This window comes from Antechinus flavipes, chromosome 3 (genome assembly GCF_016432865.1).
Source record: "Antechinus flavipes isolate AdamAnt ecotype Samford, QLD, Australia chromosome 3, AdamAnt_v2, whole genome shotgun sequence".
Classification (NCBI taxonomy): Eukaryota; Metazoa; Chordata; class Mammalia; order Dasyuromorphia; family Dasyuridae; genus Antechinus; species Antechinus flavipes.
In genome coordinates this window covers 400,344,884-400,488,003 of record NC_067400.1, presented here as the reverse complement: position 1 = coordinate 400,488,003, position 143,120 = coordinate 400,344,884, and the positions used below count along the sequence as shown (strand labels likewise).

The 143,120-nt window shown below is 33.8% G+C and overlaps 1 protein-coding gene and 1 long non-coding RNA gene across 2 annotated transcripts; both read right to left on the bottom strand.

Annotated features, from left to right (window-relative positions):
- Positions 1-21,923: 21,923 nt before the first annotated feature.
- ZSWIM2 (zinc finger SWIM-type containing 2) lies at positions 21,924-72,452 on the bottom strand. The gene is made up of 9 exons (XM_051986057.1): positions 72,034-72,452; positions 58,868-58,944; positions 56,049-56,089; positions 46,970-47,171; positions 43,681-43,932; positions 27,887-27,971; positions 25,034-25,158; positions 24,025-24,178; positions 21,924-22,807 (listed from the first exon to the last, which is right to left on the bottom strand). The coding sequence occupies exons 1-9, from the start codon at positions 72,217-72,219 to the stop codon at positions 22,001-22,003; spliced, it is 1,929 nt and encodes a 642-aa protein (XP_051842017.1). The 5' UTR covers positions 72,220-72,452; the 3' UTR covers positions 21,924-22,000.
- On the bottom strand, positions 62,638-70,236 carry LOC127554488 (uncharacterized). The gene is made up of 2 exons (XR_007951996.1): positions 70,054-70,236; positions 62,638-62,795 (listed from the first exon to the last, which is right to left on the bottom strand). It is a non-coding gene; the product is annotated as an uncharacterized LOC127554488 (long non-coding RNA).
- Positions 72,453-143,120: the final 70,668 nt, after the last annotated feature.

The following is a 143,120-nucleotide window of genomic DNA, read 5'->3' as shown; positions in this document are numbered from 1 at the left end:
TTGTTTTGATATGTGCTTTCCCTTGTAATCCTATGTATTTTAATTTATTAATTTAAAAATACAATTTTGAGAAGACATCCATAGGTGTCATCTACCCCTTTTCTTTAAGCTGTCTTCCCCAATGGACAGTATATTAATCAGGTACCATGTACACAAAAAAACTCTCCAGAGACCCAAAGCTAACAGTCATTATTGTTATATTGTGTGCGTAATCCTGTTTGCATCTTCTCATTTTTCATTGATTATTATGTTTGCACAATGTTGGGAACAGTTTTATAGTACAAAACTAATAATTACTTCTCAACATTGTGCAAGCTACTAAAACTAAATGTTTGCATTACCTTTTTTCTTTTTAAATCACATCTGTAACTTTTTATTTATCAAGAAATGCCTGATAAGGAAAATCTGTCAACAAAAATTTCTACTTGTTTTCCAACTTAAAGTCATAGAGGGTTTTCTGGGCATTAATGATTTTCCCAAGGTAATTTAGCTAGTATATATGTTAGACCATATGTTTGAACTCAATCTTTATTGACTCACAGAACAACTCTATCCACTATACTACACTACTTAAGCATCTTGGCTAACAGGTAGCTCTTATGTGTACAGTAACATTTTTGTACTCTTCTGGTAAAGGAGAGCCAATGATATTTATCTTGTACCTTCCTCTTTGTCAGTCCCCTCCATTTTTCCAAGAGTGTGACACTGACAAGAAAAAGGGAGGCCTGCTGAAAAGCTTATGTGCTTTCAGAGTAAAGTCTAAGGCAGGCTATTTTTTGCATCTCTGCTCTTGTGCTTAGGCATCTGCTTTGTAGCCCTAATAATCTTAATAAGGTCATCCAGCCCTGTATAGATACTTTATCCTGCCTAGATTTTTTTAGTGATAAAAAATTTGTGTCCAAATCCTAATTTAATAATTTACAATGGAAAAAGATAACTAAATATAAAGACATAGCAACATGGAATATATAATATAGAAACATAAGTAAATCACTATGCCAATAAATCACTAGTTTTCCCCAGGCAGGAACTAAGATGAAAAGATTGCTTAGTACATATGGGGTTATAGTAAAGGATATGATCTTCAACAATCTTTTCATCCAGCCTGGGGAATCCTTCACTAAAAGGGAAGCATTTGCAAATGGATTAGATATTTACATTGTAAGCAGGCATCTACTCCCTGGATATTGCAGCAAATACACTAACCAATTTTCATTCTAACCATCTTTTTTAGACTATTACCACCACTGTCTGTTTGTACCTATTACATCACCTTTTATCATTTCAGCAAATTCTCATTACATATTTCATAATATATTATGATTTCTAAGATTTGGAGTTATTTTACATTAGTTTCATTTTAGGATAATTCTTTCATGATAAGGCAATTTAATTTTATATTTTTATTAAGTGTAAATTTATATGTATATCTTTTTTAGCATTTAACACAGAGCTATTTACACAAAAGGTGCTTATTGAATTAAATCAATAAAGTCTTCAAATTTCATTGTGGGAATTTGTCCTGTGGACAGTTAATTCATATATAGATTCTTATTAATCTCTTTCTAGAAGACTGATTGATACATTTGTGTGTGTATTTTATATTTTGTAAACCTCAAGTTCTATATACACACTAACTTTTAATTCAAGTTATTATTACCATGCTTTGATGTGTTTATTATCTTGTTCCTTGATTTAGGGGTTTATCTTTCATACTTATAGACCCTTCTTCTAGTGTCTACAATTTTTCTTTAACATCCTTATAGAGGTTATATGTAATAGGCTACATCCATGTTTATTAATCCAAATTACACTGATAAAATATTCCAAATTCTTTACTGTGGACCACTAAGTCTTTTGCTGTCAGAATCACATTGCTCAGTGGGCTTATGCAGGGGGTGAAGAGACAAGAAGCTAGGGATAAAGAGCCATGAATGGAGGAAGTTTGTCCATATTCATAAGATTCAAGAAGTAAGGAACTTTGGAAATCAGGCATAAAATTCTCAATCTTCTCTCAACTATGAGCTATTAATACAAAAATATTTTTCTTCATGTGTTCCCCAAAGTATTTGAAAATATCTTTATAGTTTCACTAAAATAAGGAAGTTATGGTATCATGTCATATCTATCTATCTATCTAAATCAGAGATACTAAGTTAGAAGAACTTGGAAATGATCTAATCCAGTTAATTCATGTATAGATGAGAAAACAGACCCAGAAAGATTAAGTGCCTCTGCTTTCAAAGCTGAGTTTCTATTATGGAAAAATGTTTGCAATTAATTTTCTCTTTTATGATTATACTTTTTTTTTTAGATTTTAGTATAGTGTAATGAACATCTAGTCATCTAATTTCATCTAGTTTCTAGATGTCCCAGAAAATGGGACATTGTAAAGGGTCACAGATAGTGGGGGAACTCTGGATAAGGTATAAGACCCTTCAGCCCAAAGGGAAACTGTTAACAATGTCTGGTTCAGCTCCCCATCTCCCCTAAGGGCTCTCGGCTTTCCTGAGAAGTCAGGAGGTGGTGATAACCTGTGTTGTGATTGAAGCAGAGTAATACCAGGTGGCAATCTACATACAATAGCAAGTTATTCATGTGGTCCAAGGTGAGCAGTATATACTTAGCACAAGCTATTAGGGTATATAAAGGGGGAAGACCTTGGAATAAACAGACTCCACATTCTAACCAGCCTCGGGAGTCTCACCTCATCACTCCTCCACTAAGTTGGTATTTTTTTCACCCCAGTATGGGGGATCTAGAAAGCACAGTACATTTTGTCACCCCAAGTTGGGGCTTCTAGAAAGCAGGACACAACAGGACATGGTGAACATTGCATCATGGCTCCCATTTATGAATTTTTTATTTTTGTTTTAATTTGTGGTAATCTTTCTTTGAGGGACTAACAACTTCATCAGATTGAATATGTTGAAGTCACAGACTAGTTGAAATCCCTGTAGTCTCTATTACAACCTTGTGACAAATACTCTTTCAAAACAGAAGTAATCCCATCCCTAAGAGATTCCAGACTACTCAAAATTGAACAGCTTCATCACAGGCTGTATTAATTATCATAATTATCACTTTTAGAGTAAGCTCATGAAAACAAGTCTGTTCTCATGTGCCACCTTTTCATTCCACAAAGAACAATAATTTTTATATTTAAAATATAAAAATGAAGGTAGAGACTGGACCTGTGATTTCATTGGTACAGGGAATTTCCAAATGAGGAAACCTCCTCATTTACAGGTTAAAATTGCCCTAGTCATATATTTCAAATATATAGTTCTGTGTGATATGTTTTAGAAAATGTTAAGTTGGAGAGTAAAAAATTCTTAGTGGAATAATGAAGAATTTGAAGTTTATTTGACATGGTGTTTGATTGAAGGAATTGGGAGTTTGTAGCTTGTAGAAAAGAAAACTTATGGGTACATGATACTTGACAATAAGTATTCAGAGAAGGAATAGATATATTCCCCCCATACAAAGTAGTATCTGGAAGCTGAAACGAAGAAAATTTGAACTTGAGGTAAGAAAAAAATTCCTAATGGCAAAAGCTTTCTAAAAGTTAAATCTGAAAATGTAATGCACTAACCAGAAAATAGGAGATTCTAGTCACTGGACACCTTAAAACAAAAACTGGATGACCACTTAGGTATATATACTCTTTGAATATGAGCTGAAGTAGATGATGTATAAAATCTTTTCTAATTCTCTGACTTTAGTACTATTTAGGTGAATTTAGTGCCATAAAGGAATGATGGCTAGAACTGAAGATACTGAAAATGACAGGTCTTATTTTGGTGTTTGCCAGAAAGTAGTCAGATCAAAGTCTGGGGAAAAGGGAAAATTTTTTTCTAGTCAGGAATTATTTTTGCATTAGGTGAATATTATAAGAGAGAACAATAATAATCAAGTGCTTATTTCTTAATTAAAAATATGATTTTTTTCTAAAGGTTGATTGACTTTAAATTTGCAGCCAAGAAATGAGACTACAAAACCTAATTATTAATAAGAATATTACAAAAATGAAAAAGAATGTTTTTGGATTTTTTCATTCAAATTTTTTAGAGCTATTACTTGGAAAAAATTCCCGTTTAATTTCTGTGTGTGTGTGTGTGTGTGTGTGTGTGTGTGTGTGTGTTGTATGTGCAAGAGGGTGTATCAAAGAATCTAGAACTAAAAGGGATCTGAAAAAATATAACTTTTAATTGTCATTTACAAATGAGGAAACTATGTAGATAGCACAATTCAGTTTTAAGCTTATATACCCTGATTAGAAAACCAGTGCTATTTCCCCTCTATCATGTTTTTTTTTTTTTTCATCAGATGTTGAATCAAAGAGAAATATCAAGGAGCAAGGTATCATTGCTGGGATTTATTAGTAAATTTAGTTTTCATTGTTATCAGGAGTTGAAGCTGTGCTACCACTCAATACCACCACTACCACAATAACAATCAAAAATCCTGAGACTTTAGCACCTTGATCAGCAATTGGGTTAATCATTGAGAATTAATAATTTAGAGGTACTATTGGTTTTCAGTTTAATACTGTTCAAAGGCTTATGAGACTTCAAGTACTTCAAAGATTTTTAAAGAAATTATCTTAATCTTTTCCCAGCAAGATAAAATGGAATGGAATAGTGATTAAGTGAAACAATTGTTCTTGCTTTCTCCCTGTAAAACATGCTAACTTCAGAGATCCAGTACTATATTTTTTTGAGATTAAAGTTGGAGTAAGATTTTTCAATAATATCCAACAAATTTATATGTATGGAACTTGAAGAGATTAAAGGGTTCTCTTTTTGAAAATGGCACAGACTAAATTTTGACTGTACTCTCTAAGAAATTTATTTAGAATGTTTGCTTTTGACAAGGCCTGGAACAACTCTGCCAGTTAGATTTTGATGGACTTTTTAAAGCTTTAGATGATTAATTAGTTATTTAGAGTAAACGAAACAACTGAATTCTAACTAAGAAGTCTGTAACATACATGATTTCAAAAGATCAAACTATAAATTTTATTATAATAATTTGCTTAGTCATCAGTAGAAATTTTTGCTCCTATAGTTTTTACAATATCCTAGGAATTAGAGTTGGAAGTGAATTCAACGACTTTTTTTCTCCAAAGCCTTAATTTTACAGATGAGGAAACTGATACCCAGAAAAGTGAAGTGATTTTCCTAAGGTCACAAAGAATAGTGTATGTAGGTCCTCTGAATCCAAATATGGCATTCTTTCCAGAACAGCACACTCATTCTTACCTTAACTTGAGGTGACTCTCCCTGACAGTCAAGATTAACTAGAACTAAGTAGAAGATATCAATTAAATTTCATTGCTGTGAATAGAAATTAGAAGAGGTCTTAGGGCCTAGGATATAGCGGGTGTACTAGGTTATTACAACTGAATTAAAGGTAGGATAGTGAGTTCACAAAACAAAGAATAAGCAGATTGAGAAAGCACAGGATTGAAGAAGCTCAAAACAGATAATCTAAACAAGAGCAGCCACATAGCAAATAAAACACAATTCACAGACTGATGGTGATCTGTAAGAGTGACAGTTGGCATGAGTCTTGTGGCCTTCTCTCCTTTGGTTTTTAAATGGTTATCTTTTTAGCATTAAGACATAATTTCTCTCAGAGCAATAGTACTATGGATGACAATGTTCCAAAAGTTATATTTGCTATTATCCTTGACAGCTGAGCCCGAAATATCCCATTGGGATCTATTATGATTTTTAAAGGATAATTTGTTTATAAGAATATTGAATTTAATGAGTCGCTGGGTAACTTCATCTGAGTTTTATTTGCTTCAATAACTTTGATAGTGTGTGTGTTTGTGTGTATATGTGTGTCCATGGCCTCCAGGTAATTTTCATTTAAAAAAAAAAAGATAGTCTTCTATTCTATATAAGTACCAGACATTTAAAATTTTGCCTTGTCTATATGCATATATACACACACACAACACACACACATGTATGTATAAACATACATATGTATAATACATGAATTTGCACATGCATACATATATGTGTATGTATATATGTATATTATGAAAAACCTATTCCAGAAACATAGGTATATGTAGATGGAAGACAAAAGCTTCCCCAAATGTGTATCAACACATCCAGTCCATGCTTTATGCATATCAAAGTCTAAGAGACAGGAGACAGTATTAAAAAAGGCTGTATTTTTTTGGATACTGAAAGTTTATTAATATGATTAGGAATAGCCATATTCCACTTTAACCTTCTCATCCTTTTATTTTACTGTTCCAATTTTGTGTAAAACCAGACTTAAAGAAAATGAACAATAATTTGTTCAGAATAGGTTTAAGTAAATTGATGATCATTCTCAACCTGGCTGATTATCAGGTTGAATATCAAAAGTATCCATCTTAATGATATATGTCATATAAAAACACTGACTTTAATAAATAATAACCTTGGCACTTTGGCTAGGTATGTGAATTCATATCTCCCTTTGATTTATACCAACATTATTTCTCTGATTCAGACAATACTCCCTAGAGGAATGTCTAATAAATGAGAATCAATCTTTGCATTTCAGATTTTCTGTAGATGAAACTTTGGCATTATTAAACATGGCATCTCACATTTATTTTATGAGATTCTTCTTATTTTTGATGGGGTGAAATGGGTTACATTGACACTGAAAATGGTTTTTACAGTTTAGGCACCTCCATTCCTTTCATTGTATAACCAGCAATTAGAACACTGCCTAGAATTTATATCTTAGTTGACTGACTTACTCATTACTTGCTTAATATGTGCATGACACTGCTTGGGATGGAAATGATTCCTGTTTTCAATGAGTTTGCCATTCTTGGGGCTGGGTTAATTGCTCTTATTGCTTATATAAGTAGGGAAAACAAGAAAGAGGAGAAGAATTTTAGCCAATAATTCAGTCAACTTTTTATGAAGATACATCTTTTTAGAGCATTTAATAAATATAGTGGAGCTTCTTTGTAGAGCCACAGATAGTGGGGGAACTCTGGCTAAGGTATAAGACCCTTCAGCCCAGAGGGAACCTGCTGACAAAGTCTGGTCTGGCTCCCTACCTCCCTTTGGTGTTCTCATTTTTCTTGAGAAGTCAGGGAGGGTATGTGTTGGAATCCTTACTAACTGCTAACTAATTAGAGTTGATCTAATCTTACAAGAAGATGTTTTGGGCAGAACCTGAAACAAGGTACTAAGTAGAACTAATTAATACAAGGCTTGTGTTCACACCTTTACTCATTGGAGTTCAATGAGTTCACACCTCCCTTGAAGCTCTTTGGGCCAGAGAGCACTATGGGAGAAAACCCACAATCCCTCTCTTGAAGGAGCATAAATAGAGCTTCAATGGGCCAGTCGAAGAAGTTCTTCAGAGTGAAGAAGCTACAAGTCGAGATTTCACTGGAATGACATGAAGAGTGGAGCTGGCTGGAGGCTGAAGAAAGCAGAGGCAGAGGCTGAAGGACCAGACCTTTGGATTTGGCGACATTCGGAGAGAGCTCTTGGAACCAAGCAGAGAGATAGGCCTCTAAGCTAACCGGGCTATACTGGAGATAATAAAAGATCTGAACTTTTATCACCTGGCTGCGTTTTGAGAAGAAAAAGCTCACCACATTTTGGCACCCGGGATCCTCAGATCCTTGAACTAGATCACAACAGGTATGAACACCTCCCTTTGGTGGTCTCACCTTCCAATAGTCAAGGATGGCATGACCATCTATGTTCTACTTGAAGTAAGGGATACTTATAGTAAAGAGAGGCATTTACATATCAATAGCAGGGTGCTTATAGTTAGCACTTCCTCATTGTGATGTGATGATGTAATGCTACTATAGTTAGCACTTGTTCATTTTGATGTGATGATATAATGGTTTTCTTTTTTTTTTTTTAATATTTTATTTTATTTTATTTTATTTTATAACTTTATATTGACAGAATCCATGCCAGGGTAATTGATATAATGGTTTTCTAGATGGCACATACTTAAGTGTGCTTTAATGATGTAATCATACCAAGGTATTTAAAGGCTAAGAGGACTTGAAATAAGGACTGTTAGAATCCTTACAAGCTGTTAAGTTATTAGAATTGATAGAGACAATAAATATCCAATTTAGCCTGGTTCAGTATGATTGATCTGATCTTACAAGGAGATGTTATGGATCAGAACTTGAAACAAGGTACTAAGTAAAACTCATAGAAACAATACGTGTGTTCACACCTTTAGAGAGCTCATATAAGCAAGAAGCTCTTAGGGCCAAAGAGCACTCTGGGAGGAAACCCACAATCCTACTCTCTCAGAGGAGGAGTCAACCTTTGGGAGATCATATATAAAGAAGCTCTTAGAGCTTCAGGTTAGGAGTTCAATTGAAAAGATTGAGAGGGGAGGACTCTGGGAGGAAGCCCATAAGCCCACTCTCAGAGGTAGAGTCAGATTCATTCCAACTTTCACCTTGGTGCTGGCTGGAGATATTTGGAAGAAGAGAAGCCGAAGCTGGCAGAAGCAAAAGATTAGTGGCAAGAGCTGTTGGAACCAAGCAGAGAGATAGGCCTCTAAGAAAGCTAACTGGCCCAAGGAAAAAGATAAGAAAATAAACGTTTGAACTTTTATCACCTAGCTGCGTTTGTGGTGATTATTACTTTCAACTGAAACTAAGGCTGCCTCCAGAAAATCTCCCCAAGAAACCTGCTCTCACAGAAGAACCATCACATATTATATAAAAGAAGAGAACACCACAAAGGACTCCATCTTAGATCATCCCACGAATCCTTCACTCCTCCACTAAGATCAAGGCTGGTCTCGAGATCCTCCAAAGAGGATTTTTTGGCACCCCAATTTGGGGGAAGAGGGGTCTAGAAAGCACACTACATCTTGGCACCCAAACAGGGACATTCAGAAGGACTCTACATTTTGGCACCCAATGTGGGGCCTCCAGAAGGACATTATACTTCTTAATCCCATTCAAAAGATTAAAAAAAAAACATAAATGGAAAATAAATAGGATAAAATACAGCAGGAGGTAAAAAGGTGTAAAATAATATTACTGAAGGGATGAAGAGATACCTAAAAGCTAAAAAGGCCATTTATTTGTCCTGAAAGGACTCAAAGTTGATAGGAGATGCCCCAGGGTGTCAGCTGAAGCTGAATCTTCCATGAAGAGAAACTTTTTTAAAAGCGTTAAGTTGAAGATTGACATAAGCAGGGATCATTTAGGCTATTCTCCAGCTCAGAACTTGAACATAATTTACCTAAAAAGAGAAACAATTCAAGCAGTACAAGTTTCATTGGTTTTGTGTCAAGGCAGAGTAGAGAAGAAATACAAGAGAAATAATTTCCTTATTCTGGGATTATATTACACTTGAGCTTTATTTACACTAGAGAACATTACCTTATTTTTACTTTTTTTAGAATTTGGGGTAGAATGTGAAATCATGGAAATTTATTTTCATAATAGAACTTGGATTCATCCAGTGACCTTCTAGAAATCCACTCTTTTTCTCATTCATTTCCCTTTTAATTGTTAACCTGAGAGAAAGATAGATGAAAAGGGAGAAAAGAGGGCCATTAGCCTGCATCTCAGGGGAAAAGAGATGGAACACTTTAGATAACACACTAAAGGCAGTGATATATATTGTTAACTTTATGGAATCCTAGAATTTGAGAACTGGAAGACAATGAGAGTTCATTTAGTATAATCAAGTCATTTTACATGTCTGTTTAGTCACCAAGCATTTATTCTATATCTACTATGTGTCTGGCACTGGGGATATTAAGCAAAGCAGAAACACAGTCCAATAAGGGAAATAATATATAAACAGCTAAGTACAAGCAAGATAAAGAAAACATTTGAGATAATTAAAGGGGGAAGGCACTATTATTAAGGGGGATTGGGAAAGGCTTCTTGCAGAAGGTTGGAAAAAGCTTAGGAGAGCAGGAGACAGAAATGAGGTAAGGGGAGAATCTCAGGGATGTGAGAGTGTGTTAGTGAATTTCTAGAATTGAGAAATGGTGTATCTTATTAAAGGAACAAAAAGAAGAAGGTCATTATTACAGAGAATATGGTGGCGAGGGGAGAGGAAAGGTATAAAGGTTTAACAAGACTTGGAAATTTAGAAAGGAGACAATTTATTGACTCTTCCAAAGGAGGATTCAACTTTTTGTAATTTTTTTTTAAGGATGAAGAATATCTAGGTATGTTTAAAGATATCACACAAGTAATCATTTGATAAATAGGGCTATAAATGGCTCTAACTTTGTCATATTCCTTAAGGACTTCCCCAAATAGAGGAATTATATTTGGAGAGCTACTAAAATTTGTTGAATGGAGTGGAGTGTGTGAGATGGTTAAACCTTCACTTTAGAAAAAGAAATTTGACAGCTAACTGCAATAGAGAGAAAACTGAGGAAGGTAGACCAATAAGAAGGATATTGCAATATTTCATTTGAGGGGTGATGAGGGCCTGCATCAAGGTATTGATGGGACAAGGTATTGAAGGAGAGAAAGGGACATATTCAAGGATTATTAAGAAGGTCAAATCAAACAGAATTTGGCCACAGATAGACCGTAGGGAGGAGGATGAGAGAATGAGTAAATATTGATGGTGAGTTGGGTGATTGGGAAATAATGTTGTTTGCAATAGTAATTGGAAAATTTGTAAAAATCAACTCAATTTAGGACATGTTGATCTTAACATGTATAAATATGTACTTTTAGTTTGAGATGTCTAATAGGAAGTTGTGGATATGAGATTTCTGAGAGAAGTTATAGTTTAATTAGTAGAGAAAAAACTTAATTGGCATAAAATGATAATTGAAACTATGAGAATGGATGATTTCTTCAAGTGAAATAGTTGGAGTAGAGAAGGCTCAAGAAAAAAGTTTAGAGGACATCCACAGTTACTGCAAATCACTTGTATGAAATCCAGCAAAGCCTAATAAGGTATGGCCTGCCGGGTAGGAGGAAAACCAGGATAGATTAATATCACAAAAACTTAAAGAGTATATAATGGAAATGAATAAAAAAGAGTATAAAGGTGATCAAAAGTTTATAAAATTTCAGGGAGGTCACAAAGGATGAGAATTTAGAAAGGCCATTTGATTTGGCAATAAAAAAAAATCACTGGTGAGAGAAACAATGATCAAAGGGGCAATCTACTGGAAATGGAATGAGATAGGGTTAGTGACACAAGTAAAGAAGTTGGTCTTGATAAGAGGGCTATCTCTTCTTTTGAGACAGGAGCAAAGAGAAGAGGCTGAGAACATTTTCTGAATTGTGGAATTGGAAGAGAGATGGATGATCTCATTTTTTCAGTAAAAGTTGAGGTGAATTCCTCCTAAGAGGAAGAAGGAAGGAAAAAGAGTGTTTATTAAACATCTATCATTTGCCAGTTGTTATATTAAATGTTTTTACAAACATCTCTTTTCATTATCACAATAATCCTAGGAAGTAGGTGCTATCATTATTTTCATTTTACAATTAAAGGAAAATGGAAGTGGTTGGAGAAAAGAACGTTTGGAATAACTGATCCAGAGAATACACTGAGAACTAATGAGAGAAACAATAAAAGGATTGTCATATTGCATTGAATCTGATTTTCAACCTCTCTTTATCAATTGATTACTTCTCTGATATTTTAAAACATGCCTAGTTATTTTTCATCCTCAAAAAAAAAAAAAAAAAAAAACAAAAAAACTTCACTGCTGCATGGATCACATGGTGATCAATGTGCTATTAAACTTAACTACCTTATTTCTGAGATCAGAAGCTCTTCTTGTGGCTTGCACTAGGCTCAATTTTTTGCTTGCCCATTTTCTAAATAACACCCTTAGCAAGGTCTCTTAGTCTTCTTATGTTATCATAATATAGAAATTTTTCATCTCTCATGTTTCTTGGGAAACATTCTGAGAATGTTTGAGGCATTCTGGGAAATATCCCACTAATTGAAATTATATATTTTAATCTTTCTGTTAATTACTATCCTGGATGACAGAAACTGCATTCTGGCGTTTTTTTTCCCTTTTTTTTTTTGGTTGTTTGCAACATTATCTTTTTAGGACTATGATTCTGTGAGATTAATGGCAACACATCTAAAATTAGTCTCTCTTGGGATCTTGTGGATTCTTTTGTCCCTTAATTTTAAGAATTAAGGGATACTTTCATGATTTCCTGAAATTAATCAGATAGACTTTTATCTCTCCTGCCATTTTGGGGAAATACAAGTAGTTTTCAGACTCTTTGCCCAAGATTTATCTTTTGGGTCTGATGATTTTGCTAGTAGAGTTTTTTAGTATTCTCATGATTTTAGGCAATAATATATTGGGATCCATAAGCTTTACCTGTTTGCCACAATGGTAAATGATAAAAAAAAAATAGGAAGTCCTCACCCTGGGGATTGTTTTAGATATACCCCAAAAGTTTTGTTACATTGTCTCATTTTTACAATTTTCTTTGATGATTTTTAATTGTTTGTATGATTTATATTTTTGACCAAGGAATTTCTTGAGAATAAATTATGTAGTCTCTAATTAAATTTTAATCCTTTTTCAAAAATTCTTTATGGAATTTAATGTATTACATTTTAATCAGTAAAAATGTGTTTAATATTTCTGGTACTTTTATGTTTGTAAGATTTTTAATGCTTTAACATTTGATTAGTTTTAAAATTTTTGAAAAATGTTTAGTTTATTGTTGTCATTTAGTAATCATTAGAGATCTTTCATATTTAAATTCCTAATAGTTCTTCTTCACTATCTTTTCATTAAATTTGACTAAATTTGAAAGATGTATATATCTATATCTTTATCTACATCTATATCTATACATAGATTCCTTATTATGGTTTTATTTATTTATCCTCTCTGCAATTCAATTATATTTGCCTTTAAGAATTTAGTTGCTATTTTAAAGACATATGCAGTATTGATATCAGTTCATTATCTATATTGACTTTAAGCATATCTTTCCCAGCTTTGTCACTTTTTGTCATGTCCATTTTTACTGCTCCCTTGTGTGAATTCATGAATTCTATTTGTGTTTTTGAATTCACCTGGAGCTAGTTTGCTCTAATTTCTAATTTTAGCTGTGTATATATGTATGTTTCAAATATTTCTTGTATATATTGTTGGATTCTATTTTCTAATCCATTCTACTAAATATCATGAGTTCATCTGATTCACATTCAAAACTATGATTATCTACTTCCCTCTAGCCTATTTTGTAATTTTTCTTCTTTTTGAGAAAGGCATGAAAGGCTATGCTTAATAGTGGTGCTCTATAATTGAACAATCTGATTTGCCATCTTGATTACATTTAAACTATTTTTAAAAATCTTTTCATGTTCTACCCTCCAATCTTGGAGTTTTTGTTCTATTACTTATGACCAAACCATCACTAATCCCACTCTAAATTATTCTCTCCCCTGTCTTTAATTTCCTCTTTACCAAACTCCGATCTACATATAAGTGTATTGAAACCTTTTTTCAGTTTGAATGAAAAGGAAATTACCCTTTCCCTTTCTTATTCTATGTTCACATTTTTTTTATCTTCTGTAATTTTATTAAGTTACTAAGTGTTCTTCCCACTATTCCTATTTTCTAGCATATTCCCTTTTCTGTCCCCTTTATTTTTTTCCCTTAAGATCAGTACAACAAAATAAAACTATCTTTAGGCCTTTTGCCTTTTGTATCTTTTATGATTCTTTAAGACAGTAGGATTCTGGACATTTATTCTATTTATATTAAAATGTAAACACTTCATAATTAGAGTCACTTTCAAATACACATATACTGTGTATGCTTTTCTAATTTTTTTCACAGGTCCAATTTTTATATTTCTGAGATTATTTTAAGTCAAATCTTTTTATCAGGAGTCCTCAAAAATTATTTTATTATATTTCTTATTTTAGTAGTCCCTCGTACCCAATCATTCCCTTACTCCCTGCCAGCCAGAATTATATTGTTTTGCAGGATATAAGCCTTTATCTTCTGCCTTTGGTAATATCCAAATCTTTTGTGATCTTAACTGTGGTTCCTTTGTGCTTGAACTCTTTCTGGCTGCTTATAGTTTTCTTTGATCTAGAAGCTCTGGATTTGGGCTCAAACACACTTGGGAATTTAAATTTTGGGTTTTTTTTTCAAGATGTGATTGGTATATGTGTTCTATTTTAATTTTGTTTTCTGATTCTAGTAGAAGTGGGTAGTTTTTCTCTTATAATTTTTTGGGAAAAGGTATAATTTTTTTTCATTTGTTTACAATTTTCAGGTAGTCTGATAATTAGATTATGCTCTCAGCCTATTTTTCAGGTGAGTTTATATATATATATATATATGTTACATTTTCTTCTATTGTTTTTTTTTTAAAAAATCTTATAGTCATTGCTTTTTATTTGTATCATTCTAAATTTGAGGGAGACCACTTCTTTGAAAATGCTTGCCACTTTCTTTTAAAAGCAATAAATTTTATTTCCCATTTATTTCCTCCATAATTCTCATTTGATATCTTATATATCATTATTCTCTCATCCTTGTGACAAGAAAATTCTTTGAGGTTTTATTTGGACTTGTTAGTCGTCTGGATTTACACATCAGCATCCCTCAATTCTTGGTGTATTTTCATTCTGTTCTGTGTTTTCTTCTGTCTACTCACACTTCCAGCTGCAGGAGAAGATAACTTTGCAACTTAGCTTGACTGTGATCCTCCCCATACTTTTGCATGGTCTGGGTCAACCCTATTTCTTCTTTGATGTGTTAGCTACTATGAAGTTCTGGTTTCTGCAAGAATTTAGAAGTTCTAGATCAGTCTCTTGGTGGCTTAGTTAAGGTTTTGGCCTTGGCTATTCTGTTTCCTTTCCCTTATACAAGGAAAATCAAAGTTGAATCTATCCCTTGGTCTGAGCCTACCAGACCATAACCAAGTATCAATTGTGTTGGTAGCAGAGGTTTTGCAAATCCATAGATACATTTCTTCCCAGATGCTTCCCTGGCTCTTTCTCCTACTGTGGTTCCTACTGTGTCTTGGACATAGGTTGTCCTGGAAATAGACTAGACTTATCTCCTGCTGTGCTTCAGTCTTATCTTCACTCTGTTCTACTCCTGTCATCAATGACTATCATATCTTTATGTTTATAGATTTTACTCTTGCTTTTCCTCTTACATGAGAAAGTCATGTTCTACAAGCCACTGGAACCAAAAAATAAAATGAACAGAATAACCCAACCACCATATTATCCAAATATACCAACTTTTATAATATTTTTCACCTGTGGTTTTTCCTACATTCAACCCATGCATTATAATTCCTAGAGTTGATGAATACCACGGAGAGGTCACACAAGATGACTTGCAGCATTTTCTAGAAGGAGTTAAATTGGCACACAAAGAAGAGAATGATTTTTATTATAGCATCCTTAGGAATCTGTGAACAAGGAAAACAAGATTTGGCTATTTTCTCACAATTTCCTCATGCAATCAACACATCTTTAAAATTGATGGAAATGGTGGATTCTTTCCTTATCAGTTAATCCAGTGACCTATTTTACTGAGACTACCCTCACTTTATACTGAACTCTTATGCAAATAATCTTTGCTATAACAAAATTACATTGACAACAAATGTCACCAGTATCACCAGTGTGACCAGTGGTCACATTATTTAGAATGTCAACTGGTTGGAATGGGGATCTAATCTATGAGTAGTCAGAACTGAACACAGCAAGCTAGAGACAGGAGAGTCAGGAATCAAAGGAAGTTTAATTTCAAAAATTGCTTGCAAGCAAGGACACCAGTGCCATGGGTCTGCCCTAATTGGGACAATGCAATGCAATTGCCATGCAGTGAGTTGTAGTCCTGACAATGAGTAACAGCAACAATGAGACGTTTTATTCTTAGTACAGCTTTATGACCAGAGCAAAGAATACCTGGTTCTAATTAAAGCAATGCAATAATTATATGAAATAATTCTGGAATTTTGCTATGGCTGAGATAATTTAGAGGTGAACACAAAGGATTGTTGTTATGGCAACCTCGGGGCACAGATTGCTTGCTAGGTCTTAGCTCTGGAAAACAGAATGTCTCCTAATATCTTGACAAGAAAAATCTTAAAAGATGGCATTACCTCTAATGTCTTAGAATTTATAGACTTGTGGTTTGGAAGAGAAGACACTAGAATCAGTATCTAGTGTATTATCCTTGGGTTGTTACATGTTTTCCACCAATGCCACCCCAACAAGTCATAATCTCAAGGTCCAGTGAGACATTCATAGGATAGGGATAGTATACAGGCCTGAAGCTTGGTGGATTCTCCTGAATCAGATGGAGCCTGAATATTACATGTTGATATCTCAGTGATACTTTGTGGTAGATACACAAACCTTTGCAATGAAAAGATATAATCTTCAGAGATTCAGATTAAATAAGACAAGGTATCCCCTGCTTTGTTGTTCTACCACAAACTTTGCTTTGGGTTTTTTTTTTTGGAATTTATGTTAAACATGACAGAAATATATGTTAAATCCAATATATTCATACATATTTATACAATTATCTTGTTGCACAAGAAAAATAAAATCAAACAGGAAAAAATGAGAAAGAAAATAAAATGCAAGCAAACAACAAAAAGAGTGAAAATGCCATGTTGTGAACCACATTCAATTCCCACAGTCCTGGGTGTAGATGGCTCTCTTCATAACAAGATCATTGGGACACTCAGTTTGTTTTAATGAAGAAGTTTATATTATCTGGAAAGTTAGCAATTAGATTCAGTCAGTTCTCTACTATTCCCCTATTCCAATGTTTCTATAATCTCATTTGAGTAATACCCAATATACAGGAAGAGGTGTGGGCCTGATAATTTGTTTGATTCTTGTCCATTATATATTTATTTGATAAATTACAAAAGAAAGCATAGGATTATTAGTAGCAAAAACATTCATGAAAGATTATAGAAAATTAAATACCAGTGTAGAATTTTGAAGATTCCTTGAAAGACATCCTTTTAGAAAAAGAAAGCTGACTTTAATTGTGATTTAAGTACAACTACTTAAGTGATTCCCATCAGGCTTAATGGAATTTTATAGTAAAATTCGCATACAGTTCATTAAAAATTTATTCCTACAAAGAAACTTGGTCATTATGTTCTCTCCTCATACAACTCTCTATGTTCTTAAATTGTGTAATACTTTATTGATAACTGAGGCTTTCTAGCTCCTGCTGTATAAAGAATAATCACTTTTTATAACATTCTGCATTTGTTTAGGGAAAAAATGACATTTAAAATGTCAAATGAAGTGCTAATTATCAAGCAAATTTTTTGTGAGAATATGACAATTAGCAACTGAATTATTCATTCATCTACCTTGCTGACTCAAAAGTATGTGAAATAAAATTTTGTGAAGTTAATTTTAAACTATTTCATGCAACTTCAATAGCATTTTGAAGTTAATTACAACAGAATTCTTCATTTCTTCTAGCAATTATACACATTATATAAAATTATTATTGACATGAAGTTGTTGGTATTACATTTTGATGATATTATCATTGGACAATACTTAGACCACTATGGCCATTTATGAAAGAAATAAAATTATTTTTGGCATCTTTTTATTTTTAAATTATCATTAAAGGTTTTTATCTTCAAAACATATGCATAGATAATTTTCAACACTTACCCTTACAAAATCTTGTGTTTCAAATTTTTCCCTCCCTCCCTTAACTTGCTCCCCTACATGGCAAGCAATCCAATATAAGTTAAACATGTGCAATTCTTCTATATATCAGGAATAAAATTCTCAAGAAATACCATCTTGGTTTTTCTTCACTGTCTTGTTTAAACTCTAAAAATAATATAGTATAATATGTGTGTTGTTAGAGATGCATATCTGAGGCACAGATTTTTAAATAGGAGGTTTTCCAATTCTTTCTTATAGTATGAGCATTTCCAATGGTTCACAAATCTTGGAAAACAGATGAATACAATATCAGACCAAATCATTAAAAACTCTAAAATTAAATCTTTGAAAAAAAATAAGATGCCAAATGATCACTTATGAATCACTTTTCTCATTCTTTGTCAGGAAAAATACATGTTAGAAAAAATATGAAAAATTAGTGTGTAGTCACCCATTCACTAGTAATTTCATTTTAACTTGAAATATTTCATGACTTTTATAACATTAAAAAGGGCAGTGTTTGTTTCCCTGTAGACCTTACTTGGAAGAAAAATTATATCATCAGAAAATTTTAAACCTCTAATTGTTATTGGAAAATTTCTTCTTAACATGCCTCTAAATATTTCATTACAATGGCTTCTTTCAATAAAATATTTATGCCTAACATTCACATTCAAAAACACTGAAAAATTTGTGTGATATAACATACTACTAACATTTGATAGTGATTTTGTGGATTTACATTAGCAGGTCTCTTAATTTTTATAATAGTTCACATTTACAAAGTGTTTTAAGGCTTGCCAAGCTCTTTAGGCTTCCCTGATTATCCCAATTATTAATACTTTTCCCTTCTTCAGTTACTAAGTATTTGTGTAAGTATAGTAGTTTCTTCTTCTAGTCTCACAAGAAGAAGGCAAACCCTTAGAAAGAAGTGTCTATTTATCTTTTCATATTTGTGTACCCTGCACCCAAAAAGGTTACAAAATTTAAAATTTATATTGGTTTGAATGATAATGAAAGGAAGACTGAAGAACTTTGATGATTATTTTATTGAGGCCTTCTGTTTTTGCATCACATTCATTTTGAAATAAATCCCTCTCTCCATTCCTTACTCAGCAAGCCTTTCTTTGTAACAAAAATTAAATGGGAGATAGAGGGAAGAAGAGAGAAAAAGTGAGTCTAAACTAATTAGCATATTGATTCTGATGGCATATGCCATAATCCTCATACCCATAGATACTTCTGCAATGAAAAGGGAAGAATACTTTTCTTCTTTTAAAAAAAATGGAAGTGAGCAGAACCAGGCAAACACTGAAAAGAATAATAGCAATGCTGTGCAATTATCAACTATGAATAACTTAGCTCTTCTCAGCAATACAATGATTCAAAACAACCCAAAGTATTCATAAAGGAAAATGCTATCCATGTCCAGAAAAAGAATCAATGAAATCTGAAAGTTGGTTGAAGCATATTATCATTTTATCTTTTTTCATGATTTTTCCTTCTTTTCAAATGTTTCTTCTATCACAATTTAGTTAATAGGGAAATATACTTTCCATGTTTGCATATATTTAAAATAAAAAATATATTAAAAACCTATTTAAATTTTTTGTTTTGTGGGTGGAGAAGAGTTGGAGGGAGAAAAGTTAGAACTCATTATTTTTCAAAAATGAATGTTAAAAATTGCCTTTACATATAATTTGAAATGATAAAATACTATTAAAAATGATCCTAACATAAAAAATAATCTTAAATAATTGACTGGACAGCAAAAATAAAAAACAGTGGGGGTGGGAGGGACATTTCCACTAAGAGAGCAGAATATAAAAAGAGGATTTTATAAGAAACCATGAATTTGCATTTTGTACTATTTTTTTCTCCAGAGCATAGAATAATTTTAACATATTATTTGCAACCTTGTCTTTCTTGATTCTGATTTCTTTTGAAATTCTGTTCTCTTCTGTGCATTTTCCAACTACCATTGACTCTCTTTTATCAAAAAAAAAAATTCTATTGCTAACTTGTTTTTCTTGACATTTCCCCCACCCTATCACAAACATTAAAAACTGAGAGGAGAAAAAAAATCTTGAAACAAATTACAGATAATCAAGCAAAACAAATCTATACATTGATCATGTCCAAATATGTGCATGTCCCTTACCTCTCTGGCAGGAAAAGGGTAATTTGCTTCATTATAGTACTCTGGTGATATGCTTAATTATTGCATTGATCAAAGTTCTTAAGCTTTACAAAGTTTTTCTGTGCAATGTTTCCCTCATTGTATAAGATATTCTTGTGGTTCTGCTTGCTTCATTCTGCTTCAGTTCCTACCACTCAGGATTCTATGAGATCATCTCATTATCTTGTGAAGCAATAATATTCCAATATATTCATATACCACAGTTTATACAACCATTCCCAATCTATGCCAGCAATCTATGATACTCACTTAGATTTCAGTTGCTTTCTTTTTTCCCTATGATTTTTTTTGTTTTAAGTTTATGTATTTTTTACATCAACATAATTTTCCCCAGCATACTTCCCCTTCTTTATGCCACCCAAGAGACCATCTCCTATAGCAATTATTTTTTTAAAGGAGGAAAGGAGCATAACTGATCAATACATTTTAAAAATCTGAAAATATATGTAGGGTACATTTGTGGACCTACAACCTCTGTAAAGGGCTGAAATACTCCTTTGAAGATATGTGAATTACTAAGTTTTATGGAATTATTAAATGGAGCAGGCATGCCTGGTTCTTTGGGTATTCATTGGGAAAGACCATGATGACAATAGGGAATAATGTTTCAATCACACTTTAACAAGGCATAGAGGATATAAGGAAAATGGCAAAGAAAGTATAGAAAAAAATGATGTAAAAGGAGAAATTTCTATCATGCATTATGCTGGGCAATAAGAAAACAAAGAAAAAAAATTAAAGTAGCTTACATTTTATAAGGCTACATATATGTGTGTATATGTATATATGTTTGTGTATATGTTTATATACATATACAATAAACAAGAAGTAACTGGGAACTCCTATGAGTTGTAACAGCTAGTATGATCAGGAAAGATGTTATGTGAGAAGTGGCACTTAAACTAAGTTTTGAAGAAAACTAGGGATTTTAAGAGGCAGATGTGAGGAACAAGTACAATCCAAACATGGAGGATATATCGTCCATGTAAAGGCACAAAGATAAGACTGTTATATTTGAGGTATAATGGCTACATTGTGAATGTGTGAGGGGGGAGTAATATGTAATAAATCTGGAAAGGCCGTTAGAATCAGATTACTTAGAATTTTAAATGACATTTGGAGAAGTCTTTGATCATGTATCTATTCTAATAATACCTTTAATAACTAAACTAACTTTCTGAATCTTAAAAGTTGGAAGAGATATCACAGTCCAACTAGTTCAAACTATACCTAAAGAATGAGAGTTTTCAAATATTTTCCTTTTCCCTACAATAGAAAAAAAATTGATATCTTAGAAAATGAAAAGATGTGAAAATCTGACTAATTATAGAAAAATGAGAAACTAAAGCAGAATCTGAAGTAGTATCCCATAAACAAAATATCTTAACCCTTAATTTCTGAGACATAAAACATAATATTTGATATATTAGCTTAATGAATTCCATAATGCAAATCTGTCAAGTTGATTCAGAAATAAAATAATGCAACCACTTAGAGATGTTAAAATGACTGTGAAAATACAAAAAGGCATGACTAAATTTTATTCCTATTTAGTTTATGAACATGGTACTTCATGGAAAAAAAATTCATAATAAAACCCCACATCCAAATTCCCCTACAGACTGTATGCTACTATAAATATATATAATATTCTGTACTCATTATTATTAACGATTCAAGAAACAAATCACATTTTTAGGAAAAATAACTTGCATATCACAACAATTTGAGATATCTGAAATAAGTAATTCTAAGAAATCTTATTTCTTTTATTTAAGTAAAATCAAACCATGTAATTATTGAAATGATCGTAAAGTCTTGTATTATTCATGCTTTATTATGATCTAAAATCATTTTTCTTAAATTTTTCTCATCAGAATATCTAAATCTTCATTCTTATTAGGGACTAAGTTGTTTATATTATAAAATAAACAGTGCAATATGCTATTCACAGATAACTACATATGTGTATTATATAAAGGAATCACAAATATATATATATATATATATATATATATGTATATAAATCTCAAGACCAAGAATACTACTTATAATTTGTCAGTATAAACGTGTTATCTTTTGCAAATATATTTTTAATCCTAGAAAATATTCGATATTAATTTTTGTAAAAAGGAACTCCTTCCATTATTAAAGACAACTCTTGAGTTTTAGAATTTAAAGCAGTTGATATAGGTCTTCTTGACAAGAGGCCATGGTTTCGTCTGATTTTCCCCATATTATTCTCCCTTTTGGATGAGCTCGGATTAATTGTATTCCAGTTTGCCATATGATGAAAAACCTCTGGAAATGTACCATTTGAACTTTCATTGTCAATTCTTATTTTAGTGGCAAGTATCTTCTTCAGTGTAAGATCATCCATGCACTCTTTATTCCTCTTTGGCTTTTGTTCAGAGTGATATAACTTTCCATTGACAAGTGGACCTCCAGATTTAACATAAATTCCAGTATTGGTAATGGAAGGAAGAAAAATTTGGGATATCTTCTCTGAAGAATTAAGGGATGAATCCTGAAGATAGGTAGGGAAATGATGATTTATTTTACAATCAAAGATTAATTTACTTGAATTTGGATCACTTGATTGCAAAGAGTGTAGACTATCTCCTGTTAAATTCTCATTCAAACCTGAATCTTGATGATTATTGAGTTTTTCTAAATTAGCCTTAGATCTTTCAGGTAAGTTGTCAAGTCTGCTTTCTTTAAAGAGTAATCCAGTGCCAGGTATAAAAAGTTCCGGATATACCTGCTTTGACAGATGAGTGGCAGTTTTATGTGGTAATGGCTTTTGTATATGTCCATTAATCAGTGGATTTTTCCAGATTAAAGGGTTATAGACAGTTTGGCCATCAATAGGGCATGAATTACTTATGTTTAGTAACCAATCGTCAATGCATTTCCTATGAAACTTTTAAAAAAAAGTATAAATTAGAGTTGTAATCATAGTGATTATAATCATTAGTAATATAGTTTATAAAGTCTCATCAAAACACAAATAATATTATAACTATTAAGCAAAGACCAAATATATTGTTCATTTCGCAAAAGTAATGTTTCAAATTTTTGATAAGCCAGACTCCTTTAAATACAATTTAAGTTAATCTATGTACTCAGTATATTTTGAGTTATCTGATAAACATTGTTTTTACAAGTCATACTAAAGACTCAACATTAAATTTTCTTGAATGAATAATTCCATTTAAATCTATCCATGTATTTTCTAATGCAGAAATTAATAAAAGTTTAAAAATTAATTATTGTTAAAAAGTTTCAGACTCTGGGTTTACATGAAACAATAATTATACATTTATATAAAATATACTATGAACCTATGTTTATATAGCTCTATATGTACATGTACAAATATATACAAATATGTATACACATATACTCATGTATTTTTTGGGAGGAGGGAGATTAAGCCTTCCTGTCTTACTCAGATTGGAAGTACAATGGCCACTCATAGACCTGATCCCAACTGCTGATAGTCATAGAAGCTTTGCTGGCTTCATTTCCAACGTGGGCCTAACTAGTCCTCTTCAGAAAGCCCAGTGACCCTCCGCTTCTGTGGGCCTGCCACATTGGTGCTTGACTTGTACATTAATTTTAATGCAGCTTAGAATTCCCAAACTCATTACCCAGTACCCTCAGCCTCCCCAGAAGCAATGTTTGTACATATGTGCTATCACCCCAGGATAGAGAATATTTTTCTATAAAAATTTTAAGGCACTTAAGATTTAAAAAAAATAAAAAGATTAATATTAAAGGAGTGCAGTATGGCAATAAGGAAGGACCAAAACCTTAAACTCTCATTTTACTGGAAAAAATGATTAATCATCATTAGTAATTTTTCCTTATGGGGTGGCACATTCTCCTAAGTTCTATAGTCCTCTCACTTCTAAGATTTTGTGATATTACAATGCTATGCTTTATCTCAGCACCAAATTTCTTCAAAGTTTAATAAAAGGATTGAATTTCCCATCCCTATTCTACTCATTCACTCTGTGTGTAGCATCAATAAATGATATAATAAATTACTAAATCACTACTATATTTACCTATGTGTAAAGCCATGAAGTATAAATGTTGAAATGAACATGCATTACTATTAAGTTTTGTTTTTACCTTGTGATTACATGACAATAGTCTTGTATGCTGACCAAGACAAAATGGCTTCAAACAAAGTCGACACTGGTTACCTGGAGCAAGCAGCTTACTATATTTTGTAATTAATATGAGAGGAAGTGATGTTACTATATGCTTTGGTGTGCAACTGTTACTGCAATAAGAAGAAACATGGAAGTATAAATATTGATTTATGACTATATATCATAAAATAATTATACAACAGCTATAATGCTAATTGTCATATCAAAACCAATGCTAATTATTACCCTTAAGGTTTTTCTTCGATTGAAGACGATAAGGTTTTATGAACTACAAAATTTAATAAATCTACTCTATTTCTTACTCTGAACAATACAGTTCTAACACCATTTGGGAAAATAGAAAAATATTTAAAAGTTTGATTCAGAGAATAATTCCATTATACCTCAATTAAACAAACATCTATTAAACACTAAGGATGGAGGCTAGTTACCTTTTTCAGAATTGTGTTTAGGTTTGTATTAGTCCCCCCTTCCAATTTTGGGAGGTTCTTATTATTTTATTAATTATAAATCCTGATTTATCACTCATAGGGTGATTAATTTTTCAGCCACAGTCATGATCAAAGATAGCACATTAAATCACAGAAAAGATACAATCTACATCAATGGAAGAACAGCAACACTAATAAAATTATAGTATAAGTATAAAGGAGAATAAAAAATAAAGGGGAAATATGGTAAGCACTAGAACTCACAGAAAAAATAGTTAGTAGGATAAAATTTCTCTTCTCAACAAGAGAAGAAATTTAACAGAACATTTCATTATTTTTAAAACATCTTTAAACATTAGCTATGCAGGGAAATAAAAAAATTAGGAATCTTCAAATGAAAGCACTGTTCTTGCCTTCTGGAAATGTCAATCTTGAAAACCTTATTGAAACAATTCAAACTGATAAACATTATTTGAGGAAATTTAAATTTCAGAGAACTTTCTGGATTAAATTTACCTAGAATGTCATTCTTACCTTTTTTCAACGTGTGTCATCTCTTCTTCAGTCTGATTTGTAAATTCTGTATTTTTTATGATTTTCTCTGCAGGACATAATTCTGGATTTTTATTTTCTAGTGATTTCCACCTTTGATTTCTCTTCTGTGTTGGTTAAAAAGAGGTGATCACTTTTTAATTCAGAGGACATTTTCTATATAATTTTATGGTTAAAAATTAATAACAAAAAATTATAAAACATTTAGATGCTTAAGTTTTCTTTCCTAACCTACATATTAGTTTACAATTACAATTTACAGTATTTGACACTGAACATAAAGTTGTAGCACCACAATGTATATTAAGGTGAAGTATTAAAAACAATAAAGTAATTTTCATAAAAACTGTTTTGCTTCTATTCATGTTTTGTTTTCTTTTAACTAAAAGTAGAAGGCAGATATTGTTGCTCATGAATTTGATATTTAATAATATTTTCTAAAATCAGGAAAGCACAATTTCTAAATTTCTAATTAAATAGAATTCTTTTCTTAATCAGGCATGGGAGCATGATACAATTGAGATGGAGGACATCAACTATGTAGTAACTGTTACCTGGAATGTTCTCTCTGTCTGAAGCAGAGGAGCTAATTGGTTTGCTTTAATGATAACTTCATCTTTGAAGAGTGGCAGAAGGAATGTGAGGAACAATTAATATGTGTCTGATTCTCACCAACAATGAGAAACTGGTTGCTGAGATAAAAATAGTAGGAAACTTAAGTGGAAATAACCATTCTATTTGGGAAGTTGTAATAGAGATGGAAAGAAAAGGTAAAGTAGTTAGACATACATCTTGGGTTTCAGAAAAAAAAATATTTTATTATTCAAAGAAAGAATAAATAGGTTCCTGTATCCCTAAAATTCTAGATTCTTAAAAAAAATCTTAAGACTATGAAAAAATGAGTTTAATGAGAAAATGGGGGCATTATTTAGAAATACTGCTGTGGATACAAATGGAATCCATCAACTAGTTTAATTTTTAAATTTCCTTTAGTAGAGGATCAAATTAAAGGTAGATAACCTAGGATGAATGCGAAGGCATAAGGATGAATGCAAATTAAGGTCCTGAGTGGTAAAGTTTGAATAAACTAACACTGTTGAGGGATATTAAAGATACCAAGAAATGTTATTTGATTCTGTGCTGGAGAGAAGAGAAAGATCAAAGAAGGAATGATTACAGCTTAGAATTATTATTATGATAATGGATGACAGGAGAAAAGGCAGAATTATTTCCCTTTTCTTTTGCTTCTGTTTTCTCTGACAAATGGAGTTTTCAGATCACAAAGAACAGATCAAAAATAATTAAGTGGGAAGTGAAATGAAAAGTAAGAGAGCATTTACCTGTCCCTGGAGAGTTGAGATGAAAAGACTTAGATGAACTTTTTCTTACTTAAAGAACTGATATATGTGATTGCTAAGACACTGTCAATAATCTTTGTGAAATCTTGAAGAGTAGAATATTGGAAAAGAAGAAATACTTTAATTTAAAAATAAAAAGTAGAGGCTACCAGTGAGCTTGATTTTCATAGGCCAGTAAGCCTGGTTTTGATTTCTACCAAAATTCTAAGAAAATCTGTAACATTTTAACAATTTAGAATGGTGTCTAGAATCAGTCTAGTAAGATGACATAAAATATGGGCAAATATATAGGAATCATTTAGATTTTAAAAATATCAACTTTATAAAATGATATTGCACATAGTAAACAGTTAATAAATGACTATTATCTTGAAAAGATAAGAGATGCACGATTAGAAAACAATTTATATGGAAAAATATCTGGAAGGTATTAGTGAATCTAAAACTCATTATCAGTAATTAGTACGATAGGATAGCCAGAAAAATTAATGCATGCCTATGTTGTATCAAGAAATATGTATTGTCTAGATTTACAACCTGCTGTCCTTTGTCCTCAGTGGGCCTCATTTGAAATACAGTGTTCTATTTTGGGGACATTTTAAATGATATTGATAAACTGGAGAATATCCAGACATAATATTATAAAGATTGTGAAAAATTATGCCATAAAAGGATTAATAGAAATGGCTATATGAAAAAGAGAAGAATTTTAAAAGGGACATAACATTTAAGGGGTATTGTGTGAAAGGTCCAATAGACTTGTTCTGTTTGGACCCAGAAGGCAAAATGAAGTGCAATGATTTAAAGTTGCAGAGACAGCTTTATGAAAGGGAATACTAGCTATACAAAAGTGATTCTATAATTAAGGTTCAACTTGATTATTAATCATAAGAATTTCTTCATCATAATGTTTGTTGGCTGAAAGTGTTAGGATAAATTAGGTATTATTATCAGAAATTATGTGTGATGTTAATTATTTCCGAATTTAGGCTGAAAAAACCCCACAAAACATTTACCTGTTCTTATCCTTCTTTTTAAAGGTGACTTATACACTAGCAAATGACTATCTGGTAGATGTCAATAAGATGATGACAATACTCAAAATAAAAGGTATTGAGTCTCAATGACTTGTTCACATTATCATCAAGTCAATTTTTCTCATTATAATTTTTTACCACGTCTCTGCATCACTCATGCTTGACTATTATTACTTATTCTATACTGATCTACAATCACATTTCTATTCTGCCTTTTCTACATTTGTTAACTTTTATACCTTACACCAAACCTCCTTTTTCCTTTTTTTTTTACTTCCCTGCCTTTTCTATAGTTCTTTTGATTGGCCTTTAATAAAGGCTATTTTTTTAAAAAATAAAAATACAGGGCAATTTGTTATCACAATTCAAAGATATTTTTGAATTGCTACTATAGACCCCATAATGGAGAACATAATAAATGTTTGAGATGTATACTATACCTGCCGAAAGGTAAAAATATGTGGAGGATGGAAACAACTAACAAAACATTCATGGCATAGATGATATTCAGTACATTCAGTGCACCTAAAATATCAAAAAAAGAAATTGCTAGATTCAGATATTTTGGAAAATTATGATTGTCAGATAACTTTCCTAGCATGTTCTTCCTTCACTTTCGCAAATCCTAGTCATTCTTCAAGGGTTGGTTCAAGCCATAAACTCTTCCATGAAGTCTTCTATAATTATTTTTGCCTATATCTCCATTATTGTAGTATTGAATTAACATTTTGGCATATACCAAAAAATTTTAGCTTTCCTTTTCATTTAACTTATTCAGTAATTGTTTCATCCATGTTATTAATGTCCTGGAACAGCTAGATTATATGGCATGGGTTTTTTTTTTTGTCCAAGAATAATAAAGTGAGATATTGTAGGAGAACTGAATCATATCCATGTTCACATTCTTAGCCATAGGAAGAACTAGATTTGTGATTTCATTGATATTCGGACTCCTAAGTGAGGAAATATCTACTAATTCAGGCTAGCATTTTTTTTTTTTTTTTTTTTTGCAGCTTAGAATCCTTGAGAGTTGCTTAGAATACTGAAATATTAACATGATGAGTAAGTGGTTAGTACTCAATAAAAACTGTTGATTAAATAAGAGAACATAGTTTAGCATGTAATTATACTATAATTACTCTGAAATGCTGAAATTCAAATTTACTATATTTGGGTAAATTTTACTGAATATTTTTTTAAAATCTCAATTGACTTCTTATTTTATTCATAACTGTTTAAAAATCACTCAAAATAGTAAAAAAAAAATTCCTTTATTCGTATGAAAAGTGCAGATGAGAATTTGCCTTTTTTGGTGGGAATATAATTTTCAAGTGCCATGAAAGTTCTGTTACAGTACCTCATCATGGCACAAAGGTGATCTTTGTTCATAACAGAAGGGTACAAGCTATAGCATGTTCTACTCAACTGAAATGGTTCCCCAAATAGACTGTTTCTGCTGCTGTGCAAGAACCAGCCTAACTAAATATTTAGAAGAGTAATCAGTAAGAGACTGGCCTACTCAATTTCAATAGTCTTGTAAAGGAAAGTGCCATCCACATTCAGAGAGAGAACTATGAAGAGTGAATGTGGATCAAAGCAATGTTTTCATCTTGTTGTTATTATTATTAGCTTGTTTTTTCCCTTTATGATTTTCCCCTTTGATTGAATTTTTTTGGGGGGGTGCAGCATCACAAATATGGAAATATGTTTAAAAGAATTGCATATGTTTAACCTATATCAGATTGTTGTCTTGGGGACAGGGAGAAGAGAAGAAGAGAGAAGAAAAAAAAACTGGGAACACAAGGTTTTGCAGAGGTGAATACTGAAAATTATCTTTGCATGTATTTGGAAAAATAAAATACCATTTTAAAAAAAGATTGGCTTAGAGGTGATGAAATTCTTGACTATGGTGTTTCAGGAAACATCTAAAATATAAGAGAACTGAATCATATCCATGTTCATATTCTTAGCCAGAGGAAGAATTAAATCTGTGATTTCACTTAGGAATGAGGAAACTTTTACCAATGTTGGCAGCATTTTGTTTGCATATTAGCGTCTTAGTTGCCTAGAATATTGAAATATTAAATGATATCTTTCAGGTCACAGACCTAATATATCTCAGAAGGGAAATTGGACCAGAAATTTTCCTTGTTTTGAGGGCAGCTCTTTACAGCCACACATTTTTGGCTGTATTTTTGTATACATTTTTGTATATTGAAATCGAAATGCACAATATAACTCAACTGATGGATGACTCAAAAGTCTTCTAAGAAAGGGAAATAAGGAATTGGCAGAGTTCGTTTCATAATGTGTCCTAAGACTACAAATAACAGCATTTTCTGGGGAAATTTGTTAATTCAACTTAATACTTCTAATGATAAATAAAGGCAGACCAATATAATGACAATTATAATCCATGCTCCAGTACTAATTGAGGATAAAAAAATAGAGAAAATATGAAGAGCTGAATAAACTTCAGATTAAATCAAAATATATCTTAATAGTTAAAATTTTCAATGCAAAGATAGCAACAAGTGAGTATAGTGAAGACTATGTTAGAAAATAGGTGGAAAGTACAATGAATAGAAGCAGACCTGAAATCAGGAAGGCCCAAGTTTAAATCTTTCTTGATTCTTAGTACTTATGTGGGTGAGTCACTTAACTACTGTGTGCTTCAGTTTCCTCATCTGTAAATTGGAGATAAATAACAGAATCTACCTCCAACAGTTGTGTGGATAAAATAATATGTGCAAAGTGCTTTGCAAATCTGAAAATGTTATATGAACATTAATTTATTTTTATTATTAAAAATTCTGGGCTCAGAATCAAGAGGTCAAAGGCTTTTGGATTATTACCTAGAATTCACCTATCTATAATACTTTATCATTAAGTATTTTTCTATAAAAGTGATTTGGAAGGCATCTGAAATTGTAAGCACTGAGCAAATCATATACCAAAAAAATAAAGATCAAGTTGCCACAGATAAAGAAATAGGTCCAGGCTAAAAGAGTAGGTCATGATGGATGACATTTAAGAAACTAAATAGGTATTTAAAAGAATTCAAGCTGCCTACAGCATACTTAAAAGAATCTTTTAAAAACTACTATTTTTTTGTTTGATAGTATATGGCTCTGACTCATGGAACACCATGATCCCTAAAAAAATCAAAATTAGAGGTGTCACAAAGAGAAATGGTAAGATATACGATGGGTGAGGTTAGGCCATAGCATATTGCCCATGGTGATTATGTGAAAGAAGAGATCATCAGTGCTGTATATGACCAGAAGAGAAGCTTGGTCAGTCTTGTAATAAAGTATAACAGATACATAGCATGAGTCTTGCTCTAGTACTTACTAAATAGTAAAAAAAAAAAAAAAGTCTCCATTATTTTTTGGTGAATCTTCTATGGAAGACTTAAAAAATAGACAAAATGGAAATGATTATGATATATACTGGTGGAGGGATAAGTTCATGAATTCATCTAAATAGATTTCCCTTAAATAAATAATATTGGATAGGGCTATGACCTGTGTTTCACTGATATATGGAACTCCTGGAGTTTATAGAAACTCCATGAATATCAACATCCTTTCTGTAGCTTGAAGTCTTGCAGAATTTTCTAAAACTCTGAAAGACTAAGTGACTTCTAGGATAACAAGCCAATTTGTGTTAGCAATGGAATTTGAATTCAGGTTTTTCTATCTCTTCAACCAGCTCTTTCTTTATGAAATACACACTATCTCAAAAAGGCATTAATTCTTATTGAATCATCAATAAATAGATAAATGCTATTGCTATTACTGATTTTACTTTTTCTTGCTTATCCTTTACATTGTCTCTTATTATTGACATTAAAAGGGGGTATCAGTGGAGAAATGCAATCTTTTATCTAAAATTTATGTATATTTGGCTTTGAAAAAATCCAAAGTAATGCCTACTTAAGGCATTATATATAAATATATATTCTAATATTTTCAAAATTCACTTCATACAGATAATAATGTCCATCTTTGACAAGGAGCTCTAAAACAATCTTACTGATAGATTTCATATTGCAAAGTATTGCAAATGAATAGTTTATATTTCAGACAAATGTAAAGCACCAACAAACCAAAGAAAGCCCTTGTACCTTTAACCTTCTTGGAGCATATTTCAATGAGTGTTCAACAAAGCTAATAATTAAAGGCTCCTCACTAATTGATGATCAAGAGGCTTAAGATGGAAGAGTTCCTGTAATTCAGATAATCTAAAATAATAAAACAGTAAAATTGTTGATATTTTTAAAGCACTTTAATATCTGCAAAGCCTATACAGAACTTTTATCTCACCTCAAAACAACTCTTTGAGGTAAGAGTTACAGGGATTTTAAATCCTCTTTTTACCACTAATATGTGTTGGAGCCAGGATACAAACCTTGGTCTCCTGATTCCAAATCTAGCTGTCTCTTTTTACTATACCAGGCTTCCTCTCATGAACATTATTATTGTCCTCTATCATTATACTATAATATGTTGTATAATTAATCATTGTTTTATCTTCTAATCAGTTATAATTCTAATAATAATTATATAAGTGGTACTTTAAGATTCACATAATTCTTTTTATACAACAATGTGAAATCACTACTATGAGACCTACTATTCATGTTTTATATGTGAAAATGTGAGGGTCAAGCTAATTGAATGACTAACTACATTTATGGAACAGTAAGTGTTGGATTTGTCACAGCTGGATTTTCTAATTTTAACTTTCTTTCTCACCCATATACTTCTCTATCATGGCTCTTTGATAATTGGTATGAATTCTAGCAACAAGATAGACATCTTACATATATATATATATATATATATATATGTATAGACTATATACATATGTATATATAAACATGTATATATAATATGTAAATAAAATCTATTCATCTGTCTATCCTTAAAGAGAGGTAACCATGATCACATAAATTTTGGGTCTTCTTCCACCAATATAGGTCAAAGCCCCTATGCTCCCTTCTTAATCTTTGTAATTCTCTTTTAATTGTTTTTATAAATCCTCCAACAAGGGATCCATTCAATATACTTTCCTGATTCTATATCTTGAAAGTTTATTGTAGTATTTATTTATAGCAGGAATGTCCATATGGATCTAGTCCTTTTGTAACTTGTTGGCAACTGGATAAATACATAATGAGAATACTAACAATTAAATTATGTAATTTTTAGTACGCTTTGCCCCCATTTCCAATGTTATATGATTGTCACTGCAGGATTGATGGTTGTTTTTTATTTCTACTTTGTAGGAAAACATGGTAAAATAATCACTTCCGTATATATTATGTTAAATTTTGTTTGCATCATCTTTGATGTATGCCTCCTCCACTCCACAGCAATGGTTTACATATCTTTATTATATCCTGCTTCCTTTCACACACTTCTCTGGTTTGCATAGACTTAATTAAGTTTATTTGAACCCTTTTAATGCTTCTCAACTAATCAATCAACAAGTATTTATTAAATATCTATCATATGATAGAAACTATATTAGGTACATATGAAAATAAAAATGTAACAGTCCCTCAAAGAGATTATCAAGGGGAAAAATGTATATATTTAAGATGCAAAATATGCACCAAGTAAATGTGAAGCCTTTTTAAAAAAATTTTTCAAGTTGATGAAACCATATTCATTTTTATTTTTAATTTTATTAAAGCTTATTTTTACCAAGAATATGCATGGATAATTTTTCCAATATTGACACTTGCATAACCTTTTGTTCCATATTTTCCCCTTCTTTCCCCCACCCCCAATCCTAGCTGTCAGGTAGTCCAATACATATTAAATATGTTGAAATACACATTAGATCCAATATATGTATACATATTTATACAGTTTTCTTGCTGCACAAGAAAAATCAGATCAAGAAGAAAGAAAAAAAATGAGAAAGAAAACAAAATGTAAGCAAATAACAGAGAGAGTAAGAATGCTAGGTTGTGTTTCACACTCTATTCCCATGGTTCTCTCTCTGGATGTAGATAGCTCTCTTCATCACTGCACAAATGGAACTGGTTTGAATCATCTCATTGTTTAAGAGAGCCACATTCATCAGAATTGATTGTCATATAGTGTTGTTGTTGCCGTGTATAATGATCTCCTGATTCTGCTCATTTCACTTAGCATCAGTTTATGTAGGTCTCTCCAAGCCTCTCTGAAATCATCCTGCTGATTGTTTCTCACAGAACAATAGTATTCCATAACATTCAGTTAACAATTTATTCAGCCATTCTCCAACTGACGGGCATCCATTTAGTTTCCAGTTTCTTGCCACTAAAATGTCACAAACATTTTTTTTTGCACATGTGGATCCCTTTCCCTCCTTTGGGATCTCTTTGGGATATAATCCCAGTAGAAACACTGCTGGAACAAAGAGTGTGCACAGTTTGATAACTTTTTGAGCATAGTTCCAAATTGCTGTCCTGAATGTTTGAATCCATTCACAGTTCCACCAAAAATGTATCAGTGTCCCAATTTTCCCACATTCCCTCCAATATTTATCATTATCTTTTTCTGTAGTCTTAATCAATCTGAGAGGTGTCTAGTGGTATCTCAGAGTTGTCTTAATTTGCATTTCTCTGATCAATAATGACTTGGAGCATCTTTTCATATGGCTAGAAATAGTTTCAATTTCTTCATCTGAAAATTGTCTGTTCATATCCTTTGACCATTTACCAATTGGAGAATGGCTTGAACTATTATAAATTTGAGTCAATTCTCTATATATTTTAAAAATGAGTTTGACAAAGAGACCTAATTCAGTTTCAATTGATAAATGATGGACAGAAGCAGCTACATCCAAAGAAAGAACACTGGGAAATGAATGTGAACTATTTGCATTTTTGTTTTTCTTGAATGTTGCATTGGTTATTTTTACCTTCTGAATCCAATTCTCCTTGTGCAACAAGAGAACTGTTTAGTTCTGCAAACATAGATTGTATCTAGGATATACTGCAACATATCTAACATATATAGGACTGCTTGCCATCTAGGGGAGGGGGTGGAGGAAGGAAGGGGAAAAATCGTAACAGAAGCGAGTGCAAGGGATAATGTTGTAAAAAAATTACCCTGGCATGGATTCTGTCAATATAAAGTTATTATAAAATAAAATGAAATAGATATTTAAAAAATGAGGCCTTTATCAGATCCTTTGGATGTAAAAATATTTTTTCCCAGTTTATTGCTTGCCTTCTAATCTTGTCTGTGTTAGTTTTGTTTGTACAAAGACTTCTTAATATAATCAAAATTATATATTTGTGATCAATAATGATCTCTAGTTATTCTTTGGACACAAATTCCTTCTTCCTCCACAAATCTGAGAGGTAAACTATCCCATGTTCTTTTAGTTTGTTTATAGTATTGTTCTTTATGTCTAGATCCTGAACCCATTTCGACCTTTATCTTGGTATATAGTGTTAAGTGTAGGTCTATGCCTACTTTCTACCATACTAGTTTCCAATTTTCCCAGCAGTTTTTGTCAAATAGTGAATTATTATCCCAAAAGATGGGGCCTTTGGGTTTGTCAAATACTAGATTGTTATAGTCATTGGCTATTTTGTTCTGCGAATCTAATCTATTCCACTAATCAATTTCTCTATTTCTTAGACAATACCAAATGGTTTTGATGACTGATGCTTTATGATATAGTTTTAGATCTGGTACAGCTAGACCACCTTTATTTACTTTTCTCTTTATTAATTCCTTTGAAATTCTTCACCTTTTGTTCTTTCAGATGAATTTTGTTGTTATTTTTTCTAGGTCAGTAAAACAGTTTCTTGGTAGTTTGATTGGTATAGCACTAAATAAGTAGATTAGTATAGGGAGTATTGTCATCTTTATTATATTCACTTGACCTATCCATGAGCATTTGATATTTTTCCAATTGCTTAGATCTGACTTTATGTGGAAGGTGTTTTATAGTTTTGCTTATATATTTCCTGACTTTCCTTGGCAGATAAATTCCCAAATATTTTATATTATCAACAGTTAAAATGGAATTTCTCTTTGTATCTCTTGCTGTTGGATTTTTTTGTTAGTGATATATAAGAATGCTGATGATTTATATGGATTTATTTTGTATCCTGAAACTTTGCTAAAGTTGTGGATTATTTCTAATAGCTTTTTAGTTGATTCTCTGGGGTTCTAAGTATACCATCATATCATCTGCGAAGAGTGAAATTTACCTACTCTAATTCCTTTAATCTCTTTTTTTCTCTTATTGCCATAGCTAGCATTTCTAATACAATATTGAATAGCAACGGTGATAGTGGGTAACCTTTTTTCACCCCTGATCTTATTGGGAATGGTTCTAGTTTATCCTCATTACATATAATGCTTGCTGACAGTTTTAAATAGATGCTACTATTTTAAGGAAAAATCCACTTATTCCTATGCTCTCTGGTGTTATTAAAAACACCAGGAATTGGTGTTGGATTTTATCAAATGCTTTTTCTGCATCTATTGAGATAATCATATGGTTTTTGTTAATTTGGTTATTGATATAGTTGATTTTGCTAATTTTTTTTTCCTAATATTGAACCAGCCCTGCATTCCTGGTATAAATCCTACTTGGTCATGGTTTATTATTCTAGGAATGATTATCTGTAATTTTTTGCTAATATTTTATTTAAGATTTTTGCCTCAATATTCATTAGGGAGATTGGTTTATATTTTTTTTTTCTGTTTTCATCCTACCTGGTTTAAGTATCAGTATCATGTCTGTGTCATAAAAGGAATTTGTTAGGAGTCCTTCATTCCCTATTTTTCAATAGTTTATATACTTTTGGAGTTAATTGTTCTTTAAATGTTTGCTAGAATTCACATGTAAATCTATCTGGTGCTGGGGATTTTTTCTTAGGGAGTTGATTAATAGCTTGTTCTATTTCTTTTTCTAAAATGGGACTATTTAAGTAATTTATTTCCTCTTCTATTAATTTGGGCAATCTGTATTTTTGTAGGTATTCCTCCATTTCACTTAGGTTGTCAAATTTATTGTTATAACATTGGGTAAAGTAACTTCTGATAATTGCTCTAGTTTCCTTTTCATTGGTGGATAATTCTTCTTTTTTATTTTTGAGATTAACAATTTGATTTTCCTCTTTCCTTTTTCTAATGAAATTAACTAAAGGTTTATCTATTTTGTTGGTTTTTACATAAAACCAAATCTTAAGTTTTATTAATTCAATAGTCTTTTTAGTTTCAATTTTATTGATCTCTTTTTTTTTTATTTTTAGAATTTCAAGTTTGGTATTTCATCGTTTTGTTTTTTTTTTAATTTGTTCTTTTTCTAGCTTTTTTAGTTGCAAGCTCATTTCATTGATCTTCTCTTTCTCTATTTTATTCAAGTAAGCCTCTAGAGATATAAAATTTTCTCTTATTACCACTTTGGATGCATTCCATAAATTTTGTTATGTTGTCTCATTATTGTCAACTCTTGGATGAAATTATTGTGTCTGTGATTTGCTCTTTCACCCATTTGTTCTTCAGGATGAGATTATTTAGTTTCTAATTTCTTTTTGGTCTATTTTCTCCTAGTCTTTTATTGAATGTAGTTTTTATTGCATCATGATCTGAAAAAAAATGCATTTACTATTTCTGTGTTTCTGCATTTGATTCTGAGGTCTTTATATCTTAATATAAGGTCAATGTTTGTATAGGTTCCATGAACTGCTGAAAAGAAAATGTATTCCTTTCTATCTCCATTCAATTGTCTCCAAAGATCTATCATATCTAGTTTTTCTAGTATTCTATTTATCTTTTTAACTTTTTTTATTTATTTTGTGGTTTGATTTATCGAGTTTTGAGAATGCAAGCTTGAGATATCCCAATATTATAGTTTTGCTGTCTATTTCTTTTTGCAACTCTCTTTAACTTCTCCTTTAGGAAGTTAGATGCTATACCACTTGTTGAATATGTGTTGAATATTGATATTGCTTTATTGTATATAGTATCCTTTAGCAAGATATAGTTTCCTTATCTTTTTTAGTTAGACCAATTTTTGCTTTTGCTTGATCTGAGATCAGGATGGCTATTCCTACTTTTTTTAATTTCACCTGATGCATAGTAAATTCTGCTCCAGTCTTTTACCTTTACTCTCTATGTATTGCTGTGCTTTAAATGTGTTTCTTGTAAACAATATATTGTAGGATTCTGGCTTTTAATCCAGTCTGCTATCTGCTTACATTTTATGGGAGAGTTCACTCCATTCACATTTACAGTTAAAACTACTAATTTTGTATTTCCTGACATCTTATTAACTACAAATTCTTTTCCTCTTTCCCTTCTCCCCAGTATTTTACTTATGAGCACCACTTGCCTCAAGCAGTCCTCCAACCCCTTTAGAGACTTTCCCCTTTTCTTATACATTTCCCCTACTATTTCTCTTTTTCTTTCTATTTAGTCTACCCCCTCCCTTTTCCCCTTTCCCCTCCCACTTTTCTATAGGATGAGAGATGTTTCTTGGTGAAATCAAATACATCTAATATTCTTTCTTTGGGCCAAATCTGATGAATTAAGATTCATACAATATTTGTCATCCTCCTTTCTTTCCCTCAATTATGCTTTCTTTGCCTCTTCCTGAGATGTAATTTCTCTCATTTTACCTCCAGTTTCCCCCTTTTTTCTGTTACAATCCTCTTTCCATCTCTAGTTGCTTTTTTTTAATATTACAACAGTAAAATCAGATTATACATGTACTCTCGGTGTATACCAATAACAGAAATAGTTTTCAAGAGTTTTTTCTTTTTACCATTTTATGCTTCTCTTGAGTTCTATATTTGGAGGTCAATTTTTTTGTTTAGCTCTGGTCTTTTCATCAAAAATAAATGGAATTCACCAGTTTCATTGAATGGCCATCTTCTTCCCTGAAAGAAAATGCTCAGTTTAGCAGGGTAATTTATTCTTGGCTGCATTCCAAGTTCCTTTGCCTTTTGGAATATCATATAGGCCCTTCAGTCCTTTAAAGTGGAAGCTGCTAGGTTCTGAGTAATCCTTATTGTGGCTCCTCAGTATTTGAATTGTTTTTTTCCCGTTGTTTATAAATTTTTTTCCTTGATCCAATAGTTCTCAAATTTAGCCATGATATTCCTTGGGGTTTTAATTTTGGGGTCTTTTTCAGGAGGCATTTGGTGATTTCTTTCAATGATCATTTTACCTTCTGGTTCTATGAGGTCCAGGCAGTTCTCTTTGATAATTTCCTGAAAGATAGTGCCTGGCCTCTTTTTTTCATCATGTATTTCAGGGAGTCCAATAATCCTTAGATTGTTTCTCCTAGATCTATTTTTCATGTCGGTTATTTTCCCAATTAGGTATTTTACATTTTTTCTATTTTTTTTCATTTTTTTTTTGCTTTTGCTTGACTGATTTTTATTGTCTCATTGAGTCATTCATTTGCATTTGTTCAATTCTGAATTTTAGTGAATTATTTTCTTCATTTACTTTTTTTTACTTCTTTTTGTATTTGTCCAATTGAATTTTTAATGAGTTGTTTTGTTCTATGGAATTTTCGTCCATTTCATATTTTTTTTTTTTTGTTTTTTAAGGAGTTATTTTCTTTTTCCATTCCACAGATTCTGTTTTTCTGGGAGTTGCTTTCTTTTTCCATTTTATCAAATCTATCTTTTAATGAGTTATATGCTATTTCCATTTCACTAGGTCTTTTTTGTAGTGAATTTTCTTCAGATAGTTTTTGTTGCTTTTTCCAAACCCTCTTGCAAATTTTTCATTTACTTTCCCCATTTTTCTTCTAGCTCTCTTTTAAGATTCTTTTTAATTTCTTCTAGGAGAGTCTTGTGTGATGGGGATCAGGTTATTTTGCCTTTTGGGGCTTCATCTGTAAACAATCTGCCTTTAGATGCTTCAGGGTTTGAAATCTGTTCTTCACTTTTGCCATAAAAGCTATCTATCATTAAGAGTCCTCTTTACTTTTTTATTCATTTTTTTTAATGTTAAGGTCTGCCATTAGGCCAGTGGAGGTTTTCCAAGCAGCTGCATCTGTGCTGGGTCAGTGCTGATTCATTGCTGGTGCTGGGTGGGCATGGCCAGATCCTGTGAGATTCTGAAGTTTTGGGGGTTCACTACTGATCTTTTATGTTTGTGTTGGATGTCTTATAACTTCTCTGCTAATCTATTGGCTTGCTACCAGGGCAGAATGGTCAACACTGCTGTAGATTCCTCCCCATAGATTCTCTGCCACACGGAGTCTGTACTGCCCCAGAGTCAGCAACACTAGCAGAGTCAGCAACGCCTGGGACTCTGTGGTGTCTGCAAAGGTGTTTGTACTCAGTTGGTTGCACTGGGTGCCTCCCTCTGGTTTCCAATTGAAATAGACCTTTTCTGGTGATCCTAGAAATTATCTTGTGCTGATAATTTGTTGCACTCCCAATCTTTGTGGGTTCTGCCAGTCCAGAGCTAATTCAGAGGCTGGATTTCATAATTAGTGTGAAAGTTGTAGAGAAGGCCAGAGGGAAACATGTGTCATCTCTCCCATCTTGGCTCTGCCCCTGAAGCCTTTTTTTTTTTTTTTTTGAGAGGAAAAGAGACAGTCACACAAAGGGGGAAATTATGAAAGGCCACATAAAGGAGATAGTATTGATCAGACATTCTCAGAGTGTAAAAACGAAGAGTTAACAAATGCATTTCAGACACAGAGATAGTCCATGCCATGCGAAGACTGGGAGATAGTGTGATTCAGTTACATATCTGAGAGCTTTCCTACAAAGCCCTTTCCTAATTCTTTCACTTTTCCCAATCCTACCTTTAAAGACCTTTTACTAACTTTACTAACTAAAATAATATTCTTCCATTATTTTCACCCTAGTAATCTCTCTTCCTATAGAATTAGATTATATAATGTGTGAAGAATAAAGTGGTCAGTTTATGTGGAAAGTCTATAGTCAGATTGTGAAGGGTTTTAAATACAAAAAAGAAATAAAGGCAAAAGGGAGCTACTGAGCTTTTTGAGCAGAGAAATGAAATGATCAGATGTATTCTAGGATTATCAACTTGGAATCTATAAGTAGTATGACATGAAAGAGAAGAAGAGATGGAAATTAATTAGGGGGCTATTGCAATAGACCCAATGAGAAGTAACAAAAGCCTGAATTAAGAGTGAGATCTTTTTGGTGGAGAAGAGGGGAGATACTTGAGAGATGCTGTGGGAAAAATATTAGTGATTGAAAATAGAGTGGGGTCTGGGGACATGAATAAATAATCTAGGATGATTCTGACATTGATGGTGGTAACCTCAAGAGAATTTGGAAGTCAGGAAGGAGGACAGATTTAGGGGAAAGAATGAGTTCTATTTTAGACAAGGTGAGTTTGAGGAACCTATGGGACATCTAGTTGGAAATGTCTCTAATAGACTTTTAATAGCTTCAAGAATTAATTCTGAAGGGACAGCTAGGTGGTGCAGTGGATAGAGCACCAGCCCTGAAGTCAGGAGGACCTCAGTTCAAATCTGGCCTCAGGTACTTAACACTTCCTAGTTGTGTGACCCTGGGCAAGACATTTAACCCCCAATTGCCTCTGCAAAAAAAAAAAAAGAAATTAAATTTTGACTAATTTGGAAAAGGTTATAGCATATTTAAGAATCACTAGATTATGAAAATTCAAAATAGTATAGATTTGGTTGCTCCAATTACCAAAATTACTAAAATTTGTCATACTATTCTATCATTAAAAACATCAAATGTTAGGATAAATGCAATATATCTTTTACAATTCTTATGTTTATATTTTAATGAATAAAATAAGCATTATGATTACCTTAGCTATTTTTTCTTCCAATTTGAATATTAATGACTAAATAACAATAAAACATTGATACATTATGATATGAAATATTCTAGTAAACTAAAATTTCTAGTTAACTGAGAATTACCAGAATACTTATGATTCAAACTGAATGAAAATCTTTATTGGTTCATTTTTCTAATAAGCATAAGTGAAGTGTATTGATGGATTTTATAGGATTGTTCAGTCCATTAATTTAAGTATCAATTAGAACTGTAGTAACAATTAAATAATTAATTACTATGTTCTAGATATTGTCCTACACATGGAAGGTACAACGATGAAAATTATAGCCCCTACTCTCCAGTAGCTCACAGTCTAGTGAAAAATTATTTTATGTGAATAATAATAGATGTATTATATTGTGCCTAAAGATATTCAAAGTACTTTATAAATATTATCTCATTTTATTTTCTCAAATTAGAGAGGTAAGTACTATATTATTAGCTAGTAAGTATCTGAAGCTGAATTTTAACTCACATTTTCCTGATTCCAGGTCCAGAACTCTATCTCCTGCATTGTTTGGCTATCTCATGTACTGTATTATCACAAATAAATATGATACAAAGCAGAATATGACAAGGGAAAGGGAAAGTTCTAAACAAAGTGAAGAGGCCTAAATAAAAACAAACAAAAAATTGAACTAGAGATCACTTTTACCTATGAAGAAATAAAGGACAATATCATGGAAAAGGTGATGCATAAAGTAGTTATTGGAAAAAGAGAAAATATAAACAGGTGAAAATGTGGCTGATTAGTAGCTTGGACAAATGCATGGAATTAGAAAGATAACAGATTAGCTTAGTTTGGTTGGTACACAGAGGAATCATCCATCCCATGTGAAGAATAGCAAGATAAAATGAGGCTGGAAATTTCTTTTTAAAAATGATTAGGACAAAAAACAAATTTTCAAATTTGTTTATTCAAAATACATGCAAAAAATAATTCAGAAGCCAATACTTCATTAAAATAGACAAGATAATAATTCCTTCTTAAAAATATATAGGGAAATTGATTACAAAGGAAATGCCAATAGGTTTTAATACTTCATTTAAAAAGGACTATATTACAAGGAAACTTGATTTGTTACATCTTTGTCTCAGATTGCTTTCACTGGCTTGTTCCCCATGTCTTAAATTTTCTCTTTCCTTGTTACCAGTTGGCTTCCTTAAGTAACAATTAAAGTCTTCCCTTATACAAAAAGTCTTTCTCTCACTTCAATGCTAATGCTTCCCTTTAAGATAATTTACAATTTATCTTTAATGTATCTTGTTTGTATATACTTGTTTGCATGTTGTTTTCCCTATTAGACAATAAGTTCTTTGTGAACAGGGACTGTTTTTGCTTTTCTTTATATCCCTGACGCTTAGCATAAAGTATTTAATAAATGTCTGTTGATTGACTAATATCAAATTTAGGGTATTGGGCTTTGGGAAAGCATAGGTTCTCTTCAGTATGGTCATGCCCTTCTACTCCAGTTTTTTTTTTTTAACTGTTCTATGTGTGGACCCTTTTGGTGGTCTGGTGAAGCTGATGGACTTTTTGAGAGAATAATAGTTTAAGTGTATAATATAAAATTAAGTAAGATTATAAAGGTAATTAAGTATAATACAGTTGTCAAAAAATATTTTTTATAAATTCATAGGCCTTAGATTGAGAAACTCTTGGACACAAAATCTCAAAATCTCTATAAACTTCCAACAAAGGGAAGAATACAAAAAGACCAGAAGGGTTAAGTTTGAGGCACTCTTTAGTCAACTTCATAATATGAGAAGTATGAAATACCAGAGAAAGATGCTATGCTTAAATCTCTCCTCTGGAGAGCAATTTTAAAGCCCCAGGGTCATGTTGGAGCAAAACTAGGAACCAGAAACTATGAGAATAGAATGTTGAAAGCCCTTAAAATGACTGAGTATAGCAGATGCTCCTGTGATGATTAACTGTGAATGTATAGTTTTCACTTAGGTGAAATGACAGTAGCAAATATTAAGGGGGGAAATACTTAGGAGTAGAACATGCAATGCTGCTAAGAAATTAGTATTCACTTTGAAAAACTTGTAATTTAAAATTTTAAACCAATGTAGCTTTTAGCCCCTCAACGTTTCTTTAATTTCTGTGTCAAAAAAATTCATTACCCTAGTGGTCAGCATTTGGCAATGATCCTTTCTATATGTTAACAAACTGATCCTCAGACCACAAATACATAATCTGTTTCAGGGTTGATACTTGCATACACCTATCAGAGTTTGGGCTTATCTTGAAATGGTTTGCAGAGTCATTCTCTGCAAATTTTCAACTTGAGTAATTAAAATAGAACTCAATAGATTAGCAACTTTTAATACTATGAAGAATAAAGGCTAATTTTTTCATTTAAAAAATTAATTTTAATTATTACTTACTTATAACAAGTTCCCTCAATTGGAAATTGTCTGCAGTTGTTACATGGAATTCCAAGGTGTTTGTCAAGCTTTTCTTTCTCTGCAGCTGTCACAAGTCTGTTGGAGTTTTTGAATTCATCTAAAATAAGTTTTAAAGGTGCAAACTCTTCTCTGCACAGAGGGCACTTGACAACAGAGTTTTTTGATGACTTATCTTGATGATCAGCCCATATTTTCATACATTTTATGTGCACACTATTACCGCAACCATACCTAGAAACATAATAAAGAATTTGCATAAGTTTTTTTTTTTTTGCCTAAAACAATGCAACTATTTAACTTTCCATCTACTTTGTTTCTCTGTTAACCATGGATCATCAAGAATTGTTATATCAAGTTAACTGTTAGTATAAGAAAAAAAAATTACAATTTCCCCCCTTCATAAGACAGTTCTGAATTGATTTCTAGGTATAACTTCTCTGCTTCTACTAAATTATACATTTCTAGAAGTATTAAGTAAAAGAGATCAGAAAAATCTCAATGTAAGATTTTATTTTATTAATGCTTCTTTATTTGTAATTTTAAAAAAATTACCAATCAATAAATAAATCAGTAAACATTTATTAAGCACTTTTGTGCCAGGAACTTTTAAGTTTGGGGGATTCAAGAAGAGATCAAGAGAATCTTTGCCCTCAAGAAACTCACAATCTAATGCAAACAAATATATACAAAAAACTGTATAAAAGATAAAAATTAAGAGGAAAGGCACTAGAATTAAGAGGGCGTGGGAAAGGCTTTCCAGAGAAGTTGAGATTGTGGTTGGGAAAGGAAGTCAGGGAAACCAGTAGGTGAAGTTGAAAATTGAGAGCATTTCAGTCAATAGAGGAATAGCCAGTGTCCCTGAATGGAAGAGTGTGTGGTTGAGAGTAAGGTGTAAACAGATTGGAAATATGGGAGAGGGCTATATTTTGAAGGACTTTAAATACCAAAGGGAAGGTTTTTAAATCCTGGAGGCTATAGGAAACCACTGGAGTCTATTCAGTAGAAGAGTGACATGGTCAGATCTTCTCTCTAGGAAAATCACTTTTGTGACTGAATGGAGTATAGAATGAGATCTGAGGCAGATAGACCCATAAGTAGAATATTGTAATAATCCAGGCATGAAGTGACAAGAGCATGCATTAGAGTAGTGGCAAACGTCAAAGAAGTTATGTTTGAGAGATGTGGCAAAGGTGAAATCAATAGGTTTTGCAAAAGACTGAATATGGTGAGTTAGACATAGTGAAGAATTAAGGATAACTATTAGGTTTCTATTAATTAGCATGACTATTAGCACCTGAGGGACTGGGGAATGATATAGTTTCCTTATAATAATAAGGGAATAATAATTGGAATAGGGTTTAGGAGGAAAAGACAAAGAGCTCTGTTTTAAATAAATTTAATTAAAAATGTCTAGTAGATAAAGATGTCTAAAAGTTAGTCATATAAAACTGGATGTCAGCAAAGTGGGATAGGATTGGTAGAATATTGTGAGAATTACTTATTACAATTTAAAATTTTACCCCACTTACCATAATGTTACATATTGTATTTTTAAAGACTCAAGTTTTAAAATTATATTATATCTTCAAGGATTTGTAATGAGTAGGAGAGATATTGTAGGACTTGAGGCATACAAACAATAGGTTAAAAAAGATAGCAACTTTAATTGTTGACTGTTGACTGTTACCTAGTGAGTTTTCATTGTTTACTGAAAAAATTCTAGAATGGATTTTTAAAGGGCCAGTCTATAATCACTTATGAAAAAAATGGTAACATAAGCCTATAAGAATGGATTAAAAAAAAAAACTGTATGGTAGATACACATACTTCACTTTTTAAAAAAAATGGTTACTTAATAAGATAATGGGGAAAATCTATGGACATAATATAAGTGAATCTCATACAGACATCACTTGGTCAGTCTCTCATAATATCCTTACAGAGAAATCTGTCTAGTATTGTTTGATTGATTAAACCTAGAATGTTGATTAACAGATCAACATAAAGAATTCTCTAGAGGATTGCTAACTTAAGGTTTTGCCTTTAACTGTATTGTCTTCAACATTTTATTAGTGCTTTTAGCCAGACATAGATAATGTGTTTCTCAAGTGACATAAAGTGGAGAAGGGACAACACAATGTATAACTAAATAAGGATCCACAAATATCTCTATTTCATCCATAAACACGATGAAAATTAATTGGAACGAGTTCAAAATTCTGTTCCTGGGATTCAGAAACAACTCTAAATAAATACAGTTTGGGAGAAGGGAGGACCATTTCAACATACTGATTGTATCCAGTTTTAGTAGTCACATTTTAGAAAGGCTAAAGTAAAGACAAGCTAAAATACACTGGCAGTGGTTAGAATGAGACTCAAAATAAGGAGACTCAAAAGCAAGTCATACAAGAATTGAATGAAGTAACTATGAATATTTAGAAATTTAATATTTAAGAATATTTAAAAATTTAAGGGATGTAGCTTTCAACTAGCTAATATATCATCATGTAGCTAATTATTAAATTGTTTCTGTTTGGCTTTAGAAGGCAAATGCCAGACCAACTGATGGAAATTAAGGCAGTAAAAATTGGCTCAATACAAAATAAGAAATATTTTAAAATAATTATGTCCATTCTAAAATAGAATAGGTTGGGTTTTTTTTATATTTTAAGTAATACCATAAACACAATTACTGCATTTCTTCACTTTCAAAGAATATACGCATGTGTGTATATATGTATACACACACATATGTAAAATACTAAAATTATACTGAAATTTTAATAAAGGTTAGGATTGATTTCATAAATCTAATTTTTGATACATAGTACCATAGAAGAGAGTATGAAAATAATTCTTACAAGAAATTATTTTTTATAGAAAAATTTTATTTATTTTTTTAATTTTGGAAAACTTTTAATTAATAGGTTCATAGATTAAGAGAGCTGAAAGAAATTCAAGAAGTCTTTTAGTCCCATTCCCTCATTTTGCAAGAAGGAAACTGAGGCAGACAGTTTTATCCAAGGTTTTACAGATTGTAAGTACCAGAACTGGGATTTGAACCCAAGTCCTCTGATTCTTAAGCCAGCCTTTCCATTGAATCACCATAAATAATTCTAAATCAACTTAATTGGTATTGACATCACATTCAAAGTTTTCTATTGTTCTTGTATTATTGAATCACAATATCTCATCTCTCTGAAAGAGCAAGACAAGTTAAATTAGAAAGATTTTCTCCTTAACTTTCTAATTTCAAGAGAAAAATAACCTGCAATAGGTAACTGGCAGCTTTTTTTCTAGGAGCTCTTCTTGACATATGGAACAGATATCTTCTGAACAAATTTCTTTCTGTTTGAGGTGTCCATCTTTTTCAACATGTGGTTCCTTAGCTGGCCTTGGATCCTGAACTCGATGTAATCCATCTAGTAATTCATTGATTTCTCGTTCCACAAGACCCAACTGAAAAGCATCTGAGAAAAATTGAATCAAAATTAGGATTCATTGATAACCACTTTAAATTGCAGAATTACTAAAATATTTTATGTAAAATTGAAATTTTCCTTGAAACATTAGAAAAATTATATTGCAAAATGATACACAGCTAATTCTGGTTGATTTTTGGAATGTATTTTCTACAAAAACAGAAAGAGAAAATCAGGTTATTTATAGATAGAAAGGAGGTTAACTCTTCATTATCACCGCGAAGAAAAGAGTATGAGGAAAGAAACCAGTATTTGTTATTAGTTATAAAATAGTTTATAAAAAATAAAATAAAAATTAAACTTTGGAGGCTTGTATTTGTCATCTGCTGCCAGCTCTCTCATTGAATTTTACCCTAGTAATGGCAAAAAAGAAAATATATAAGAAATGCAAATAGTTGGCTATGAGAGAGGAACTGGAGCAAGAATTGATAGAAGAGTATAAGGTCATAAGAATAGAAAGAAAACAAATAAAAGAAGTAACAGCAGAACATTGCTAGCAATTTTGTGGGGCATATATTTGGAAAGGGAAATAAATGTTAAAAAAAATTGTAAAATGAAGTTAAATAAAATAAACTCAAATAAAAACATGTTTAGAGTGAATCATTAGAAACTTGCATACAACTGTTAATACAGTTTCTGTTACTCATCTTTCTGAGTGTCAGTTATATATGATTCTTCAAAGGGCAGATGGTCTTACTAATATAGATCTTTTTTAAAAAGCACTATGGAATAAGTCAGATGAAATTTAAAAACAACAGACAACTTAAGAAAGATATATTTAGGTATGTCAAATGTAGATCTGTTATTACCTTCAAAGAAGATAAAAATAAAGGACAAGAATTGGGGAGAAGGAAGATGCTTCAAATCCCATTTACCAATGAAGAAAAACTGGTAAAGAAAAAAAAGGGAGTGTTTTAAATGGAAAAATTTCAAATGTTCTTGAATAGGCTGAGCGAATATAATAAAGATGATAATACTATCTAAGCTAATCTATTTATTTAGTGCTATATCAATCAGACTCCCAAAAAACTGTCCTAGAAAAAATAACAACACAAGTCATCTGAAAGAAAAAAAAGGAGACTTTCAAGGGAACTAATGAAAAAAAAAAATCAAACCAAGGTGGCCTAACTGTACCAGATCTAAAGCTATATATAAAGCAGAGGTCATCAAAATCATTTGGTACTAGCTAAGAAATAGACAAGTTAATCAATGGAATAGGTTAGGTTCACAGGACAAAAGTCAATAACTATAGCAATCTAATGTTTGATAAACCCAAAGACCCCATCTTTTGGAATAAGAATTCACTATTTGACAAAAACTGCTGGGAAAATTGGAAACTAATATGACAGAAACTAGGCATTGACCCACACTTAATACCGTATACCAAGATAAGGTCAAAATGGGTTCATGATCTAGGCATAAAGAATGATATTATAAATAAATTAGAAGAACATAGGATAGTTTCTCTCTCAGACCTGTGGAGGAGGAAGGAATTTGTGACCAAAGAACAACTAGAGATCATTATTGATCACAAAATAGATAATTTTGATTATATTAAGTTTTTATACAAATAAAACTAATGCAGACAAGATTAGAAGGAAAGCAATAAACTGGGAAAACATTTTTACATTCAAAGGTTCTGATAAAGGCCTCATTTCTAAAATATATAGAGAATTGACTCAAATTTATAAGAAATCAAGCCATTCTCCAATTGATAAATGGTCAAAGGACAATTTTCTGATGAAGAAATTGAAACTATTTCTAATCATATGAAAAGGTGCTCCAAATCACTACGATCAGAGAAATGCAAATTAAGACGACTCAGATACCACTACACACCTCTCAGATTGACGAAGATGACAGGAAAAGATAATGACAAATATTGAAGGGGGTATAGGAAAACTAGGACACTGATCACATTGTTGGTGGAACTGTGAACGGATTCAACCATTCTGGAGAGCAATTTGGAACTATGCTCAAAAAGTTATCAACATAGTGTTACTACTGGGCTTATATCCCAAAGAGATCTTAAAGGAGGGAAAGGGACCCATATGTGCAAAAATGTTTGTGGCAACTTTTTTCATAGTGGCTAGAAACTGGAAACTAAATGGATGCCCATCAATTGGAGAATGTTTGAATAAATTATGGCATCTGAATGTTATTGTTCTGTAAGAAATGACCGACAGGATGATTTCAGAGAGACCTGGAGAGACTTACATGAACTGATGCTAAGTGAAAGGAGCAGAATCAGGATATCATTGTACATGGCAACAACAAGACTATATGATGATCAATTCTGATGGATATGTCTTTCTTCAACAATGAACTGATTCAAACCAGTTTCAATTGTTCAGTAATGAAGAGAGCCATCTACACCCAGGGAGAGGGCTATGGGAACTGAGTGTGTACCACAACATAGCATACCATTTTCACTCTTTCTGATATTGTTTGCTTGCATTTTTGCTTTCCTTTTCAGGTTTTTTTCTTTTTATACAGCAAGATAACTCTGTGTGTGTGTGTGTGTGTGTGTGTGTATGTGTGTGTGTGTGTGTGTGTGTGTGTGTGTGTGTGTAGGATTTAACATATATTTTAACATGTATTAGAATATCTGCCATCTAAAAGAGGGGGTGGGGGGAAAGAGGAAAATTTTTGGAACAGAAGGTTTTACAAGAGTCAATGTTGAAAAATTACCTATGCATATGTTTTGTAAATAAAAAGCTATAATTTTAAAAAAGGAGTGCTTTCAGGGAAAGTATATTAGAAAATGGAAAAGGAGTTATCTATGTAAAAAATGTGATGAAGAAATTACAAAATGGAAGCTATTATATATGATACAGTAGAAAAAGTACTGGCCTAGGAGATAGAAGACCTAAATTTTGATATGGTCTGGCCAACATTAATTAGTTGTTATATTAAGCAAGTAACTCAAGCAAGCAATCAATAAGCATTTGTTAGATGTTTCCTATGTGCTCAAATAGATATGTTCATATTATGGACTAAAAATAGCCCTCAAGTACCCTACATTTTAGTCAGGGAGATGGGTAGATAAATAGGTATATATAAGATAATGCAGCATATATAGGTAACCTTAGAAATGCTTTGAATGTTATGGGGCATGGGGATGGGGAATGCCAGGGAAAGATAACAAAAGTTTTTAACTAAAAGGGTGACACAGTTACTATGCTTTTTAGGAAAATCACTTTAGAATCTGTGGAAACAACTCAGGAAGTACAATTAAAACTATTAAAAAAATTCTAGGCAAGTAGTGATGACTGTGACATGGGCAAAGATTCAAAAAAGGAAACTGACAAAGAGCTGCCAGATAAACACTAAAAGAGAATAAAATCATGAAAAATCCAGAGAAAAGAGAGTATCCGGAGAAAAGAGAGTATCCTGAAAAAGATGATTAATAGTGTTAAATGCTAGAGAAAGGTCAAGATAGGTTTGAGAAGAGACCATTTGGCAATTAAGAGATCACTAGTAATTAGAGAGATAAGAATGATGAGATTGGAATTCAGGTTATAAAGAATATGAAAATAAGAAAAGAATGTATTATAAGCAGAATTATAAAATGAAAACAAATTACTAAATTCCCCCCCCCAAAAAAAAAAAAACAGAGTGAAAATGGAAGAAAAGGCATTGAATATATTTTCCCCTCTGAATTTAGCTGAAAAGGAAAACATAAAGTATAACAGCTAGTAGGAATGGAATAAGTAGGATTTTTTAAGGATGGAGGAGAAAAGCAAATTTTTAGGCAGTGGGAAAGGAATTTTAAATAGAAAATAGAAAAGTTTGAGCTTTATATATTGGATGTGACAATGGGGACAACAAACTAGAGACAAGAAAGTATCTAGGGTATATACATACATCTGTGTGTGTGTGTGTGTGTGTGTGTGTGTGTGTGTGTGTGTGTAGTTTTCTAGTCTAGAAGGATATGTTCCCAGTATTTACACTTTTGATCAGTTCAACTTAAAATCTTCTCTGTTTTTATTCTTCTCCTTTTTCCTGAATGCCTTATTTTTTTAAAACCACTTTGGCTGAGTGTGGAATTTTATTCATTGTATATTATTTCCAAACCTACTAAAATGTAAGCTTCTTAACAGTTGAGACACTGTTTTTGTCCTTGCAATCATGGTTCATAGAAGAGTGACTGGCACACAGTAGATATTTAATAAATGCTTGTTTGTTGAGTGACTAAGAGGGATTTGTAATACACGTTATCAAAGAACAATCTTTGTCTTTCTGGGAGACATCTCAGTTATCTTCCCTTAAATGTTTAAAATTCTTAGACCTTACATTTCCTTTTTTTTTAAATTTTTATTTAATAATTACTTTATATTGATAGAATCCATGCCAGGGTAATGTTTTTACAACATTATCCCATGCACTCGTTTCTGTTCCGAATTTTCCCCTCCCTCCCTTCACCCCCTCCCCTAGATGGCAAGCAGTTTTATATATGTTAGATATGTTGCAGTATATCCTAGATACAATATATGTTTGCAGAACTGAACAGTTCTCTTGTTGCACAGGGAGAATTGGATTCAGAAGGTATAAATAACCTGGGAAGAAAAATAAAAATGCAGATAGTTCACATTCGTTTCCCAGTGTTCTTTCTTTGGGTGTAGCTGCTTTTGTCCATCATTTATCAATTGAAACTCAGTTAGATCTCTTTGTCAAAGAAATCCACTTCCATCAAAATATGTCCTCATACAATATCGTTGTCGAAGTGTATAATGATCTCCTGGTTCTGCTCATTTCACTTAGCATCAGTTCATGTAAGTCTCCCCAGTCCTCTCTGTATTCATCCTGCTGGTCATTTCTTACAGAACAATAATATTCCATAACATTCATATACCACAATTTACCCAGCCATTCTCCAATTGATGGGCATCCATTCATTTTCCAGTTTCTAGCCACTACAAATAGGGCTGCTACAAACATTTTGGCACATACAGGTCCCTTTCCCTTCTTTAGTATTTCTTTGGGATATAAGCCCAATAGAAACACTGCTGGATCAAAGGGTATGCACAATTTGATAACTTTTTGGGCATAATTCCAGATTGATCTCCAGAATGGTTGGATTCGTTCACAACTCCACCAACAATGCATTAATGTCCCAGTTTTCCTGCATTCCCTCCAACATTCATCATTATTTTTTCCTGTCATCTTAGCCAATCTGACAGGTGTGTAGTGGTATCTCAGAGTTGTCTTAATTTGCATTTCTCTGATCAATAATGATTTGGAACACTCTTTCATGTGAGTGGTAATAGTTTCAATTTCATCCTCTGAAAATTGTCTGTTCATATCCTTTGACCATTTATCAATTGGAGAATGGCTTGATTTCTTATAAATTTGGGTCAGTTCTCTATATATTTTAGAAATGAGGCCTTTATCAGAACCTTTAACTGTGAAGATGTTTTCCCAGTTTGTTGCTTCCCTTCTAATCTTGTTTGCATTAGTTTTATTTGTACAAAGGCTTTTTAATTTGATGTAATCAAAATTTTCTATTTTGTGATCAGTAATGGTCTCTAGTTCATCTTTGGTCACAAATTTCTTTCTCCTCCACAAGTCTGAGAGATAAACTATCCTATGTTCCTCTAATTTATTTATAATCTCGTTCTTTATGCCTAGGTCATGGACCCATTTTGATCTTATCTTGGTATATGGTGTTAAGTGTGGGTCCATGCCTAATTTCTGCCATACTAATTTCCAATTATCCCAGCAGTTTTTTTTATCAAATAATGAATTCTTATCCCAGAAGTTAGGGTCTTTGGGTTTGTCAAACACTAGATTGCTATAGTTGACTATTCTGTCTTGTGAACCTAACCTTTTCCACTGATCCACTAATCTATTTCTTAGCTAATACCAAATGGTTTTGGTGACTGCAGCTTTATAATATAATTTTAGATCAGGTACAGCTAGGCCACCTTCATTTGATTTTTTTTCATTAATTCCCTTGAGATTCTCGACTTTTTATTGTTCCATATGAATTTTGTTGTTATTTTTTCTAGATCATTAAAATATTTTCTTGGAAGTCTGATTGGTATAGCACTAAATAAATAGATTAGTTTAGGGAGTATTGTCATCTTTATTATGTTCGCTCGGCCGATCCAAGAGCACTTAATATTTTTCCAATTATTTAAGTCTGACTTTATTTGTGTGGAGACTTTTTTATAATTTTGCTCATATAATTCCTGACTTTCCTTTGGTAGCTAGATTCCCAAATATTTTATGGTATCAACAGTTATTCTGAATGGAATTTCTCTTTGTATCTCTTGCTGTTGGGTTTTGTTAGTGATGTATAAAAATGCTGAGGATTTATGGGGATTTATTTTGTAGCCAGCTACTTTGCTAAAATTATGAATTATTTCTAGTAGCTTTTTAGTAGAATCTCTGGGGTTCTCTAGGTATACCATCATATCATCTGCAAAGAGTGATAGTTTGGTTTCCTCATTGCCTACTCTAATTCCTTTAATATCTTTCTCGATTCTTATTGCCGAGGCTAGTGTTTCTAATACGATATTAAATAATAATAGTGATAGTGGGCAACCTTGCTTCACTCCAGATCTTACTGGGAAAGGTTCCAGTTTTTCCCCAGTTACATTTCCTTAAATATAGAAAAGTTCTGGATGCATTGTAATATCATCCTTCAAGTCATACTCATTTGTGGAGCAGGAAGGTGGGAATATAGGCATTTTGTCACAAAGACCCAATATACCTTGTTTTTGAGTGAGACACTGAGAATTTCTTTCCATTTCATCTAGCAAAGGTGATGTGGAAGGAGTCGTAAACTATGGCTATTAAAATGCTTTAATTTTTTATTAAAAGAAAAGAGAATAAAGAATCTTGAGAAAAAAGACTCAGGAACAGCAGAAATGCATTAGCATATAACTTCACAAAAGAATTACTTGATGAATGGATAGGAAAAGGAAGCTTCCTACAGACAATGGACGGAAAAAAATTGAACACACTGTCTATAAGAAACAAAATCTTCCAATTTTAAAATTCTGGAACAGAGGACCTTATATTTAGAATTAGAAGAGACTTCTGAAGCTATCTAGTCCAACCTTTTATTTGTGTGATGTAGAAACAGACCTAGAAAAATTAAGTTACTTGCTCAACATCACCCAGATAGTAATTTTGGGGTTTTGAGAGGGGATTTTGAGCATAGGACTTAATTTAAATTCTCCTTTTAGTACAATGTTCATACTTAGCTCTTCAAGATCTAAACACGTCTTCTTAGGGTTCAAGGACACAGTTTATAAGATATTACTAAACCCATTTATAGTCATCTGTATATAAAAATACAGTATTTTTCTTTCATTAGGATTAGCACAATGTTAATAAATTAAGCCATTTTTTTCTTTTGTATTTCTTCATAATGCTTAACAAAATGATAAGTACAAAATCTGATGTGAATTGAGAGAAACTGCATCACTGAAAAGAGGAAAGATCATTTCAGCAGAAATTATACTTTCTCAATATCACTAAACTTTGTTTATTTCTTTGCAATTATAATCTTGATTTTCAAGTATGAGACAATTAAGATTATATTTACAAAAAAAGTTAAACTGATTCATCAATGAACAGGCATATATTAAGCTTTTATGAAGTGCTAGACACTTTTAAAGAGACCCTGTTGTGAAAAACTTTAAGTGTCAAACAAAAGATTTCATATTTGAGTTTGAAGGTAAAAGGAAACCACTAAAGTTGACTGTTGAAGGATATGACATGATCAGATCTTTGCTTCAGATAAATTCCTTTGGCAGCTGAATTGTGGATGGAATGGAGTGGGAAACCTGACAGAAAAGTGTGATACTGTTGACTGAAATAGGGAAATTAAGCTGAGAAGGTAGTTTTGGAAAGAAAGCATGTGTTCTATTTTAGAGTTGTTTAAGCCATATTGTATAATATTTCCTTCACATAATCTATTCTTTCAAGGTATTAGAGAGACATACAAATAAGATTTTGAGTACATTGCTGGCAATGGCAATCTGGAGGTCAGGAAGGGAAAAAAAATTGATAACTATTAAATGATAGGTGAAGTCAGAATGCACTTAATTTTTTAATGACAACATGAACTTACATTTATAATCTGCTTTTATATCTACAAAGCACCTATAACTAACTTATGAAGTAGGTTTTTGGAGTACAGGAAAGAGAAGACTGAAATCAGAGTTTTAGGAGAATGTCTATTTCAAGGGAGCAATGGAATCATCTCTAAGTGGATAGAAAGACAAAATAGATTATATGATTACTACTTTGCAAAAGAGTTATTTTCTTTTTATATAACAATTTCTTAAGGCAGAGAGGAATTATTTTTGTTTGAGGTATACGCTTCATGAATGTGAACAAAGTATCAAAGTTTTTCACTTTTTTAAAATGTCACTTTTTGAATGAGTTTGATAATTTCAATCAATAAACATTTTTTGAATGACATTTTCTACTAGCTACTTATTTCTAGATTCTAAACAAATAAAAAAAATTTCATTCTTCCAGTTCCTCTTTTCCATATCTACCTTCCAATAAAAATATTAGATCCAACCACTCCTTAACAAATATTGATAAAGTTCTATCTGACCAATCATTGATCAAAGATATTTTACATTTAAAAAGTGCCTTGAATTTTAAAACACTTTTTACTTAGCGACTATGAAAGAATTCCAATTATCTGAAATAACAATTTGTGCTACAGACAGATGGCAATATGTTCTGTTTGTCAGAGAATATAAAGAAATTGTATTAATGCCTAGACATTTAAAAAGAATCAGCCATGTTAAACTTTATGGAGTGTTTGAAATTTGAAAATTTACTTTAAATTTTTGTAAATGAATTTATGAAAAGGTCAAAATTCAGAATACTTACATTCATGATTTCTTGGAAGCTTGAATTTTTTCAATAATATCCTAATGCACAATAAGACAAATGGAAAGAAAAGTTAAATATAGACTACATATTTTAGAGATTAAAAGTCATCAGTTACATAATGTCACCCTAATTTTAGTACAGGAAAATATTAATAGCTTTATATTATTTAAGTATAACTATATCAAAAAATATATCTTTAAAACTAGTTAATTATTTAACTGCTTGAGTAACAACTTAGTTCTTTTAAATCAAGCAATATGAAGAAAGAGGTCATTTGCACAGATACATGAAAAAAGCAGCAAATTTATAATAGATTTGTCAGATTTTATACAACTTTTGTGGGATAGAGTTATAATTATAGGGATATAAAGGTCTTCCTTAAATTGAATGAAAAAATTCTTCTGGTATAAGAAATAGCTTTATTTCTACATTGTTATTCCTACATTATTATCTTACCAGTGATTATGGATGACTTCTTATTAAAAATTAATAGATATATTACTTATATAGGTCTAGGAATCCCTATGTTTAAGATTATGATTTGGGTGTTCCATGAAAAAAAATTCAAAGTAGGTTAGTGAAATGAAATTTTAAAACTCAAAACACATCAGGTTTTCCAGAAGTTCATACAAAGACTACAATAGAAATAACTGGATCCTGGGATTGAGTAAATTGTAAAACAGCACCAATATTGTGTTAAGATCAGTATAATTCTTTGCAAAGAGAGGTTATTTATTGATTTATTAGAAGAATGAAAGAAAAATCAACTCTATGTTTAACACTCAAGGAAACCAAAACATAAAAATACATGTTTACATATACACAATTTTCTCCTTTGTATGATTTAAAAAAAAATTCTAAAAACATTTACTTCATTATATTTAATATTTTGAAGCCATTTAACAAATTTATTTTACAATATATATTATACAACAGTATAATTTTATGATGTATGCATATATACATACACCTATAAATACACATATGTATATATACACACATTATTATTCAGTTGTTTTCAGTCATATTCAACTCTTTGTGATCCTATTTGGAGTATTTTTGGCAAAGATATGAGATTTGTTTGCCATTTCCTTCTCCAACTCATTTTTCCCAGGGTTACACAAATATTAAGTGTCTGGGACCAGATTTGAACTTGGGAAGATAAATCCTCTGGGTCTGGCATTGTGCCATCTGGCTGCCTTATACATACATATGTATGTATGTGCACCTACACGTATGGGCATACACATGTACATATAGTTTGTGTGTAGGTGAGTTCCTGGATCAACTTAGTGTGCCTATGTATTGCTGAACCATTGTTCAGATATGCCCACTGATAACCTATGAAAAAAATTAAGAGACATCTATCAGGATATGCCCATCTATTTCACAAAAGATGTCAAGTGTCTCAGTACTGTGAATGAACTGATTGTCTTAGGTGAGTCAAAAGAAAGTCAATTGTAGAATCTGTCCTTTAGAGAGATTTCCCCAATGCTAGGCACAGACCAGAAAGCATTAAGAGAAGATAAAACCAGAGTAACAGGGTAGGTATAGGAATGATAGCCTTTTCATAACCTCACTCTATGAACTACTAATGGCTCATTGAGATCATTTATGTCATCTTTCATGAAGTTAGACTCAGTTTCTGGTTCCAAGAGGCAGTGGCATAGATGAGGCTGAGATGGCATCAATAAAGAAGGGAATCATGGAGCTGAGTGACAGAAGTTCCTGAATCTCACCTTTCAAAAGTGTGAAAAGTTACAATACATCCCATCCCTTCCCATTTCCCACCTCCCATTCTTTTGGAGGAATGTCAGCCTCAAGCTCAAACTTGGACCATAAAAGTACAGAACTGGGGTCACTGGGCCACAGTTTATATATTGACCCACTAGTAAATATTTTTGGAACAGTAACAGAGTGAGGTAAATTGAGTTTCATTACAAATTGGCTAAGGAGATTTAAATGTGTGTATGTGTATGTATTTAATTCTCTTTAGTCAGTTTTTAACTAAACTTTCTCTCTGTATATGCACATATCCATAAACATGTATATTTTATGCATATATGTATATTATGTATAATACATTATATATATATGGAATTCCTTGTTAAAAAAAAAAGTTTGACTTTAAAAGAAAGCTTTTTTATAGGAAAAATATTTCCAAAGAATCTTGTTTATACTCAGTTACATTGATAGGCTAGCTATTCATTGTCTGAGGGGAAGAAGGAGTGAATGTTTAAGAGGGAAAGGTAAGAAAGGAGAAAGATAAAGTAGAGGGATAATCCTTTCATTATCTCAGGGCAAATATTTTAAATTTCTTTGTTTATACTAAAAGCAAAACACAGGTTTTTGAGAATGTAGAACAAAATGATTAAGAAGTAATAATCCTTTGTTTGTTCAACTATAAAATTAAAGGTGGATGAATTAGCAAATCTCTGCATTCTATGACTGAATTAGTTCTTAGTAACTTAATGAAATAGCTCAGTGAGACTTTTTATTTCTAGCTCACATTTCAATTTCTCTATTATAATTTCCACAAAATTTTGTGGATATGAACAGTAACATTTTACTACATATATTAAAAATATAAATAATAACATGATGTTCCAAAATTTTTAAGGTTCCACTTCACTTTCTAAACATTGCTCAGTAATGCAGGATTAAGAGAAAAAAAAAATGATTAAAGACATTTTACTTGTCTCCATAATACCAGTGACTTTTAATCTACTATTATTCAAAATGATGAAAAGGTAAATTATAGACATGTGGTCATGAGAAACCTTTTTATAGTAGATCTTGCACACTAAATCACTTACCAACATATATGCTTACAAAGATCATTTCCTTTCAGAAATGTGGAACAGCTGCATGTGTGAGGATCTCCAAGGAAAACCTTTCAAAGAAAAATACTTAAATTTTAAAATCATAATTGTGATTAATCAACTAAATTGTTAAGAGGAAGGGAAAAAGTCATGTTTTAATGCTAAAAGGAACTTGGTCAAGGCATCTTTTGTGAGCATTCCTTGAACAGGTCTATCATAATTTATTGGTCAATTTTACATGGTCTGACTAAAAGCCAGCTGCTACTATTAGGTTCCCTTTTTGCACCAGCAATCTGCAATGTAATAATGTACCCATCAAAGTAGTAGCACTGGAAAAATGAAAAGTAATTCTACAGAAAATGCTGGCAATCCCTCTAGTATATTCTTTTTTTTTTTAATTTCTCAAATTGCCTTTACATTTTGTGCAAGGAGAAATATAGTCTTTTTCTTGAAAGTTTTCTTGAGGGGGGAGGGACACTAAAAAGGGAGGGCTGTGAGAAGCAAGGGGTGCTCACAAGCTTAATACTTGGAAGGGGGGAAAGGGGAAAGAAGGGAGGAAAGCATAAACCGGGGTTAACAAGATGGCAAGTAATACAGAATTGGTCATTCTAACCATAAACGTGAATGGGGTAAACTCCCCCATAAAGAGGAAGCGGTTAGCAGAATGGATTAAAAGCCAGAATCCTACAATATGTTGTTTACAGGAAACACACCTGAAGTGGGGAGATACATGCAGGTTAAAGGTAAAAGGTTGGAGCAAAATCTACTATGCTTCAGGTGAAGTCAAAAAAGCAGGGGTAGCCATCCTGATCTCAGATCAAGCTAAAGCAAAAATTGACCTAATTAAAAGAGATAAGGAAGGACACTATATCTTGCTAAAGGGTAGCATGGATAATGAAGCACTATCTATATTAAACATATATGCACCAAGTGGGGTAGCATCTAAATTCTTAAAAGAGAAACTAAGAGAGCTGCAAGAAGAAATAGACAGTAAAACTATAATAGTGGGAGATCTTAACCTTGCACTCTCAGAATTAGATAAATCAAACCACAAAATAAATAAGAAAGAAGTCAAAGAGGTAAATAGAATACTAGAAAAGTTAGATATGATAGATCTCTGGAGAAAATGTAATGGAGACAGAAAGGAATACACTTTCTTTTCAGCAGTTCATGGAACCTATACAAAAATTGACCATATATTAGGACATAAAAACCTCAAACTCAAATGTAGTAAGGCAGAAATAGTAAATGCATCCTTTTCAGACCACGATGCAATGAAAATTACATTCAACAAAAAAGCAGGGGAAGTAGACCAAAAAATAATTGGAAACTAAATAATATCATACTAAAGAATGATTGGGTGAAACAGCAAATCATAGACATAATTAATAACTTCACCCAAGAAAACGATAATAATGAGACATCATACCAAAATGTATGGGATGCAGCCAAAGCAGTAATAAGGGGAAATTTCATATCTCTAGAGGCCTATTTGTATAAAATAGAGAAAGAGAAGGTCAATGAATTGGGTTTGCAATTAAAAATGCTAGAAAAGGAACAAATTAAAAACCCCCAGTCAAACACTAAACTTGAAATTCTAAAAGTAAAAGGTGAGATCAATAAAATTGAAAGTAAAAAAACTATTGAATTGATTAATAAAACTAAGAGTTGGTTCTATGAAAAAACCAACAAAATAGACAAACCCTTAGTAAATCTGATTAAAAAAAAGGAAAGAGGAAAATCAAATTGTTAGTCTTAAAAATGAAAAGGGAGAACTCACCACTAACGAAGAGGAAATTAGAGCAATAATTAGGAGTTACTTTGCCCAACTTTATGCCAATAAATTCGACAACTTAAATGAAATAGAAAAATACCTCCAAAAATACAGCTTGCCCAAACTAACAGAGGAAGAAGTAAATATCCTAAACAGTCCCATCTCAGAAAAAGAAATAGAACAAACTATCAATCAACTCCCTAAGAAAAAATCCCCAGGACCAGATGGATTTACATGTGAATTCTACCAAACATTTAAAGAACAATTAACTCCAATGTTATATAAACTATTTGAAAAAATAGGGATTGAAGGAGTCCTACCAAACTCCTTTTATGACACAGATATGGTACTGATACCTAAACCAGGTAGGCTGAAAACAGAGAAAGAAAATTATAGACCAATCTCCCTAATGAATATTGATGCTAAAATCTTAAATAAAATATTAGCAAAAAGATTACAGAAAATTGTCACCAGGATACTACACTATGACCAAGTAGGATTTATACCAGGAATGCAGGGCTGGTTCAATATTAGGAAAACTATTAGCATAATTGACTATATCAATAACCAAACAAACAAAAACCACATGATCATCTCAATAGATGCAGAAAAAGCATTTGATAAAATCCAACATCCATTCCTAATAAAAACACTTGAGAGCATAGGAATAAATGGACTTTTCCTTAAAATAGTCAGGAGCATATATTTAAAACCATCAGTAAGCATCATATGCAATGGGGAAAAACTGGAACCTTTCCCAGTAAGATCTGGAGTGAAGCAAGGCTGCCCACTATCACCATTATTATTTAATATCGTATTAGAAACACTAGCCTTGGCAATAAGAGTCGAGAAAGATATAAAAGGAATTAGAGTAGGCAATGAGGAAACCAAACTATCACTCTTTGCAGATGATATGATGGTATACCTAGAGAACCCCAGAGATTCTACCAAAAAGCTATTGGAAATAATTCATAATTTTAGCAAAGTAGCTGGCTACAAAATAAATCCCCATAAATCCTCAGCATTTTTATACATCACCAACAAAACCCAACAGCAAGAGATACAAAGAGAAATTCCATTCAGAATAACTGTTGATACCATAAAATATTTGGGAATCTAGCTACCAAAGGAAAGTCAGGAATTATATGAGCAAAATTATAAAAAAGTCTCCACACAAATAAAGTCAGACTTAAATAATTGGAAAAATATTAAGTGTTCTTGGATCGGCCGAGCAAACATAATAAAGATGACAATACTCCCTAAACTAATCTATTTATTTAGTGCTATACCAATCAGACTTCCAAGAAAATATTTTATTGATCTAGAAAAAATAACAACAAAATTCATATGGAACAATAAAAAGTCGAGAATCTCAAGGGAATTAATGAAAAAAAAAATCAAATGAAGGTGGCCTAGCTGTACCTGATCTAAAATTATATTATAAAGCAGCAGTCACCAAAACCATTTGGTATTGGCTAAGAAATAGATTAGTGGATCAGTGGAAAAGGCTAGGCTCACAAGACAGAATAGTCAATTATAGCAATCTAGTGTTTGACAAACCCAAAGCCCCTAACTTCTGGGAAAAGAATTCATTATTTGATAAAAACTGCTGGGATAATTGGAAATTAGTATGGCAGAAATTAGGCATGGACCCACACTTAACACCATATACCAAGATAAGATCAAAATGGGTCTATGACCTAGGCATAAAGAACGAGACTATAAATAAATTAGAGGAACATAGAATAGTTTATCTCTCAGACTTGTGGAGGAGAAAGAAATTTGTGACCAAAGATGAACTAGAGACCATTACTGATCACAGAATAGAAAATTTCGATTACATCAAATTAAAAAGCTTTTGTACAAATAAAACTAATGCAAACAAGATTAGAAGGGAAGCAACAAACTGGGAAAACATTTTCACAGTTAAAGGTTCTGGTAAAGGCCTCATTTCCAAAATATATAGAGAACTGACTCAAATTTATAAGAAATCAAGCCATTCTCCAATTGATAAATGGTCAAAGGATATGAACAGACAATTTTCAGAGGATGAGATTGAAACTATTACCACTCATATGAAAGAGTGTTCCAAATCATTATTGATCAGAGAAATGCAAATTAAGACAACTCTGAGATACCACTACACACCTGTCAGATTGGCTAAGATGACAGGAAAAAATAATGATGAATGTTGGAGGGGATGCGGGAAAACTGGGACACTAATGCATTGTTGGTGGAGTTGTGAACGAATCCAACCATTCTGGAGAGCAATCTGGAATTATGCCCAAAAAATTATCAAATTGTGCATACCCTTTGATCCAGCAGTGTTTCTATTGGGCTTATATCCCAAAGAAATACTAAAGAAGGGAAAGGGACCTGTATGTGCCAAAATGTTTGTAGCAGCCCTGTTTGTAGTGGCTAGAAACTGGAAAATGAATGGATGCCCATCAATTGGAGAATGGCTGGGTAAATTGTGGTATATGAATGTTATGGAATATTATTGTTCTGTAAGAAATGACCAGCAGGATGAATACAGAGAGGACTGGGGAGACTTACATGAACTGATGCTAAGTGAAATGAGCAGAACCAGGAGATCATTATACACTTCGACAACGATATTGTATGAGGACATATTTTGATGGAAGTGGATTTCTTTGACAAAGAGACATGAGTTTCAATTGATAAATGACGGACAAAAGCAGCTACACCCAAAAAAAGAACACTGGGAAACGAATGTAAACTATCTGCATTTTTGTTTTTCTTCCCGGATTATTTATACCTTCTGAATCCAATTCTCCCTATGCAACAAGAGAACTGTTCGGTTCTGCAAACATATATTGTATCTAGGATATACGGCAACATATCCAACATATAAAGGACTGCTTGCCATCTAGGGGAGGGGGTGGAGGGAGGGAGGGGGAAAAAAATCGGAACAGAAACGAGTGTCAATATAATGTAATTATTAAATAAAAAATTAAAAAAAAAAAAAAGTTTTCTTGAAAAATGAAAATCCATGCCCTTTACTTTAAAAATTACAGGATTTACATTTTAAAAATCAGCTAGGACAAATGCTCTCACTAAGAGACAACTGAGGCCCAGAGAAGTAGTTCGCTAAAGAATAAAACAGGGAAGGCCCTTGAATATTGGAAATCCAAAACTAGTGTTCTTTCTACCACAGTATTTAATAATATTGTCAAAAAGCTCTACTTATATCTCACCTATTCTCTTTGGAGAACAGCTATTATAATTTACATGGGATTTAAAAAGATTCTTTTATATTGCTACTTTATTGATTTCATAGAGACCCTATGTTGTAATGTAAGAATGTCAAATTCAAATAGACGCAGGGGCCATGGATGGCATATTGACTTAGAAAATCACACATTTATATGTTTTTTAAAAAAAAAATACATCAATCCATTAAAACCAGCTACTGGTTCCATGTCTTATGCCTCTAAAGTGAGCTACCTCTTTGAAGCCTGGAAAACTTAGGTTCAAATGTACTCTGACATATAAGGACAGTGTGACCCTGGGCAAGTCATTTAACTTCCTAGTGTTCTAGGTAATTCTTCTATTACAAGTTGCATTGTTATAGGCAGGTCCCTTACCTGAGAATTCCCTGTCCCTATTCTATTAAGAATCTAAGAATGGCTTTTTTTTTTTTTAAGATGGCGGAGAGGATGCACACATCTGCTTAAGGTCCATGTTTTCTCTCAGAATAATTTATTTCATAACAAGCCTCAGAATTGGTGTTTGACTGAAAAACAAAAACAAAAAACCTCGCAAATAACTACCAAGAGAAGATATTCTCAAAATTCGCCAGAAAAGGTCTGTTTTTGCTCATGGGTGGGGTTAGATCAGGCGCAGACTGAAGGCAGGCAATGGCAGCACAGCAGACAGAGTAAGGCAGGCAGCTCACAGCTGAGCAGAAGGGGGTGGGTGTGATCTCAGCAGTTTCTGTGGAGAGAGCTTTAACACAGTATTGGCTACTTTGCCCTAGCAGCAAGCCAGTAGAAAAGCATAGAAACTAAAAACACAGAGGGTGAAGACTATAACCCCAAAAAGCTAGGGTCTCTTAGGACCTGGCCACACCCATCCACAGTGTCTCAACACATTGTCACACTCTAGTCTTAGAGCACAGACGCGCAGCGCAGATATTGCTGTCCTGCTAGTGTCTTGCTGCTGCCCCCTGAAGTCTATAGAGGAAGCTCAGTAATACCACCCAGCCCCCCACTCCCAAAAAAAAGCAGACCATTTGTTTTTCTTGTTAGTTTGTTTTCTTTGACTCTGTGACAAAATGAGCAAAAAATTAAAGCACACTCTAATTATTGATAGCTTCTATATGGATAGAGAGCAGACTTTAAACCCTGATGAGACTAAAAACAGACTGTCTCAAGATGAATTCCCAAAAGGGTATATGATCTGGTCCTCAACATGTAAGACTCTCATAGAAGAAATTTAAAAGGCTCTCACAAGAGAGCTAGAAGAAAAATGGGAAAAGAAAAGGGAAGCTTGGCAAAAGAGTCTGGATAAGTTATCCCACTCATTTAAAGATAGAGTGGATAAAGAAATAAAATCCTTGAAAAACATAATTAGTGAGATGAAAAAAAGAAAATAGCTCTCTAAAAAATAAAATTGGCGATATGGAAAAAAATTCCATAGAACAAAACAACACACCTTAAAAACTCAATTGGACAATTAGAAAAGGATATTTAAAAAGTGAGTGAAGAAAATACTTCTTTGAAAATCAGAATCAAACAAATGGAATTGAATGATTCGAGGAGATACCAAGAATCAGTCAAGCAAAACCAAAAAATGAAACAATGGAAAAAAATGTCAAATACCTTCTTGGGAAAACAACAGACCTGGAAAATAGATCTAGGAGAGACAATCTGAGAATTACTGGACTCCCTGAAAAATATGATGAAAAAGAACCTGGACACTATCTTCCAGTAAATCATCAAAGAGAATTGTCCAGAAGTTATAGAAACAGAGGGTAAAATAGAAATTGAAAGAATTCATTGAACACCTACTGAAAGGGACCCTAAAATCAAAACACCAAGAAATATAGTGGCCAAATTCCAGAACTATCAGATGAAGGAAAAAATACATCAAACTGCTAGAAAAAAATCAATTCAAATATAGAGGAGCCAAAATAAGGATTAGCCAGGATCTAGCAGCATCCACATTAAAGGATCGAAGAACCTGGAATATGATATTCCAAAAGGCTAAGGAACTTGACATGCAGCCAAAAATAACTTACCTAGCCAAAATGAGCATCTTTTTCCAGGGAAGAAGATGGACATTCAATGAAATAAGTGAATTTCATTTATTTTTGATGAAAAAACTGGAACTAAACAAAAAGTTTGATCTACAAATATAGAAGTCAAAGAGAAACCTAAAAAGGTAAAAATAAATGTTGGGAACTATATTTCTGCTGTAAAGATATATAAAGAACACATGTATACTTTGTTCTAGAAACTTAAACATGGAAAGGAAATTGTACTCAGAAAAGGATAAAGTGGGAGTACTACATTTCATGAAGAGGCAAAGGAAACCTTTCTGAGAGAAAGAATAGAGGTAGATGAACATAGTGTGTATCTTACTGCCATCAGAATTGGCTTAAAGAGAAATATAACAGACATAGTCGATTAATGGTAAAACTTCTCCTGCCTTATTGAAAAGTGGGAGGGGAAAAGTGAAAAGGAAAGGAGTAAGCTAAGCAGAAGGGAATACAGAAATTGTGAGGAAAAGGGGTAAGATAGGGGGAGGAACTCTAAGGTGGAGGGAGGGATACTAAAAAAGGAGGTTCTGTGAGAAGCAAGTGGTGCTCACAAGTTTAATACTGGGGAGGAGGATAAAGGGGAAGGAAAGGAAAAAAGCATAAGCAGGGGTTAACAAGATGGCAAGTAATACAGAATTGGTCATTTTAACCATAAATGTGAATGGGATAAACTCCCCCATAAAGAAGAAGCAGTTAGCAGACTGGATTAAAAGCCAGAATGCTACAATATGTTGTTTACAGGAAACACACCTGAAGCAGGGCAATATACACAGAGTAAAAGTAAAAGGTTGGAGCAGAATCTACTATGCTTCAGATGAAGTAAAAAAAAAAAAAAGCAGGGGTAGCCATCCTGATCTCAGATCAAGCAAAGGCAAAAACTGATCTAATTAAAAGAGATAAGGAAGGGCATTATATCTTGCTAAAGGGTAGCATAGATAATGAAGCAATGTCAATATTAAACATATATAACACCAAGTGGTGTAGCATTTAAATTCTTAAAAGAGAAATAAGAGAGCTGCAAAAAGAAATAGACATCAAAACTACAATAGTGGGAGATCTCAACCTTGCACTCTCAGAATTAGATAAATCAAACCGCAAAATAAATAAAGAAGTCAAAGAGAGAAATAGAATACTAGAAAAGTTAGATATGATAGATATTTGGAGAAAGCTAAATGGAGACAGAAAGGAGTACACTTTCTTCTCAGCAGTTCATGGAACCTATACAAAAACTGACCATATATTAGGACATAAAAACCTCAAACTCAAATGCAGTAAGGCAAAAATAGTAAACACATCCTTTTCAGACCACGATGCAATGAAAATTACATTCAATAAAAAGCCAGAGGAAAATAGATTTTAAAAATTGGAAACTAAATAATTTCATACTAAAGAATGATTGAGTGAAACAGCAAATCATAGACATAATAACTTCACCGAAGAAAATGACAATAATGAGACATCAAACCAAAAATGTGTGGGATGCAGCCAAAGTGGTAATAAGGGGGAATTTCATATCTCTAGAGGCTTACTTACATAAAATAGAGAAAGAAAAGGTTAATGAATTGGGCTTGCAACTAAAAATTCTGGAAAGGAACAAATTAAAAACCCCCAGTCAAACGCTAAACTTGAAATTCTAAAAATAAAAGGAGAGATCAATAAAATTGAAAGTAAAAAAAGATATTGAATTAATAAAACTAAGAGTTCTATGAAAAAAACCAACAAAATAGACAAACCCTTAGTAAATCTGATTAAAAAAAAGGAAAGAAGAAAATCAAATTGTTAGTCTTAAAAATGAAAAGGGAGAACTCGCCACTAATGAAGAGGAAATTAGAACAATAATTAGGAGTTACTTTGCCCAACTTTATGCCAATAAATCTGATAACTTAAATGAAATGGAAGAATACCTTCAAAAATATAGCTTGCCCAGATTAATAGAGGAAGAAGTAAATAGTCTAAACAGTCCCATTTTAGAAAAAGAAATAAAACAAGCTATTAACAACTCCCTAAGAAAAAATCCCCAGCACTAGATGGATTTACATGTGAATTCTACCAAACATTTAAAGAACAATTAACTCCAAAAGTATATAAACTGTTGAAAAATAGGGATTGAAGAAGTCCTACCAAATTCCTTTTATGACACAGACATGGTACTGATACCTAAACCAGGTAGGTTGAAACCAGAGAAAGAAAATTATAGACCAATCTCCCTAATGAATATTGATGCTAAAATCTCAAATAAAATATTAGCAAAAAGATTACAGAAAATCATCCCCAGTGCCAGAGACCATGTCCTTGGGATCAAAGAGCTACATGCCCTGGGAATCAAAGAAGAATACACTTTCCCACACATTCTGAAACTATTCATCCCAAACTCCTGAGACAAGATAATGTGTGTTCCAGGAAATTGGCCCTATCAGCCCAAGTGCAAGATAACGATTAGGCTCCAGGATGTCTGCCACACATCTGGTGTAACATTCTTTACTTTGCAACCCCCTATTCAGAAATGTATTTAACTGAACCCTCTTCACTCATTAAACTGAGACTTTGTTTCACCCCAACTGGTCTCCCTCCTCATTTCTAACCCCATTCCTTTTCAGGCCTAGCCTTACAGACAAATGCCAGCCTCGGAGCCCACACTTTGATGGCCCGGTGGACGGGTCACCCCAGGATAATACACTATGATCAAATAGGATTTATACCAGGAATGCAGGGCTGGTTTAATATTAGGAAAACGATTAGCATAATTGACTATATCAATAACCAAATTAACAAAAACTATATGATCATCTCAATAGATGCAGAAAAAGCATTTGATAAAATCCAACATCCATTCCTAACCAAAGCACTAATAACATGGAATATTATGGACTTTTCCTTAAAATAGTCAGGAGTATATATTTAAAACTGTCAGTAAGCATCATGTGCAATGGGGAACAACTGGAACCTTTCCCAGTAAGAAAAGGAGTGAAACAAGGTTGCCCACTATCACCATTATTATTTAATATTGTATTAGAAACGCTAGCCTCAGCAATAAGAGTCGAAAAAGAGATTAAAGGAATTAAGAGTAGGTAATGAGGAAATCAAACTATCACTCTTTGCAGATGATATGGTGGTATACTTAGAGAACCCCAGAGATTCTACTAAAACGCTATTAGAAATAGTTGATAACCTTAGCAAAGTTGCAGGATACAAAATAAATCCATATAAATCATCAGCATTTTTATACATCAACAAAATCCAACAGCAAGAGATACAAAGAGAAAATGCATTCAAAATAACTGCCAATAGCATAAAATATTTGGGAATCTATCTACCAAAAGAAAGTCAGGAATTATATGAGCAAAATTATAAAATACTTTCCACACAAATAAAGTCAGATTTAAATAATTGGAAAACTATTAAGTGCTCTTGGATAGGCCGAGTGAATATAAGATGACAATAATCCCTAAACTAATCTATTTATTTAGTGCCATACCAATCAGACTCCCAAGAAACTATTTTAATGACCTAGAAAAAATAACAAAATTCATATGGAAGAACAAAAGATTGAGAATTTCAAGGGAATTAATGAAAAAAAAATCAAATGAAGGTGGCCTAGCTGTACCTGATCTAAAACTATATTATAAAGCAGCAGTCACCAGGACCATTTGGTATTGGCTAAGAAATAAATTAGTCGATCAGTGGAATAGGTTAGGTTACAAGACAAAATAGTCAATAACTATAGCAATGTAGTGTTTGATAAACCCAAAGATCCCAACTTTTGGGATAAAAATTCATTATTTGACAAAAACTGTTGGGAAAACTGGAAATTAGTATGGCAGAAATTAGGCATGGACCCACACTAAACTAATACAAACAAAATTAGAAGGGAAGCAACAAACTGGGAAAACATGTTTACAATTAAAGGTTCTGATAAAGGCCTCATTTCCAAAATATAGAGAAAATTGACTCTAATTTGTAAGAAATCAAGACATTTTCCTCTTGATAAATGATCAAAGGCTATGAACAGACAATTTTCAGAGGATGAAATTGAAACTATTGCCACTCATATGAAAGAGTGTTCCAAATCATTATTGATCAGAGAAATGCAAATTAAGACAACTCTGAGATACCACTACACACCTGTCAGATTGGCTAAGATGACAGAAAAAAATAATGATGAATGTTGGAGGGGATGTGGGAAAACTGGGACATTGATGCATTGTTGGTGGAGTTGTGAACGAATCCAACGATTCTGGAGAGCAATCTGGAATTATGCCCAAAAAGTTATCAAACTGTGCATACCCTTTGATCCAGCAGTGCTACTATTGGACTTATATCCCAAAGAAATACTAAAGAAGGGAAAGGGACCTTTTTGTGCCAAAATGTGGCAGCCCTTTTTATAGTAGCTCCATCAATTGGAGAATAGGTAAATTGTGGTATATGAATGTTATGAAATATTATTGTTCTGTAAGAAATGATCAGCAAGATGAATACAGAGGAGCTTGGAGAGACTTACATGAACTCATGCTAAGTGTAATGAGTAGAATCAGGAGATCATTATATACTTCAACAATGATACTGTATGAGGATGTTTTCTGATGGAAGTGGATATCTTTGACAAAGAGAAGATCTAACTCAGTTGCAATTGATCAATGATGGACAGAAGCAGCTACACCCAGAGAAGGAATACTAGGAAATGAGTGTAAACTATTTGCATTTTTGTTTTTCTTTCCAGGTTATTTTTACTTTCTGAATCCAATTCTCCCTGTGTAACAAGAGAACTGTTTGGTTTTGCACACATATATTGTATCTAGGATATACTATAACATATTTAACATGTATAAGACTGCTTGCTATCTGGGGGGGGTGGAGGGAGGGAAGGGAAAAGTCAGAACAGAAGTGAGTGCAAGGGATAATGTAAAAAATTACCCTGGCATATGTTCTGTCAATAAAAAATTATAATTTTTTAAAAAATCCAAGAATGGACATATTATTGCTTATAACATCTACTCAAAGAACTGTGTGTGTGTGTGTTAGCAACAAAGTGCACCTGTGAGACATGCTTTATTTTTTTTAATGTGCTGGATTTATATTTATTAAATTGAATAAATGCTTTGATAATTTTCCAATTCTAAAGTAGATACTTTCAAAAATCACCTAAGAATGTGTATGTTTTGTACAGATCTGTGATTTCATGAATGGGAGTGGACTGTGGAAATTCTCTTCAGCAATTTAGATTGACAAGCTCTTAGTATCTAATATTTGAGGGTTGTAAGAAGATGACTTTCCTCTGCTACAGTAGGTTTCAGAAGCAGGATCTGAATAAGATTTTTCTGAATTCAAGACCTTGAGATGTTACCATTATTATGAATTTTTGAAAGAAAATAAAGACCTATCTGTAATTCAATGAAAAACTATTAGATTTTTAACAAATCAATAATGATTTTAACAAATTTCATTTTCTAATAACTTTTTTTTAAAGAAAGATTTCTTTATGGGGAAGTTGTAGTCCCCAAACTTAGTACAAGATGAAACTACAGAGATTGTCCTTAAAATAAGAATTTTAGTAACAAGGATTGGGGGAAGTAGAATGGCATTAGTATGGATAGAATCCAGGTTTGGGGAATCAGAAAGACCTGTTTTCAAAGTGCCTTAGCTTCCTACTAGGACTATGATCTTGGGAAATTGATTTCTCCCTGCCTCAGTTTCCTCATATAGTACCTACCTGTCAAGGTTGTTGTAAGAATAAAAGGAAATATTTGTAAAAGCGCTCTGCAAACTTTAAAATGCCATATGCACGATAGCTAATTGTTAGCAGTAGCTATATTTCGAAGTCTAAACACTACCAAAGAATTTCCAAGAAGGGGAATCACCAGGATATCAAGGTGTCCAATTATCCCCATTTATACAGACATAAGGACCACATGTCACCCCAAATTTCAGTAGCTGAGCTTGACTTTTCTGGGGTTCTATATAAATTGGGAACTCTTCAGCTCCCTTTCCCTCTTAATTCTGTGGCTCTTAGGACTGCATGGTCATTGCGGGGTGCCCACACCAAGGGAAGGAACTTCCTTGGGGGGGGAGGGGCAGGATTCGCTCCTGCCCGGGGAAGGCGGTTACTCGATAGTTGGAGCCGTCAGGTTCGTTCTCGCTCATCAGAAAGCCCGTGGGGCCGGTCTCCCGCAGTAGGTACATATGGCTGCTCAGGGCCTGGTCCTGGTGCCTCTTCAGACAGTCGCTCACACACCGCCGCCTCTCGGAACTCCAGCCTCCGCTGCCGCGGCCACTGCCTACGCCACGAGGCATTGCTGCAGCTGCTGCCTCAGCTTTTCCTCGGACAGCAAGTTCTCCTGCAGGTCGCCAGCCCGAATCCCGATGCAGAAGCTAACTGGTTCCCAAGGCAACCGGGAACGCGCGCGCTCGCGCGCAAGGACTGTTGTTTTGGGGTTAAGGCGTGTTCCATCAGTTCTAGACCCCAGAGCTGGGCTGCGGCCGCGGCTGCGCAGAGGGAGAGAACTCAGTGTCCTCTTCCCACCTCTCTCCCGATCCCTCCCTCTTCTCTTGAAGGCTCCGAGAGGGGCACTGTCAGGTTGGCGCCCTCTGCTGGCAGGTCGCGGATTATTGTCAAAGCTCGCGGCCTTTCAGTCCTTAGCTAGGGACCCTGAATTCGTAATATCTTGGTGGCTCCTTCTCTACTCACCATTTGTTGGGGGTTGAGGTAGATGATGTAAAGAGGTGTGTCTCCCCAACGGTGATTCAGTCTCTACATGATTAAAGTCATTTGTCTTTATGCCTTCCCTAACCCAACTCCTCTTAAGTGCTTCCCCTATTTGTTTACAGCTGGTAATTCTAGAACATTGCTATTACTTTATATACAGTATATTTCACTTTGTTCATGAAGAACTTTCCAGATTTTTTTTTTCTGAGAGCATCCTGATTATCATTTCCCAAAGAAAAATAATATTCCATCCTAAACACATGCCACAGTTTATTCAGGTGTTCTCCAAGTAATGAGCATTCTCTCAGTTTCTAAATTTTTTGTCCTGAAAAGACAATATTTTTTGGTATATATAGGTCATTTTCCTTTTCTTTTTTCCTGTTTTTTTTTTTGGGGGGGGTGTTGTTTTTGTGAATCTCTTTTGGTATTCAAGGAAGTTCACTATTGTATTATAATCAAGAATAAATTTTCATTTGAGCCACAGGCCTACTCCGAGTCTTCATTCTCCTCCCTAAATGACTCAAAAGAGGGTAGTTATGCAGTCTTGATGAAGACTGGAGGATGCCTTGGACACCAACTACCCTAACCCTCTTGTATTTATATTAAAATTATTAAGAAGGGCTCTAGATATGTAAGCATCTAGGATTGCAAATAGTTCTTGTGAATTATTGAGTACTTTAATTGTATCCATTCATTGTGAACCCATTTGGGATTTTCTTGCTAAAGATACTAGAGTAATTGGCCATATCCTTTTCCAGCTCATTTTACGTGAGGAAACTGAGACAAACAGGGTTAAGTGACTTGCGCAGAGTCACAGTGTCTGAGGCCAGATTTGAACTCAGGAATGAGTCTTCCTGACCTCATGCTTTACAATCTTGTTGTCTACTAGCTGCTCCTCTTTTAATTATTTCCTATTCTATATTTAGTTTACTATATATATATATATATATATATATATATATATATATACACATATATATATATATATATATTTGTTTGCATGTTGTATTCCACATTAATTTTTGAGTTATTTGATGATAGAGCTTAGTCAGTGTTTATTTAATTGAATTGAACATTGCTCAGTCTCCCCTTAACACCAGCTATCCTAAGTAGTCTCACTGAGTGACAGATATTTTCTATAGAAATAAGGGTGGGGATAAGTTTATTTAAAATGTAGAACTGTACTGGTTGAGATTATTGGTCCACATTTAACTATCTTAAATTTTCCTCAAATAATTGAGGTAGCCTGTTGTGGGCTTTGAATTTAACTTTGTAATTTAGGAAGAAGTTTTGGATATGAGTATCATTAGAATTATTAGGATTGCCAAAGTCCTAACTGTTGTGATCTAGTTCAGATGGATCTGAATCTGTTCTTGTTCTCAAAACATAACTGGTTTAGCTTAGAGCCCTCCGGATATCTCCAAATCCAAAGGTCTGGTCCTTCAGCCTCTGCCTCTGCTGTCTTCAGCCTCCAGCCAGCTCCAGTCTTCATGTCATTCCGGTGAAATCTCGACTTGTAGCGTCTTCCTCTCTAGACCTCTCCGACTGGCCCATTGGCCTATTTATGCTCCTTCCAGAGAGAGGGATTATGGGTAGTTCTACTTAGTACCTTGTTTCAGGTTCTGCCCAAAACATCTTCTTGTAAGATTAGATCAACTCTAATTAGTTAGCAGTTAGTAAGGATTCCAACATCTCCCCCTTTCTTTTGTTTTAAAAACATAGGGGGTTTCTGAGGGGGTACACATAAATCCATCAATATGGGCCAGAACTTTGTAACAGATATACATGGTATACATAAATCCATCAATATGGGAGGCATTATACATAATTTACAAAAGCACACAGCAATATAACACAGGCTAGTGGTAATGTAACAAATAACATGAATCAACATGAAAATTTAACTACTGCAAAAGTCTCATCAACAATCTTTCATCTCAAGAAATCCAATGATTCTTGCAATTGCTTAAAATACATAAGCACATAGTAATATAACACAGGCTAGTAGTAATGTAACAACATAAATCGACCTGAAAATTTACAAATGTCCATAAGTCCTAGAAATAGTCCATAAGGAATCCATTGTTCATTAGTTCATGCGCCAGGAATCTAATAATTCCTGTAAGCTCTGAAGTACTGCAAAAAGTCTCATCAACAATTTTTCATCTCAGGGAATCCAGTGATTCTTGCTGGTTTTTCAGGAACTGAAAGCTGAAGATTTTAAAGTTCTTTTGACAGTCTCATTGTTAGCCATCTGATTCCTTTTCCACCTGTGGAAATATAAGCAGATCCTCTTCCCCAATCAGTTAACCTATCTAATTCTCTTCTGTTTACCACTTTTGGGATTTCTCCTCATCATCTGGTAATTACATTGGAGCTGTTTGCATTGGATATTGTCTTGTTGTCTTAAAAGGCCTGTATTCTTCCCAACTGTAATCCTGATTGCTTTTCTGTTGGTTGATGACATCAGAGTTCTGAATTTCTAAAGTCTCTCTGGGTGTAACCTCAGCTGCTATCATGCCCCACCTGTCCTTTGATTGATACTTTAGAGCTGGGCCCTGCCTCTCATTCCTCTGAGTCAATATACATTTAGAGGCCCAGTGAAAGCCTCGGTTACATTTTGGACATGGGGTTTTGGGTTTTCTCTCACCCTGTCTTCTCACTCTATCTCCATATCTACAATGAGCTCTCAAATGTCCAACTTTTCCGCAATGAAAACATCGACGAGTTTCTCTAGAATTTCTCTGCCAAAAAGGACCTTGTCTTTCCATGTTCATCATAGTCTGGGCATAATAAGCATTTGTGCCCACTGTGGCACAGCGTTTTATGATTTCTTCTAAAGGAGCATCTTTGTCTAGCCCCCATATAATTCTTTTGCAAACCTCATTGGCATTTTCCTTAGCCAAATGTTTAGTCATTATTTCTGTTGCTGCATTATCTCCAATGGTTCTTATTACAGCTGTTTGTAAACGTCCCACAAAATCTGCAAAAGGTTCATTGGGACCTTGCTCTATTTTTGTGAAAGCATTATTTCCATCTTTCTGTCCAGGGAGAGAATTCCAAGCTTTTATTGCAGCCTTAGAAATTTGCTCATACACTGTTATGGGATAATAAATCTGTTCTGAACTCTCTGCATACTGACCTTCTCCAGTTAGTTGGTCAAAAGCAACTTGTACAATAGCTCCTGTTTGCCTATTGCATTGGGCTTGAATCCTACATAATTCATGAAACTCCGAAAGCCACAATAAATTTTGTCCTGGTTCAAGACATGTTTTAGCGATGGATTTCCAGTCATTCGGGGTTAAGATTTCATAAGACAAATTATCCAGTAACATCTTCACATAAGATGATGTAGCCCCATAAAGAGTGCAACCCTTTTTCAAATCTTTAATTTTTCCCAAATTAAAAGGAGTGTATTTTCTCTCTTTTTGACCTGAGGAGTTGAGCTCTTCAATCACAGGATATGCATTTATAAAATCAGATATATCTTCTCCTTCATTTTTTGCTTTAATTAATGCTTTTTCTAATCTTGTCAAATTCTGCTTTACAGGAGAAGCTGACTGTGTTTCTGTCTCTCTCCCTTCCCCTTGTTCCACCCATGAAGGGTTAATTGCGGGGGGAGGGTCATGAGATGTGGAATCACCTAATTCCTCCTGCTGTGAAGTATCATACTCAGAATTGTAATTAACTCCATTCTCATCTGATTCATCCTCCTTTTCACCTAGTAAAGTTGGCACTTCCTCCTGTACTTTCCTTTTCATCATTCTATCACTTAAATAACTTCTTATAGCCAATTGTATTACATTATATGTATTAATTATTGAGTTAGGCCCATTTTTATCATAGAATTGACAAAGATCCTCTCCAACCAATTTCCATTCATTTAGATCTAATTCCTTATCAAGAAAGAAACAAGGACATATGTCCTTTACAGTTTGTAAAAGTTCAGTGATTTGCTGTAAACTTATAATTAAACCTTGGCTTTCCATAATTTTGACAATGCTCTCTAAACATTTTCCTTGAACAGAAACAGATTGTTTTCTAAATATCTGTCCCATCTTAGATGAAATTCTACTTTAACTCTTCTAACAAAATTTCTTTGTTGCACTCACCCTAATTTCTGGGTTGAAGTTTTTTCCACTGGATCAGGATCAGAGGCTTTTCCACTTGAATCAGGATCGGAGCTTTTCCACTGAAATCCACTGAGGGGTCTGTTTGTCCCACGTTCAGGGCGCCAAAATGTTGTGATCTAGTTCAGATGGATCTGAATCTGTTCTTGTTCTCAAAACATAACTGGTTTAGCTTAGAGCCCTCCGGATATCTCCAAATCCAAAGGTCTGGTCCTTCAGCCTCTGCCTCTGCTGTCTTCAGCCTCCAGCCAGCTCCAGTCTTCATGTCATTCCGGTGAAATCTCGACTTGTAGCGTCTTCCTCTCTAGACCTCTCCGACTGGCCCATTGGCCTATTTATGCTCCTTCCAGAGAGAGGGATTATGGGTAGTTCTACTTAGTACCTTGTTTCAGGTTCTGCCCAAAACATCTTCTTGTAAGATTAGATCAACTCTAATTAGTTAGCAGTTAGTAAGGATTCCAACACTAACCAATAAATAGCTCTGTGAAGGAAATTAACTTTTTTTTTCTCCTTGTATTTGTTATTTATTTTCACATTTTTAAAAGATTTTTGAGTTCTAGTTTCTCTTCCTTTGAGTTCTACGTTTTCTCCTTTAACCCAGACCACAATTAAGAAACCACGTGTGAAGTTATGCAAAATATTTCTATAAAAGTCTAGTTAAGAAAGAAAACATAGATTTTCCACCCTAATAAAAATAAAAACCCACAAGAAAAATGAGGATTAAAAAGGGAGAAAGAGAAATAGAGAATGTTTCAAATAGAGACACAATAATTCCTTCTCTGGTTATGGATAGGATTTTTCATCATAAATCCTTCAGAGTAGTTGTGGATGGTTGTATTACTGAGAATAACAAATTTGTTTACAGCTGGTAATTCTAGAACATTGCTATTACTTTATATACAGTATATTTCACTTTGTTCATGAAGAACTTTCCAGATTTTTTTTTTCTGAGAGCATCCTGATTATCATTTCCCAAAGAAAAATAATATTCCATCCTAAACACATGCCACAGTTTATTCAGGTGTTCTCCAAGTAATGAGCATTCTCTCAGTTTCTAAATTTTTTGTCCTGAAAAGACAATATTTTTTGGTATATATAGGTCATTTTCCTTTTCTTTTTTCCTGTTTTTTTTTTTTTGGGGGGGGGGTGTTGTTTTTGTGAATCTCTTTTGGTATTCAAGGAAGTTCACTACTGTATTATAATCAAGAATAAATTTTCATTTGAGCCACAGGCCTACTCCGAGTCTTCATTCTCCTCCCTAAATGACTCAAAAGAGGGTAGTTATGCAGTCTTGATGAAGACTGGAGGATGCCTTGGACACCAACTACCCTAACCCTCTTGTATTTATATTAAAATTATTAAGAAGGGCTCTAGATATGTAAGCATCTAGGATTGCAAATAGTTCTTGTGAATTAAATTATGTTGGCTAACAGAAAAATTAAAATGTACACTGATAAAATACAGAACAGATGAGGAAGATATTCTCTATTCCTGGTTCCCTCTTTTCCCTTAGATAAATCTATTTGGCCAGATTTAATTAACTAGATTTCTAACGATTTGTATTCCAAGGGAGAAAGGCAGGGAAGGCCAGCAAATATTGTTAAGATTACTATTTCAAACTTTTTGATACTCAGATTCCTTTCCACTCTTAAAAATTCTTGAAGACCACCTCCCTTCCCCAAGATATTTTGATCTTGTGTGTTATGTCAATTGATATTTGCTGTTTAAAAATTAAAGCACTTTGATTTTATTATGAAAATAACTTTGATTTCATAGAACTCTAGAAAGGGTGCTTTCTGGTGTAGGTAAATTATCCTGGCCTTGAAGGAACCATATTGATATAGTATTTTTTTTTATCTTTATTTGGATAAGCCAGGTGGTGAAAGATAAGTGCCATTGATTCCATTTGCCTATAGAAGAGGCTCATTTTTCTTAGGAAGCTGCTACCATGATTGTGAAGAGTCACCATACCTAACACTTGAAGCTATGCCTATAGAGAACAGTCCCTTCTCTCTCCTTTCCCTCTTTCCCCCTCTCCCCTGCCCAACTTCACATGCAGAAGATGCTTTGATGCAGCATTATAAAGCCTAGCACAGAAAATTTTCCTGTGCTACTTATTTAAATTGGCCATTCTCCAACTTTGTAGAGCTACTCTTTTCGGTGAGATAGTTTTAGGGAACTCATGTTTAGTAGATTCATTCAGTGGAGGAACTCTACCCTTTTGTTATCTGATGACCAACCCTCCTTCCCCTGTGTTGAAAATCTGATTTTTTTTAAAATAACTTTTTATTGATAGAACCCATGCCAGGGTAATTTTTTACAGTATTATCCCTTGCACTCACTTCTGTTCCGATTTTTCCCCTCCCTCCCTCCACCCCCTCCCCCAGATGGCAAGCAGTTCTTTACATGTTGAATAGGTTACAGTATATCCTAGATACAATATAAAAATCTGATTTTTTTTTTATTTTTTTTTCCCCAAGGGGGAGGAATCTTCTGGGCAATGATCCAGGGGAGAAGTAGCAAGTCTGCAGGAAAGCAAAATTCTGCTTTCCTGTATCTGCACTTGGTTGAAGGAATTAAAGAGCTGACTAAATTATTTGAGGTTTGCTGATACTAACAAAAGTGAATCTTAGTCTCATGAATGAAATTGTGATTGTGAAGTCCCCTCTATGTCTAATAATAGAGGCATTGTTGAGGAGATAGAACCTTAGAGTATTAAACCTTAGAGTATTACCAGAAATGGAGAGGACATTTCCATAAAACTTTTAGTTGTTTCTTTGTGTGGTACAACACCTGAGACAGTAGACCAAACTAATACAATTCAAAAAACATATATTTAGCTCTTACTATGTGCCAGGAAATGTGCTAAGCACTGAGGATACATTAATAAAAAGAAAGATGATCTCTTCCCTCAAATAATTATCATGCTAAAAGGACAGACAATACACAGAAAATGAAATTGAATGAATTTCTCCTGAAATGGAGAAGAACACCATGGGATGCCACATATGGGGGCATTTTTTTCCCCCTGGAGTTAAAACTAGGGAAAGCAATAAAAGAAAAGTAGAATGAGATGAAAGTGTGATTTTTGACCTCTATAAAAGATGACATTGGAAGTATTTTGGTATCCCACCCTTCATCCTCTATTCAAAGGGAAGAGAAGGATGTATGGTGGTGAGTTTAGATATGATGAGCTTATCCTGGGAAGAACATCTTTGGTGTAGTAGAAACCTGGCAGAGCAACCATGCTCAAAGTAGAATAAATCCGACAGAAGTGCCTGGCTCATATTAATGTGAGGTGGTTGTTATTTGTCCTTCGTTCTTGAAGAGGACCATGACATCAGGGAGGTGATGACATAACACGTGAATTAGATTTAAGTGAAGGAGGGCAAGGTCACCTGCCTCCCTTTCCGCTCCAGAGCCATGTGGATCCAATGATAAGATATAAATCAAAACAACTAGAGATGACCCTGGATGAAATGGGACACAATGGCCTATTTAAGCTAAGATCTTTAACAAGTCTCAGTTTGACTGAGGCTGCACCCATACAGTGATCAAGTCAAGGTAGCAATTGAGGCAAAGAATCTCCTCTTTTACCTAGTCCAATAACTAGTCCATCCCCAATGGAAGCAAGAAGCCACTCTTTTGTTTCCTCTCCTTTTTCATGGGTGGAGGGGGTGTGAGGAAGAGGAGAAGGACAGGATGAGCTGTTATGCCACAGTTCTCTTTAACTGGCCTGACTCAGTTTCCCTGTCCCAGTTTCCTTTACTGTTCTGTCACGTAGCTCTCAGGTTATAAATTAGCAAGATAAAAGAGTAGATCTCCTGATTCTTTTATGGATTTACAATATTCCTTTAGAATATTCCAAGACCAACCCATGATATCTTTACTTCTTTGTCTCTGGAATTTTTAGGTTTTATGGTTTCCCCTCCCTGATAAAGACTTTCCCTCCCTTCTTCTTTGTCTCCAAAAAGTACTTAAAGATTTGTGATTCTCCCATACAGTACTGGATAATCTGAGACGAGAGTCCTGTCCAGTCAATCTTACTCTCCCATTAATAAAATATTAAAAACTCTCTAATCTCTCTCCTGCCTCAGTTTCCTCCGGCATTACAATTTGGAGGTCCCACCGAGAGGGCCGAGAATACTAGGGAGAAAAGTGGATAGCAAGGGGGAAGTGGAGAACCAGTTCTTATGCCAGGATTCATTTTTTACTCTTTCCTGTTTTCTTTTTTCCAGACTGTCCCTAACTTTTTGTAGGCTGTTTTCAACAAGGCCAAGTTTATCTGAATAAAAGCAGCATTCCTCCTTGAGGGCTGCACAAAGACCTCCTTGTTGTAAGAAGAGAAGGTCTAAACCTCTTCTGTTTTGCAGGACGACTTCAGCTAAGGATGCTACTGAGTCTTTAAGGTGTTTAGGTCCTGCTTGTAATTCCTGTAAATCCTTATCTATAGCAGCGCTCAATTGGGAATATTGTTTATCATTTTGTATGAGGGAGGCTATACCCATCCCCGTTCCTACCGCTCCTAGGCCAAGGAGGACGGTCAGGGTTAATGCAGTAAGGGGTTCCCTCCTGGTCCTGAAATTGCCAGTACTTTTTCTTTCCCAGATATCAAGGAAATCATCGGCCTGGTGTATATTAATATGAGGGAAGAGAAAGACAGAAACGCAGTAATCGCGTTTTTTGATAAAAGATCGGGCATCCAGAAATGTAGTAAGGCCAGCAGAGCAGGCAAAATAAGAGCCGTCAGGAGCGGCCACATATTGCCACGTCAGGTTGACAGGTATGGTGTGGTTGCAAACGCCTTCAAACTGTTTGGGAGGAAGCATGTTGCCTTCAAGCTGTTTGGGAGGAAGCATGTTAGGTCCTAGGAGACAAATTCCAATGAATTGATCAAACTGTTCTGTTAGCCCAGTGGGGTCTTCTATCAAGGACCTCATTTCCTTCTTAAAGGCCCTGACTTCTGTGGTGCTCAGGGGAGCGTTCACAAATCCTATACCTCCTTGGGCCGAAGGAACCTCTCTTAAGGGATATAATTTAGGACTTGGGGTTTTAGTTCCCGGCAAAGGATAATTTCGGATATCTCTTTGAATTTGATCTAATTCCTTCCTTAAAGAGGAGAATGACTCTTTTTTGGAGTCCAGGTGGGGTCAATCGAATTAAATCCTCCCATGCCCTGAGGGGCCCCCCCGGAGGAGCTGATGGGATTAAGTCCTCACCTTCCCTTTCCTAAAACCATGGCTTCTTCTGGGGGTGGGGATAAGTATGGAGGACTGAGAGATAACAATGGGTCCCATTGCTGGGTCTTTAAAGTTTCCTCCTTCGTGTCCTTTACACTTGGACTCTTACTCAACATTATAGAAGCCCCGGAAAGCCATAGTCCTGCATATAGAACCTCCTCTGGATTAACAGGTTCTTTGTTATTAACACACAAATTCAGTATTTGGCACACCCAATCTTCAAGGGAGCCAAATTTAGGCCAAATAGTGCCTCCACACCAATGTCTTTGTCACCCCAGACAAAGCAGCAATACCTTATCATCTTTTTCTTGCTTTTTCCTTTATATTTTGGCAGTTTGTTCCAATTACTTAATTTGTTTCCCAAGGGACTATCTACCGGTATTCTCTGATCATTTTTCTCATTTCTCTCCGCGAGGGCTGGCTGGGACTGGGCCACACCCATTGAATTTGGACGGAATCTAAATTCTAAAAACACCCAAACACGCCAATTGTCGCCAATTGACTCCAGTCACCCTAGAAGGCCTAGCCAAACCTACCTGTCCAGAGACCTAGAGTTTAAGACTCAGGGCCTCACAGTGTCCTATGAGCGACAAATCTCCCCAAGACTGCCAAGAGTCTCCTAGCGAGCTCAAATTAGGCCGGGCATTTGAGCCGCAAGTCAGGGGCCTAGTCCTGCCTTCCATCAACATACAGTGTAAAAGGCCGGTCATCTTTCTCAAAAGGCAAGGTGGGAGTGGCCCCAACTACTTGGGCGAAGTAAACCTTTAGATAAAGAAACTCTAGCCCCAGGAAAAAGCTTAGCAACAATCATAGTGTGGCCACAAATTAAAATAGTTATTTAAGGCAGTTCTACTTCTGGTCTATGCAATCACACCTGAACTCAAAACTCCCAGCAAATATTAGCTGCAGTCCCAAAGGATTTTATCTTCTACATCAGTTATCATTAATCTAGGACTTCAGATAAAATCTAGTTCAAGAATCACAGTAAAGGGTTTACAGCTTATACAACTATCTTTCTTATCTAAGTAGACAGTTTTAAATTTAACATTACACAGATCTTAAAGTTCACAAGTAACTGAACCAAATTTCATATAACTTATTGCCCAACAGAGATGACAAATTTTAAGGCATAACTCAGTTACAAATTACCCAATACCTCTAGAAAACACACCATCTAAGTAGGAAGGTAAACTATCCCATCTTAGTCCCTCAGCGTCTCAAAGAATGGAGGAGGGAAAACAGGGAACAAGTCTAGAGAACATAGAAAAGCACACGGGAAAGACAGACTTCTTTCCTAAGGGTATTCATCGAATTCTTGAATGGCTTCAGTTTCTCCCATTTACTCATTTCTTGCTGCAGTCAAGGAATGAGGGGAGAAAGGAAATAAAAAGCCATCTTCCAAAGACTTTAATTTGCCTTAACCTGAAATTTTATTCCCCAGCCATCATTCCAAAGGTCTTTCTTGAAGCTGCAACCTGGCCAGTGTTGGAGCCCAGGAAAAAAAACCTTTTGTTGGCAGGGACATAGAATGCCAATCCAGAAAAGAATAGAACCAAGTGTGCTAAGAGCAAAAGGTTTTAGGACTAAGAAAATTAGGAGCAAAAGAGTTCCCACCTGTAGGGTTAGGTAGGAAAGTGTGAGACAGACAGACCTAGCCTGGCTTACCTAGATTATCTCTCCATAAGCAGCTAAGAAAGTTTTAAGTAGTGCCCTGAAGCTAAAAAAAAAAACCGAGAGCAGTTTAAAATCCCATCTTTGTAGACAGCCTTGTGAGCATGCGAAAGTGTAATTCTGAGGCTTCTACAATTAACACAAGATGACCAAATCAGGGAAACTGAGTCCCGTTTAAATGTATAGGACGAGCACACGTCCCGAGGGCTAGAAGCTGCGGCTTTAAGAGCCAGGTAAAGGTCTGGAAGGGGCACGGCCCACTTGTCCAAATTGCTAGCAAATTTCTATTTTAAAAGTTGGTGACAACCTTTCCGGAGATTTGAGAAGATTTAGATTGAGTCCTCAATCTCCCCACTGTACAGTAACCCCAAGAAGGGGACAGGATAGAAGCATTTAAACGGCAGGTTGCCAAGCCACATGGGAGAGGTCCGAACCAGGCCTCGAGTTCTACACTCCCCACTCCATGGAAGAAGGGAGAGGAGAGGCCAGAACGAGGGTTGGGGAGGAAGAGATGCCATCTTACCCAGCGCAGTGCGTCTTGAATGGCGAGGGCTCCTCTGGCGATTCCACGCTGGAACTTGAAGGCAGGGCAGCTCATCTAAGTCCCTAAATCTTGCTGGGAGAGCAAAACCTGAAGGGAAGACTGTTTACCCCTGTCCAGGGAGTAGCTGCCGTGGGCAAAGACATTCTCTAAACTCACCCCAATTTAGTGACCTTTCTCCTCGTGGCTACAGCCTGACCATTAGAGACTCCATTGCATTTAACAGTGGCGTGGGAGAAGGGCTCAAACACAGCTCCTCTTACGTTTCTCCGGTTAAAGAGAGTGCTGGCCTAGGACCCCCAAAAGGAGTGGGGTCCCCAGAACAGCCACATGACCACTCTTTGGTCTGGGGTGGTGTTAAAGAGACACTTCCTCTCGTGTCTCAACAGTTCCTGCTGGAGAGCAGGACTATCTGGTGACAGAAAAAAAAGATTAGAAATGCAAATGTTATGCCACAGTTCTCTTTAACTGGCCTGACTCAGTTTCCCTGTCCCAGTTTCCTTTACTGTTCTGTCACGTAGCTCTCAGGTTATAAATTAGCAAGATAAAAGAGTAGATCTCCTGATTCTTTTATGGATTTACAATATTCCTTTAGAATATTCCAAGACCAACCCATGATATCTTTACTTCTTTGTCTCTGGAATTTTTAGGTTTTATGGTTTCCCCTCCCTGATAAAGACTTTCCCTCCCTTCTTCTTTGTCTCCAAAAAGTACTTAAAGATTTGTGATTCTCCCATACAGTACTGGATAATCTGAGACGAGAGTCCTGTCCAGTCAATCTTACTCTCCCATTAATAAAATATTAAAAACTCTCTAATCTCTCTCCTGCCTCAGTTTCCTCCGGCATTACAGAGCAAGAGGAGGCAGTCAAATATAGCAAATTGCTATTTGATACATAGTCATTAACTTTCTCCTTCAATCTGGGATAAATGTTTTTTTCATGAAAAGTCTGTACCAAGTCAGCCATTTGTAGAGAAAGATCTAATATAAATTCCTACCAGAAATGACTGGCCTGGGTTTATGAAAAGTCTTGAGAACTCCCACAAGTCTAGTACTGCTGTGGCCACTGGGATAAGATTTGGGCAGCACTGGGTATCTTCTGCTAAAGGTATGCTCGTTTACTTTAAATTACATTGCCTTGATTGACAATGTTGAATGAAAGCTCATTTATCTTCTCAACAGACTCAGGAACATGTGTAGCAGATTTACTGAGTATTAACTCAGGTTCTTGACTTGGGTCACATTATGTGCAATCCTCTAAACTCCTTTGCTGTTTCTAGGAGAGGGGTTAGGTATAGAGAAACTCCAGATGGATTTTGTAGCACCTGAAGATAGCCCAACTTGGAAACAAATGCAAAGTGATCAAGATAATTGTAATGATTCCTGACCATGATCTTTTCTTTCAGGTAGTTTGTCCTTGAATATTTCTAGATCCTTGAGATGATCACATTAAAAAGGGCCATTCAGAGAGCAGAAGAGGAAGGGATCTTTTTTGTTTATCCTTTGCTATGACATACTGACATAGTCACCTTTGTTTCTTTTAAAAATTTTGTTTGCTGAAAATTTTTATTTCATCTATCAGTACTTATAAAAAGCAAATGCATTAACAAAAAATTTCCCTAGTTCTGACTCCTTTTTAATCACACCAAAGCTATTGTTATAAACTCTTAATTATCCCCTGTAATGTTCTGATTAGCTTTCTGGAGGTCTTGGGACCAGCCTTCCTTTCAACTGAGTAATCACCATGAGAATAGCCAGAGATAAAAGTCCAAAAGACTTTATTGTCTCCTTCACAGTCTGTCTTCTTGCCTACGGCTTGGCTAGCTTTCTGGGGGCCCTTCAACCTTGGTCTCAGTGGGAGAAGCAGAAGGACAGGCCAGCCATTATGAGGCTGATGAAGATGGAATGTCTCTCTGAGTCTGTTTGAGTCCTCACTCTAGATCTGACTCTGACCTCTTAAATAATTACAATTAAATCCATTCATCATACTGAATATAAGCCAATCATATCACTAGGGCAATCATACTGAACTAGAGAACTTACATGCTAAAACTAGATAATCATTATCTTATTAATTCTACTGAGTTAACACTTTGTTGTAGGACTAAATCACACTGAGCCTTAAGTATACTTCTCCAGAGTTCTGGCTCTCTACACTCCCCTATTCCTCAAGTCTCTCTTTTCTCCAAGTTATCCTTCACACCACAGCCAAAGTAAATTTTCTATTGTATCAATGGGAAATAATCTTGGCATATCATATCCCACCCTCTTAAATTGAAGTATATAATTTTCTTTCATTGATATTATTGTTCTTTTTGAGAGGCTTGTAAAGGGGGCTCCCCCCAGCAGCTCCTCCTTCTGACTGGCTATTTCCTTTAGAAACTTCATTTTAGAGAGGTCAGATCAGCCATGTCTTCAGTTTTCTCTAGGGGCACTCGACTTTCCAGACTTTCTTTACTAGGTCCCCAAGCCAGAAGTCTTCATTTCTTTGATTCCCCATTTATTTTTTTCAGCTTCCTTTTATATGTTGTCTTCCTTCTTTAAAATAAAAGTTACTGAAAGGCAGGAAATACCTTTTTTTCTTGACAGTATGTTTTTGTATTTGTATTCCCAAGGCTTTGCAGTGGCTGGCATATATAGTAAGTTCTTAAGAAATTCTTTTTACTCCATATATTCAACAAGTAACTACCATGTGAGAGACAGTATGGTGTAGTGAAAAGAAATAACTTCATACTTAAGAAGTCCTAGGTTTAGTCCTGCCTCTTTCACAATCAGACGGTGTGACTCTGAGAAAACCACTTCAGTTCTTGGTGATCCAAGAATATAATGTTGATGATTACAAATTGTAGATTAGGTTAGGATCTGCATTGATAGAGTGAATATCCTCATTATGAATTTCTTATACCAATGAATTCTCAAGTCCAGTAAAAAACAAAAACAGTTTAAGACACAGCGCTAGATGCTAGGGGCTTGCAAATCACTGAAATAGGCCCTGACTTAAAAGATCTTAACTTCCAATCACACTGAAATATAAGAATGAATTGAGTTTATATATTAGTGTATATTATTGATTCTTGGGCAAAAATCCCACATTTAGTATCATCCTTTAAATTAATGTTTATAGCTAGGCTAACAGCTAGCTGATTCTTAGCATGTTCCACCTCTTTTTCTATCACTATATTACACTGACTCTAGAATGCTCCAACTCTTTTATAAGTCCCAGATTACCAAAAAGCTACCATTTGTTCACCATCCATCTGATGGTGACCTTTTTAGTACTTAACAAGTCTGGTTCTTAGACAAAAGACATAGTCAAATATACAGCCCATACCTAAAGGCTTTTCAGTTTGTATTGCAATTGTAATAACCTCCAAGAACTCAGGGTTGCTACCAAATCAAAATAAGGAACTATTCAGTACCTGTGTGGAAAAGCTTCTTAGAATGATTGAATATTTTCACGTTATGTTTTGTATGGTGTCTAATATGTTTTAGATGATCAGAAACATTAACTTCTCAAAGCTATTTCTTAGTAAGTTGGCTCTGAGGTCAATTTATTCTTTGAGTAATACTATTTGTATGTGTATATTCATTTCCATGTTTGTACACACACATATGTGTATGTTTTATTTGTTCTTGTAGGAAATGATAAAAAGGAATTATGGGGGGTGATAGAAAATAATTAGGATTAGGAAGTAAAAAATGTGTCTACCATTCTGTTCAACACTTTCACCTAATTTTACAAACCACTAGGTGTCAGTAGAACATAGTGAATATAACAGCAAAGTATTGAAAATTTTTTTTATGTCTATTCTTTGTGTTTCTTTGATCAGATTCTAAAAATAATTTATTTTAAAATGTAAGGCTACAGTAAAAATATCTTGTACATTGTAATAATCATATCTTTTCAAGTTCTTAAACATGCATCCATACAGATTAATACCAATTAAATTTTAAAGTTTCTCAAATTAGTTCATCTCTTTTGTAATTTGAGGCTAGGGAATAGAAACAGAAAATCATTGCATACAGGAATAGCCCTAATGAGTATGTTTCCTGCATCCGTATCTTTGCTTTTAATTAGAGTAGCTCTCTCTCTTTTTTATTATTATCAAAATAGGTCATGGAGGACAATTGGCCAATGTAGAAGGTCAAAAGTATTACATTTTCCGCTTCCATTATTTAGTTTATAAATATGCTTTAAAGGATATGAGCAAGAATTTACTTGCTTTGGTGTCATGGTAACTGATAAGCTTTCTTCTTAGGAAGACTGTTGGGTAATTCATAATTTAGATATTTTAAACTTTTTTTTTTTTCTCCTAGTAACTATGCGATATAGCTTCATTGGCTTCTAATTTCTGGTGACTTGATCTTTATTCAAATGAGGATCAGTTTCACCTCATATTAAATAGAAAAAAAATGCTTTAAGACATATTTTCATTGGCCTTGCATAGCTAAAGATTTATGAAAGTGCTATCTTTCTTAGCATTATTTTACAAGCTTTTTCATCTTTTTAAGTTCACCTGTGAGCATGTTTCAGACAAAATGCCGTATTGAAGTGTTTTTAAATGATAAGTGAAAATGTGGTAAAATGTATTATTTTAAGCTAGATATGGACAAAAATCTTGATATATTGACTGTCAACAGAAAACATTCTTCTTTTAAGTCACTACTTGGCAAGTTTTCCTAATTTTTTATTATGTCTCATAACCTTCTTGTCTAGAGAGGGAATTATAATAATTTATTGCTTTTATAATTAAATTGCAATAAAGCTGTTGCTTTAATATGTGTCAATTACTTCATGTTCCTGAACCTGGCCCTGATTATGTTTGCGAATAACATGCGATAGATCATATTATTCTAAGTATTCCTTTTAGTTTCAAAAAAAACAATTTCTTTATTATCTATGCTATAAAACTTCTATTTAGTCTGGTAAACAATTGGGGACTGCAATCAAAACGGGTAACACAAAGAGGAGTCATTTATGGAAATTTTTACTTATTGCATTTGTATTTCCAAGGTCTAGCACAATGGCTGACTAATAGTAGGTGCTTAATTGATAGTTTGTGATTGATGTCTTGATTGATAGATTAAGACTTGATGTTTACTTGGAAGGAATCTCAAGTACAGTGTTCATGATCTGGACTTGGCTTTGTGTTGTTTCTCAATTTTATCAGTGATTCCAAAAAGACATAGATGGCAGAAAGCTAGGAGGGAATGACTAACACATTATATAACAGCCCAGATCTAAAAAGTCCTCAGCAGTCTTAAACATGTTGCTGAACTGATTAAAATGAAATTTAATAAGAATAAATTTAAAGTCTTACATATGGGTTAAAAGAAATCATCTTTAAAAGTATAAGATGAAGGAACTTTTGCCAGGCAGCAAGCAATTCATCTGAAAAACAGTTGATGAATTCAAAAGTGTGATAGGCTAGCCAAAAGAGCTAACATATTTTAGGTTGCAGTATTTATCAAATACTAAGGTACTATATGCCAGGCACTGGTGATACAAAGAAATAAAACAGTTCTTTTTCTGAAGGAATATATATTCTATCACGGGTAATTCTTGAGTACTTGGGAAATAATAGTACTGTTTCTTATACTTTGCCCTGGATAGGTATTGTGTTCAATTATGGACATCACATTTTAGAACAATCTGATGAATTGGAGACCATCTAAAAATGGCAGATTGTGAGAATGGAAGGTTGATGGATGAGGATTGTGAAGTCTCCAGTTATAAAATATGAAAACCAGCTGAAAGAATTGGGGATATTTTGTTTAAAGAAGACGCAAAAGGGATATAGCAGTTGTGTTCAAGATTTTAACGGCTGTCAAATAGAAAAGGAATTGGACATCTTGCTGATCCTGGGGAAGACAATCAAATGATGGCTAGAAGTTGCAAACAAGTCAGTTTAGTCTTGATAAAAGGGAAAACTCAATATTATAGCTATCAAAAGATAAAATTAGTTTCTTTAGTTGGTAGTACATTGTTTTCTGGAGATCATCAAACAGACATAGATGATCACACTTATGAATTTTGTTGAGAGAATTCTTATTTGGTTATAGATAGTGACTAACTTGTCTCTAAAGTTCCTTTGAAATCCTTAGGTATTTGTGATTCTATGGAAATATCTAAGATTTTGTGGTAGGAGTGAGGAAGCTTGTTGGATAGATTAGATATCAACTAGCTCTAAAAGTGGAGTGTAAGGAAATTCTCCTCTGGAGAGGAGAAATTCAAGAGAGATACATCTCCACTGACACTTTTGATGAAATTGAACTTATTTTGCTTTTGGGGAATGTGATCAACAAGAAAAAAATGTTTTTTTCTGATCTTCATGAACTCTCAGATTTCTCCAAAATAGAAATCATGTGCCAAAGAGAAAACAATTTCTGTATTCTAGTATAAAAAGAGTTTTTAAAAAAAAGTCCCATGAAATATTGTTGTTTTCCCTCATTTACCACTTTTCCATTACTATCCGTCTTGCTACTGATAAATGAGGTTTCATTAGCCAAACCAAGGACCTTAACCATAAACTTTCAATAAAACCCAACTTCACAATCTGGTGCCTTTTCCCCTCTTTCTAGTTCCTTGAAGATAAGGGATAGGGCAGAATATATATTTAGGCTTGAACTAGACCTCACACTGCCAGCCTGTCCCTCAGACATATAAATTCCAACTTACAAAAATTCACCCTGGCTGTAGTGGCACCAAGATGGAAGTGCTTTGATCTTCTCAGCTAGAGAACTGAGGAACAGAAAGAACAGGAGAGGACATATACTTATGTGTGGACTATTAAGCCTAAAGGAAACAGTTTAGCATTAATCTGGAGCTAGTTCTGACCCCCAAAAAAGTCATATGGGGCAAAGACTGAAGATGTAATCAGCACTGTGGAAGGAGGCTGAAATGCTTTGAGACCCAGCCCTTAGGTAAATCACCATTACAGGAGAGGAAGTCCAAAAATGAAAGGGGGAAATAAGCAGTGGGGAGTCTGAAATTACAAAAATGTCAGTAAGAAGATAAATTAATAAGGGCGACATTAATAGTAGGAAGAAATATGGTCTTCAAATCTAGTAAATGAATTCAGACCTCTGTGAATAAATACTAGGGTGAAGGAAAATTACTCAGCAGGAGATGAGACAAATGACCCTATGACATTTAAAAATATAGAACCACATCACACCGTTTCTGAATGGATTAAAAGAGAAATTAGAATGAAAAAGAATGGAATTTATAACCTATAAAACAGAAATGTGAGAATAGAAGAATTTAATTCTGTGATGGCAAGTCTCACTCAATAAAGAAAACAGAAGAATATTGATTGGGATTGGACAATCTAGAAGAAGAAAAGCACACAACAGTAACATTAAAAGAAAACATACTCTCAATTCAAGTGAAATATAATCATCTTGAAGACAGAACTTATAAAGAGAATATAATAATTATAGGTCTTCTAGAAAAACATGAAAATTTTTTAAAAATCTGAATAGTACAGTGCAATATATGGTACAAGAAAACTACCAAGAATTCAGAAAATGAAAAACTAATTGAAGAAATATAAAAATTACTTTTAGGGGGGAAAAATTAGCAAAGACCTCCAAGGCTTCAAATTTCAAGACCAAAGTGTTTGATTTTAATCATTCTTTTCAGAAACAACAAATTCTGCAAGCAAACAGAAGACAGGCATTTAAATAAAAGAATTTGGATAATACAATCCACTAGACAATACAGGAGTTAATAGAATATTGTTTTGAAAAACACTAATATTCAGGTGACTGTCAACAAATCTCTGCTTAATCACACAAATGAAAAAAGATGAACATTCAATAATAAAGACATTATTTTCAAAACATTTTTACAAAGAAAATAAGAAGTGAGGAGATCATTTGCTTCTCAAACATCCTAGATAAAGGATGGTGAATGAATGCAGCAGCCAAGAACAACAGAAACAGTGACAGGAGAGAAACCAGTAACAGACTTTCTTCTAAAGATGGTTGAAGGTGGGAAGTCAGGTAGAGGCAATAATGGAAAGGCAGATCTGGGACTGTATAGACCAAACTTTTTGACATCATTCCTACAGGTAAAGTTAAACAAAATGTGATAGAATCTTTATATTGAGATTTGCAAGCAATATCAATTTGAAAAAATGTTTGAAATGTTGGGGAGGTTTTAACCTACAGAATAAAACATCAAGGAGAGATATTTTTTTTGTTGTTGTTGTCCTTAAATATTTCAAGAGATGTCAGTTACAGAAGAGTTGACTTTTTTTAAAAGGACTACTTCTTGGACATTATAGGGCAGTAAATTTTGATTCTTTTTAAAGTACTTTCTAAAAATTAGAATGTATTAGCAATGAAACTATTTTGTGAAGTGATGAGTTCTCTACCAGATAATAATCTAAATTATAATAATCTGAAGTCAGCCAAGAAGAAGCTGACTAAGCTACCTGATTGGGATATTAAAAAAGAGATTCCTATATGGATAGAAAATTGAATTGAATAACTTTTACAATCCTTTTGGTATGGAAGTACTTGTTAAAAAAGTCTGCTGATATCATCTTGTAATATCTAAAGAAGTGATGGAAGATATATTAATAAATGTGAAAAAATAGAAATTGATTAAGTAAATATATTAAAATTATATCTGAAATACTTAAGTTAATTATTTACATGGTTGCATATCAAGGGAAGGAAGTGTGGTTTAACTGAGCAACAGGTTTATGATATTTGCATAACAAATGAAATAGAATTTTTTTGATGTATAGTAAAGCTTTATATAATATGATAATTTTTAGTGAAACATTATTTTTCATATAATGCAATTATATCTTGTTGCAGCATGCTGGAATGTGGGTCAGTTGAACCCTCATTTGGAGAGAAGGGACAGGGAGCAATATGCAAGTACTAATGATTTTGATAGCTGATTGTTGGAATATATGGGAGCTTTTGGAATTCCGGGAGCCACCTGAAAGTGGTTGCTGGAGATCCAACCCATACCTGCAGAATGGATCTCCTCTTATGAGAGGATGATACAAGGAGACTGAGAGGCAGTTGCTGTTCTCTGATCTCTCTGAGAGGGCATTGCGTTGACTCTCCTCTTCCCTATGCTTCCAATTTATCTCATTCCCAGTCCACAATATCTATGTCAGCAAAGGCTGCCTTGCAACTCCTTCAGATGTTATGATTCACAGCAGTGGAGGCTCTCAGAGAATTGACTTGTCCTTTAACAACTTATGATGAGCATTTGAAGGGAATTTTTGCCTTTAAAGGGATAAGTAATTACATGAAGGTTATAAGTCCAGTAGAAGGAGATTCTTGGTCATTTTAGGATTAGTCAACTGAAAGACAGACTACCAAATGAAATAGTCTATGGGGGAGAAAGAGTAGGAAGTATTTTCCTATTCAGTACAGATAGGATTGTAGTGATATAGCCCATTGGGCGACTAGGATATCTAGGGCCCAAAATCTCAGGTGTGTTTCTGTTGTGCTCAGATTGTTCAATCAGCTTGATAAGATAGCCACCAGAGGATGTATTATATCCTTTGTGCTTGAATCATAGTATAAGATACTATTATAAATAGTTTCTTTAAATAGGTTGTCTATAATGTCAACCTGAAAATTTAATAATAATCTAATATGTTAAATATTTTCACTGTGTAGATCCTATGGCCAATCATCTAAGAAGAAAGGCAACTCAAAAAAGATGGAAAAAGGTCTTATGAATGAAATTCTGATAATACAAATAAGTGATTACAAAGAGGAAAAAAAAAGTGAGATCCATCTAAAGCAAGACTATTGTCACTTCATATCTGCAAATATGACAGAAAAAAGACATACAAATATGCAGAATAAATATTAAGAGAAAAATTCTAAATAGTTAAATAGAAGATAATTTGAAAGAGTGAGTATTAGAAATTTAGATGATCAGAAAAGGACTCCAAATATGTGAAGACTTCCTCTAGCAGAATGGGTAGATGAGAACAATTTGTTCCAATATTCATAAAGATGATTGAAGCAAGTATTGTGAAGTGCCTAGAACTTGGTCAGACATGGAAGACACTGAAATCATCCACTGCATCTTGGGCCATCACCATTTATCTTGACATTTGTTTTGTCACTAAGCTTCAATGACCATATGAAAGATGACTTTGTGCAGCTCTGTCTCACTTAAATCCAACCCACATGTGAGCCAAGGCATTGCCCTTTGATATCATAGGTCCTCTTTGAAAATAAAGGACAAACAACAACAAAATGTAGAAGGTAATACTCTACCTATGTCTTGAAGAAGGAAGAAAAGGACTTTGTGAGGTGGAGGTGAAAATGGAGTGCATTCAAGGCATGGATGACAGCCAGTCAAAGACTAGCAGACAAAGGCAGGGATTAAGAGTGGCTTATATAAATAACAGAGAAAAGTTTGGCTGAGTAGAAGGGGGAGTAATGTACAATTAGATTGGAAGAATAAATTATGACAAGGCTTTAAAATCTAATTAGAAGAGCTTATTTTTAATTCTAGAAGTAATAAGTTATTGGGAGACAACATGGTAAGATGTATTTAAGGAAAATCACTATGGCAACTGTGTGGAGATCTTAGAACTTCCTCTTTATTGATGATCTTCAATTCATCCAACATGTATCTTATCTCTACAGTTATTTGCATGTTAATACCTCTATTAGACTATGAACTAATAAATAAGGACTTTTTTTTTTTTTTTTTTGGTTTTTCTTTTTTGCTTGGTGGTTAGCACAATGCATGGCACATAGTAAGTGCTAAATAAATTCTTGTTGATTTGGAGGATGGATTGAGGTTAGGAGTGATTTGAGGTCAATTAAGATTATGTGGGAATAATCTGGGTAAAAAAATATAAAAGCCTGAAATAAAATGGTAAATACATGAATAGACAGAAAAAGGCTAGAGGTAAGAAAGATTAGGAAGATAGAAGCAACAAGATTTAGCAGTTGGTATGATATGAGCCAGGTTAAAAATAAAAGTTTAGAAGAGGAGTGTCTAGGCAAAATAAAATGAGTTCTACTTTGAACAAGTTGAGTTTGAGATGTTTCTGGGTTATAAGTCCCACCTTTTATACATACTGGCAGTGTGACCTTGCCTGAGCAAAGCACTTAATCTTTGAATGCCCCAAACAACTTTAAAAGGTTATGTATTGTGGAGCAGATATTCCCCCAAAGGAATTTCTTTTGCTAATGAAATCACAGGTCCAGTCAAATATTTATCATTGGCATCTTTGTTTTGAACAAATTATTTAGTTATTGATATTCTGAAATTGAATTAATTGAAATAGTATCTTGCAAATATATTCATAATATATACACACATATAATATAATAATGCAATAAATAATTGTTTTCCAAAGAAAATGAAATATTTCTAGAAAGAAAAATAAACCTTAAAAACATGTGAAATCAAAAGTACTGTTTGTATCACATAAAATTACATACAACATTGCTAAGCATTTAAAAAACCCCACTAAATTGAAGAAAAATTTCTAGTACTTACAGTTATTGATGTGTCTGGATTGATACTTGTCAAATTATTCAGAGAAGCTGAAGATAATATTGTAGAAAGAATTGCCCATATGCCTGAAGACATTTGTGATTTATTGCTGGAGAAAATAAAAATCTTTCTGTTTTGCATTGCTAGCGGATTTAGCAACAGATATATTTAAAGATGCTCATTTGATTATATATATATATATATATATATATATATATATATATACATATATATATATATATACACACACACATATGTTGAATGTTATTAGAGGAGATTTGCAAATTTATTGATAGTAATGCTACAGAAAAAAATTCAAGTGACAGGTTTTTAAATGAAAATAATACATGCTTGACCTCTGATATAAAGGAGCTCAATTTTCATCAGGACTAAATATAACATGAATAAAAAATGTGACTTCCTCTGCAATTTTGTGATATAGAGGAATATCAAATTGGACCACATATTTTTTCTAACACTAGCTTTTTCATGTCTGTGTACTTCGAAGGATGTTTGAAATTAAAAAGGAAATAATATCCATTTTTCTTAGGTAATAAGAAAAACAAAAAATTCATTTCATTACAAAAGTTTCCTCGAAAATGAGTATTTGATTTTGAAAAATGATTATTCTGAATAATCAATTCAAGGCCTTCAAATTTATTCACTAATTCAAGAAAGATAAAAGTACTTTACCAACAAAACTTTATATATATATATAGTTAAGGATAGCATATTTACTAAATTATGCTCTGTGCCTTCCAATGAAAAAAGTTCTAGCCTTCAAATGAAACAGAACAAAGACCTGATAATTAATATTAGTAATTCTTGTTTTATTTTAGACATCTAGATATTTCTAAACATGAATGGATAAGGAACCTACTTACTATGGACAAATATGATACCTTTACTTTTACTACGTCTAAGTAAGCATAGTTAATAAGCTTGTTGATTGTTGAGGCAATCATTTGAACCTGCAAATTTTAATATTTTGACTGTAGATGAATAAAGAATTATCTAGTTTTCCATAAAACCAATACAAATTTTACTCTTATCTTATTCCTATGGAATGATATGTTAGATGAGGTTAAGTCAAATCAGTGGGTTAACTAGGTAGCTTAGTGCATAGAATACTTGGTCTGAAGTCAGGAAAATGAATCTCCCTGAATTGATTGAAAGCTGGCCTCCCATACTTAATAGCTACATGACCTCAGGCAAGTCATTTAATCCTATTTTCCTCAATTCCTCACCTGTAAAATTAGCTGGAAAAAGAAATGGCAAATCACTCTAGGAAACTCCCAAATGGGGTTACAAAGAGTCTTGAAGGACGAAAATTATTAAAAGACAAGTCAAGTCAATAAGCATTTACTAAGTGCTTACTATGTATCAAGCACAGTCTTGTGTTGGATATAAAAAAAGCAATAACAGTCCCTGCCCTTAAGAAGTTTACAATCTAATGGTTGTAAAAGTATAAAGTAACAATTTTTATTAATAGTTGAAACAATAAAAAGTAGCCATATTACCAAAAATCACCTCACATATATATAAAATGTGCATTTAAAAACAAATCCACCCATTGCAATAATATTTTATTTCATAATTGAAATTATGAAAATTTAATGTTACACCATTTTGTGTCTTCAATATTGTAATTCTTAGTTTTATTAGAATAAAATTTTAGTTAGGAAAATTATTTGTATGTATTTTTATGAAATATGTGAAGTGATGTGATTTTTTTTTTATTAAAAAGGGAAACATTTATCATCTCCAGCAAATGGACAAAGATGACAAAAGATAGAACTAGAGTTGATGGTATTGCAGAAAGACAGTCATACTATTTCATTATTAGTTGAGTTATGAGGTAGTAAAAATATTATGAAAAGCAATTTGGAGTTATGCAAATAAAAGACTAAAATATTCATACATTTTGACCCAGAAATTTTATTGCTAGGCATACATCACAAAAGAATTTATCAACAAAAAGAAAAGACTACACACATGTACATATACACACATACACACACTTATTTGGAGAGATAGCAGGTATATAGATGTGGAATATGTGGAATTTTCAGATTTTTTTTCAATGTATTGATTGGTTTTGCTGAATTTTCCTTTTTTGAAAGACCCTTTGTTATAACAATAGAACAGAAATAGTTCTCTGAGGATAGAGAAGGCTAGAGGGGGAAATCTAGGTCATATTAAAACAAAATGTATCAGTTAAACTCTACTTAAAAGGGGAGGGAACATGATAGATGTACAATTTATGTAATGCCTGAAAACCATTTGTTAATATAAATTTGTTTCTTTTTTTAATAAGGTTGTTACATCAATAGATCACATATGCCAATGATGCCAAACTCAGAAACAGAAACTTTAAATCTTACATAAGGATTCTTGTGGGCCACATATTGACTTAGAGTTCAGAGTTTAGGGTTTTCCCATGGCTCTGCCTATGGCTTAATTCTGTACAATATATTTCTCAATGACTTGGATGAATAAATAGGTATCATGCTTGTTGAATTTAAGAATGGGCTGGAAGGATAGTTAGATGGCCATATAAGAAGGATCAGCTAGAGTGAGGAAAAGGCTCATTACCAGTTTGAACTGAAATTAAGTGGTGAAAGTGTTTGACATGATAACCTAAAAAATCCATAATCCCAAAAAATTGTTCTTAGACTTATGCAGACCTTTCTTTTATATGATTTTGAAATATAGGAATTTAAATGTTAAATGGAAGGGAAATTCGGTCTATAAAGTAAAAAGAATTATATAATTGGACAAACCATGTACATCTATTTATTTATTGCTTCAGTAAATGCATAATCTGTAGCCAATGATTGATATATTACAATTGTATTGATTATATTATTGATTTACATTTTGTATTGCATTGATATATTACAGTCATATTCATATTGATATTCTTGCCATAATTGAAACCAGAAAACAGTTATTCTAGAGGCATGAGTTCAAATCTAGGCTGATACTAGCTGTGTGACCTTGGGCAAGTAATTTAATCTCTATTTGCCTCAGTTTTCTGATCTGTTAAAATGTGGATGATAAAATGTGGAGGCATATGCCTCCTAGGGCCATTGTAAGGAACAAATGAAATAATTGTAAAATGCTTAGTATACTGTCTAGTATACAGTAGGTACTATATAAAGGATAGCTAACTATTTAGCTAGGTTGCTTAGGGTTTAAAATCTAAATGAAGTTTTTGGTTGACAGAAAGAATCTCCATTAAAATTGAACATTATTACCTCATAATAGCATGGAGGTGACTCCCAAGTCCTTCTAACATGTAAGAATTCAAAGATAGACTCAATGATTGATTGTAATCTGAAGACCATCCAATTAAGGAATGAGAGTCTTTTTGCCTGACAATTAGTCAAAAAGTGATGGAATTTTTTTCCAGCAACAATTCATGAAACTGGCTACCAAGGTATGGAGTGGAAGAAGCACACCATTGAAATCTTGGCTCATTTGAAAAATAAAATGACTATGATAAAATAATTTACTTAAATTTATTTAATGATTCAAACAGAATGATCAATTAGGATTAAAGACCTACTGATAATTATCAGTGGTATATTTCTGTAATCATCAAGAGAAGACAATTACATGACTTTATGGTTATAGATCACTTAAAAGTTAAAATAATGATATATATCAATACAATTTTAATTTCTTCTGGGACTTAATAAAACTTTATCACCTCATTTATGTTAATCTTGGAGCTATGTATAGTTCAAGTCTAGTACATGTGATATTAATATGGATTAAAAATCATGCTTACCAATAGAAAACTTGAATTAACATTTTATTTAAGCAACATGTAAAAATTGAAAAAAAGAAAGTTTGATTTATGCAACATGAAAATCCTGTAGTATATAACTGCTTCTAACTACTTTAAAGTTTAGTGGTCCAATCATGTCATGTTTTAAATCTTGTGCTTTCTGTGTATATTTTAGGAGGAAGTTGAACACATATTTTTCAAGGCATAAATATTGTGTTGTCAAAGAGGATTGTAAATATTTTGTGCCATAGATGATAGTAGGTATTTCTAAATTTTGAGAAAAAGGGGGATTTGTAGTGCTTACATTTTTGGAACAAACTTTTTTCAATATCTGCAGTTAAAAATAACATTACAAATTCAGTTAAACACTGTAGTTACAAACATTTTCATTGTAACAACAACCTCCAAAATTAGAGAAAAAATTGTAAAGAGGAAAAAAAAATTAGCGTGTAGCTTGCCAGAAGAAAAAAAAAAAAAAAACTAAAAGATGCCTGGCTTGGATTCTATCCAGGAAGACATCTGTTTGCCTGGAACTAATAATAGAACAACCTTAATGATATAACAAACAAGTTTATTTTAAAAGAAATGCTTTGTTTTTGTCAGGATCATTCTGGTTACTCAGCAATACTACTGTATTTTTTTTTTGATGGGGTATTTGATTTGAATCTTTATATAGGGCTTTAATTTCCCACTACAATGAAGCTTGGGACATATGGTTGTAAGGTAGTTGTGCGTTTCTGAAAAAAGCTTCTAATTCATAAAGACTGATAGCGTCCTTCAGATACCTTTGAAAGTGTGTCCAAGATAAACCACAAGTATCAAAATAGGTACACAGAAGGAGCATTCCCAACTACCCAGAATTTATTACAATAATTGAGAAAATATCTTCAGTTTGAAAACTTAAGTAATTTAAAAAATTGTACAGATCTGTGGATCCCATTTTTTATTTATTTATTTTTTATTTGCAGTTTTTTTTCAGTCCTATTTTTTCATTTATCTCATCTTTCTCTGTAGAATAAAAGCATGTAACTATCTCACTACAGCAAAATATAAACCTGCAAAAGGCCAACATAACTGAATGAAGTAAAAATAATTTGTTCTAGAATGTTTAGAACAATTATAGAATGTTAATACATCCCTATTCAATTACAATTAAGGAGCTAGGAATTTGGAAGGTGAAGGAATATGTCTAATACATTACTAACTACTTAAAGTAATGACAAAGTCTGGACTACAGAATCCAGCTGATTGGAAACAGCATATTGTAGGGCAAAGAGCATCAGATTCGGAGTTTAAAAAAATATGGATTTTCAACTCCAACTCGGTCACTTAAAATCCATGTGACTGATTAAGTCACTTAATTTCTATAGATTTTGGGATAATTCTTTTTGATTTCTTAAATCCCATGAGCCTAAGATCCTATGATTTCCTATCTAGTATTTATTCAACTACATGAATTCAATTCAACAAATGCTTATTTTATCTTTTTAAAAAATCACTTAAGAAATTCATTTTTATTTTCTGCTCCAAATTCTCTTCCTTTCCTATCCATTGAGAAAGCAAGAAAAATAAGTCATTACAAATTGATATAAACATGCAAACAAATTAGCATTAGCCATGCTTCAAGTAAAAAAAAAAAAAGCAAAGGAAAAAAATAGGAAATATGCTCCAATCTCTACTCTGAATCCATCAGTTCTTTCTATTGAGGTGAATAGCATGTTTTCATCATGACTTTTTAGAATCGTGGTGAGTCATTGTTTAACAAATACTTAATGTGAAAGGATACATAATATCATGCTAATATTTATATAATTTTCTACATTTGGATATCTGAAAACATCTGAATGATTAATATCATCAAAACATATCTTAACTTCTAAGTAATCATTCAAAAAAAGCAGACTATCATGTAATCAAACTCAAAAGAAAAAGAGCGGAGTGGGATAGGGTATGTTACATCATATTAATCTGCTGCCTGGTTTGTAGTGTGGCCCAGATTTCCTTATAGTAATACTAATTACTTTTTGGCCATAGTATAGCTTCTTATTACTTGACTACCACAAACATTATTTTAAAATTCCATTCAGCAGAAGAATGGATTATAGTCTTTACTGTAATGAGATAATATTACATAAGACAAGTAGCATTTCTTTTTGAAGAGTTCAGTTGTTGAAGAGGCTTAACTTTTGAAAGAAAATCTGTATTATTTAAATGTTGATTTTCATTGCTCAAGGCATTAATAATAAAATTTAGGAAATATAAAGAGGGAAACAAAATTTGAGGATATAATTTATATAGAAAAATAATATTTATACAGAAATATGAAAAATCAAATTTATTCATTAAAAAATCACATTTTACATGAGATTATTGGTGATGAGGTTTTGATTGAGTTTGAGACTAGAACAATTGATAGATAATATTTATTTCAGGTGCAAAAGATAAATGGGGGAGATAGCCATTAAATAAAAACTATGTACAACATAAATATAAAATCTATTAATATAAATGTCTAGAAAATAGTTAAATATATCCTAGTTTGGGAAGGCAGCATGGTTGGATGGTTGGATCAGGAAAAACTTCATGGAGAAAATGGTACCTGACTGGTACCTTAAAGGAAAAGAGGAACTTTTTTGAAGTGAAGTTAAAAGGAGAGTGTATTTCAGGTAATAGGGGGCTGTGTGTGTGTGTGTGTGTGTGTGTGTGCACGTAGAGAGAGAGTGTGAGAGCATCAGTTCATGCAAAGATGCATAGATGGGAGATACAATGTCATAACTGAAGAACACAAAGAAAGCCAATTTGGTTGGATTCCAGAATAAAAGAATTAATAAAACATTTATTAAGCGGTTGCTATGTGCAAGGCACTATGCTAGATACTTGGGATGCAAATAGAAAAGACAATTCTTGTTTTCGAGGAATTAATCCCCTAATGGGAGAGAACACAATAAGATTTAAGTTTAAGATAAAGCTTTATCTTAGGTGAGAACATAATAAAATCTTAAAAAGAAAAAAAAAATTTTACTAGAAAAGGAAACAAATTGATGAATTCTATATATATTCAGAATTTGATCTATGTTCTGCCAAATACATGCTAATACTACTGGTTGGTGATTCCTTGGCTTTGAAATTATAACAAACCAAGTTTCTTATAATTTAACAGAATCTGAACAGGAAATCCTTTCCGTAAAAAATTGTTCTCTCTGCCATAAAAGTAGAAGTGTGCCTGGGGGAGTACTCTGAAGAGTCCATTGCCCCTGCTGAAAAACTCTTAAGCCTGGTACACTTTAGAGAGAAGATTTAACAATGGTGATGCTTATGGATTATATGTGAACAGACAAAAATTAAATTATTCCTCTATGCTTTGAAAATCTTATTTCTTCACCTTTATCTCTTTACCTGGCTTTTGTTTAGACTTAGTTTAAATCTCATTTTTTTTTTTTTTTTGGCAGACCTTTCCTAGTCTCCACTGCTGCTAGTGCCTTTTCCTCTAAGATTACATTTCTTCTATTTTCTATATATGTTGTAAACTCAGATGAAAAATTATATATTAATTTCTGTTGGAATCTTTACAAACTGCTAACTCATTAGAGTTGATAGATAATTGATCTGATCTTACAAGAAGATGTTTTGGGCCAGAACCTGAAACAAGGTACTAATGTTTACACCTTTACTCATTGGAATTCACAAGTATGGGAGATTCACAAAATAAACTTTGTAACTTTGTGAATTCACACCTCCCTTGAAGCTCTTAGGGCCAGAGAGCACTATGGGAGAAACCCATAATCCCTCTCTCGCATCCCACAATTCCTCTCTCTCGAATAAATAGAGCTTCAAAGGGGCCAGTCAGAAGAGTTTTCAGAGGAAGAAGCTATGAGTCGAGAGTTCAGTGGAAGATTGAGAAGGCTCTCTCAGAGGCACAACCAGATTCATCTTCAGCTCATACTACTGTGGTGTCTGGGCTCCTGCACTTCCCCCACTGAGACCAAGCTGGTCTGAAAGACTCTTCAGAAAGCTAGCCGAGCCCCAAGTGAAGGAGATAAGAGATTCATTCCATCTTTGTGCTGGCTGGAGGCTGAAGAAAGCAGAGGCAGAGGCTGAAGGACAAAACCTTTGGATTTGGAGACATTCGGAGGGAGCTTTTGGAACCAAGCAGAGAGAGAGTCCTCTAAGCTAACCAGCCTATATTGGAGACAATAAAAGATCTGAACTTTTATCACTGGCTGTGTTTTGGGGTAATGATCTGAACTGATACTAAGGCTGTCTCCAGAAAACCTCCTTCAAGAGACCTGCTCTCCCCCAGAGAGAATCATCATCTTATATAATTTTAAAGAAGAAAAAAAAAAAACTCCACAAATTTCAAATCTAGTTTTTACCATACTCTGTCATAGAAGAAGCCATAATTATTGTCTATAAGAGCCATCTGCAATTGATTAAGCTTCAAGAAGTCATTAATAATCTAAGATAGAAGAGTATATCAAAAATGCATTGGAACAATTCCTGCTTTCCAGTATACAGCACAGTTTGAATTTTGTGTTTGAATTTTGAATTGGAGTGTATGATTTACACATCTGTAATCAACGAAGGTCTTCATAGTTGCTAATGAAATCTAGTCTGGGAAACAACTCTATAGCAACATAATGTTATATGATATTTTTTCCAATTAGCCAGAAGTAATAATATCCTGGCACATTCATCCCCCTCTCTCTGGTCTAACATACTACCTGTTTTGTTCTTTTTGATGCATTGTATGCAATAGTAATGCATTTATTTATCATTTTCTTTGTATCAATTTATCGTGTCATTCTATATATTGTATTTGTGTTACATAGTTTAGAACTATATCTATGTTAATTGCATTGTAAATTTCATTTGATACTAGATGTGTTATTTGATGATGAAGTTGATGAAGATCATGATGATGATGATGTAAATTGATGTGGATACTTTCAGGGATTCACTTGTTTGCTTCAAGGATGGAGCTTATTGGCTCATAGATGTTGATGAATGACTATCAAATGTAGAAAATTAAATATCTTAAAATGTGAAGTGGTTGAATTTGCTTAATGTAAATAGAACCTAAATATATCAAGTATTATGACATAATAGGTTTGTTTTTTGACTTTTGCATACTTTTTTTTTGTTAATTGCAAGAGAAAATGAAGAGAAAAAAAAGAATTGCCTTTAAGGTTGGCAAGGTGGCTTTTTTTTTTTTCAAATCAAGAAAATCCAACAACCCTTTGAAAATTATTTTCTAATAATCCTGAGTTACCAGAATAACGAGAGTGTAAAACTCCTTTTGCTAAAGGAATCAGATAATTCATAATTATTCTTAATGCATTCTCTTTGGAAGCATCTTCAGATAGTTATGGAAAGATTCATTAAAGACAATCTAATTTTCAGGTGAGAAAAATGGTTAAATCATTTGTCCAACAATATAATTAGCTAGTCAGGAATTTGTATGATGTAAAAAAATTTGGGGATCAGGATTCAGGGACAATTAAGTCCTAGTTTTGTGTGTGTCACTAACTGGCTAGAAAATCAAATAAGGATTTGCTAGAACTGTGACTTACTAGTATTGATAGAGAACACTGGAATCCCAGAAGTCTATATCAGTATTGTCAAAGTAAAATAGAAATGTGTATCACTTATCCCTACTGACTGTGTATTGACTTAAGAAAATTGCATATTAATATCATCTATGTTTTATTTTATTTTAATTTTGTTAAATATTCCATTTATTATATTTTAATATGGTTTTAGTTGCAGTTGAGAGTGTTGTGGGCCTCTGGTGGCTCTCTGGTGTTTACTCCTCAGGTTTACATATGGGATAGGATTGTGTGAGAATAGAGAAATTAACTAAGTTACATAATATGTCCAGCATCACACAGCTAAGGCAAGATATGAACTCAGGTCTTCTTGACTCCAAATCTAGCAACTTTATTTGCTATACTTCTTTTCCATCAACTATTCTTACATATGATTTGGAAAGGTGGATTTTAGACCTTTATCCTTAACTCTATTCTTTTTCACTTTTCAGCCTCTCTTAAATGGATCCAATTTGTTAAACCCATTGCTATCTCTGCTGAATCTGTTCTCAATTGTGGATGAAGGGAACCCTAGTTTGCTGCACCTGCCAGTCAGCTACTCTGTGGCCTTTGATATGAAGTTTTGATAGCTTCCAACTATGATTTGAACATACAGAATAACTAAGGTTATTTATTGTAAATGAAGGTATGACATAAATTAATAAATTTAAGGCATTTAAGGATACTCTAAATTTTGGGGATTTTATTTGGAAAAGATGCTGAATTTCAATTTTCATAGAGAATGAGTTGGCTAATTTGAACAATTGGTTAATTGAAATAATGGCAATATTAATGCTACTTATATTTATCTTATATATGACAATTTTCTTGTCAATTCAGATAATTTATCAAGTTGTGAGATTGTAGTAAGGAATTCCAGATATTATCTGGCTAGCAAGATAGAGGGCTAGTTAGAAGGTAAGAATCATGTCTCATTTATTATATCTCCTACAGTAACTCTTTCATGGGAGGTGTTCAATAAATATTTAATAATTGAACTGAATTAAAATGAACACATTCAAATAAAAGCACAACTCATTTGCATTTATGTGGAAATGTTTTCAAAAATTTTGCATTTTCTGTTTGAATTTTGAATTGGAGTGTATGATTTACACATCTGTAATCAACGAAGGTCTTCATAGTTGCTAATGAAATCTAGTCTGGGAAACAACTCTATAGCAACATAATGTTATATGATATTTTTTCCAATTAGCCAGAAGTAATAATATCCTGGCACATTCATCCCCCTCTCTCTGGTCTAACATACTACCTGTTTTGTTCTTTTTGATGCATTGTATGTAATAGTAATGCATTTATTTATCATTTTCTTTGTATCAATTTATCGTGTCATTCTATATATTGTATTTGTGTTATATAGTTTAGAACTATATCTATGTTAATTGCATTGTAAATTTCATTTGATACTAGATGTGTTATTTGATGATGAAGTTGATGAAGATCATGATGATGATGATGTAAATTGATGTGGATACTTTCAGGGATTCACTTGTTTGCTTCAAGGATGGAGCTTATTGGCTCATAGATGTTGATGAATGACTATCAAATGTAGAAAATTAAATATCTTAAAATGTGAAGTGGTTGAATTTGCTTAATGTAAATAGAACCTAAATATATCAAGTATTATGACATAATAGGTTTGTTTTTTGACTTTTGCATACTTTTTTTTTGTTAATTGCAAGAGAAAATGAAGAGAAAAAAAAGAATTGCCTTTAAGGTTGGCAAGGTGGCTTTTTTTTTTTTCAAATCAAGAAAATCCAACAACCCTTTGAAAATTATTTTCTAATAATCCTGAGTTACCAGAATAACGAGAGTGTAAAACTCCTTTTGCTAAAGGAATCAGATAATTCATAATTATTCTTAATGCATTCTCTTTGGAAGCATCTTCAGATAGTTATGGAAAGATTCATTAAAGACAATCTAATTTTCAGGTGAGAAAAATGGTTAAATCATTTGTCCAACAATATAATTAGCTAGTCAGGAATTTGTATGATGTAAAAAAATTTGGGGATCAGGATTCAGGGACAATTAAGTCCTAGTTTTGTGTGTGTCACTAACTGGCTAGAAAATCAAATAAGGATTTGCTAGAACTGTGACTTACTAGTATTGATAGAGAACACTGGAATCCCAGAAGTCTATATCAGTATTGTCAAAGTAAAATAGAAATGTGTATCACTTATCCCTACTGACTGTGTATTGACTTAAGAAAATTGCATATTAATATCATCTATGTTTTATTTTATTTTAATTTTGTTAAATATTCCATTTATTATATTTTAATATGGTTTTAGTTGCAGTTGAGAGTGTTGTGGGCCTCTGGTGGCTCTCTGGTGTTTACTCCTCAGGTTTACATATGGGATAGGATTGTGTGAGAATAGAGAAATTAACTAAGTTACATAATATGTCCAGCATCACACAGCTAAGGCAAGATATGAACTCAGGTCTTCTTGACTCCAAATCTAGCAACTTTATTTGCTATACTTCTTTTCCATCAACTATTCTTACATATGATTTGGAAAGGTGGATTTTAGACCTTTATCCTTAACTCTATTCTTTTTCACTTTTCAGCCTCTCTTAAATGGATCCAATTTGTTAAACCCATTGCTATCTCTGCTGAATCTGTTCTCAATTGTGGATGAAGGGAACCCTAGTTTGCTGCACCTGCCAGTCAGCTACTCTGTGGCCTTTGATATGAAGTTTTGATAGCTTCCAACTATGATTTGAACATACAGAATAACTAAGGTTATTTATTGTAAATGAAGGTATGACATAAATTAATAAATTTAAGGCATTTAAGGATACTCTAAATTTTGGGGATTTTATTTGGAAAAGATGCTGAATTTCAATTTTCATAGAGAATGAGTTGGCTAATTTGAACAATTGGTTAATTGAAATAATGGCAATATTAATGCTACTTATATTTATCTTATATATGACAATTTTCTTGTCAATTCAGATAATTTATCAAGTTGTGAGATTGTAGTAAGGAATTCCAGATATTACCTGGCTAGCAAGATAGAGGGCTAGTTAGAAGGTAAGAATCATGTCTCATTTATTATATCTCCTACAGTAACTCTTTCATGGGAGGTGTTCAATAAATATTTAATAATTGAACTGAATTAAAATGAACACATTCAAATAAAAGCACAACTCATTTGCATTTATGTGGAAATGTTTTCAAAAATTTTGCATTTTCTGTGATTTTTTAAACCTCTATACAGCTCTGAGTCAAATCACAATATTAAATAATAAAGAATAATTTATTCTGGCACTTTAGAGTGACAAGCACTTGTGGCAACTGAATTTAAAAATGCTTAAAATGCTATAATTTACTACATGTTATGCATTTCCCTGCTACTTTCTTCAATTTCTTGTTCTGATTTCATTGTCTAGAAGGACTAGAATTTGCAGAAGTGATTCTCTAGTATCATAACAAAAAAGATTAGCAGTGACAGTTTTTTTAAAATATATGTTTCCTACTAGAGGCCAGCCCTCCCAGCCCATTTCCTTTAATGATATCTGGAAAGGATCTGATAAGCTTTATTCTACTTTACTCAGGTCAAAGGGCATTGTGTCCCCCTCCATTCCAGCTGCCAACAACAAAGCCAGGCATATGTTATCACCATCACACAGGAAGCTGTGGGCCTGCTTGTGTTAAATAGAGCACAAATACAGGAAAAATGTCAGGCAGGTTAAAATCTGGTAGAACTGTGCTAAGAGAATATTATGTTAATAATGTTATAGACATAGCTGGAGATGTGTGATTAGATTTCATAGTAAGATATTTAACCTTTTTACTCTATAAAATATTTTTATACTTTGTGTGAAGTAGCAACTTAAATGTAAGATGTCATGAAATTTCTCTTTTAAAAAGGATTTGTAAAAGACTATTTTTCGTATACTTCAGAAAAAATAGCACCATTCTAAGTGTCTTTGCTAAGAACCGACTTAATTTCCCTAAATTTTATTACTTTTTACTTCTGTTTTTTAAAATTTTATACTTTTTCATTCCATCCTTTTAAATGTATAGATTTCCCTTTCTCAATATTCCAAGTTTTGGCATGAATAAGGAATTTAATTTGGGTTATTAAACTTCATTTTCAATCAAAGGTTAGGTACTGTATATTCCATTTGGGAGATGTTTTTGCTTTTAAGGAATATTCCCTATTGAATGGGGGATATGCAATGTATTTCATAACATTTCCACAAAATGTACATTTTTAAAAATTACATTTTTAAATAAAATGATGATTATCAGAAAAGAAGATTTGAACATAAGAAGTGTTGATAATTTTTTAAAACAAGTTCCCATATTTTCACTCAAAGTTATCCCCTTTTCATGGCTTCTGCTGAGAGAAAAATCCTCTGTTAAATGATGATCTCTTTTCTTAACAACTAATAGCTTGTGGTTGTTTCTGACTGTAAAAGTGAGTCTTGGTTTTGGTGATTTGCAGATAGGAGTGAGGGAGGCATTATCTCTGTGAGATAGCTAAGAAAAGCTTCAGGTAGGTGATATAAAATATATTATTTATTTTTAACATTCATTTTAAAAATTACTTTGATAGTAGTAGTAGTAGGTAAGGAGGTAGAGTTATAGACCTCAAGTCAGGAAAATCTGAGTTCAAAACTTATGAGCTTTGTGATCTTGGGCAAGTCACTTAACCTTTGTCTCAGGATTCTTAACGTAAAATGAGGTTAATAATAGCAATTGTCTCACGTGGTTATTATGAGGATCAAAAGAGATAATGTTTATAAGATATCATAACAACTTTTCAGGAGCACAAATACAGGCCTGGCATAGGTACTTCATAATAGGAACTTCATAAGTGCTTGTCTTCCTTCCTAAAACACTTACTAGCTATATGATTCTATGTAAGTCACTTGATCCTTCTCTGCATCAATTTTCTGCCTTGTAAAATGGAAATACTAGCAGTATCTGTCCACATATAAAGCACAATGTAAATGCTAGCTAATAATTATAAAATACATGTAATAACCTAGTAGATATAATAGTTTGTGTGGCTGGTTGGTAACAGGAGATAGTAAAGACATGTTGTATTGGTGAAGAATGAATAATACAATTTTGGGAATTTTGGCTGTGGTTTTTCACTTCACATTTATAACCTTTATAATTTTCAGTGAATCAAAAAATGATTTATTAAGTACCAAATACATACTAGGCCCTGCACTTAGCACTGAGAGATAAAAAGGCTTTTCACAGACAAAAGTGAATTATGTACTGCCTTGTAGGAGCCTATGTTCTAATTAAGGAGAAGTGTTCCTCTATCTGTATCTAGATTATTATAGAAAATAAATCCAAGATAATTTTGTCACGGCATGCATTAAAATGTACTTACTAGTGAATCAAGAAAAGCTTCAGGTAGGTGATGTTAAAATATATTATCTATTTTTAACATTCATTTAAAAAAAATTGAATTTCAAATTCTCTTCCTCCCTTTAAGCCCTCTTTCCAGTCCCTTCACTATGCATTGAGAAGCCAAGAAACATATCAATTTTATGGGTGAAATCATGTATAATATATTTCTATTTAACAAGTGAAAGAAAGAAAATGATAAAATATATTTAAATTTTCAGTCAGATTTCATCAATCAGTCCTCTCTCTACAGGTAGATAACATTTTTAATTTCCTTGGAATTGGATTGATTCATATTGATCACAGTAGCTAAGTCTTTAACTAAGCAGTTGAACAATTAATGCAAATATCATATAAACTATTTGGAAAAAAGATAGGAAAAGGAGACCCACCTAATTCTTTCTATGACATAATATGGCTTTAATATCTAAAACAGGGAGAACAAAAGAACAACAACAACAAAAACAAAACAAAACAAAACAAAACCAAAAAAAAAAAAAAAAAAAAAAAAAACCTATAGACTAGCTCCCAGTAAACATCACTGCAAAAATTTTTAAATAAAATACTGGTAAGGAGAATTGAATTAATTGTTCTTTGAATGTTTAGTAGAATTCACTTGTAAATTCATTTATTGGAGAACTCATTTATGGCTTATTTAATTTCTTTTGCTAAAATAAGGTTATTTAAGTTTTCTATTTTCTCTTCTGTTAATCTGGTCAATATATATTTTTGTAAATATCCATTTTTCTTTGCCAATTTTACTGACCTACAGTTTGGCAAAACAGGTCCTAATTATTGCTTTAATTTCATCTTCATTGGTTATACATTCTCCTTTGATTTTTTTATATTAGTAAATTTTTTTTCTTTTTAAGAAATCAAATTAACTAATGGTTTATCCATTTTATTGGTTGTTTCATAAAACTAATTCTTAGTTTTATTGAGTGTTTTTTTAAATTTTCAATTTTATTAATCTCTCTTTTGATTTTTAGAATTTCTATTTTGATTTTTAGCTGGAAATTTAAAAAGTGTTCTTTTTCTATTTTTTCCCTTTGTATGTAAGTGATTAAAGCAGAATTTTGAAAGAAACCCAAGAGTTGAGAAGTAGAGGTAAAAGAGTAGGGATAAAGGTGAGAACCAGACAAAGAAATGGGGAAAAATTTCCATGTACAATAGCCAGTAAGACTCTATGGTAAATTGAAGAATAAATAGAGGTGACTCATATAGGAAAACTGGAAAAGCATAATAGAATCAGGTTATGGAAACATTTAAATCCTCAACAAAAGGAATCATATTTTATTCTAAAAGTAATACAGATCTACTGGAGTTCCTTAAAGGGATGACAAAATTAGATAGCACTTCAGGAAAATCACTTTGGAAATTATTTGGAAGGAAGATTAGAATGGGGAGAGACTTGGGTAGAATGATGAAATAAGGAGACTATTTAAATAGATGATGGGGCATGTCCTAAAGAAATAGTTTTGTTAGTGATGATGAGGGGACATATGTGAGAGATATTGTGAAGTTACATAGAGAGAATAAGAATGAAGGAGTTTTAGATGATACCTTGTCACTAAATGGAGATGACTGAAAGAATGATGGCATCTTCCACAATAATAATGAAATAAAAGAGAGAGGTACATTTGAGAGGGGAGATAGAGCTCTTTTTAGTCTGAGATGCCTACAGGACATCTATTTCCAAATGCAAAATAGCAATTGGTAATTCAAAATTGAATTTTAAGAGGGAATGGATGGCTAAGTAGAACTAGGAGAAATTGGCATTGAAGTGGTAATTGAACTTTTAGGCTCAAAGTGTCATCATCAAGAGAGAAGGTATAAAAATAACAGATAAAAGAGTTTAGGGAGAACCTTGGTTTACATATAAAGGCAGTGTAGATAAGATGAATGATGAATGAGTGAAGGAAACTGGAGTAGTCACAGTGTCAGGGATGGTACTCAGTGCTTGGGATATGAAGACAAAATATTTCCTTCCCTTAAGAAATGTAGGCTGTTGGTAGAAATAACATACATATAAAAAAGAGGATAAAAATGCACAAGATAAATTTAAGGTAATCAAGAAGGGACAGGAAGAATTAGCAGTTGGAGAATCTGAAATAGCTTGATAAAGGAAATGGGGCTTGAATTAGTCAATGTGAATTTAGAGAAAGATACTTCAAACTGATTTGAATCTCAAGTATGAGTCTTGAAATTATTCTCCTTCTTTTACACAATCTTGTATTAAGCTGTCCAAGGTCGCATAGGTGTACAAGGAAGCCAATTTTTTAAAGGTATTTTAAAGCGCTCCTATTCCTGAGGCCCAGGGGTCATCCATTCTATATTAATTTTTTGAGAGTTTTGAAGAAGTCACATATCAAAGAAGGCCAAACAGCAAAGTTCAGAAAAGGCAAACTTAGGACTGCCATAGTGGCAGTAGGCATTTATATATAAAGTACTTGCTGGAATAGAGGACAGTGAAAAGGCTGAGAAGGATCATCACCCCTCCTGGTTTAGACATCAGCACTAATGAATGGGGAGTGCTAGTGAAGAAGCAATTAGAACACTGACAGGAGAAAACCATTTTCTTTCCCTTACTGGAGTATTTATTAGATTGTAAGTGATGGGGAGGAAAGCACCGAAAGGAACTATAGAGAGTAGTTCACCAGAGAGTGAATCTAACTTTGATCTAACTTATGTTATTGTTATTTGTTTAAGTTGTGTCTAGCTCTTCTTAACCCCATTTGGGTTTTCATGGCAAAGATACTGGAGTGGTTTACTATTTCTTTCTCCAACTCATTTTACAGATAAAGAAACTGAGGTAAACAGGATTAAATGACTTTCCCAGGCTCATACTGCTAGTTATTTGTTCATTTAATATAGTAATAATTACATTAAAATGTTATTTAACTTATTTGGGTTTATTATTAATTATTTGGGTGTCTGGTGCTAGAATTGAACTCAGGAAAATGAGTCTTCCAGGCCTTATGCCTGGCACACTCTCAACTGTACTACCAGTCTTATGGCCTCATCTTAAGTAAATTTATATAAGTCCCGAGATTAGCAATGCATAAAACTTAGCCAAAGATGAGAGAGAAGCTTTTTTTGGGTCTCATCCAGATGTCATGTGACAGTTGAATGAATGTACAACTAGCCTTGAAGGATTCCATACTCATTACAGCAGTAGTGCTTCTTTGAGAGGTTCCCTTCCAATGTGCATGAAGACCAATATTGCTTTGTGTGGGGGCAAACCAGGAAACATTTTTATACAATCACTGTAGAAATGGCATAGTCTCTAGCTGAATTCTTTTCCAACTCTCCACTCAGAATCATTTAGCCAAACTAGGCTATGCAGCTGTGTGAAGATGCAATCATTATTCTTTTACATAAAGTGGGAGATCAGTAAAGACTATAATCTCTTTTTCCTGTATAAAGGGAATATTTACAAAGATGATACTTTTGTGACTTTTTGGTAATCTCTACAGCTCACCAGAGGTTGAAATAAAGTACTTTCTCCTAGAGTGGGCATATTCTGTCTAAAATGGCCTTATTATTTGCAATATCATTCTTTATATGTTATAACAAATCTGCATGTAATAAGATATTCCCAGACTGCAATCCTTAGCAATACCATAGTTAGTAACTGGTATCTTCCAACTTTTTTGAATGGTGAAAAGGCATAGATAAATGCATCTAAATTGCATAATTCTATTATTCTATCTTTTACAAAAATGTTTGCAAAGAGATAAATTGAGGGGGTAATTTTGGGTCCTGAGTAGGATAAGACATTCTTAGTTCAAAATTATGGCCATATAAATTGAATTAAAGAGGTAGCTTTCTTTTTTTTAAAGGAAAGGGATGCCCTTCCCGAACTATCCCTGTTGGATTAGTTATTCTGTAGCAGCATATCAGCAAATTGCTGATAATGCTATCAAAGCGTGGCCTTCTCTTCACAATAAAGACGACAAGGGGGGGGGGCCTTCACAAAAATAACACAAGGGCCAAATGAACCCTTCGCTGACTTTGTGGGACGCTTGCAGACAGCTATCATAAGAACAAATGGAGAAAATGCAATAACAGACATTTTGATAAGGCAACTTGCTAAGGAAAATGCTAATGAGGTTTGCAGAAGAATTATACTAGGACTGCGCAAGGATGCTCCTTTAGAGGAACTCATAAGACGCTGTGCCACAGTGGGCACAGGTGCCTTTTATAGCCAGGCTATGATGCAGACTTCCCAAAATCCAAACATGAGAAAACAGAATCCCTCTTGGCAAGGGACTTCCAGAGAGACTCGTAGATGCTTTCAGTGCAGAAAAATTGGACATTTGAGAGCTCATTGTAGATATGGAGTGAGAAGACAGGGTGAGAGAAAACCCAAAACCCCATGTCCAAAATGTAACCGAGGCTTTCACTGGGCCTCTAAATGTATATTGACCCAGAGGAATGAGAGGCAGGGCCCAGCTCTAAAGTATCAATCAAAGGACAGGTGGGGCATGATAGCAGCTGAGGTTACACCCAGAGAGACTTTAGAAATTCAGAACTCTGATGTCATCAACCAACAGAAAAGCAATCAGGATTACAGTTGGGAAGAATACAGGCCTTTTAAGACAACAAGACAATATCCAATGCAAACAGCTCCAATGTAATTACCAGATAATGAGGAGAAATCCCAAAAGTGGTAAACAGAAGAGAATTAGATAGGTTAACTGCTTGGGGAAGAGGATCTGCTTATATTTCCACAGGTGGAAAAGGAATCAGATGGCTAACAATGAGACTGTCAAAAGAACTTTAAAATCTTCAGCTTTCAGTTCCTGAAAAACCAGCAAGAATCACTGGATTCCCTGAGATGAAAAATTGTTGATGAGACTTTTGCAGTACTTCAGAGCTTACAGGAATTATTAGATTCCTGGCGCATGAACTAACGAACAATGGATTCCTTATGGACTATTTCTAGGACTTATGGACATTTGTAAATTTTCAGGTCGATTTATGTTGTTACATTACTACTAGCCTGTGTTATATTACTATGTGCTTATGTATTTTAAGCAATTGCAAGAATCATTGGATTTCTTGAGATGAAAGATTGTTGATGAGACTTTTGCAGTAGTTAAATTTTCATGTTGATTCATGTTATTTGTTACATTACCACTAGCCTGTGTTATATTGCTGTGTGCTTTTGTAAATTATGTATAATGCCTCCCATATTGATGGATTTATGTATACCATGTATATCTGTTACAAAGTTCTGGCCCATATTGATGGATTTATGTGTACCCCCTCAGGAACCCCCTATGTTTTAAAACAAAAGAAAGGGGGAGATGTTGGAATCCTTACTAACTGCTAAGTAGTTAGAGTTGATCTAATTTTACAAAAAGATGTTTTGGGCAGAACCTGAAACAAGGTACTAAGTAGAACTACCCATAATCCCTCTCTCTGGAAGGAGCATAAATAGGCCAATGGGCCAGTCGGAGAGTTCTAGAGAGGAAGACGCTACAAGTCGAGATTTCACTGGAATGACATGAAGACTGGAGCTGGCTGGAGGCTGAAGAAAGCAGAGGCAGAGCCTGAAGGACCAGACCTTTAGATTTAAAGACATTTGGAGAGAGCTCTTGGAACCAAGCAGAGAGATAGGCCTCTAAGCTAACCGGGCTATATTGGAAATAATAAAAGATCTGAACTTTTATCACCTGGCTGCTTTTTGAGGAGAAAAAGCTCACCACAATCCCTATCTCCTTTTTTAGAAAAAGGGAAATTCCTTCTGATGAATGTGGCTCTCTTCAACTATGAGAGGATTCAAACCAGTTCCACTTGGTTAGTTATGAAGAGAGCCATCTACACCCAGAGAGAGAACTGCGGAAACAGAGTGTGGAACACAACATATCATCCTCACTCTCTCTGTTGTTTATTTGCTTGCATTTTGTTTTCTTTCTCAGTTTTTCTTTTCTTCCTTCTTTTTTTTTAAAGGAAAGGGATGCCCTTCCCGAACTATCCCTATCTCCTTTTTTAGAAAAAGGGAAATTCCTTCTGATGAATGTGGCTCTCTTCAACTATGAGAGGATTCAAACCAGTTCCACTTGGTTAGTTATGAAGAGAGCCATCTACACCCAGAGAGAGAACTGCGGAAACAGAGTGTGGAACACAACATATCATTCTCACTCTCTCTGTTGTTTATTTGCTTGCATTTTGTTTTCTTTCTCAGTTTTTCTTTTCTTCCTTCTTTTTTTTTAAATAACTTTTTATTGACAGAACCCATGCTAGGGTAATTTTCTTTACATTATCCCTTGCACTCACTTCTGTTCCGATTTTTCCCCTCCCACCCTCCTCCACCTCCTCTCCCAGATGGCAAGCAGTCCTTTACATGTTAAATGGGTTACAATACATCCTAGATACAATTTATGTGTGCAGAACCGAACAGTTCTCTTGCTGCACAGGGAGAATTGGATTCAGAAGGTATGAATAACCCGGGAAGAAAAACAAAAATGCAAGCAGTTTATATTTATTTCCCAGTGTTCTTTCTTTGGGTGTAGCTGCTTCTGTCCATTCTTGATCAATTGAAACTGAATTAGCTCTCTTTATCGAAGAGATCCACTTCCATCAGAATACATCCTCAAACAGTATCATTATTGAGGTATATAATGATCTCCTGGTTTGCTCATTTCACTTAGCATCAGTTCACGTAAGTCTCGCCAGTCCTCTCTGTATTCATCCTGCTGGTTATTTCTTATGGAACAATAATATTCCATAACATTCATAAACCACAATTTACTCAACCATTCTCCAATTGATGGGCATCCATTCATTTTCCCAGCTTCTAGCCACTACAAACAGGGTTGCCACAAACATTTTGGCACATACAGGTCCCTTTCCCTTCTTTAGTATCTCTTTGGGGTATAAGCCCAGTAGAAACACTGCTGGATCAAAGGGTATGCACAGTTTGATAACTTTTTGAGCATAGTTCCAAATTGTTCTCCAGATGTCTGGATGTGTTCACAATTCTACCAACAATGTATCAGTATCCTGTTTTCCCACATCCCCTTGAACATTCCTCATTATCTTTCCCTGTCATTCTAACCAATCTGACAGGTGGTATCTCAGAGTTGTCTTAATTTGCATTTCTCTGATTAATAATGATTTGGAGCATATTTTCATATGGCTATAGTTTTAATTTCTTCATCTGAGAATTGTCTGTTCATTTCCTTTGACTATTTATCAATTGGAGAATGGCTTGATTTCTTATAAATTAGAGTCAGTTCTCTATATATTTTGGAAATGAGGCCTTTATCAGTACCTTTGATTGTAAAAATGTTTTCCCAGTTTATTGTTTCCCTTCTAATCTTGTCTGCATTTGTTTTGTTTGTGCAAATACTTTTCAATTTGATATAATCAAAATTTTCTATTTTGTGGTCAATAGTGATCTCTAGTTCTTCTTTGGTCATAAATTCCTCCCTTTTCCACAGGTCTGAGAGGTAAACTATCCTATGCTCTTCCAATTTATTTATAATCTCATTCTTTATGCCTAGGTCATGAACCCATTTTGACCTTATCTTGGTGTATGGTGTTAAGTGTGGGTCAATGCCTAGTTTCTGCCATACTAATTTCCAATTTTCCCAGCAATTTTTGTCAAATAATGCATTCTTATCCCCAAAACTGGGGTCTTTGGGTTTGTCAAACACTAGATTATTAAAGTTATTGGCTGTTTTGTCCTTTGAACCTAACCTATTCCATTGATCAACTAGTCTATTTCTTAGCCAATACCAGATGGTTTTAGTAACTGCTGCTTTATAATATAATTTTAGATCTGGTACAGCTAGGCCACCTTCATTTGATTTTTTTTTTCATTAATTCCCTTGAAATTCTTGACCTTTTGTTTTTCCACATGAACTTTGTTTTTATTTTTTCTAGGTCATCAAAATAGTTTTTTGGGAGTCTGATTGGTATAGCGCTAAATAAATAGATTAGTTTAGGTAGTATTGTCATCTTTATTATATTTGCTCGCCCAATCCAAGAGCATTTGATATTTTTCCAGTTGGTTAGATCAAACTTAATTTGTGTGGAAAGTATTTTGTAGTTTTGCTCATAAAGTTTCTGATTTTCCCTGGGCAGATAGATTCCTAAATATTTTATACAATTAGTAGTTACTTTAAATGGAATTTCTCTTTGTAACTCTAACTGTTGGGTTTTGTTAGTGATATATAAGAATACTGATGATTTATGTGGGTTTATTTTGTATCTTGCAACTTTGCTAAAGGTGTGGATTGTTTCTAATAACTTTTTTTTTTCCTGAGGCAACTGGGGTTAAGTGACTTGCCCAGGGTCACACAGCTAGGAAGTGTTAAGTGTCTGAGACCATATTTGAACTCAGGTCCTCCTGACTTCAGGGCTGGTGCTCTACTCATTGAGCCACCTAGCTGCCCCTCTAATAACTTTTTAGTAGAATCTCTGGGGTTCTCTAAGTATGCCATCATATCATCAGCAAAGAATGATAATTTGGTTTCCTCATTGCCTATTCTTATTGCTTTAATCTCTTTCTCAACTCTTATTGCCAAAGCTAGCATTTCTAATACAATATTAAATAGTAATGGTGAGAGTGGGCAACCTTGTTTCACTCCTGATCTTATTGGGAATGGTTGCAGTTTGTCCCTGTTTTTCCTTCCTTCTTGATCTGATTTTTCTCATGCAGCAAGATAACTGTATAAATATGTTTACATATATTGGATTTAATATATATTGAACTACCTGCCAGCTAGGGAAGAGGGTGGAGAGAAGGAGGGGAAAATTTGGAACAAAAGTAAAAAAAGTAAAAACAAAAATAAAAAGAAAGAAATTTTGAGGAAAAAAAGAAAAAGGGAAATCTTACTTCCATGAATCCTTTCTACCTCTTCCTCCCTTCTCCTTTTCCCTCCCACTCCTCTTTCTCTTCCTTTTCCTTTTCTAATCTCTCAGAACATCAGTCTCCTGAATTTTTCCTCTTCTTTTCTTCAGTGACAGTTGCTTAGGGGTAGCTTTCTCATTCCTTCTTTAGCATAGAAAAATAATAAATAGCCTTCCTTCTCCTCTTTTCTTGTATATAAGAAGTTGATACAACCTTTTGTCAGGGTATAGCCAACTAAGCCAAGGGAAATAATCTGTTGTCATGATATTGTTAAGGAGTTTATGTTTTAATATGTAGGTAAGCCTTAGTTTTGATAGAACTTGTATTTGTTTTGAAATGAGAATTTCTGCTGATAGTCCATGATGGCTTCCAAGTTTCACAGCATTTCTATGATTAGTATTGAACTAATAATTTCCCCTATAATCCATGTGCTTTTTGACTTTATTAAAATATGTTGCTTTCAAAAACAAATATTCTTTTTTTTAGAATGTTCAGCTTCTGGATACCTTCATGGCCTAGAGGATTCTTGGAGTATGGACTCCCAACAGATTTGGAGATTAAACATGCTCAATAAAATTTGTGGAGAAAATACAACATATGTTATATGTGCCATTTGCCTTTTTCTCTTTCTGAAAACCCATTCCTTTTAAAATTTCTCTTAAGATATTATTGTCCCTAAGCCAATTTAATATTTAATTAATAATATTAATTAATCCATTAATTAATAATTAATTAATATTATACAGTCAACACCTTTGTAGTCCTTAGGTGTTTAATAAGTTTCTATTATCTGACAGTAGCAATTAATGTCACATTTTCTTTTAGAGCCTGAAGAATTAGTGTAGTGAATAGAAACTGGACTCAATGCCAGGAAAACCTCGAAGCAAATTCTGCCTCTGACACATGATGGCTGTGTGAACTTTGACCAATCATTTAACTTCTCAGTGATCTGTGGTGGTTGTGAAAAATTTGGTAACAGTAAAGTATCAAAATCCTACCAAGATTTAATTCTTTATGTAAATATAGACAAATGTATCTCATTAGTATATTAATTTGCTTTCATCTTTAATAAATGGCAAACATATGTATACCAAAGAATTGTTTTTAAAATAAATTCTTTTATGATTATCAGTAAATTTTTGATTTGTATACATATTTGATATACCTATCTACCTGGGATCATGTAAAAATTTCTTGGACAAAATAGAGTAGTGAGTGGGAAAAGTTTGAGAAGTCTTGATCTACATGACTTCCTCCAACTCTAAGATGCAGAGATGGTGATGGTACAGAATATTTCATCACTTTGGAGTTTCCCAAATTGGTGAAACAAAAGATCCAGTTCCTAACCTTATTCTTGGGCTTAGTAGTAAGTTAAACAATAATAAAAAATTTAAAAATAATAAAAAATAACGAATAATAGATCAACATTTTCATTAATATCATTTATTTTCAAGGCAATATAGCAACTATAAGAAAAAAGGAGAGCAGCTAGGTGGCAGGTAGGTGGCGCAGTGAATAGAACATCAGCCCTGAAGTCAGGATGAGCAGTGTTCAAATCTGACCTCAGACACTTAACAATTTCTAGCTTTGTGATCCTGGGCAAATCACTTAACCCCAATTATCTCATGGGGAATAAAAAAGAACTGATGCAGTCTGGGAAAAGTGCTTTCTTCTTAATGTTACTGAAATATTTCCAATTTTATGTTGTTTCCTTTGTGTTATGTTCCTTAAACATACTTAAGGAAAGATTTTATCCTTAGGTACAGTTAATTTTGCTAGCTTCTGTAAAGATTTATCAGAATACTTATCACAATCCTTAAGATCATTAGAGTATTTCCTATAACTTCAAATTTTTATTATTGCTTAGTTCACTTGCTTCTGTTTTTTTTTTCCTGTCAATAAACAAATGATACTGATCACCTTATAAAAAGTTCAGAAATGTTGATATTATTGTTGTGTCCTTCTTTTGTTGGCCCTAGTATATAGAATACCTGAACTAAAAATTACTGATAGAAAACATTAACATTGAGAATAGATTATAATAAGAAGGATGATACTATTTTTGAAGATTTCTAGTTGCTATAAGTATCCTAAGCTGAACATATTCTCATTGCAGCTCAAATTCCTTTGATGTTTTTACTTCACTGATAGATGAAAAAAATAATCTTTGCTATTTATATATTAGAGCAGCATTGATGGATTTTTGGAAAGCTATAAACACCAATTTCTCAATTCGAGTAGTAATCTTTTGAAATCTAGACTAGTATGTTTAGTGGGTATAATTTAAAGTAAATTTTTACTTTATCTAAATATGTTCATCTTTCCTTGGTGCAAGTTATATCTCAGTGTATTTAAATTATGGGCCAGTTTACTGAACAGAATTAAAAAAAATCTTTGGTTATGTTTAGTGGTTTGTATTCCCCCTTCCAGAAAGTGCTTGAATATAATATAATATTAAATGGAGTTACAAGAAATTCAGTCAATCAACAAGCATTTATTAAATTCCTGCTATGTATCAGATATCATCCTAGATACTGGAAGATAAAAAGACAAAAAACAAAAATAAAAAACCTGCTCTCAAGAAACTTGTATTCTATTGCACATAAAAATAAATACAAAGTAGAGAGTTATCAAAAAACAGTGAGAAGAATTCTGGGTTTGTGTTCAACTTCCAACTTTGTCACTTACTATTTGGGTGATGTTAGCCAAATTATTTAATGCCTCAGTGTTATTAAACTGTGGATATCAGAATAGTTAAAGCCAAGGAATCTGTATGTAAATCTGTGAGCCTATGATTACAAATTAAACTTTTGGGGGGTGGTTGAAGATGTTGGCAGCTGGGATGAAATCAGGAAAAGCCTCTTGAAGAAAAGGATACTTGATTTGAACTTCGAAGAAAAGAGGATTTTTAAGAAGTAGGGGTAAAGGCATACATGCCTTTTAGGCCAGAGAGATAGTCTGTGCAAAAGATAAGAAGTTGGGAGATGAGTTACTATGTGTGAGAAGTAGCTGGTAGAATAATTAAGCTGGATATCTAGAATATGTGATGGGGAATAATAAACTTGGAAAAGTAGGTTGGCTCAAAATTGTGAAGGGTTTTAAATATCAAAAAGTAGAGTTTGTATTTTATAGCAACAAAACAACAGGATTTATCCCAGAAGCAATAGGGAGATTTGTGAGCAATGTAGTGACATCATAATACTTATGCTTCACAACTGTCCATTTGGCTGCTATGGGGAAGATGGATTAAAATGGCATCATCTGTTCAAATTTTAAATGAATATATATATATATATATATATATATATATATATTATATATATATATATATATATTTAAATTGGTCTACATGAAGGTAATTTAACATTTTTGCAAAGAATAAATTGCATAGGTCTTTGTGACAGTCTAGCATACAAACCAGATCCTCCCAATTAAATGCCTAATGAAAATCTTCATCTGGCTAATAAATTATCATTTACTTTGGCATCTCCACTGAGAAGTGGAGTATATATAGAAGTAAATTTAAAGAATGCAAGTTTCTGCCTGAAAGAAATACACTGAATTCCTTCAAGAACAAAGATATCGAAACAAACAAAAATGAAAAGAAATGAAGTAGAATCCAGTAAATTAGATCCATTTCTTCATTGGAGACATGCTGGTATATAAGAATCAATATTATAGACATTACTTTTTAACCCAAATAAGTGGAAGGTGGTCGAAGATTATGTTTCAGTTTATTTAACCAAGCTGGCCTATATAGTGAATGACCTTTTGTTCCTGCTTTTCTAATAAACAAACCAAGGAAAAACCAACAGATTCACTTTGATTTCATTATTCACCCTTTCCTAAGAGCCTTGTGAAATCAATTTTATTTTTACAGAATAATAATGTATTTTACAATCTGCTGATAAAATTGTATTTGAGGATATCCCAAAAGATTTAGTGAAGTTTTTATCAAAGTTTTTTTTTTTTTTTTAAGCTTTAGCTAAATAGTAGTTCTAAATAGTTTTAAGCCATTTGCTCTTTAAAACTTCAAACTATAATAAGTCTTTTGGGACATCCTGCATAGATCATGTAAACTTTGCCATGTCTGTGTCCTAAGGGATATCAATTGTAAATAAAATGATTTCAATGAATGTAAAAGTTTACATTTTCATGAAAAGGAAATTGTTTAAGTAAGCAATACCCACTTATATTATTCCAGATGCAGTGTATATGTGGCAAGAGTAGACTTTTTTCTCTTGATGAGAATGTTCTCAGCAGATATTAACTTTATTGGAAGCTATAAATGGACAAGAGTACAACTGGTGCTCAGAACTGTATAGGCAGCAAACAAATTCTCATTAGGCGTTTAATAAATGGTCATTGAATTCAGTTGTCTTCATAAGATTCTGGGAATAAAGAAAATAAAACAATCATAGCATAGTACAACATTTAAATATTTATTTTAGGTCATACTAACATTGTCAACAAAAAGACTATTAGTTAATACAAAACTGTAAAAAATAGTAAACAAAAAGATTTGGAATTCTATCAATTAGGAAAATGACCTTTAAATAATATAGCTATAATCATGTTTTCACAGAAAATCATAATTCAAGACTTTGGAAGAGATTTAAAAATATTCTTTTCTATAATATATTTGATATATGGGCATCCAGTTTTTCTTCCTTGACCTCTAATGAGGAAAAATCCATCATTTCCTTAAAAAAATTTTTTTTGAAAATACTGTTAAGTTTTTCCTTACATCAAGTCTAAAATTGTCCCTTCACAATTTTCTATTTTTCCTACTCTTCAAGTGTTTTAATCTTAAATAGTAATGGGGACCAATACATAAATGGGGACAATACATAAAGATTCTTGCAGACCGTATATTTGCTTAGGAACCCATACATGAATAAATCTATGTTCTAATATATTTTTATTTATTTTATTAAGATTTCCTATTTACATTTTAATTCAAATTCAAGCTACATCCTAGAGGTGTTACCAATGGTGTGTTTGATGGCCAGAAATAGAATACCTTTAATCCCTCTTTCCTTTGGCTAAGTCTTCAAATGCATAAAAGATAACGCATCCCTCTTCCTCTTCAATCCAACTTTTCTTTTCTAAACTAAATATCTTCAATTCCTTCAACTGTGGAAGCTACAAATCATGGAATCTTAAGAGGAACCTCAAAGACCATCTAGTCTAGTCTGAAGAACAAGAAAGTCAAATTACTTATCCAGGGCCATATGGATAGTAGTCTCTGAAGGATCTCTAAATTTGATTACAAAAAACCAGTTCCTCTTCAGTAAACAAGTATCAATACCTTCTGTTGAAATGAATGCATTTAAAAGACAAAGCAGAAAAACAATTAAATATTCCTATGTTGTTTATTGAAGTCAAATAAAATTTATGGAAAGGACATTTTTCTTAAAGGATAAATTAATTCCCAAGAATTTTTGTTTTCTTATTTTTACTAGCCAATTTTTATTTGATTCTTTTATTTATAAATAACATCTAAATTGAAAAGGATGTTGAAATGTTCTGTGGTATTAAAATTATGCTGTTTTGTTGACTTTCTGTTCACTCTTTGTACAATTCTGAGAACCAAACTGTTCATTCATCTGAATATGGCCCCTATGAACTTAATAGTTGATGAGAACATTCATTTTTGGGAAAATCTATTTTTTGATGTAATTTAAACCTAGGATAGTCAATTGGAGTATTTTCCTTCATCTTTTGTATTAGAGTGTATGGTCTGCAACAGAGGAAAAATATTCTCATCCCTCCCACATAGAGAACTTATTCAATACCCTTTATTTCTAAAAGGATCCACCTTGAAAAGTCTGAGGCAATAATATTGAACATTTGAACAAAATACATTTTAAGGGTTTAGAGTCCTTTAAATATGCTAGAGACAGCTTAGTGTAGGGAAAAAACCACTTTAGAATCAGGAAATCTGAATTTCAGTATCAGCGCTGCCATTTGCTAACATGGTGTGACTGTTGGCAATTCACTGAGTTTAGTTTTCTCATCTGTAAAATGTGTATAATTATTATACATACACATTATTGTAATTTCTACCTCAGTGAAAGATCAATTATGGAAATATACATCAATAAGCTTTGAAATAATAAAATGCCACATACAGATAGATAAACATTCATTGTGGCTAAGAAGCTGAGTCAGTAAGCTCACCTCATATCTCAAAAGGACACAATCACTGATCATATAGGGATCATATAGGTGTGTTAATGGGGCACATAAACAGAGTTCTACAAATGCTATATGTGTACATATTTATATTATGATATTTATGTGAGGAATAGAGCAAAAATACCTTTATCCTCTCCCTCCCTCCCACTGTAATATTTATCAATGGTTAGGTATGGAAACCATCTCCACCCTTTGTTTGTGTTGGGGGTGGGTGAGTTGCAAAATCTGGCTCAATTTCAGAGACTGAGCTTAGAAGGAAACAGATTTCTTCCTCCTTAATTAAGCACCTGCTTTATAAAGGTGGTGAGGGAACTTCTCTGGAAGTGACATTTATTGTCAAATGTATCTTTAAAAAAAAACTGGGGCTATAAGGGGAAATTTAGTAAATTGTTATAAATTGGTTTTCATATGGATGCCTGTCTCTTCTCCTTTTCCAAACTCAATTTTGTAACTCAAGTTAGTTGAACTTTGAAAGGGAATGTTCCTCCAGTGCCTATGAAGAAAGAGCTTTTGAATCAGCCTGAGCTGGTCCCAAGTCTCCAAAGCCATAAGTTGGCCATATCCTTTCAGGGGAGATATAGTACTAACTATCCAAGGCAGAAGTAGATAGAAACTCCTGAGCTGTCCAGATAGGAGTGCATGGAGATATTCCAGAGTTGACAGCACTGAGGAGGAGAAGAGCAATAGCAGAAGGTCTGATTATTAAAAACCTAGAGTCTTGGATGTCTTTGTTGGGATAAAGAGTGTCTATTGGGCCAAAATATCATGCTGCTGCCATATTTCCATGTTTGAACTTGTTCTACTTTGGGGACCTATCCAGTAAGACTTTCCCCCCTCTTTCTAACCTTTCATTCCCCCCATATTCACTAGATTCCATATACATAGGTTTAGCTTTGTACAGTATCTCATTTTGCCCAGTCTATGTGATCCTGAAAAGTTCAATTTTCCAAATGGAACAACATCTTAAGTGTTCTAAAAGAGCTGTGATGATTTATTTTATAAGATGAATGATCATCTTTTAACTCATTCTTTTTCAAAATTTGCAATTTTATATCTAGGGCTTATTTAAAGTAGACTATATCTATAAATAACTGGAATTCCAACACTAAAGAATTATTTCTCTGTATTAATCCTTATATCTAGGATTTTTCTGCTAAAATGCAAATATTCTATGAGTAAAGTAACATATTAATCCCTTCTGAGATATTCACACCTTACTATAGATTATGAAAGTGCATTATGGATATAAATAAGTCACTGAGTACAAGATGTTGGAGGAATGTGACAACACAAAGAAAGGTATATATCACTTTGAAAGATAAGATGATGTATCTATAAAAGCCTGTTATGGAAAAACAAAATATGTCAATAAAATTTATTTTAAAAATAATTTGATACATAATATTTTATTTGTTAGGTCTATAATTTATTTATTTGTTAGCTCTAGACCTATGATATGATTTCATAACTATGGGGCACTTCTGTATAGAAACTCCTTCCAATGAGTTCAATCAGCAATTGATCTGTAACATAGAGCTATAAATAGTTTCCCAGAGGACTGAAGTTATACAATGCATATCAGAGATACGTCTTTAAACACACACACACACACACACACACACACACACACACACACAATTGTTTTTAGAATTTATGTGGATATTGCAGTAATTAACAAAATGCAAATTCAGTTAAAGGTCTAATCTGAGTACATAAGAGCTTTTATTATAGTGTATTTTCTCGAGCAATGCATATAAAAATCTCTGAGACTATAATGTCTTTTGGAGGAGGGTAACTCATTGGAAGTAAAGTGATATTTTGAATCATAATGAATTTGGTTAAGAGTCCTTTTTATGTCTTTTAATGTATAAATAAAACTCCTATGTTTGGAAGTCTTTTAAATAAGTGTGTGTGTGTGTGTGTGTGTGTGTGTGTGTGTGTGTGTGTGTGTATCTTGTTTGTTCAACTCTGTTTGAATGTTTTCTCCCTTGTTAAAGTATAAGCTCCTTGTGGATAGAGCCTGATTTTGCCCCAATCTGTATCCCCAGCATTTAATATAATGTGGGGCATAGACTAAGTGAAGCAGTAGAGAGCAATATCAGGCATTAATACTCTTAATTTCTAGAATCTTGGGTATGTCAGTGAACCAGAGAAAAATGAGGTTTGAAAAGTATATGCAGGCCCTTTTTATCATGAGGCAACCTGTGACAGAAGAAGTTACAAGCTTAGATATAAGACTTTCACCTGGGGCTCAGTCATTTCAAATACTCAAAGTCTCAATAAAGCAGCATCCTTGATGTTCTCTCATTTCTTGTCATCTCTTTTCTTCTTCCTCGTGCAGGCATGCACACACACACACACACACACACACACACACACACACACACATTGTTACAAATGATTTGCCAGATAAGGATGGTAGAAGGTAGAGATAAATTCAGAAATGATAATGAGGTAGAAATGAAAATATCAATAACATATGGCAAATAATATTTATAGCATAGCATTCATTTAACTGCCAGAAGAGGGAGTAAGAGCACCATGAAGATTTCAGATTTTTAATCTTCCAGATAATCAGTTGTTTACAAAAAAAAAAAAAAAAAAAAAAAAGCTTCCCTCAAGTTCTTTTTTTTTAAGACAAGAATTCATGTCTTACACTTCAACCAACTCTAATTTTAGCTCTACCATCTTTACTGCAACCAAACAATATACTTACATAAGAAAAAGAGGTGAAAATGATGACCAAATTCAGGAAGATAAACTATAGTCGAGATCACCTTGCAAAACATTAAATATGATCTCTAGTTGTTGTGAGCTTTTTCTTCTCAAAAAACAGCCAGGTGATAAAAGTTCAGATCTTTTATTCTTTCCAATATAACCCGGTTAGCTTAGAGGCCTATCTCTCTGCTTGGTTCCAAGAGCTCTCTCCAAATGTCTTTAAATCCAAAGGTCTGGTCCTTCAGCCTCTGCCTCTGCTGTCTTCAGCCTCCAGCCAGCTCCAGTCTTCATGTCATTCCGGTGAAATCTCGACTTGTAGCGTCTTCCTCTCCCCCAAGAACACTTCTGCCACCAGCCAGCCAAGTGGAAAATATTCTGCCTTGCCTCAGAGAGAGGGCTTCTGGTGTAACTCTACTGAAATCTGACCGAGAGCTTCTGTCTGTTTCTTTATCCAAGAGGGAGGAATTGTGGGATACGAGAGAGAGGGATTATGGGTTTTCTCCCATAGTGCTCTCTGGCCCAACGAGCTTCAAGGGAGGTGTGAACTCATTGAACTTAGTTCTACTTAGTACCTTGTTTCAGGTTCTGCCCAAAACATCTTCTTGTAAGATTAGATCAACTCTAATTACTTAGCAGTTAGTAAGGATTCCAACATCTCCCCCTTTCTTTTGTTTTAAAACATAGGGGGTTTCTGAGGGGGTACACATAGATCCATCAATATGGGCCAGAACTTTGTAACAGATATACATGGTATACATAAATCCTTCAATATGGGAGGCATTATACATAATTTACAAAAGCACACAGCAATATAACACAGGCTAGTGGTAATGTAACAAATAACATGAATCAACATGAAAATTTAACTACTGCAAAAGTCTCATCAACAATCTTTCATCTCAAGAAATCCAATGATTCTTGCAATTGCTTAAAATACATAAGCACATAGTAATATAACACAGGCAAGTAGTAATATAACAACATAAATCGACCTGAAAATTTACAAATGTCCATAAGTCCTAGAAATAGTCCATAAGGAATCCATTGTCCATTAGTTCATGCGCCAGGAATCTAATAATTCCTGTAAGCTCTGAAGTACTGCAAAAAGTCTCATCAACAATTTTTCTGAAGATTTTAAAGTTCTTTTGACAGTCTCATTGGTAGCCATCTGATTCCTTTTCCACCTGTAGAAATATAAGCAGATCCTCTTCCCCAAGCAGTTAACCTATCTAATTCTCTTCTATTTACCACTTTTGGATTTCTCCTCATCATCTGGTAATTACATTGGAGCTGTTTGCATTGGATATTGTCTTGTTGTCTTAAAAGGCCTGTATTCTTCCCAACTGTAATCCTGATTGCTTTTCTGTTGGTCTAAAGTCTCTCTGGGTGTAACCTCAGCTGCTATCATGCCCCACCTGTCCTTTGATTGATACTTTGGAGCTGGGCCCTGCCTCTCATTCTTCTGGGTCAATATACATTTAGAGGCCCAATGAAAGCCTCGGTTACATTTTGGACATGGGGTTTTGGGTTTTCTCTCACCCTGTCTTCTCACTCTATCTCCATATCTACAATGAGCTCTCAAATGTCCAATTTTTCTGCACTGAAAACATCGACGAGTTTCTCTAGAATTCCTCTGCCAAGAAGGACCTTGTCTTTCCATGTTCATCATAGCCCCATAAAGAGTGCAACCCTTTTTCAAATCTTTAATTTTTTCCAAATTAAAAGGAGTGTATTTTCTCTCTTTTTGACCTGAGGAGTTGAGCTCTTCAATCACAGGATATGCATTTATAAAATCAGATATATCTTCTCCTTCATTTTTTGCCTTAATTAATGCTTTTTCTAATCTTGTCAAATTCTGCTTTACAGGAGAAGCTGACTGTGTTTCTGTCTCTCTCCCTCCCCCTTGTTCCACCCATGAAGGGTTCATTGTGGGGGGAGGGTCATGAGATGTGGAATCACCTAATTCCTCCTGCTGTGAAGTATCATACTCAGAATTGTAATTAACTCCATTCTCATCTGATTCGTCCTCCTTTTTACCTAGTAAAGTTGGCTTTTCTTCCTCCTGTACTTTCCTTTTCATCATTCTATCACTTAAATAACTTCTTATAGCCAATTGTATTACATTATATGTATTAATTATTGAGTTAGGCCCATTTTTATCATAGAATTGACAAAGATCCTCTCCAACTAATTTCCATTCATTTAGATCTAATTCCTTATCAAGAGAGAAACAAGGACATATATCCTTTACAGTTTGTAAAAGTTCAGTGATTTGCTGTAAACTTATAATTAAACCTTGGCTTTCCATAATTTTGACAATGCTCTCTAAACATTTTCCTTGAACAGAAACAGACTGTTTTCTAAATATCTGTCCCATCTTAGCTGAAATTCTACTTTAACTCTTCTAACAAAATTTCTTTGTTGCACTCACCCTAATTTCTGGGTTGAAGTTTTTTCCACTGGATCAGGATCAGAGGCTTTTCCACTTGAATCAGGATCGGAGCTTTTCCACTGAAATCCACTGAGGGGTCTGTTTGTCCCTGTTCGGGCGCCAAAATGTTGTGAGCTTTTTCTTCTCAAAACGCAGCCAGGTGATAAAAGTTCAGATCTTTTATTATCCCAATATAGCCCGGTTAGCTTAGAGGCCTATCTCTCTGCTTGGTTCCAAGAGCTCTCTCCGAATGTCACCAAATCCAAAGGTCTGGTCCTTCAGCCTCTGCCTCTGCTTTCTTCAGCCTCCAGCCAGCTCCAGTCTTCATGTCATTCCGGTGAAATCTCGACTTGTAGCGTCTTCCTCTCTCCCAAGAACACTTCTGCCACCAGCCAGCCAAGTGGAAAATATTCTGCCTTGCCTCAGAGAGAGGGCTTCTGGTGTAACTCTACTGAAATCTGACCGAGAGCTTCTGTCTGTTTCTTTTATCCAAGAGGGAGGAATTGTGGGATACGAGAGAGAGGGATTATGGGTTTTCTCCCATAGTGCTCTCTGGCCCAACGAGCTTCAAGGGAGGTGTGAACTCATTGAACTTAGTTCTACTTAGTACCTTGTTTCAGGTTCTGCCCAAAACATCTTCTTGTAAGATTAGATCAACTCTAATTACTTAGCAGTTAGTAAGGATTCCAACATCTAGTCTTCATGGAACTGTTAAATAGAATATAAGCAACATATTCATATGATGATCAATATTTATGTTAACTAATATAAACTAACGTAAAGCCATGGTTTACAACTATTGAGGAAAAAATACATTGATTATGTAGCAGATGTTAATGATATAAATTTTAAAAATATGAAATTCTCTTTTAATAGTGATTTGGGAATGTGCTGTTCTTGTGGTAAAAAATTTACTAGATGTTTTTTGTTTATTACTGATTCTCTGACTTTGGAAAGTAGTCTCCAATGAAATGAAATCCCTAATTTTGTATATTTTCAGCAGTTCCTTGGGTAAATCTGAAGGCACTAAAAAAAAGATGTTCAGAATTAAGGTGTAGAATGCTTCCTATATAATTTGGACACTTGGCATCACTTCAACATCATTAACATTTAGAAAAGTCTTTAAGATACTTATAATCTGCCTAGCCCATTCCTCAGTGATGAATGACTTTGAAAGTTAACAGCCTAATTATGTCTCCTTAGCTTTCAAAGTTTTTCAGTTTTCCCTGAATATTTTACTATCCTACTAGCTATTTACAAAAGAATTGCTTATAGGTGATGATTTAAAAAAAAATCAAAAGATATAGTATATATAGTATAGATGGATGCAAGGAAGTCGAAGCCTATGAAAATAATAGAGCTCCTTGCATCTATCTATACTATAATGGCTAAAATATTACTGGCTGAACTGCTGGGAAAACTGGAAAGAATTCTGGCAGAAACTATGCATAGATCAACATCTCATACCTTATACCAGGATATCAAAGTGTGTATATGATTTAAACAAAAAGGGTGATATAAGAAAATGAAGAGATAGAAAAAGTATCTGTAAGATTTATAGATAGCAAAAGAATTCATGACTAAATAAAAGATAGAAAGGATCACATAAGGTAAAATTGATTATTTTGATTTCAATAAATAAAAAGGTTTTACACAAACAAAACCAATGCAGCCAAAGGAAAGTAGGAATGTGGGGAAAGTTTTACCATAAGTTTTTTCTATTAAATATTTCATTTATTAAATATATAGAAAATGGAGCTAAATTTATGAAAATTAGAGCAATTTCCCAATTGAAAAAAAAAGTATTGTTACTAATAATTAGAGAAATGCAAATTGAAACAACTCCAAAGTACATTTCACACTAATCAGATTGGCTAACATAATAGAAAAAAAAAATATATATATATATGTAGGTGGGAATGTGGAAAATTGGGGTACTAATGCATGTTGGTAGTGTTGTGAACTAGATTGATTACTCTGGAGAACAATTTGGGACTATGCCCAAAAGGAGTATCAAATTATGCATACTGTTTGACTCAATAATATCACAACTAGTTCTATATTCCAAAGAAGTCAAAAGGGAAAGGATCTGCTTGTGCAAAAATATTTATAGCAACTTTTTTTTTTTTGTTAACAGGAAAGAAATGGAAACTGAAAGAAGATCCATCAATTGGGAAATGACTGAACAAATTATGGCATATTCTTGTAAGTAATAACTGAACTATAAGAAATGAAGAGGATGGTTTCAGAAAAAAAATAACTGGGAAGATAAATGAAGTGATTCAAAATGACGTCAGCAAGAGAATAATGTAACATTTTATAACAGTTATCAAAAAAAGACTTAGATACTGGGATCAAGACAATGATCCAAGAAAATTATGATTGATTTATGAGGAAACTGATGTGAACTGATTATCTTAAGTTCTGTCAGGAAGAAGCCCATCTAGATATTATCAGATATATTTAATTCCAATAACAGTATCCTATTTGAAAAGAATAATTGTGTGAATGAAACTCCTTTATCTTTCCTTCAAACTTCTGTGCAGCTTTAAACAACTTTTGCCATATTGATTACCCTATCTTTAGACAGATCTGGAACTCCTGTAAGGAGCATTCCATTTAACTTCTGAACTTCTCTTTCTAGACTTCCTGCCTTTGTGACTGGGAAATCCCAAGGTTATGTTTCCCCTAAAAAAGATCTGCTTATGATAAAGAAATTTGCTAAGTTCTATTCAGGACTAAACCCACTGTGAAGTACTATCTTTCTCTCCTTCATAGTGTCTTTTCTCTAATAGCATCTTTTTTCCTTACTCTAGCTAATTCTGCTCAGTCTAACTATATGACCTCCCAATTCTATTTCATACTTAGCATTCCTGGTGTCTATTGTATCACTTCATTTTTTCTATAACTTCTCCTAATTTAATCTACTTTTTGTTGAGGATAATTGCCATTATGAATTTGTCACATCTTTATTTTGAATTAAGTATTGCTGTCTCAACCGCATCAAAAAATGATATCCATCTCGAGAGAGAAAGAACTGAGAGACTCTGAATTCAGATTGAAGCATATATTTTTCTCTTTCTTTCTTTTTCTTTTTTTCCCTCCACATGTCAAAATGTGTTTGTATGACTTCAAATGTCTATTGGTATCATATTTCTTCAATCTGCACAAGTACAAGCCTGTCCCAAATATCTTAGTTCAGTTGATGTGAAATAATTATCTTCCCTTTTAGGAAGAAGCCTATCGGGAAAGGGACCTGTATGTGCCAAAATCTTTGTAGCAACTCTATTTGTAGTGGCTAGAAACTGGAAAATGAATGGATGCCCATCAATTGGAGAATGGCTGGGTAAATTGTGGTATATGAATGTTATGGAATATTATTGTTCTGTAAGAAATGACCAGCAGGATGAATACAGAGAGGACTGGCGAGACTTACATGAACTGATGCTAAGTGAAATGAGCAGAACCAGGAGATCATTATACACTTTGACAACGATATTGTATGAGGACATATTTTGATGGAAGTGGATTTCTTTGACAAAGAGACCTGAGTTTCAATTGATAAATGACGGACAGAAGCAGCTACACCCAAAGAAAGAACACTGGGAAACGAATGTGAACTATCTGCATTTTTGTTTTTCTTCCCAGGTTATTTATACCTTCTGAATCCAATTCTCCCTGTGCAACAAGAGAACTGTTCGATTCTGCAAACATATATTGTATCTAGGATATACTGCAACATATCCAACATGTAAAGGACTGCTTGCCATCTTGGGGGGGGGTGGAGGTAGGGAGGGGAAAAGTTGAAACAGAAACGAGTGCAAGGGATAATGTTGTAAAAAAAAATTTACCCTGGCATGGATTCTGTCAATATAAAGTAATTATTAAATAAAAATTAAAAAAAAAAAAAAAGGAAGAAGCCTATCTGGCTTCTGGCTATCTGGCTATAAGATATAACCAATACCCAAACATTTTAGAAAGGAACTCTTTATCAATCCCCATTGTCTGCCTCCCAACTTCTGGGAATCTTTAAACAATCTTTGACATATTAATTAGCAGGTCTGGTACCTGGTCTGCCAAGTACATTTCATTTGGCTTCTGTCTCCTCCTTCTTGGTTTTGCTCCTTTATTTCTCAGGTCTCCCTGAAAATCCCCCAAGGCTATATTTCTCCTATAAAACATTTGTTTATGGTGAAGATTTTTGCTAAGTTCTTTTTAGCACTAAGCTCACTATGAAGTATTCTCTCTCTCCCTCATAGTGCCTTCCTTCTAATTCTACTCTAGCTAACTCTGGTCAGTCTAATTTGCTGATGGAATATAGCTTCCAGAGGAGACAACAATAACTTTAAAGTCCCCTGATTTTAAGGTGCTTCTGTTTTAGCAATCTTTCAGTGATCCTAAATCTTTTGGCTTTGGAATCTGTGATCCTGAGGCCTTCTGATCTAAGAATGCTATTGTTTTGCCAATGATAGTAAAAGTTTTCTGGTCAAGGAATACAATAATATTTCTTCCTTTAAACTTTGGGGAAGATATATTAGTAATTCTAAGACTTTCTAACTATTATTCTGACAATCTTGTTTGTCAATGATCCTAAAATCGTCTGGATTTAGGATAATCCTAGGTCTGCTGGTCAGTGATAACCAAATTCCTGAGACCACTCTTCAGTTCTACTCTAAGCCATAAAATTAGCATATCAATGACATGAAGAACTGGGCAAAGACATCTCCCTTCTCCAGGTTCTGTGCTAAATTCTTGGATTTTAACCCACTTCAGTTGCACAATTATGGGTTCAAGCCTGCAAATTCTTTTGAGACACCTTGTGACACTGGTCTGTGATCCCTAACCTTTTGGAATCCCTTCCCAACTTCAACATTGCCAGTCAATGGTTTATTCCTACCTCACAGAGTATTTCTTTTCTCCTGGTTAATTGTGAATTCATATTTACCATTTCTGGTGGCAATTTTATCCCTTCATTTTGTCTGTAACCTATTCCCTTAAATAAACCAGTCTTTTCTACAGAGAATGGCCATTGTAAATTTTTCACATTTATTTCAAACTAGATATCCTGATATCATGATTTTAAACTTTAATAGTTTAGTGCAATTTTAAGTTATTAAGATTTTAAAAACTGCAATAAAAATTTGGGGATACTCTCTATAACAATGAGCTACAATGAAAATATGGATAGGACCATGGTAGGAATGGCTTTAGAAGAGAACCTTTCTAAAGTTACCTTGTTTCTCCACTCTCACCTTTTAATCTTACTTTTATGTAAGAAAAGTACATTCTACTTGAATGTAAGTTCCATAAGGGCCAAGACTGCCCTTTTTTTTTTTTTTTGCTAATATTTATTTTTTCCAAATATAGGATGGACTTGGAACACAGCAAGCATTTCACGGTTGTCCCTTTCTAAGTCCCATAGCTTGCAGTTCTTTGCTTTCTAGTAGTTAAAAGAAGTTGAAGAGAATGTGAAGCTGCCTTTCCTTTACATATATGGTTTGTTCTTGGTTTATGTCACTGATTCAAATGTAGATACTGCCATCACTGCTCTGGAATCAATGCAATCAACATCAATGGAAATGTAAATCAGGTACTTTTCAATCCAATAACACTGGTGTTAGATCTCAGCTCACTGTCCTTTGATCCCAAAGAAGAAAAAACAAATGGAGATGATGAACAATTCATCATAGATGAGGTCTGGAAAGGGACAGTTGCAGCAGCAGTTTCAACAACTTTGATGGGCCATGCTGTCAGCAGCTTCAGCTTCCCCAGCTATTCTGGTCCCCTCTTCTTCCCAGACTGGCTACTTTTATTTAGGAATAGACAAAAGTGATTGCTTGTGAAAGCATTGCCAAAAATACACTTGTGTAGAAGAAGCAATGTCACTTACATAAGTTTTAGGATTACGTCAGTGTGGCACTACATCTGGGATTCTTGAAGCCTATACTATGCCCTTACAACTGGTTTCTTGGTTGTTCTACAATAAGACACACCATTGATTATCTCTGGAAATTCTCTCTGGCAGTGTTTCATGCCAACAGTTCTCACATTCATTATTTCTGCCTTCTGTCTTCCCTGTTTCCTTTAAATCTCAACATAAATTTTACCTTCTACAGGAAGCCTTTCCCAATACCTCTTAATTCTATTGCCTTTCTTCCATTAATTATTTGCTATTTATTTTGTATTTGTTTCTATAGATGTATTTGGTTATTGTTTTCTCTTAATTCCCTTGACTCCTTGTTCTATCAATGATCACACTTTGCCAAATCTCAACTTTGAACTCAGTATCACTCTCACTAATTATGTTTAAGGTTGAATGAAACTTAAGGAAGTCATGAAACCTTGGGGATGGCTTCACTCTAAATTTATGTTACCCAATTTGAAAAGGAGCCTCATTGCAACAAAGCAATACTTATTACTTTCTCATTAGTTCTCTATCTTACTACAACAGCTAGTCCAAACATTCTCATCTCTTCTCAAACCTTCCAAAGGATCTCCCTACTCCCTTCTCTCAGCTGGAGATCTCAATTTGTGTTTCAACCCCATTGTGATCCACCACCATCCCATAGGCTATTTGAAAAAAAAATCTCCATTTTCATGCCATTTCATCTTATATCCTTTAGATATCTCTCTTCTATCTCCTTCACTACAGATTGTATGAAGAATTGCTTCCCCCCTTTTTTGTCAAGATTAAAAATCACAAAAACAATCAGAGACTCTCAGAGTAAGAAAAAGCAAAAAGAGATGTTTTTTATGATCTCACCAGAAAGGGCATCTCCTAACAGATAGGGTGTCAGTCACTTAAAGGAATGCAAAGCAAGCACAAATTGCAAAACATAAGATTATACTGACCAGAAGCTCTCATCCCCTTGACTTTTTCTCCCCTTGTTCAAGGGAGTCCAGGCATATACTCTAAACATGGAAATCTATCCAAGAAACAAAAGAATAAATTATCTTTAAAAGAAGTCCTTAAGTGCTAATTAAGAGATGCTGGGAAACAGGAGGGGAATGTTCATTCAAGACAATCAAATACCTACAGCTTTTTAGCTATATATAGCTCAACTTGTTATTGCAAAGTTTCAAGTCATAATTAGGGCATGGGTCAAAGCCGTATTCATTCAGTTTGTAATATACAATCCTTCCTCTTTATTTATCAACCTTTGAAGACCTCTTACACTATTTTTGATACATTTCCTAAACCATCTTGTTCTCAGCTAATCCCTCTGGATCTGGTTTGTCCTTTTTCTCTACTGGGGTCCATCCTCATCAGGAACCAAAGAAGCTGCTTTCAGTTTGATTCCTTGGTCCCATCCTGTTAGAGATGTTTTTCTCTCTCTGAGAATGTCATGTATGCCAATCAGCTGGTAGGGCGGGCCCAGGAGGTAAAAAGAGGCTTGGCCCCTGAAGTAGGAGTTGAAGAAACTGCTAATAGGTTCCTTGAGATGGCGAGGGGGTTTGCCCTCTTGCTAGATTCCCCTCCTGGAATGCAGCACTAACTCCAGATAGCTCCCTTCTGTGGATTCACCTGCAGAGAGAGATGCATATGTACACTTGCTCTTGCTTCCTGCTAACCTCTGCTAAGATTACCAATAAAGAAAGGCTGTTTTGCACCTCAAGATCCAATCATGGGAAGGGAGATGAGAATGGGATGGAAGACAAGACAGATTTTTGTTAAAGTCTTGGATGGAGAGGTGCTGGGAAAAGAAGTTATAGAATCGTAAAGCAAGCAAGAAGTAGATGTGATGTCACAGAAAGAGGTAATGAGGAAGAAACAGGATATGAACATATAGAAGCAAGAAATGGATATGAAGAAACAGGAGAAGGTAGGGATAAGATGAGAAACGAGGAAGTAAACAAAGGGAAGTATGAAAAAACAAGACCACAGGAGGAGGCAAGGCATGGCTTACTCTCCCACCCTCTGCCTTTCCTGAGGAATGCTTCTCTTCTGCTCCTTATGCACCCTCCCCTTGTGGAAGCTTTGGAGATTTACAGAATGTCACAGATTTACAGATGTCACAGAAGACAGCGAATGAAGGGGACCAGGAAGCAAGGATTTGGCTAGGCACTTGTCCTTTATTTGAAGGCCCTCAGGGAAGGACGTGGGCCCCATTAAAGTGGAAAAAACTTAAGGAACTGAAAGAGGTAGTTAACACTACCTAACTATTGTTATGCCACAGTTCTCTTTAACTGTCCTGACTCAGTTTCCTTGTACAAGTTTCCCTTGTCCCAGTCTCTCTAATTACTCCCCTAAGCTGTAAATCTCCCTCTGGTCCATGAAGGCTGAGGACCAATTAGTCTAAGGTTATAAATTGTTAGCCCAAGCAAGATAAACAAGAGAGTAGACTTCCTGATTATCTTCTGTCCTTGAGAATTTACAACATCCCTCTAAAATATTCCAAGGTATTTCACTAACATCTTTATCTCTGGGTATTCAGACATCCTGTCTCTGGGTTCCTCTTTGATTCACAGCCTTTTCCAGCTGGGCTTCCCGCTCTTTCCTACTCTTTCCCTCTTCTTTGTCTCCAAAAGGTATATAAAGGTTAGAGATTCTCCATTCATTGCTGGAGAATGGCGGCTGGCGGTGGATGCTGGACGCTGGATTCTTTGAGATGATAGTCTCCTCCAGACCTGGGACCAACATGAATTCCTTGGTCCCAGTATATCTTTATCTCTGTCTGACTGGATAATTTGAGACGAGAGTCCTGTCCAGTCAATCTTACTCTCCCATTAATAAAATATTAAAAACTCTCTAATCTCTCTCCTGTCTCAGTTTCTCTGGCATTACACTATGTCCCAATGTGCCTGAAGAGCATTTAGCAAAATGCAGGTTTCTGGAAAGCAGAGGCACTCAATGATAGAAATTAAACAAGGCCCATATGAACCTTTCCCTGATTTTGTGGCTTGCCAACAGATGGCTGTTGAGAGGTTAGTAGGTAAAGGAGAAGCAGCTGCTCTTCTTATTAGAAATTAGCTAGAGAGAACTCTAATGCCCACTGCCAGAAAGCCATTCTCTCCTTAGATGGGGACAAGAGCCTTAAGGAGATGATAAAAAAATGTGGCTCCAGTGCCTTTCAAATGGATGCCCTCACAGCTGCTATTTCAGAGGGAATGAAGATTAATGAAACCAAAATACATTACCAATGTAGGAAGACTGGTCACTTTAGTGCCTTCAGGCAGGGAGGGGAACTTGCCCAAAAGGGATATGCCAGATTTGCAATAAACCATGACATTATGCAAAAGACCTAAATTCTCCCAATCCCAGTCACCTAAGTAGTTTACTAGTTCTTGGCAAGGGAAAAGTATGGAGGACTTCACCAAGGGAAATGGGCCTTTCTCACAATATCTTATCTTCTTTTCTCTCCAATCCCTCCACAACACTCCCTTTTTTCTCCCCCTTCCCCTCCTCCCCTTTCCGCCAGCCACTAATTGCTTCTTCTACCTGAGTTGTACATAATTTGTCCAGCTGATTTCAAACTTCTCTCCACTGGTTTATGTCCTGTGCTGAATTACTCCTCTATCTTTGCTAGTCCACTTCCATTTTTGCTTTCTCGAGTGTCTCTCTTTGGGAGTTTGCCCAATTGGAGTAGGAGTTCCTGAGCCAAGTCCAAGGATCACTGGACTGTTTTGGGCCAGAACTTGAAACAAAGTGCTAACTCAGTGGAATTGATAGAGACAATGGTTGTTTAGCATGGTGCTTAAACAGTTCTCTAGTTCAGTACATGTACTTAGTATTTACTATAGTTCCATGAGATTCACACCCAAGATGAGAGAGGATATAAGCTCGGACAAACTCAGCCAGAATTATAACTAGGGAAAACCAGAGAAGTGGGGGCAGGTTGTCCTCCTTTGCTTCTCCACTGAAACCAAGATCCAGAAGGCCTCCAGAAAATCTAACCGAGCCCCAAGTGAAGGAAACAAGACTTTGAAGAAGACAAAGATTTGTACTTTAACATCTGGCTGCATTTGGGATGATTACTGAACTGAAAGGAAGGCTACCTCCAGAGACCCCAAGAAAACCCCAACAGAGAATATTATGTTTTAGAGAGAATATTAAACTGGAGAACTCTCCAGAGGGTTCCTGCCCACTAGAGAACAGGAGAGACTCCTCATGAGTAGGAAATATCCCCAAAGGACCCCCCCAAACTGTGTGGAATAGTAATGACCACAAAAATATCAGATAAAAAGCAAAAAGAGGTTTATTAATGTCCTGAGAAAGGGCATCTCCTAACCCACAGGTGTCAATTAAAGGAGTACAAAATTCAAACTACAAAGCCCAAGATTAAATAGAACAGAAAGTACCCCATCTTGATCTTTTTTTTCCTATTGTCTGGGGGAGTCCAGGTTTATACTCTAAACATGGAAATCTATTCCAGAAAGAAAAGAAGAAATTGCCTTTAAAAGAAGTACTTTAAATGTTAATTAAGAGGTGGTGGGAAACAGGAGGGGGATGTTCATTCAAGATAATTGAACATCTGCAGTTTTTAAGCTATAGTTCAACTTGTTATTGCAAAGTTTCAAGCCATAATTAGGGCATAGATCTAAGCCACATGTTTTTGAGAGGGTCTTCACTGAGTTTATCCCATACACCGGCTCTTTCCCTACTGATGTGGTTAGTGGCAATGTAGAGAGATGAGTTGTGAGAATCCCCTTCTGGTCAGCGCAGGTTCAATGTGAAAGAATTCATGAACCTGAAATATTAGTGGCAAAAAAGGAAGTTTTATTGGCACTGAGAAGTCAGTCTTGCTAGAGAAATAAAGGTCCTAGCAAAGAAATCCTGGTAGAGAAATAAAAGAGGTTACCACTGAGAAGAGGATGTCTTCAAAGCAGGTAGAGGTCCCAACAGGCAGCTATGCCAAGGAGAGGTTTCTTGACAAGATATAATCCTGCTTTGGATCTCTGCAAGTTATGAGTTTAAAATTGCCGTTTTTATAAGAGATCAATTGAATGAGATTCCTTCAATATTGTCACTGCCCCCAGCCTAGATTTCCAGTTGAATGAGACCACTTAAGTTCCAGCTAAGTAGGAGTGATCCTGGACTAATTTTCAACTCAATAGAGGGTGCAGCTAGTTACAACCAAAATAACAGAATGAAGCCACTTTATCTTCATTCCCTGAGACAGGCCTCTCCCAGAGGAGAGTTTCTCAGGGGTTCACCCCATGGCTTCGTTCCCAAGATCAGAGAGTCAGTTTCAGGGTTCCCCCATCACTACTGCCTACAAACATATTCATGTCTCCTTATACTTAAAAAATTCTCACTTGATCCAACCGCTCCTGGTTGGATATCATCCTAAATCTTTTCTCTCCTCAACTAAACTTCTTGCTGCTATTTCCTTTCTTCTAGATCTCTTTTAAACCTTCTGAAATTTGCCTCCCATATTCATTATTCAACTGAAACTACTCTTTCCAAACTTACCAATGATCTTTTATTTGTCAGATCTAAGTGGTCTTTTATTAATTTTCATCCTTCTTAACTTTGATTTAGCCTTTGTCCCTATGAGAACCTTTTCCTATGTACTCTCTCTACATTTTCATTTCACTTCTTTTTAATCATTCTTTATTCTCCTTGAATGGATCTTTTTTATTAATCTTCCAAACTAAGAATCTATTCCTTTTCCCTATCTCTTGATGATCTCACCATCTATCATAGAGTCAACTATCATCTTCATGCTGATCATTCCCAGATATATGTATATATACAAATATATTGAACTCTAGTCTTATATCCTTGACTACTTTTTGAAATCTCAAACTGAATTCCACATATCTATATCTATCTCATGTCATACTCAGGATGCTTCCAGCTCAATTCATTATCTTTTCCCCAAAATCTACCCCTCTTCTGACTTTCTCTCTTTCTGTTCATGATAGCACTATCATTCCCACCATCTTAGTTTATAATAGTGTGGATATCTCCTTGCCTCCTTATTTTCTTCCCCCATATTTAATTCATTGCTAAATTTTATCCTTTCTGTCTTCACAACTTCTCTTGTCTAAATAGCTTTCTCTCCTCACATCCACCACCTTTGTTCTGGCCCTCATTCTTTTTTACTTGAACTATTGCAATATCCATCAATTAGCCTCTGTTTTAAGTCTTTCTATTTCAATGTATTCTTCATTCAGTTGCCAATATACTTTTGTCTTTTATGACCATAAAGACCTAAGTACTTCTGACTGACATTTATATTATATCTGCTGTTTCTTTATGTGGCATCTCATCTCTTATCCCTCTACCTTTGCCCTGGTTGTCTCCATCCTTGTAAAATTCTCCCTCCTTATCTCTTAGCTTCCCTTTCTTTAAAGATTTAAAATGCTATATTTTACAGAAAGACTTTTTCAGTTGCTTAAATGGCTAGTGCCCTCATCTCTAAGATTACGTTCCATCTACTTTATATGTTTCTTGTATATACCCACATAT

Excerpts from the sequence above, each read along its gene's own strand:
- ZSWIM2 (XM_051986057.1), bottom strand. The coding sequence starts at position 72,219 with ATGCCTCGTGGCGTAGGCAGTGGCCGCGGCAGCGGAGGCTGGAGTTCC. Across the intron at positions 56,090-58,867 it reads CTTTGTAAGCATATATGTTG|GATATTATTGAAAAAATTCA; the intron begins GTAAGTGATTTA and ends ATTGTGCATTAG. Across the intron at positions 24,179-25,033 it reads ATGACACACGTTGAAAAAAG|TAACAGTTGCACACCAAAGC; the intron begins GTAAGAATGACA and ends TTCTTATTGCAG.